This window comes from Prinia subflava, chromosome 18, assembly GCF_021018805.1.
Source record: "Prinia subflava isolate CZ2003 ecotype Zambia chromosome 18, Cam_Psub_1.2, whole genome shotgun sequence".
Taxonomy (NCBI): Eukaryota; Metazoa; Chordata; class Aves; order Passeriformes; family Cisticolidae; genus Prinia; species Prinia subflava.
This window is the reverse complement of record NC_086264.1, coordinates 13,519,088-13,621,427: the sequence shown is the minus strand read 5'-3', so window position 1 is coordinate 13,621,427 and position 102,340 is coordinate 13,519,088. Positions and strand designations below refer to the sequence as shown.

General features: G+C 43.9%; 1 protein-coding gene across 1 annotated transcript; it reads left to right on the top strand.

Moving 5' to 3' along the window:
* The first annotated feature begins 7,768 nt into the window (after positions 1-7,768).
* HHIP (hedgehog interacting protein) lies at positions 7,769-65,682 on the top strand. The gene is made up of 13 exons (XM_063415478.1): positions 7,769-8,046; positions 14,876-15,071; positions 21,305-21,461; positions 22,272-22,473; positions 48,734-48,885; positions 49,327-49,500; positions 50,309-50,452; positions 51,348-51,469; positions 55,278-55,401; positions 56,602-56,732; positions 57,322-57,403; positions 64,146-64,294; positions 64,795-65,682. The coding sequence occupies exons 1-13, from the start codon at positions 7,780-7,782 to the stop codon at positions 64,986-64,988; spliced, it is 2,094 nt and encodes a 697-aa protein (XP_063271548.1). The 5' UTR covers positions 7,769-7,779; the 3' UTR covers positions 64,989-65,682.
* The last annotated feature ends 36,658 nt before the right edge of the window (positions 65,683-102,340 follow it).

Here is a 102,340-nt window from a genome sequence, read left to right as displayed (position 1 = left end):
GCTATGAAAAAGAAGGAATCTTTATCCTTCATTTGAACGGAATATTTGAGTATTCAAGTGCTTCTGGCATAGATTGATACAACAGATCCTCAGCTCCTTTCTATCAGGACAGTAATAAATATTCCCCAATGTTTATAAATTGTGACTCTCAAAGTCATCAAACCTGTATGACAAAGCACAAAATCTCTCAAATTGTGTTGCTTTATGTTGAAACAGCTTCTCAGAGCCCTTGATACCAATGAAAAAATGCATGTTTATTACATGTAGTAATTTAATAACACAAACTGCAGTGTTCCTTTCTATTTTGTGGGTTGCCATACACAAAGACTGCATCTTACATGCCAAATGAAGCAATGAAACATTAGTCTCATTTAAACACTACAGAAAGTTACAGCACAGCCTGGCTAAATAATTTTCTGGGAAGAGCTTAGGTTTGGGAGTGGAAGAAAAAATTCCTATTATAAACAGTACTTAGCATTTAAGAAGTGCTTTGCATTTCCACAAGGTTCCTCAAACAAGTACGTAAGGATTGTGAGCATTGTACAAGTAAGGTCACTGAAATGGGCATCTTTCTCTAAGAAAGATTTATAGAGAACTGTTTTCTCAAGTAGAATAATAATAATAATAATAATAATTTTATTATTATTCATAAATCTTAACATTCTACAAAAAAAAGGTTGCCTAGTTCTACTCATCAGTGAGTGAATTGATGCCTGCATTGAGAAAAGATGTAAAAAAAAAATCATAATTAACCCATTTAAATGTTACACCTTTTCAGAATTCTGTCATGCTACTGGGTGGATCTCAAGATACAGTGTGGAATCCTATTCCAGAAATTCTAAATTAAGGATCAGTAAGAAGGAAGCACAGGACTGTATCCCCATCAGGTTATTTTTCTACAGGTATTCTATTTATGTCCTACGTGACCCCTCCCTGTAGGAAAGCAGAAAGTTAAATAACTTATAATTACTATGTTATGTGGTTGAAATTACATTTTTAACATCGTGTTCAAATCAGCATTAAAACTTTAAAACTGTGTCTCATATCCAAAAATACTGAAAAAATTGGAATGATTACCTGCCCACTCAGCTCTGTCAGAACGATTTGATTGTGCAGAGCTGCAGACCAGTTCACTGATCTCTTGGTCCAGCAGCACTCTCGGGGAACACGCAGCTGTCACTCACAAGTTCTGTGTGTACAGATGGCCTCCTCCTGGGACACGCAGCTGCCCCTGGTGCTGCAGCTCACACCCCTGGAAAGGCGCGCTTGGCGGAGCGATGCACAAGGCTCCCACAAGGACTGAGCACTTGGTGTGAGGTTCCACTAAAAAACCACAGCTCCAGAGAGAGCAGCCCACACAGTCCCTCTGCTCCTTCAAGCTGCCAGAGGCACAGGATTCAAATGTCCTCAGAGCCTTCCCGCCTCACATATATTCAGATAAGTTTATCATAAACAGTTCCACACAAGTACATCTCAGACTCATATTAGAAAAAAATGTTCAAACAAAGAATTCCCTTGTGAACATCCAGCTGACCCCCGAGTTTCCAAAAAATGTTATGTGGCAATAGAAACTCATCTTTCTCTCACTGATACTTGACTGATTTGCTAGCAAGATTCAAGAACTCGTCCATAACATTGACATTGTCCTGCAAACAATGTATTTCCATATTAAAAATCACCAAGTATCATTATTCCACTGCATGGGTCTCAAAAAATTGATCCCTCATGAAAGCCAATACTATATCTGAGTGGTGACCTGTATCTACTAATCTTGTCCCAAATATAGAAAATAGCCTGTAACTTTGTATAGTCCCTGGAATGCTATGATTCTGTTTTACAATTTAGGACCCATTCTAAAATATTATATAGGGAGTAGGAAAAGTTAAAAAAATGGAATAGTGATGACTTTAAATCATCTTTTTGACCCAAATTAAAACCAAATCTCTGCCATAAGGGTTAAGTGCAGTCTGTTTACTTCATTCAGACAACATCTAGTCTGCAGTGACCATTCCTTGGGAAATTAGGGATTCCCTCACATCTGTAACAAATTACATGGACCAGAACAGCTCATCCTTAAAGTTCATTTGATAGTGATTGTAATACATGCCTTAGGTTAGGATGGAGTGCTTAACTCAATCACTTGATTATATGAAGAATTTCAAATGCTGCAGAAGCCAGGCTGCATATGGAAGTTCTGGGATTAAGGACAACTCACCTGGAAATCAAGGCTGTTATTGTTCATATCCTACCACAGGCAGACCACATTCATGGGGAGAACATTTCTATCTAATGGAGAAAGAAGCATGCAATAGAGTAGAAGGAGTTTTCTATTAGAGCTGTCCAGGAACAGATGGTTCCAGCATCTGCTATTGTCTCTCCTTATCCTGGGTAATTTATTTATTTTTTAAAATGTGGTTCGCCCTTAAGTTCAGTCAAAGTTCATCTGGCATCCACATCAGTTTACATCTTTATCCAAAGATCTTTTTTGTTCATGCATCTTACAGTCAAACAAAAGAAATTACTCACACATTGCCACCTGTGTGTGAACCTACCACCTACTTAGATTTATTTCTCACCAAAGTTAATGGACTCTTTACCTCAAGGTTTGAAGAATTTAGACAGTCCTATCCATCTTTGAAGACCACATTCCTGGCAGAACATTATCAGGCTGCAGAACCAGGGAGTTCCAAAACCTGATGGTTTGACCGTAGTCTGTGCAGCTGAAGCAGCTTTATGGCCACATCCTAAGCTATGGCCAAACGAGTGCTGGCATTCCCTTTTAATTACAGTGAACCTGAGGAGGGATTTTTTGTTAAAGGTTGACTATTGTACATAATCTAAGATCCACATGCTTGAGATTTGCTGTGCATCACAGGAGTGTGAGCAGGGGCAAGCAGGCCAAACTGAGTGACTCCAGTGATGGATTCCCAAAGAATGCCCTCTGTAAGAATTAGCTTTTTACAAAATCACCTGCTTCCACCAGCTTTTTCCTTACATGACTGAGACCCGGGCTACAGCTTTAATCCTCTCCAGACTGATGTTATTCGGTCAGGATTTAGGCTGGTAACACAATGTTCCCAACGTCCCTTCAGGGAAACAAGATGGAAAATGTACAGAAAAGAGAGGGTAAAATCTGCAACCACAGGTCAGTGGAGGCTGGACAGCCCTTGGAAACGACGGCCTGGTGTGTGTGGCACTGCACAGAGGTGCACCAGCCTGCAGAGCTCACGCGGGACCCACAAACGGGAGGCAGCGCTCGGGATCGCTCACGTGGCAGAACGACCGACCTGGGGCAGGCTGTCAGCACGGGGATGAGCACCCGTGTCAGGTACAGAGCTGGAGCTGAACTCCTCACTTTCCAAAAGCTACTACGAACAACTTCCTCAAGCTTCCGTATCAAATAGGAATTCACTCACACTGGTCTATGGAACAAAGGGAAATGCACATGCACTGCATCAACACAGGGAAAACCTGTGGGATCCTGTCTGACATCCCAGCCATTGGATGTCACTGCAGAGCCTCGTGACCATTTACTTATAACACTGCCAGGGAAAAATTTCCATCCCCACACTCAGCAGGCTACAAAGAATACTAGGCATAAATATTTAAGTCCATTATTTAGTTCTGGCATGCACAATATCACTTATTTAGAAAGACCTTTACTACTTTGGTAAGTATTACAAGCATTTCAGAGTTCCACTGTTGACATCTTAAGCAAATTGTTCCCACAGCAAGTTATGGATCCTTCAAACACTGGAGCAAGGCACAGCATACACGTGGCTTGTAAACTGCAGTACGGAGTGGGATTACCACAGTCCCAGCAGGAAAGAAAGCTTTTCCCACAGCAGCTTCCTTTGTCTCTTTGTAGCACACATAAATAGAGACTGGCTGTTGAGGTGAATTACAGCAGGTAGTGAAAGTATGCAGGCTGTAGGCAAGAGGGCCTCTTGAGTCTCCATTCCCTCAAATGCTTTGCTTTATCTGCCTCCTAGTTAGACCAGCCCTCACTGCAAACCTGAACACACGTAATTGAGGGTTTGTGCTGGCAGCTGACGTGACGTGCTAAAACAATCTGCAGCTCTTAATCCCTGATGAGCCAATCAAGTGGAGTTAACATCAGTCCCATACTGCTTTTGTACACGGACGGGAATCAGGGGTTTTTGAAGTCTTGTGTAGAGACGCATTAGTTTACAGACTCAAATGCTCCAGGTGGCTTCAGCTGGATAGGAAGATTTCTAAGAGCCATGGGGAAATCCGTGGTAAAGGCATACCCTAAAAACCTTTCTGTGACTGTCTGGGCACCTATTTTCCCATAAAAAATCTCCTAGCAAGTCCTGTTCATTCATGCCACACCAGCTTTCACACCTTGTATTTGCGGTATGCAAAGACAAGCAACGTGTTATTCTCAGCCCCATGAAATGATGTGGGCTATACTATGGGGTGGGGAGAACCAACCAGAAATGTTTTGACCAACTGAAAAAATTCTGTTACATCACAAACAGAAATATAAGCAAAAATATAATGGTTTTATAAGCTTCTGACTGACCACAAGACACTTTAATGAGACCATTCCAGCAGCTTTCCTTGTTCATTACCAGAGGAGCTGCTACAGCGAGTGGCCTGGTGGAGTTCACAGCTGTGGGGAACTCCTGCCATTAAGACTGTCCCAGAGTCAGAGTTTCCTGATGTTTCAGTTCTCTGCCCTGAAGCCACAGGAACCCCAGGCCCAGTGATGCAGCCCAGAGCCAGAAAAAACTCTCAGCCTCACTTCTAATGGGACTCTCAGGACAGCTGGGCTTTCACCCAAAAAAAGCCAGAAGCACAGGAGCCCAGACTGCCAAACCTTGAAACTCCTGCCCAAGTCCTCACTCCAAATTTCCAGATTCCTGTGTCTCTGTCCATCTAGCTGACAGAAAACAGGAAGATGGGAACTTGGAGTTTTCACGAGCCGCAGCTGAGGCAGAATCCGGGTTAAAAAACTGATATGCTTATCATCCATATTTCCTATGCATATGTTTTTACTTTGTAAGTCCTCCCTTATCTCTTTATCAGAGGCTGGAAGTCACCTGAAGTTAACACTCTGAACTGGCATATACTAACACTGATCTTAACTTTGTTGCATTATTAAAATTAAAATAAAACTCTGTATCAACCAAAAAAAAAGACTTCATTAGAAAAGAAGCCAACTTGTACCTTTAAAGAATGGAAAGAAACATTAGATTAAATCAGATCTTGCACGAAACCCCAAGAACCAGCAATTTCTATTCAGAGGTTTTAGAGAACATTCAACCTTCTTCAAGTCTTGCTTATATATCTTTAAATCACCCTATCACTATAGAGCTTGAAGTTTTAAGCACTGTGTATTATACAAGGTCAAGAGTATGTTCCACAGAATCTCTGGGAAACATCTCCATCATAGATCCATGTAAAATTTCTGTGTAGAAACAGCTGTTCACAAACTGTCAGTTCTTAGTTCGGCAGCTTGATCTAAAGCCCATTTTGGGAGATCTTTCCCCATCTAATTAATACACCTCAAACTCACCTGCTCTGAGAACTGGTACAGATACTTATGCCTACACAGGGAGAGAGGCACACAGACCTCCTGCTCTGTCCTTAGGCCACTACAGTCCCGCCAGTGTTGCCCCCTGTGAGGCATCTGCTTGGGAACAACAGTGACTCTTTTACGATAGTGTCATTCTGCTGTATCCCAGAATCACTTTCATTTCAGAATAACCTACACAGTATCCCAGAGTATTCAAAGGGGCACAGCTGTTGTCGTAGAACTGCACTGCTACAGTTCTGCCATGTCAGGTTGCTCGTGGAACAATACAGTATATTGCAAAGCAGAACTCTCCTCTAAATCTACAAAGCAAGGATACTGTATCACAGTATCACACCCTTATTTCACTCACAAACATGAGTGATGAAGCCCAAGATGCTCCACAGGCGTTCCTTACTCATGTGGATGTGGCTCAAGCCTTGGCTGGGAAAACCTTCAGTCAAGGGAGAGTCAGTGGCAAGACAAGGGGCAGTCGTGAGTTGCCTTCAAAAATGCACTTGAAAGGAGAGGAAAATGTCTTTGTGTCTACTCAGTAATTTATCTGATGTGCTATTTATGCATGCTAAACCCTTATTTAGTTCAGTGGCTGTTTAAGAGCTCAAGTGCAAATATGAAGAGACTCACTTTGTTTGGTGGTAAACAGGAACGGGGCCTGGTCGGTTTAGAGACACTAGCACACATAAGGCACTTAATGTAATTCTTCTTTCCCTTTCTCCCTCCTCAGGGGGCTCTTTGGGTACAGTTTTTCCTCAGTTCCTGGGATGAGCAGCCACTCCCTGGTAAGCAGGGCTCTGACTCTGGTCACCCAGCTGCCCTTTGTCTCCAAGCCCGCGGCTGTAGCTGCACCTGCACCTCAGCCACCTCTGAGGGCTTACCCCGGGCTGGGCTTCTCTGGGCTCTCATCTTTTTTCTCCATTTCACCCTGCTGGCCTTCCCTTTCTGGATGGCTCCTGGCCTCACAGGTGCTTTCGTGCCATCGGGCGCTTGGATCTTCCCATTCTTCCCACACGCAGCTCTCCCGATCTGGGCACACCGGGAGGCCGCTCACCCGTCCACACGCCACTCCCTCACACCTCTGGCGATGGCCGCCCTCACCTACAGGGTGTATGTACCTTGGTCATGGCGCCCACACGCACCGCGGGCCCGCCAGCTCCGGCGCCGACCTTCGGCGGGGCGGCCGCGGCCCCTCAGGAAAATGGCGCCAAGCGCTGAGGGCAGCTCGCGCCGCCGCCCCGCCCCGCGCGCGCCCCTCGCTTCTGGAACCTTCGGGAACCTTGTGGAGCCGTGTGGGCAACGGGCGGGCGCTCGCCAGCAGAGCCCTGGCCGAACGCTCAGGGAGCCCCGCTCGGCCGTCGGGGCCGCAGGACCCACCTCCGGCGCTCCCTTCCGCCGGGCACCGCCGCGATCCCGGCGGCGCCCGCCGAGCCAGGGGAGCGGGAAGCCGCCCGCCCCCTCCCTGTCTCCGCCGGTCCTCCGGGAGGCCCGGGGGGAAGGGGGCGGCCGGAGCCCCCGGCGGGGGGATCTCCCCGGGGCGGGGCCGCCGCCGCTCCCTCCCGGCGGGCGCGGCCCCGCGCCGCTGCCGGTTCGGCGGGCCCGCGGGCGGCACGCGCGGCCGGTGGGTGCCGCCGGGTGACGTGCAGGGCGCGCGGTGGCAGCACCTCCCCGCGCGCCGCTTAAAAAGAAGAAGAAAAGAGGGAGCGAAACATGAGAGCCCGGACGAGCCGCGGCCGCCGCCGGCAGCAGCAGCAGCAGCAGCAGCGGAGGGGGCATCGCCCGGCCCGGCCGCCGCCGCAGTCCCGCCGCGGGGACACCCTTCCTATGGGACGACAAGTGAAGGGCTGCTGCCGCCGCCCGCTGCCCGGCCCGCCCCGAGCCTCGGCGCTTCGGCGCGGCAGCGGCAGCTGCTGAAACCTGTGCCGCTCGCACAACTTCGCCGGCTTCGAGCATCCTCCCGCCGGGGCTCGGGGGCTCGGTCCCCCCCGTCCCCGTCTCTTCGCGTCCGCCTTTTTGGAAGAAGCGAGGGTGGTCGAGGTGCCGTTCCTCCGTCGGCTCTTTAACCGCTACTGTTATTATTCTCCTCCAGACTTTCCCCTTCTGGGGGAGGGAGGTGGTTTCCTGATCTGAAGTGCAAAGAAAAGTCAGTGGGATTCCCCTCCTTCCTTCTCCCCCCACCCACCCCCCCACCCCCGGTTTGGGTGCATTCACACGCTTCCTCAGGCATGATGCTCAAGATGCTGCCGTTTAAGCTGCTGCTGGTGGCCGTGGTGCTGTGCTTCTTCGAGGGGGATGCCAAGTTTGGGGAGAGCGGCGCCCGGAGGAGAAGGTGCCTCAACGGGACGCCGCCGCGGCGGCTGAAGAAGCGGGACCGGCGGGTGCTGTCCCCGGAGGCCCCGGGCGGCGGGGAGGCGATGTGCCGCGGCCTCTACCCGCGCCTGTCCTGCTGCTCCCGCTCCGAGGCGCAGGGGCTGCCCCACGCCGAGGCCAAGGTAGGCACCACCTGGGGCTGCGCCGGCCTTTGGGGGAGGTTTTTGGCGTTGCGGGGTTTTTTTGTTATTTTTGCGCCGATTCGCGCACCGGCCGCGAACCTGCCGCGTTCCCACGCGGGCGGGGACGATGCCGCGGCGGGAGCGGGATCCGGATGCGGGTCCGGCGCTGCCCCGGGGCGCGGGGAGCCCGGAGGGGACGGGGCGCCCGGAGGGGACGGGGCGCCGCGGGGCAGCGCTGTGCCGCTCCACCGCCGGCGCTGCCTCCGAGTTACTTCTTGTCCGCAGCGCCCGAGTTGCCGGCGGCGGTGCCGTGCCCGTGCGGCGGGGCCGGGCCGCCCGCAGGTACCGCCGCTGCCCGGGCTGCGGGACGGGCGCGGGGCCGGGCGGGCTCCCGGCAGCGGAGCGGCTGCGCTCGCCCGGCGGTGCCGTCCGCGTTGGGCTTTTCCTGCGGTGGAAAATCGTGTGTGGTTTGCGCTCCTCGGGAGGGGGTTTGGACGGTGGCGTGGTGCCGGTGTAGCAGCACTCCGTGATCTCGGGGCCCGTGTGCCGCTCATGGTTCGTGTACGGAGGCTCCGCTGTGGCCCCGCGGGGTCCCGGTGCGGCCCGGGCCGCTGCCTCGCCAGGTGCCGTGAGGTGCTCTGCCTCTCCACGCTACCTGGCAGCCTCTCTGCCCATTTCAAACTGCGGTCATGTGAAGGGAAGCACCTCCTCTGCTCACCGATTTCTTAGAATTGTCAAGTTCTCTGCATCCTTTAGCAAGTTAAATTCTGCTTATCCAGCCTGTTGCTCGGATTTCCGAACGCGTGGGTACCTAAGCAGGCAGGACGGTGTTTGATGAGCTGTACTGGGCAGTGCAGCATCCGGGGGTACGCACAGGGAGAGAAGCTGCTGAATAATGTCAATAAGAATCACTGCACATGAAATAAACAATCAGGTGTCTTTTTTCTTTTTTCTTTTTTTTTTTTAAGTTATTATTACTTTTCCTTTTCTTTTCTTTTTATTTTTTCCCTAACATTTCATCCTCCTTTAGGTTTAATTAAGAATTCCTCAGTTACAACTCTCTAGTTGTCAAGGTCTGAGAGACTCTTGGAAAACTTGTGTTTCAGTCTTGCTGGCCCAAGCATAATAAAAAAAAATACCCAGCCTGAATCGAATTTTTATGCTCAGTTCACGGTAGATTTCACTCCATTCTCATGTAAACAGCTTCTACGAATCAACATATGTGTCTGGGTGGTATCTCTCACTTTGTTTTGTAACAAAAAGCCATATTGCATCATTTAATTTGCTCAAGTCATGCAAATAGGAAAAAATCAATAGGACAAAAAGGGGTCGACTTATCCTCCTCCCCACTAAACTGCTGCCCACACACAGAGTCCTGTTGCTTATGGCAAAAGAATAACAACAACACCATTGTGTTTGTTAGTTGGTTCACTAATGGGTGAAACTGGAGAACATCATTCTCCTTCAGTCCCCAGCTCTGTCCAAATGTTCATGCCTTTTGAGGGAGCATTTGTCCTACCCCCTCTATTCCCAGATGATTGAGAACTGTCTTACTGCAGGTTTTCAGCTGCAGATCTCTCTTTATTCATACCATATGCAGCAGCACTTTGAGATTCAAGGCAGATATATCCTTCATGTTGTCTAGAGACAGTGTCATTAGGCTGCTGTGTGATGATTGAATTAAACTATAACCACACACAGATAACCTGAAAGATCGAGCTGGGAAAAAAAAAGAAAAAAAAAAGAAAGAAAAAAAAGGACTAGGAAATATGTCCTTAATTCACCCTGTTTGCAATGTCTCAGTGGCATATATGCTACTGAGATTATTCAGTGCTTGGAGACCCTTGTGGTAATTGGTTGAATGCAATAAACTGGAAGTTCAATTTTGGTTAGTTTTCCATCCCCAGGCAGTTAAGTGTTTATTCTCTTCTTACTATTACTTTAAAAGATCTTTTAATTCCTTTTCAATGTGTTTTTTTCTTACTGACAGTACTAAAATCCTGATGTAAATGTGAGGAAGTGACCATATATGCCACAGTACCTATTTCTGAGCTGTTGAACCCATTTTGGTTTTTCTTTAAAATATAAATTACATTTTTTAAGGAAGGTTATTTTACAGGGTTGTAAAATCAGACTTTTTTTCACCAAAGAATAATTTTTATGAAACTCACAAATATGCTTTATCTTATCTGATAAACATATATGTTTATCATAAAAAAGTCAAAATATATGTAACTTACCCTTGACAGAATAGAGTGGTCATTCTGTAAAAGACATGGCAAAGTGTTATGATATACATTTGAATGGGACTTTTCTTAAAGCACATTTTTAAACTCTGTTCTACCACAGTTCCCAAAGCAGCCCTTTTAAACTCCCTCATCTACCTCCATGATGGAGTGGCCATGCCATTAGCAGAAATCTGAGCACTGCCATCTTTAACAAAAATACTAATTGACAATGCTCAGCAGACATTCTAATACGACTTCTTGGTTAAGATGCTGGGTCTGTGAGAATTATTGATCTGTGCTTATAAATGAAGACACCACCTGCAGTTTTGGGACCAATAATGGAGCTATGGTAAAGAGCAGATACAACATTGCACTGGCTCAAGTGAAATATCTGCGTCCTCTTGTTGACATTTCACTTTTATTTTTCTGGCAATATCCCTTGTTTATGAAGGGCTACTACATCCCAGGCAAACATTGTCATATCAATTTTTCTAGAAGTTTGCTTACGGCCTGACAGGCAAAGAAGTTCTCTCTACCTTGGATGGTTTCACAGCCAAGGCTGTCAAGGAATGGGTGAAAAGTAATTGTTTTCAAGTGTGCCCTTTTACAATCATTTGTTTGCTCTGGCTCTTTCATGAACAAAGGCTATTGTTGAACACATCCAACTAAACAAATAACTCATCTTGGGGTCCCTTTAACAGCTGCCTTAGCACAATGATCTATTTAAATATTACCCTAAAATTGAAACTGAACTCTTTAATGACATAATCCAGCACTATAACACAGAAGAGGCATATGTTCAACTCAACAGCTGAACAATCTCGTCAGCACATGATTTTTAGACATAAATGCTTGTATATCAAATATGGCTTAATGCAATGACTTATTTCACTGTTTTTTCCCCTTCTGTTAGCATCAACATTCTACTGCCTTTCTCTAACTAGATATGATAGAGTACAAAAACAGATGACAATATGAGTGGTAAAGAATTTCTGTCTATTGTGTCATCTTCTGTTTCTTCTTTGCACTCTTCCTTCTGTTGATAAACCAATTTAGTATGCTGTGCTTTCCTGTGCATTCCAGCATTTATCTTACCTTTGGTCTACCCGTTTTGCTTTCATGTGGCTAGAGATTAAAGGATGATCTTACAGATGTTGTAAATTAGTCAGCAGCAGGCATAATCATTATTAGGCATGTTGCAATAAATGTTTGGAAGTTTTACATATTTTCCGAGCGCAGTTAGTTTAAACCACCGCAGTTTGATGGTTTCATATACGACTTTAAAAATTGAAGCAGGAAATTAGTTTACATTTCTTCAAAAGACCAAAGCCATTGTCAACTTTAAGGTCATTTTCAAAGTAGACATCCAACAGAAAAAGCTTCATTTAAATAAGTATTTCAGAATCTGCTTAGAACTGGTTTAGTATACTCCAGGATAAATACATTATCGATTTACTGAAATCCAGAATAGAGACTTGTCCTATCTCCAAGCCAGTACAGAGTTACACATCAGACCTCACACAGAGCAAATGTTACCACCCTATTTCGCTTGAGCATTCTAAAAGTTAAGTAACACTGTACTTGATTTTCAGATAATTGATTGACTCTCATTCCTTAATCTTCCGATTAGCTATTATATGACCAAGATTCATTCCAGAAATTACATGAGGGGGTGAATTCCTGTGGTTAATTCCTGGATAGCAGCTGCTCAGGGGGATTAGGATCCTTTTGTCTTAACTTTGAGGACTGAAATGTTGGCAAGCCTGTATCACCAGGCAACGTCAATTACGTTCTCCACAAGAAACAGTAAATTAGCTTTGCCATCCTGTAATTTATTTTCCCCCCTCCTTGAGCACTATGTGTTCTGGAGTCTTCCAGCAGAAGTACAGCTTTCTATCTGCATCTCTGTGCAGTTAATTCAATAAACACACTGAATATTTACCTAGTAATACCTTGTGTTTACTTGTACTTCTAAACACACCATCACAGTGTTACCACAAGAAAGCCCGAGATGAACTCCCTCATGAAAACCTCGGGGGCTTCTGCAAGCCAGGTGGTGCTGCTGCGTGTGGGGGAGCGCTTTGAGGGATCTGTGCTCAGTCCTTTGAGAAGCACCACAATGGGTCATTTCATCCTTACTCGAGAGACAAGAGACACGATGTTCTTAAAAGCAGCATTTACGGACAGTGGTTTTGCTCATCCCCTGCTGGCTCCAGCCCTTGTCCTGTTTGGCAGCAGGACCTGCTGGAATTGCACAGGCCCTTCCCTGTCCCAGCCTGAGCCCCCAGGAGAGCCCAGCGAGTGCAGAGCATGGCCCCAGCAGGGGGATTGCTGCGGGCGTGGCAGGGCTCTTCTGCACCACCTGCCCTGCAGCCCTAGGCACCATTCAGGTTCAACACTTCAGTTGTTAGGCATTTTGGTTATTGTCTATTGTAGCTTTTACTATGCTTTTAGTTCCTGTCTTCGAGATTTACCATATCTAGAACAACATCTGAACTCAAGAAAGAAGACTAAGGTTAAGAATTCTACTGCCATGGCCCAAATGGGCAATCTAGCAAAAGGAATCTAAACTTTTTTGGGAGAGAAGAGCCTGTGGCCAAGGAAAAAACTCCCAAAAGAATTCAGAACTAATGCAAATCTTTTGCCATATATGCGACATGCAATTAATTGATTATTCTCTTAAAGTTTTAAAAAAATAAAGGCAAACCCTTTACAAAATTTGTGAGACAATTATATTCTCAAGTAAGGTTTGAAGAGAGACGATAAACTGTATGGGGCAGATGTTAATGACATTAGTTGCCTGCAGGTGCTCTGAAGCTGAGGATAGTTTGACAGCAGATAGTCTGAAGAACAGAACATTTAATGCATTTAGTGATCCTGGCAAACCTGGAGGAATTCTTTTTGAAGCCAATGGCATCACATCCAGAATAACAGAAGAAGCCAAATGGTGTTCTTCTAATCTGTGGTCCAACTTCCAACACTAAACTGTAGTGCACATTTCAGAGGGTCTTTTGGCTATGTATGTATGGTAAGACTAAATTTTCCTGGATAGAGTTTGCCTTCTAAATTAAGGTTGTTTTAAATAGGATGTTGCTTAAATGCATGGGCCATATGTTGTGTAATAATACGTCTGTTTTAAACAATGGAAAGTGCATTTCTCTCGAGCATTTGAGGTTTGTGTAATTATGCCCCATAAATAAAAAAGCTGAGTTCAGACCTGTGTTATCAAAGCACAGCATCCTAGAAGAGAGCTCACCTATGAGACAGCAGACTCAAGCCTATCCAGAGTGTTCCTGCACTAAATAATGTATTTATCAGAAGTAACTTAGATAATTCCCTTTAGTGTGACATGGCAAGGGAATGACATTGACAAGTCCTTCTGTAAATCAGCTCAGATATACGAACTATAGAAAAGCTAGCAATATTTTCAAATGTGTGATTTGCAAATATTTACAAATGTCGTACAATACCTGTATTTACCACATCAATATTTCTTAACAGAAGTGTCTTACAGTCTCTGTTTATAACTGCACTATATAAACAGCAGAAAGAACCTGAGCTTTGTTTTTGCACTGGATCAGATTCAGACCCTCTCAGCAGAGGGAACACATTTCCCACTGCCCACCATTGGCATGAATGATCAAAAAACAATCCATGTGGTTAACAATAGATGAACAAAGCACACTGCATTCAAAAGCCAATAAAGACAACCACGCTGCTTTCCATTATTTTTCACGATTTGATGACACTGCACTCCTTAGGCTCCTGAGTTTACTTCAACACATCATCAGTTGTGGTTTCAGGCCTCTTTAAGTGCTATAATAATAATATATATATAATATATGCTTTTTTCCAGGACAAAGCTACAGTTTCCATATTGGCACAAACAGGATACTACAAATTCTACTTTGGCACTTATAATAGAAAAATATGTCTGAAAACATTTAGGGTTTACCACCTCCAAATACTGTGCATTAGAGAGAGCAAAAAGCAGAGCAGCATTTAAAGCATGAAAAATCCATGGCACCTGCTGAGTTCCACAGCAGTCATTTCAGCAGCCAGGCTCTGGGGTTGTTCAAGATACACCTATTTTACAAATACCTAGATGTGGTTTTCCTGATGTGTTGTGATGGGAGAATTCTAATTTTTAGTCTCTGAACACGTGGGTAGGCCAGCTTACAGTTAGGATTATAGGTATTTCTCGTAAGAGAAGTGAGTCGGGCTGCTGCTGTAACTCCCTCATATTAATGACTCCTCTGGTGCAGAGACTGCCTATGTGATGGCAAGCACGGGTCCTTAAAATAACTTGAGTACTGTTATTCTTGTCTGAGAAGCAAGCTCAGATAGGCAATCTTACAGAAGATTCTGTAAGCCTCCTCTGTAAGAAATGAGAGAAATTAAAATCTCACTGTACCAACGGCATATTGCACATTTCACAGTGATAACTTTTGCTCCTCCAGAACAGTGGCATGGAACTCTCTGCTCTGATAGTACCTGTACTGGATCCACTAGCATCATTTATGGCATTAGGCCCTGCAATCCTTCTTTGTGTGAGCTGGGACACGTCACAGGTTTACTTGTCTCTGGTTTGTGGCTTGCAGGTCCCTTCTGTCACCAACAACACAGAATGTGCGAAGCTACTGGAGGAAATCAAGTGTGCACACTGCTCACCTCACGCTCAGAACCTGTTCCAGTCTCCTGAGAAAGGGGACACTCCTGACAAGGAACTAACGCTGCCCTACCTGTGCAAAGACTATTGTAAAGAGTTCTATTACACCTGCAGAGGCCACATACCAGGTAAAACCCCTAATGAAATATGGGGCTGGATGTCCTGATGCGCTGATATTGCCTGGGCATTACAGATCCAGCTCTGAACAGGAAAAGTCCCCGCTGGGACCCAGGGAAGTTCCCCAGGCAGGGACAGAATGTCCCCACAGCAGATCTTGTGGAGGGAGGTGAATGCTTGGAGGGCTTTCTTGCCACCTCCTGGTGAACTCGCCATGACACACACGTGGTTTGATTGTTGTCAAAGGCACCTGAAACCATCACCTTGGCTGAAATGTCAGTGTGTTCATTCTAATCATGCAAACAAGCAGCTGCCCATCCAGAAGGCTATTCTAAATGATAGATTGCTTTAGATTGCTTTAAAAGGTCCTGCCTGTTTGCTGTAACCTCAGCAAAGTTACAGCAAAGTGTTTTTTCTGGTTTTGTTACCCTAGAAACTGATGTTTTTTCCACAGGGTTTAAAGCCCAGTGAAATCAAAGGGCCTGATTTGATAGACTTCTGTGATCTTTGAATCACTTCCAGGGTGCTGTTAACAACCAAATTCTTAACTTACCCCACACTTCCTCCCTGCAGTCGGTGGAGGTGGCTGGACGTAACCAAAAGCAGAGTTTGCCCTGTGTTGTCTGAGGCAGTCACCGAATGTGTGCTATCACTTGTAACTGTATCAACAAAATAACCGCAGAGGATGGCTCCTCACAAACACTGTCTGAAGACACTATTATGTTAAACAACATCTCTGGCATTCCCAATAGTAAATTATTTATATGTTTAAGACTGTCATTTTTAAACTATGCTTTTTTCCCTGTCCAAACACTACTTATAAACAATGCCATACAGGAGAAAATAATTAAATTGGTTGAGTTTTTTTTTTTCTTTAAACCAGAAACACAGACTGGGAAAAAGGCCTTGATAATGAGATGAAAAATGAATTTGTGAATAGTCACTTTTAACATATGAACACAGCTTTGTAATATAATATAAACATATTTGAGTACAGGGGATAGTTTAAGTAGATGGGATTTGGAGGACGGTTTTTTAATTGCATGTGTACAGTCTGTACTTGTTTTCCCTGAAACCCCAAGAGTGCAGGGATTTTTTTGCAGTGTTTTTTTATTGACTTGAGAAAACATTTTGAATTGACTTACTTTTTCCCTTTACTGTGGTTTAACATGTATCTCAACCCATTCAAATATGAAAATATTATTATTGTCTTTATAAACTAGGAGATGTTTCTAAGGCTTTCTTAAACCAGCTGTTTCTTGCTCTTTATCACATTCCCCAAAGCAAAGCAGGAGAGATCACAGTTGCCAAGACTGCCTGCTGAAGAGCGATAACAGATTAGATATTCTAAATGTTTGGCCCATATAAGAAGTCAGCACAAAGACATTTTTGACATGAGTTTGTAGCTAGCACAAATGATTTTCATATTCTGCAGAGAGAGACCCTCAGAGTTGTTTTGTGGAGTTCTGTGTTTATGAGGAAACAATTTGTTTAATTGGAGAAAGTGAAAGAGGGAAAAGGGGAAAGAAGGAGGAGGTGGAGGGAGGGAGAATGAGACAGGGCTGAGCAGCACAGGAGCTGCAGCCACAGCAACCTCGCTCCTCAGATCAGCATATGTGGTGACGAATGACAAATTTATTTTTCTACAAAGTTTGTGTATATGTAAAACTGCTGAAGTGCATCAAGATGTCAAGTGCTTTTTGTGACCACCCAGGTTGCCTTGAAAGATAACCAGATGAAAGCATAACTTGAGCACTGGGCAGAGCGCTGTGCTTTGCAGGGAAAGAGCTTACATACTTTAGCATCAGTTAAAATAGGATTTTTCCTACATCAATCAGTGCTAATAATCGTTCTAAATGCTTGTCCTGAAAGTAGGTTGTACTAACAAAAACTTGTTGCACGCTTAAATCCACGGGCAGGATTAATTTGGTGAGCTGACTGCTACTTGTGGTCGTTGATACGATATTCCAGGATTTCCTAAAGCAGTCATCAAGATTCAGGTCCCTCTTTTTGAGAAGATGGCCTACAGGATTTTAATATAGTTTCAGACTCCTGTTCATTCTGAAATATAAGTAATTAATATAACTTATTTGAGGGTTCTGTTTTCCTTGTGAGACTTGTATATCTGAAATAACATTTATTGCAAAAGAAAGAAAAAATAGAAAATGTGGAAGCTATATTTTTAGCTTGGCCTGAGTATTTTACAAAGAGTTGAAAATTAACAGGCCCCCAAACCCAAGGTCTCTGGCAGTGATTCACTGTGCATTTGTTAAAATGTCAAATAATTGCTATTCCTCCATTAGGAGTGCTAATTGTTTCTGAACACCAATACAACAGAGTTTAAGGAAATTGCTGACTACAAAAATAATTTTATCCCTTAAGTCCTGTGCAAATGAGAAATATTATTAACGTTTTAAGGCAACAAGCATCTTTTCTAGGATTGAAATATTAGCAGTACCTGATAACCAAGAAGGCTGAGAAGTTCTGTATCACTTTTTTTCATGAGTTAGCTTCAAAAATTCATTTATTGTTCTGTCTCCTGCGAAGATGAAAACTCCAGCAGATCTTTTGAAGACAGCAGTTTTCCCACCAGTTATGCCTGCATCAGGACTTCCACTGACTTCTTTAGGAATATTGAGTCTGATAGGATTTTTCAAGCACCAGCCAGGGCGTTCCAAAATGCTGGAATTCTAGCCCAAAACACTGCAGTTCTAAGAGATTGTACAACTCACAGAGCACTCCAGAAGTTCTACCATGGCTGATTTTATAGCCAACCTGCAGACAAACAGTGGTGGCTGTAGATTTGCTGCTGGTAACAAGGGCACGAGGGGGATGAACCCTGTGTGAGGGACCTGCAGAGTGTGAGCAGGACAGAGGGTCCCCAGTGCCTGGAAAGCTGGAAATGGTGGGAGCTGGGTGGGCTCAGTGCATTCTGAAACAATCTGTCTGAAATCACCTCTTTGGTTTGGTTTTTACTGGCAGCCGAGAAGAGAGGAGAATGGGGGGTTTGTGAACAAATTCACATCTAGCTGTCAAAGGTGTAAATCAGAAAAACCCCCAAGGTGAAAGCTGCTTTAAATACAAGCTGCAGGAATAGAGCAGGTGAGCCTGGCTTGCATTTGCCCTCAGAGGCAGTGCAGGTGTCTCAGGTGAGGGGATGATGCTCAGTCCTGTGTGCAGCGCCAAGAGGAGAGGGTGAGCAGGAACCTGGCTTGCTGCAGAGACTGGGACGTGCTGCCATGGCTCTGCAGGTGTGTCAGAGGGGACAGAGGGGTCACCAGGGAATCCACAAAGTGCCTGGGGAAGGCAGGGGAGCAGGGGAGATACAGCGTGAGGAACAACTGGCTGCGAGCACAAGTGCACAGAGGAGGTGGGGATCAGCTGGGAGCAGTTTTCCTTTGAAAAGCCTTCTAATCTTGCAATTTATTCCCACAGTGTTTTATAAAGGCCAGCACAGAAAGCCTTCACTGTAGCTGCCTTAACTGAAAAGCCTGTCGTTGGATTCTTGTTTGCAAGACAGAAAGTTTAGCATAGAAATGCAAGCCTGTGCAAAATCTGACACTTAAACATGATGTTTAATCATCCTTTGTGATCTCAATTTTCTTGGTTAACACAGGCATCGCTCTGTCAACACGTACACAGCTGGTAGGAAATCTGTAATAATATGTATGAGTCTTTTAAAATAAATGAGTAAGTACAGGAATTCACACAGGACCAAGGGTTGCAGTCCCTATTACTTTTTTTTTCTTTTCTCCAAACAATTCTAGTGCTTAGGGGCACTTGTCAGGGACCATTCTTCTGGACACTGTACAAACTCTGAACAAAATGGAAAACTGTACACTAAAGACTTTACAATCTGAGCATGAGAAAGAAGATAATAAATGGCTACAAGCAGATAGGAGAGTAGAAGCAAACGTTTCTCTAAATGTCCTCAGTGAAGCTGTTAGTATGTTAAATGAAGCATATATAACACGTGGAGATTTTTTTTTCTAAATTTCTATGGTTTTTATAGAACAAAATAGCAAAATTCCACCCTTAATGCACAGGTGGAACTGTATTTACAGAGGGTGCATTCCCTCCAGCAATGCAGCATTTTTCCTGGTTTAATTCTAACTCCACTTTTTCACAAGCATTTCTAATGCAAGTGGTTCAGAAGCCTTATCCTTTCTCAGGATGTGCTGGTGGGTTTGCTAAACAGCAAAAGGCAACTGCAGTGCACATCCACTGCAGTGCATGATAAAATATTTCATGGGCACAGGGATTAGTGTTCCATCTAGGAAGAGGCACTGCCCTGGCCCAGTGAGTTTGCACCTGGCTGTTGTTTGCAGGGGACACAACCTGCTCTGGGCTCCCCTGACTGAGGAGAACACTCAAGCCAAGAGAAATTCATCTTTAGGAAACAGTAAACTGCATACTTGGAAAAGTCTAGAAACTCGTAGTAATCGTACACCTCTAATTTGCTGTTGCATTTTTTGAATGACCCACTGTGCCTAGATAAATAAATTATTAAAGACAAACCCCTGTATTCTTAAGTCAAATAATTCAGCTGCAAGATCTTAGATTACCTTTGATTTTGGCATTATATTTATAAGCCTTGGAATACTACTCTATGATTATATCAGAGTTCCTCTTCAGTTGTTCCACTTGAAATTAAATCTCCAATTTTCTCCAAATAACTACTATAAATTAAAAGCAGCTCCTCAGAGATGAAATTTACTCAAGCTCCAGATCACGGTAATTAAACTTTTACACCACAACACACTACCATGTGTTTCCAGATATTATTTTATAGAAATCAAGGCAGGCTTTGTTGTGTCATCTTTCCAATATTTTTAAAGGAAGATGTATATGAAAAAAAAGTATAGTTGGGTGGGAAAGGCTTTTCACTCCACAAGAACTCTGGGATCCAAAAGATTTTCCTATTCCACATAAGGAAGAAATTGAAGTCTTTCGAAATTTTCCATGAAGAAAGCCACAGAGAGACCACCCCAGGATAGCTAATAAAGTCGTTGTTAGGACATTTACTTGGGAAATGGGAGACTTGGGGTCAAACTCTTGCCTGACAGATGAGGGGCATTGACCTGAATATTCCTCTTCCTAATGAAACACCCTAATTACAAGGCATTGGAGTACAGTGACACAAGGTTTGCTGTCTGGTTCTGTCTTTTTCATTTAGACCAGAAGTTTGAGCTTGGACCAGAAACATCATGTTAAGTACAATTTTGTCAGAACTGATAATGTTTCTGAAAAGGCTTTGCCTGTAAGAAATTGGCATTTTCCAAGGAAGCACAGCTGTCCCTGATCAGTTCTTATTGGACGCTGTAAGCCAGAGGTTTTATGGCCAAGATCTATGGATTACTGCATCATTCACAAGTGCTAAAGCCATGCATAAATTAGGCCTCTAATTCCAATTAAGTGCTAATTCCATGTATCCTATGAGTTATGTCCTGGACTGTAGTACACCCTGAGACAGTTGCCAGTAATGCAAACAGGAACAAAGGTAACTTAAAACATATTATCTTAACAATGTTCCGGTGAAATCGTACATGTACAACTAGCCAGGCTCTGTCTTCTTAGATTTAACGCTCCTGATTAAAACCTGGATAGAAAGGACTAGAAATAAGTTTGTGAACAGACATAGATTTTTTTTTTTTAATGTCCTTAAACATAATGCAAGATCGTAATAGCAGCAGTGGCAGGGTTTTTCTTCAAAGACTCTCATTTTATCAGCTTTGTGTTTCTCCTTCTCATTTTAACCTAAAACCTCTCCAGCCACTGTCCTGTGCTGGCAGCATCCCAGAGTTTTTACTGCATGTCTTTTACCAGAGCCCTCACTGAGATTTTGACTAGAGCTAATCACTTATTTTAAAAAAGTTAAACAGAAGCTGGCCAGGCTATTTTACAGCAGATTTATAGGGTTAAACGCAGGGAGAAGTGCATCACAGCCTCAGCTCTGAACTTTGTCTGAATTTTTTAGTGAGTGAACTGTTGTGTCATTTTGAATCAAACTTAAGCAGACTGAAAATGAGGTTTAATACAAATACAGATGAATAAACTGTAAAAGGCAATGCTCAGTTTGTGTTTATACATTTGTGTTTACTCAGAGCAGACCTTTTTTGCAGATAGCCCTTTGTTTAGAATGACCTCTTTTTCCACTATAATCTATTTAAAGATGAGTTTGATGACACAGAACTGCAGACATGACAACACACTAAATATTTGTATGCTCTTTTGCATTCTTAAGGTTTCCTCCAAACTACAGCTGATGAGTTTTGCTATTACTATGCAAGAAAAGATGGTGGTGTGTGCTTTCCAGATTTTCCAAGAAAACAAGTGCGAGGGCCAGCCTCCAACTCCCTGGACCACATGGAAGAGTACGACAAAGAGGAAGAGATCAGCAGGTTCATAAAGATAAATGCTGTTTAATCTGAAAAAACTCCCCTAGCAAAGCCTGTGGTTTGCACAGTGAGGCAGCTCAGTGTGAGCAGCTGTGTTTGCCAGATGTGCCTTGCTTTTGCTGCTGCTCGTGTTTGTCAAAAGAGAAAGTTACACAAGTTCAGCACTTCAGTGCATCTGATATTGGCCTTGCTGAGAAGGTGTTAGAATCCTGCTCTGACCCACCCTGTGGATCTTGGTTATCCAGCCCAGGGCTCATTTGTAGTTCTGGGAAGCAATCTGTACCTAAATTTAATGTTACTAAACAGTGAGGATAAGTTTATTAGTAAAACATTCATGTCGTGATCTTCATTTTATTTCATTTGTGGGTTTTTTTTTTTTGTGAAAATAATTAAATTAGATTATTCCATCCTAAGTCATTATTTCAAAATGGATTTTAGAGGCCAAATTCTATCCAAGTGATGAAATTTACTGTGTTTATTTTAGAGTAGAAATTCTGTATTTCTAAATTATTCTCTTCTTTTGCCAGTTTTTTTCCCCCTCCCATCGCTCTGCATTTTGGATTTAAGTTTATTTAATGCTCTCTTTTTTGTATGCAGACCAAATTTTCCTCGAGTGAAGCTCAAGCTGATTTTCTGCATTGTGTTTGCATCCGTTCAAGGAGATCATTTATACACACTAATATATAAAGAAATGTTTTGCTAGCAGCCTGTTTCTGACGCCATTGCAGAGCGCTAATTTTATCTTTTAGGGACACTGCTGTGTGACGGTCAGGAGCAAGAGGAGATGCCTGACAGTGTCTCTGGTTTCTCTAGAAAGCACAAGCACAGCTGCTTCTGCCTGCAGGAGGTGGTGAGCGGGCTGAGGCAGCCCGTGGGCGCCGTGCACGGCGGGGACGGCTCGCAGCGCCTCTTCATCCTGGAGAAGGAGGGCTACGTCAGGACCCTCACCGCCCACGGGGACATCCTCAAGGAGCCCTTCCTGGACATTCACAAGCTTGTGCAGAGCGGAATAAAGGTGCGATTTTACACTCGGGCACTTCTTTGTGTTCTAGCGTGTGTGCGGGAGAAATGGGAAGAGTGTTTTTTAGATATTAATGAAATTTAAATAACAAAAAGGAGCAATGACAAGAGGCACCATAGTTCTTTCTGGCAAAGAAGTGAAAACTTGTAGTGGGAAGGGGAAAGAGCATCTTGTAACTCTTATCAGACTTTTTTCTTTCCCTTCATTTTTTCCTCACTTTAAATTCAAATGAAACAGTTCAGCGCCAGCATTCCACAGCGATATCTTTGTGTTTTCATCCTTTGGGCTCATTTCCACCCTGCGGAATTCAGATGAGTTTTGCTGTGGTGCCAGAGGCAGCAAGTTTGTCCTGGGGCCTCCCCTGCCCTCTGGGTGCCCGGGAGTGGACACAGGAGGGGCCGGGGGATGCCCGGGGTGCCCTGCAGAGGAGCAGGGGCTCCTTCCCTCTGGGCTCATCCCAAAGGCAGCACAGGCTCCCTGGTGGGAGGCTGCTGTAGAGCCCGTGTGGAAGGGCTGGCCCTGCACACTCAGAGGTGGGGGCTGCTGGCATGGACAGCCCCCATCCCCTGCACTGGGAGCCCTCCCAGTCAGGGCAGGGCTGGGAATGGGCACTGGCGGGACTGGGCTGGAAGGTGGAGGTGAGAAATTACATCTAGTTACGGGGTAAGTACCAATGGAAAACTCCTCAGTCTGTTGGAAGATATTTTACTTCTGGAATGCTGTCAATTATTGTTCCATGTTGATTTCCCGTCACAATTCAGCGTTGTATCAAGATTGTATCTAACTTACATAAAAATGGTCAATGCTGTAGCAGTTCTCCAACTTTTCATACTCCTGTGACTGTATTTCATCTTATTACCTGTATTATTTCTTCAGATTTGGAAACCTTTGGGTTAGCAGCAGTCACCATAAAATGTAACACAACCTATTACATCAATTTTCACTTACTTTCTTCTCTCCTGAGCCCGAAAACCTGTGTTGGTCTAAAATATATTGGTCTAAAATATATTGTTCAGAAGGGAAGGCATCAAGGTACGGTTTGGCAACAACAGAAAAATTAGGAGCTTAGCACTTCTCCTGGGAATCAAACGCTATAATCACCTTTCAGGATACTTTCTGAAAAGCTAAGTAGCTCTAGGGCTGCAACTAGAGTGAGTCCTTAAATCATTTTTGTGGTCCTTCCCTATAATGGTTCAACTTCCCCAAATCCTTCTGAAGCGAAGGCCTCAGGACTGCACAAAGTGGCCAAGTCTGCACCTTGCTGCTGCCAAGGTGGAATCAAGTCCCTGTAGCTGGAAAATCGTTCTGTACCGCAGACTCCAGCGAGTGAACGAGCTCATGTTCAGCTGCTCTCATCTCTGAACCCCGGGTTGTTTTCAGTTTGTTGCTCCCGTTTTGTTTGTTTGTTTTGCTCTGTTTTGGTTTTGACTGTGACTGAGCTCTGGTGTTATCTGCACTCTGCTGCCCTGTGCCTCACACAGTGCTGAGAGCAGAACCCTGCAAAATGGGGTCCTCCAGTCTGCCACTATGCAATCACCACTTGCACTTGGGTAGAGATTCAGTTATTTATATTTTTTTTAGCCAGTAATAAAATATTTCTCATGCATCTCATGGGAGCACCATGATAAAGGGCAAAGTCTCTGAGGAAGGAAAGGGCAGGGCAGGGGAGAGAAGGGAAAAGGGGCAGAAAATCTCAGTTCAATGGTGTCAGAGATCACTGTGGAGAACATACGAGTTAAAGTCAACCTCTATCACCTTCCTCTCTGATCTAAGACTATGGCTTTCCTTGTCAGAAACACTTAAACACAAACTTCCCCTAAATAGCAAGCTATAGTCACCTTCTTAGTTCATCTTGCTTTCAAATTAATATCAGTAAGACTATTTTGTGTGAGTGTTTTAATTTCTAAAGTTTTTTAAATGCTATATTTCTATTTAATTCCTTACAAATATTTTAAGAGTCAGTTCTCTTTGCAGGGAAAAAAAACCTCCATAGAAATATCTGACAATTATTTTAAGTGTATGCTCAGCAGATTTCCTGGGTGTCCTGGAACTCCTCTTTCAGGGTATGAAAAGGGGGACTCCAGCCTGCCTTTGGTGACACTGGAACACTGCATTGCCCGTGTTGTTGCAAATGCCAGGCCTTGGCTTTCCCCTGAGCCTGCAGAGGGGAGTGATGGAGACTTTCAGAGGTGGAGAGCAGGCGATGTCAGGGTCAGGGTCAGGGAGGTTCCTCTCATCCAGGGCTCACAAGAGCAGCAGGCACAGCTGTGGCACAGCAGGCAGCACTGCTGGGGCCACACCTCACCTGGCACCTGCCCACGGGCACCACAGTTCAGGGCTTTGACATAATTGGAGCAGAAAACTCAGAGAGAAATCATGGTCGAGGTGTGCAAATGGCCAAGTGTGAAAAGATCAGGACATTTTAAAGATAAAGTAGAATATAATTGGTTAGAGTGACCTTAAGCAGTAACAATACAGACACAATGCACACAGCACAACACAGTGCATGAGAATCCAGCCCTCTCCATGAAAAGGAAAACTTCTTTTTCTTAATCAGGTGTAAATTATCTGTGATTTTCGAGAGGGCAATATTACTGTTGTAAGGACTTCATACACTTTAACTGTGTTCAGAAATTGTAAAATACTGTTTTAACCAAAGATTGTCTAATGACAGTGAAATGTGCCTGGATTTCTCATTAACCATTTGCAGATTTTGGTTCTAATCCTAATAGGGGCCTTTGAAAGAGGCTGTATCTTAGCACCATACAGTTTTGTTGAGAAGAAAGTTTCTTGCCATCTAAAAAGCATGTGCCAAAGGCTCTGGAGACCTCTGTTTTTGTGTGAGCCTGCACCAGATAAGCGTGGTCGAGCTAGCAGTTGTGGAACAGTGCGGTGTCTATCAGGTTGTGAGCTGAGCAGAGGAGGAATTGCCAGTTTATTCTGAGGAGATTTGAGTCAACAAAACAGAATCGTTTCTGTTGATTTTGGGTAGCGTGTCTCAGATTTGAGGGGCTGAGAGGGGAAAGAAGATAATACTTTATCATTTTACATGCACATGTGTAGATTTTAATGTTCTGTGTTTCCTTGAGAGGAATCCCATGGTGCCAATTAACCTAACTTATTCCAAAACAATTCTGTGTTTGGAAAGAATAATTTTCATTGTGGGTGTTCCATGAAATTGTATGCCTCATACCCTGTTATTACTGAGATGTGTGCAGTGCAATTGAGAATGCCAGTTTCTTTTCCATGCTCTGTATAGATTATAGCTGTATCCCACACACAGTGCTAGATAATCCCTACTTTAATTTGGTTATGTGTACAAATCCTTTTTGAACATTTAGCGGTTTAAAAAATGTAAAAATCCATCATCTTCTGAAACTACATTTGTTAAAACCAAAAGCTGAATTTAGAAGTGATCAAAACCAATGAATAACATGGCAATTATCTAATTAAAAGGAAATTATTGCGTTTGCTGAAATATAACAGGCAGATCACGATAGCCAACACAAAATGGCAAAGAAGGAATAAAGTTACGCAGAAAATTCCATGGTTTTTAGCCAGCACAGTTTCAACCACATGTTTTTCTTTAATGGGAGGAGGTTTAACAGTCCACTTAGGCTCCAGGATTCATCATCCCTTTAAGCTCTTGGACACCCCAAAAACTGTAATGAGGTCCTGGGAATCCCTCAGGGGATCCGTGGTGCACTGGAGCTCTCCAAACCACTCCTGTGTCCTTGGGGCTTCCCTGTGCTTCCCTGTCCATCCGAGCTCTGGTTTCCTTTTGTCACCTCCCTTGCACACAGAAAAAGGGTGCCGTGTTTGTCTTGAAAGAGGTGAAAAATTGAGGAACACATTTACTTTTGTAGCTAATACGGCCCAACTGCTATTTCTGAATATATTTCCCCCAGATGCCACAGAACAATTTTCCTTTATATCCTCTTACACACATTTTCTCACAAGCTCTTAAGTCTTATTCCTTAGACAGGATCAGCGAGTTGGGCTGAGGGAGGAACACTTCCTCCAAGGAGCACTGCTATATTATCATGTTTTCCACCCATTTTATCCCCTCTGCAGTAAAAGTTGGACAAATGATCTGCCCCTAATTAATGGTTTATATATAATTTTAGCTTTAAAAAGCAGTCAGAACTAATTTTTCCCATTACCAAAAACATAAAAAGCTCCAAAAGATGAAACCACTTAGTAGCTGACACTTATTTTTCTTCATTGTCAGTGTCTGCCTACATTCTCATATTGCTGGAATTTTTAAAGAAATTATTCCATAAATCTCAATAAAGTAATATTCTCTCTTAGATTTAATTTGGAAAATGGAATATACAATCTGTGGGAGAGAGGTCTGCAAAATACTTTCAACCATTTGTTTTTAATTTACAGCAGATACTTTTTAAAACCTTGATCTATCTTCACTGGCTTTGGACTGCAATCCCTGCAGCTGAATTGCAACAACTTTAATTTATGTAATAATCATTATTTTTATGCTAACTGAATGCCTTGAGAAGAAATAAAAGAGTGAGTAAAGCACCCAAAAACCTTTATATTTTTGGCATTCTTAAAAATCTGGTGAATCTCCATCAGCTGGGTTCTCAATCACTGTAACAGCCCAGGGACAGCACACAAGTGGCAGCAGAGGCACGGACCTGAGCGATGCTGTAGCGTAAATGAGGAGAGGTTTCTAATAGCAAACCACATGAGAAAAGTGCTTACGTGAGCTCTTCCTCAAAGACAATAGATGACAGACTCTCCTGAGGAGCTGGGTGCTGGATTGTTGGTAATGAGTGTGCAGGGGGGTTGTACACCTTGCTGGAGGTGTGACCAGGCACCCTGGGCTCTCTTCAGCCAGCAGCAGGCACGGCTGGGGCTGGGGAACCCTGAGCACTCTGGAGATCCCACCAGCTCAGGAAATCTCAGCAGAGTGGGGCTGGGGAAATCCTGAGCACTCTGGAGATCCCATCAGGTCAGGAAACATCAGCAGAGTGGGGCTGGGGAACCCTGAGCACTCTGGAGATCCCATCAGGTCAGGAAACCTCAGCAGAGTGGGGCTGGGGAAATCCTGAGCACTCTGGAGATCTCACCAGGTCAGGAAACCTCAGGAGAGTGGGGCTGGGGAAATCCTGAGCACTCTGGAGATCTCACCAGGTCAGGAAACCTCAGGAGAGTGGGGCTGGGGAAATCCTGAGCACTCTGGAGATCCCATCAGGTCAGGAAACATCAGCAGAGTGGGGCTGGGGAACCCTGAGCACTCTGGAGATCTCACCAGGTCAGGAAACCTCAGCAGAGTGGGGCTGGAGAACCCTGAGCACTCTGGAGATCCCATCAGGTCAGGAAACCTCAGCAGAGTGGGGCTGGGGAACCCTGAGCACTCTGGAGATCCCATCAGCTCAGGAAACCTCAGGAGAGTGGGGCTGGGGAACCCTGAGCACTCTGGAGATCCCATCAGGTCAGGAAACCTCAGGAGAAAGGCACTGTGAGGCAGGGGCAGCTGCCACTCTGCTGCTCCCCTTGCCCAGAATGGCCCCACAGGATGTGACAGGACAGCATGGCCAGGACAGGATTGCTCCAGTTTGGGGAAGAGCAAGAGTCAGTGCTGGTGTGAGCAGAGGGGTGAGCCTGGAAAGGAGCCCCGAGGTCAAACACACCTGAACAAAGGTGGGAGACAGCTCTGCCTGGCCCTGGGGTGCCTGACAGACACAGCCAGGGCAGAGTCAGTGCTGGTGTGAGCCTGGAAAGGAGCCCCGAGGTCAAACACACCTGAACAAGGGTGGGAGATGGCTGTGCCTGGCCCTGGGGTGCCTGACAGACACAGCCAGGACAGCTCCAAACAAACCCCGTGCCCAAAGGCTGAGGAGCAGCCAGACCCAGAGGCAGGGAGCGTTAGGGACCTGCCCCACAGAACCAGCCCTGGCTCTGCCCCTCTGCTGCTCCTCCCTCACTCGGGAGAATCAAAAATAACTGTTCCACAGACAGGAGCCAAGTCTCTCCAAAGGCCTGTGGGGCTGGGAAGGCCGCAGGTAAAACTGGATCAAACCCTGTATTTACAAATGTTTGGTAAAGAAATGTGTAATGGATTACTTAATTTAAAAGCAATGTCATCCTTGAAGCAGCAGCATTGAACACTGTGGTTTTCCTGCAGTTTAGTGAGTCAGCGTTTTGTAACTTGCAACATTTTACAGTTCTTGTAGAGATACATTCTCCTTACAAATTATATGGTCCATTAAAATTTTTTCCTTTAAAATAGTGTATTAAACTTATATGGTACAAATAAAAAACCAAAGGGAACATAGTTCTACACAATCCACATAATCCCCTATTTTGTATAAAATGCATTTACATTTCATCAATGTATATAAATTTTATTTTACCATCTGCTTAAATATTTCAACTTCCAGGACTAAGTGCTCTAAGGAAAAAAAAGGTAGCAAATGAGTAAGTGAAGTGAACTTAATTTGCTCCTTACTAACCTAGTAACTTCTAAATCACCTTATATGAATGGTAAAAAAAAAAAAAAAGCATGAAAGAAAATTACTGTCAATCTGAGCAGAACTAAAGTCACTTTTAATAAGGCCTGAGAATTCCTTTATTCAATAAAACAGAAATTTACCTTTGCCAACCCATGAATAATTCAGGTGAATTGAAACATAATGAACCAGAATGCTGGTAGTGTATTTTATGTATTTGATTTGCTGAAGTGCTGTGGTTCAAAGCAGAGATTACAGTGATTTTCATGTCTCATGCATTGGTAGAAGTGTCAGGGTGCAGTGAAGGGGCTTTGGGGCCATGGTGGGATCGGCAGTGCTGTGTTTTGTGCAGCTTTGGTTGCAAGGGGGGCACTGGGGCTGATGCATTGGTAGAAGTGTCAGGGTGCAGTGAAGGGGCTTTGGGGCCATGGTGGGATCGGCAGCGCTGTGTTTTGTGCAGCTTTGGTTGCAGGGTGGGCACTGGGGCTGCAGCACGAGTGCAGGGGCGCTGTGCCCGGGGGGCTCAGAGGGCTCCGAGCTGCACAGATCCTGCACTCCTCCCATTGTGTTCCCTCCTTTCTGTGTCACTTCTGCCCACTCACACAAAGGGAAATGGTGTTTTCTCAACGCTGTCCTCAAGCACACAATTCCTCATTTCACCAAAAACGGGGGGAATTAGGGTTTGTGTTGAGCTGATTAAAGCTCTGGGTCCATGATACTTTGTTTCAGTTCTAGCTGTTTGAAACTTTATCGTCTTAATTTTGAGACTGAGCATACACTGTGTTGTTCTAATTGCACTGGCTTTTTGCAAAGAACTTTGTGCTGTATTCAGCCAAGTTACAGGGTTTCCAAGATCATGGTCTTGGCTCGGGATAAATGGAGCCAATGAGCTAAACAAATTCCTGCTTTCTTGGTTCTTATAGTACGAGAAAAATGGAAAGAGCAGGATACTTTTACTGCTTTGTACAAGCGAAACAATCCTGGAAACTGCAGAAATGTAAGTTAGCTGTGTTTATGTCAGAAAGACACACTGTTTTAGAAATTATTTTTAGTTTTCTTTCGAAATGTGAACCACAAATTATAACATTAATGAAGCAAACATTTCTTTCTTGGAAAATTTAAGAAAAGGTTGCTTTAAGATAATCATTTTGGGATTTAAAATAATGAAGGAATTGAGTCTAGTACATCCCAAATATTGTCTTCTCCTAACATGTAATAGTAACAGCTCTGTGTTGAACAAGGATACACATGTCTATGTTTGTTTCAACTTCTATTATTGAGAATGCTTTTCTAATGAGATAGATTTTAAAACTGGGGTTGAAATAAATGAGTAATGGAAAAAATAAAGAGAAGGGACTTCTAATCAGGAAAACAGTGTACATTCTTTCAAAGTCATGTTTATAAGTTCAGAGGGGCAGTGGATCTAGTTCAAAGACAAGCCATATTTCAATCTGCTTCGCAGAACTACCTTACAGTTCACTACTAGAGTTTGTTTTCAGCTCAGTCTTGGCCCAACAACAACTGAATTACCTGAGATACATCACTGGGCATCGTCACAGGCTGTCAGCTGTGAGGTGTCACAATTTCTGTGGAATACTGGAAGGGCAAACCGAGTCTTGGTGCAAAATATGAGTGGATTCAGGAAGTTAACGGGGCTGAGCCACTAACTAAAAGCGACCGTAATATAATTAAGCTCAACATCCTCCCCTGGGAACCTGCCATAAGGTAATAATATTACAGTACTTCTCAAAAAAGGAAGATTTTTATATTGAGGAAGTTAGAAACAGCCTGAAGGGGAAAGTTAGGAAATTAAAATCCATAGAAGCAGCATGGAGGTTCTTTAAAAGTGCCTTATTAGGCTCGGGGAAAATATGTATATACTGGAACAATCAGGAATCAAGAAGGTGAGAAATAGTACGAGGTACAAGGGAATGTTCAGGCCCCCAAAAAATAATAATCCTATAATAAAATGGAAATCCAACTCAAGTGGCACTAACAGAGCAGAATATAAATTCAGAACACCGGAGTAAGGGTTATATCCTGCCATTGTTTCACTGACAGAGTAAGTAGGAGTTTCCCATAAATATTCATGGTAAAACAACATTCTGAGGTTTGAGAGGAAATTTAAAGGACAAATAGGGAAAAATACAGAGAATTTTTAAAGATATTGTGATAGAAGAACTTCCTCAAGCTAGGTGAGGATCTTTGGCTGGTTAGGTGAACCAATGGAATATAAAAGCAAAAGATACAACTTGATTTATTTCCATAAGAGAAACTGAGAAAAGCACATCCTATAGCTGGTGTTTAACATCGGCTGCTTCTCCACATGTAGGATGAGAAGCAGGGAAAAAAAAAGAGGGAGAAGACAAATCATGGAAAGCACCAGAATAAATTACCCTGGAAATAAGTGCTCTAAAGCACAAACTGAAAAATTGAGTAGTTAAGGTAACGAAGCTCTGCTATTTGTTTTTACAAAATTTTATCTTTGAATCTGGCTTTAAAAGGGCTCTGAAGATCATCCTGCAAATAACAGAGAAGGGAGAACAAGAAATCCTAGATGAAAAATCAGGAGACTTGTGAAATTAGGGCCAAAAAAGCATCTTGTTTATATGTTAATTTCTTGCCACAAACAGAATGCTGTCAAGGAATCTGTAAGATAATAAGAAAAAGTAGTTTATATTTCTAGAAGTTTTTATTTGGTGTTTCTGAAGAAAGTGGTCTGAGGGGTTGGTGCCTGTGCAATAAAAACACCCTGTTGTGGTTCTGACTGCTCTCGGGCAGAACTGCAGTACACCAACGCCTCTGGACACATCTCCAGTGCACTCCTAAATTAGGAGTGAAAAACAAATAGAAGAAATAAATAATCCATATCTTTAAAATAATTTCAAAATATGTAATCTTGTGTTGCTTCCAGAAAATCAGCTGTTATTTGGAAAAGTTCATAACGAAGTGTCAGAATTTGCTGGTGATACAAGATGGAGTGTGTTGGAAGGAAGTCTAGAGACATTTTTTTACATATAAGTAATGAAATGGCATAGTAATTCAATATAACATAAAGAATCTTTCAACAAACAGCTCTCTCACCTTATTCTGTTCTGCCCTGGAAAAAATATAAGAAGTGTCAGTGACAACTCCAAAAATCTAACCACCTATAAAAAACAGGCATTGAGCAGTATCAGAAAGAGATATTTGGGTAATGAACACTGTCACTGTTCAACTCAGCAGCATCCAAGATACAATTGAATAAAACTGTATTGAAAAGGGGTTTGATGGCATCTAAAAAACAAGATCTAGCAGAAATAGGTGCAGTAATATATTTCAGAGAAGGCAATAGTGCCTTTTCATTCTGTTTTTTCTTTGATGAGGAAGGTTAACAAATTGAATTGTCACACTTGAAAGGAATGACATTTGAGCAACGTAATCACTTGTCTGTGACTTGCTGCTGCTTTGATGCTTTTGACTCAGCACCAATTAATGAAGTATTTGCCTGGAGCTTTTCTGCTACTATAATTTATTATCCAATTGTTTACAAAAAATACAGCAGCCTTGTAGCTGTCCTGAAAGGGAATTGGGTGCAGGTAGGTCCCACGTCTGCTGGTGTGGTAACCTGTACAACAATCACTTTTAATCTTTGCTTCAGATTCCTTGTCCAGGAAAAAGTCCATACCAACAGAACAAATAGCTTCATCGGTTAAATCTTTAGATTTGATGCTGAATTGTTTTTATTTTACCCATTAGGGTTTTCCAACAATACCTGCCACAGAAATGTTTTCCCAAACCCCCTGGATTAGCACAAGAGTCACAGCCTGTCACAGAGGATGATCCACTGGGGATGTCATTCTCCAGTTTCAGTGTCACACTTGCGGAACAAGGGGCGGTGACACCGCTCTGGTGCTGAGGGCTGCAGGGCTCTGAGCTGCAGGTGCAGCGTTCTGTGCAGCCTGAGTGCAGAGGGCAGGGCTGCTGGGCTGCTCTGCTGCCTGTGCTCCTGTTAGCAGCCCAGCCTGCTCTCTCTGCCTGCATTGTTGCAAATGGAATGGGATTTGGAAGGGAAGAAGGCTGCAGGAATCTCTGTCTGCAGCTCTGATTCATTCCTGCTGGCTGGGCTGGCCAGTCAGAGGTAGTTCCTCCCCAACACAACAAAGATCAAGGTTTGTTTAAAAACTAGAATTTACAGATAGCCCCCTGAGATTCTCTCTTCTCCTTCACTCTCTCTTCCCACCGGAAACCCCACCAAGCTGCTCCAAACACTGCAAGGTTTAGAGCTTCCTGTCAGGCTGGCTCCTCTCTGCTTTAAGAATTGCTTTAACTCCTCACACAGCAGTGTTCAGGTGAAATTCGGGTGTGTGGATGTGCGTCAGAGCTCAGAAATGACAGATGCTGTGATGCTGCTGACTTGTGGCTGTGCCCTGCAGATGTGCATGGAAGGGTGAGGAAGCCTCACCACTCACACTATTTCCACTGAAGACTGTCCTTTAAGGGGTTGATTTTCAGAACTCTTAATCACTGCTGTAACCAGATACTTAGACTTGAATATTTATTATATACGTAAGGCATTAAATACTTATTGTGATTTATAGCTTGGGTTAGGATGTTATTTTTAAATAAGCCATGTAAAGTACCTTCAATCCTGCCCATTCACACACGCATGAGGCAGACTCCAAAATCATGAAATTGGCTTAAAGGCCGCCTGCTTAAAGAGTCCATTTGAAAAGAGAGGGAGTGGAAATTCACTGCCTCCTTACTTTTTAGTTTGATTTGTATTCTCAGACTTCTTCCTGCAATCAAGAAGTCTGAAGGTTTCAAATTAAAAAGCTGAAAACCTACTTGCAGTGCTTCATTCTACCAATTTCAGCTTTCAATACACCTCTTATACTTCACAAGGCCTCTAATTTAATTGCAAGCATTGGCTGCACGAGGCACTGAGATGTGTGCACACAGCCATGTGGCTGAAAATTGCACAGCATAATGAAATATTAGTTGTAATTAATGAGGGCCTGGATTGCTGAGGTTCTGAGGCACACAGGAGTGTGTGAGCCCACACTCCTTCCCTGCCCTCAGCTGTGACAGGGCTCTGAGCCCCTGTGCAGTGGGGCTGTCTTCATCCTAACTCAGGACATTTCGTGTGTCCTGGGAGAGTTTCCTCCTTCAGTTCCAAGAGCAATTGCAAGGAAATATTTCTGAGTTTATGAATTTGTAGGGGAAGTGCGTTTACCACTTTGAAATATGTTTGAGCTGTTACGTTTTGATCCCTCAGATACAGCGAGCTGTGTAGAGCCTGTCATTTTTTCAGGAGTTCCTGCTCTTTTTCTCCTAAGGGAATATGGTTTCTGGAGCTTTAGGGAGGCTCTACTAATTATTACATACCTCATACTTCTAATGAAGAAATGATGTTTATGCCAGCGTTTTTTCTTTCAGGAATTGTTCCATTCAGTACTTAAGTATAGATTGCAAATGTGTGAATTTCCTGTTCCTTTTTGGTGGGGAGGGAGGTAATAGAAAATGTTGGCATTTATCAAGGAATAATATATCAGTGTATTACAATATTCTGACAACTCTAGTAAATTTTCTACTTTGAATTTGAATAACTGTCACGTTTAGCTAATGTCCATTCAAATGCAAAAGTGTAAATAATGACATCATTTGAAACAGATGCCCAAGTCTTCCAACAGCAACAACAAAATCAGTAATAATGAATAATATTTACTTAAATTTCAAGTTTATATTAAGTAATGCAATGGACTATTTGAAAAAGCTGTCAGGGGTCTTTGGATTAAATTGGTCCACAGCATTTGTGTACTGCATATCTTTGAAAGATGACTTGAAAGATAAAATCCCAGTCGATAATTCTGGCACAAATTAACACAACTGGTAGATATTTGTCTAAGGACAAGGATGCTGATGAGCCAGTCATGCTGAAGCAACAAAAAATGACTTTGTGGCTCCCAAAAACATTTTTTAAGTTCAATTCCAAGAAGCCTTTGCAGACCAACTGTGACAAATGTACATTTGTCACATGGAAGGGAAAATTGTTTCCTACCTAAAACAATTATGATGATGCTTATTTCTCTAAGAAGAAAGCAACAGCAACAAGCATGGTTCATTTCTTCATGTGAGCCCTTAGACTGAAACTCTGCTTCTTACAGACAATCCCATTTTTGACAAACAGCTACTGCTGTACTCCTGTCATTCCTGCACTGTTTGGGGTTTGGCTTTGTTTTGTTTCAAACAAGCTACAAGGATGGCCTAACTTCAGAGAGATTTCCTTAATGAAATCCATTCCCCCCACAAGGTGTTCTCTCTAACAAATGGGAAACATCACTAAATCTAACCCGAAGTCTGAGCATATGGAAAGCTACATAGATGATGTCAGACATTACAAATATTATTTGTACTTGCTAGTTTACTTCAAGGGAAATTATAAGAATGACATCATAATGATGACTGACTAATTTTTATTAGTGTTTTCTCTCTGAAACTCTAGACTTAGGGTTATAAAGAAAAACAGCTTTTAAAATGCCATATCTGTTATTCTTTTCTAACACTTTGTGATTTTCTTATTTATAAAAGATACTCATATTTTAAAATACCATAGATACTATCAGCTCTTATTCTACTCCTCTGACATATCAAATATTTTATGTCAAAAAGAAAAAAAATATTATTTAGTGCTCATAAAAGATAGGAAATGATCACATCTTCTTTTAAATTAATTGCTGCTTGGGTTGGCCTACGAACCTATAAACTCTGCTGGAAGAGTTGTAGCTAATTCCTTTGCAGCAGTTCCTTGCTGTGGGGGTGAATTCTGCTGATGCAGGGGCGATGGGCAGCTCAGGAGCAGCGACGTGTCCTGCAGTCAGCAGGGACAGAGCTCAGGGGTCACAGCTCTGCAAACACCCCGAGCCCGCAGAGCCCGGAGCTGTGTCCCAGCAGGAACCCGCCCATGCTGGGGGCACCTTCTGCAAAGCTCTGCTGGGGGATTTTACTGAGGAGCTCTTCAGGAGCAGCTGCAGCTCTGCAGGAGCTCTGTGTTACCTGCAGAGCAGCCCAGGACAGGGACAGAGCGTGTGTGACAGGGACAGAGCCGAGTGTGCCATGGACAGAGCTGTGTGTGACAGGGACAGAGCTGTGTGTGACAGGGACAGAGCCGAGTGTGCCAGGGACAGAGCCGTGTGTGCCAGGGACAGAGCTGTGTGTGCCAGGGACAGAGCGTGTGTGCCATGGACAGAGCCGTGTGTGACAGGGACAGAGCCGAGTGTGCCATGGACAGAGCTGTGTGTGACAGGGACAGAGCCGAGTGTGACAGGGACAGAGCTGTGTGTGGCAGGGACAGAGCTGTGTGTGCCAGGGACAGAGCTGTGTGTGGCAGGGACAGAGCTGTGTGTGCCAGGGACAGAGCTGTGTGTGACAGGGACAGAGCTGTGTGTGCCAGGGACAGAGCGTGTGTGCCATGGACAGAGCCGTGTGTGACAGGGACAGAGCCGTGTGTGCCAGGGACAGAGCTGTGTGTGCCAGGGACAGAGCTGAGTGTGCCAGGGACAGAGCTGTGTGTGCCAGGGACAGAGCTGTGTGTGCCAGGGACAGAGCTGTGTGTGCCAGGGACAGAGCTGAGTGTGACAGGGACAGAGCTGTGTGTGACAGGGACAGAGCCGTGTGTGTCATGGACACAGCTGTGTGTGACAGGGACAGAGCCGTGTGTGCCACGGCCGAGACATCCCTGGAGGCAGGCAGAGCACTGAGCCATCAGGGGAGGGAGCCCCTCAGTGCAGTCAGCAGGGACCCACAGTGAATCCTGGGGACACAGCACCCAGAGCGGTGCAGAATCCCCTCCCTGGTTGTAGGAACTCAGCACCAGCAGCCTGCACTCCTGGGCTCTTTGCTGGGGACAAGGTCAGGTCACCACACCTGCACTCCTGGGCTCTCTGCTGGGGACAAGGTCAGGTCACCACACCTGCACTCCTGGGCTCTCTGCTGGGGACAAGGTCAGGCCAGCACACCTGCACTCCTGGGCTCTTTGCTGGGGACAAGGTCAGGCCACCACACCTGCACTCCTGGGCTCTTTGCTGGGGACAGGGTCAGGCCACCACACCGCACATCTCCAGGGCTGTATTGGTGTCTTGCTGCACGTGCTCTTGGCACATCCAGCACCGTGTCTATGGTTGACCCCAAAGGCAAGGGTCCTATCCATGTGTTTATAACTGAGCATGCTCATAGGTGTTTGATTATCTGTGAGGACTTGTTTTCATGAGAAATGAATATTTATGTCACAGTGCTTACACACTTCGGGGTACTTTAAATGCTGTGCCCCAATGGAGCCATCATATTGATGAATTAATTTAATATGCAAAATTCAAGGATGAGTTTAGCATCACTAATCCCTGCCTGATCTACATACTTGGCTCTGCCTTCTGGCATAAATGATGCCTTGTCAGTCACAGCTCCCACACAGGTGTATTCACATCAGGGGTGCAAGGGAGAGGTTCCTGTCACTGCCGTGGCTCAGGTAAAGTCCCAAAGAAGCTGTGGAGGAACTGCCCCTCTCAGTCTCTGTCATCTCCTGCCTCAGCAGTGCTCAGTGACTGCTCCTGCCTCACTCAGTGCAAGGCAAATAAAGTTCAGCAGATCACCAGGGCTTGGTACCTCACAGAGCATCACAAACTTTTACCTGCAGAAAATCCAGCAACACCTTCCGTAGATGATGTGTGTGAGTTCAGAGGTGTCCCACAACAACAGGGCTCAGTCCTGTCAATGGCACCACTCAGCTCAGCACTGAAGGAGGGTTAGAGACTGATCTGAGACTGGATTGCAGAGCAGTTCCAAGGAGAGCCTCACCACCATGGAATGGCCAAGGCTCCAAGGAATGCTCCCCTAACCAGCCCCATTTGCAAATGATTGCCAGGATAAAAATGAGCAAATGATCTGTAATTGATAATAAACAGCTAATCATTACATCACACATACCACACCAGTTAATATAGATACGTTTATTAAACCTCTTTTATATATGACTTAGATTAAAGTATTCTATTTTGTCAAGGATTCAAAGGGATTAGAGTTTAATTTGTTATTTTAGTATACTATACCTTTAAATTGTTGACATATAAGTTGTATAAATAGAAACACCATAAATCTCTTTAAAAATGTACCATAAATTTTTTATGTACGACCTTTAAGTAACAGCAGTCTGTTGCATAACTCTGCAGGGGAAGTCACATGGTGGAAACCTCATATTTCCTTAAATTTATGGTTGTTTCTTGGTGGTCTAAAAGACTTCTTTCTTTTTTTTTTTTCTTTCTGAAGTTGTAATCTTAGTAAATTGTTTAATGTTTGGTCTAATGCAGGTCAATGTAAGTTCTTATTTAGATTTATAATAGGAAATATATAATGTCAGATACCAATGAAGCCTGGCTAATAAAGTCAAGGATAGCAGTGTTATGTTTCATTATAATGATGTGAAGATAATGCCTTTAGCTGCATAACCACCACATTAGCCACAGACCATAAAATAATCTTTATGAAATCTCAGGGTAAGATTAATTAAGAGAAAATTCTCCATTTTTTCCAGTAATTGTTTTCCTCCTCAATCAGAAGCATTTTTGATTGATAAATCCCCTCATTAGCATTGTATCAGGAGTCATTTACTGACACCAAAAATCAAGTAAATGCTGAAGTGGAGAGAATTGGCTGCCTCATGTTATCCTGGTTTTCACTAGAAAAAATAATCACTGGAGTTTGGGCATGTGCCTAAATACTTGCTGAATTAGGGCCTTATGAAACAAAATTTTATATTAAGGTAGTGATCACTGCTATCAATTAGAGAAAACTTGATGCTTTCCAACTCCAAAAGAGTTGAGTTTACACGCAGAGCAGCGTTATCAGCATCAGCAGAAAAGGTCTGCCTCAAGTTAAAACATGCAAGGGAATATCAGTTATAAGTTGCGTGAACAAGAAGAAATTATTAGTGGTTTTCCACTGAAATCCTCAGAATCCAAAACAGGAATTTACAGCACTTGGCAGAATAAAAATTAAACCCCACTCAGAAATGTCAATATTTAAAATACGCAGTACAACCATAAATTAATGAGTTCTTTAAAAATGCACACGGCACATACGTGAAGCGCAGTTTTCAAACCCCTTTTTCCCAACAGTGGAGCTGAATGTTGCAGCCATAACAACATTACTTTATTCTTTACTATAAAATAAAGCCTTCCAGATAGTTCAAAGACCATTTATTTAAGCCTTAAGATGTGCAAATCAAACATGTGTGCACTGTTTATATCCACTCGTGTCCACTTTCGGGGCTACAGAAACAATTTGATGAGACTTTACCTGCAAGGCCAAGGCAGACTGAGTTCCCTGAAATGCTGGATGCAGGTGTGTGAATGCAGTGAATGTGTGCACAGAGCACCAGCACAAAGAGCCCTGAAATGCAAGGCCTGCACAGCCAGAGGCCTCCCCGAGAGGCAGACGTGCATGGCAGACGTGCAGGGCAGATGTGCAGGGCAGACGTGCAGGGCAGACGTGCATGGCAGATGTGCAGGGCAGATGTGCAGGGCAGACGTGCAGGGCAGATGTGCAGGGCAGGCGTGCAGGGCAGATGTGCAGGGCAGATGTGCAGGGCAGACGTGCAGGGCAGACGTGCAGGACAGACGTGCAGGGCAGGCGTGCAGGACAGATGTGCAGGGCAGGCGTGCAGGGCAGACGTGCAGGGCAGACGTGCAGGGCAGGCGTGCAGGGCAGATGTGCAGGGCAGGCGTGCAGGGCAGATGTGCAGGGCAGATGTGCAGGGCAGATGTGCAGGGCAGGCGTGCAGGGCAGATGTGCAGGGCAGATGTGCAGGGCAGACATGCAGGGCAGATGTGCAGGGCAGGCGTGCAGGGCAGATGTGCAGGGCAGACGTGCAGGACAGATGTGCAGGGCAGGCGTGCAGGGCAGATGTGCAGGGCAGGCGTGCAGGGCAGATGTGCAGGGCAGACGTGCAGGACAGATGTGCAGGGCAGACGTGCAGGACAGACGTGCAGGGCAGATGTGCAGGGCAGGCGTGCAGGGCAGATGTGCACATTGCACAGGAGGTGCAAGGGCAAGCAGTGCTTTGTGTGGCAGCCCAGAAGAGCAGGAGGGCAGGTTGGGTTGGGTATGAACAGTAAATTCTGGGCTGTGAGGGTGCAGGCACTGGCACAGGTTGGGTTGGGTTGGGTATGAAGAGGAAATTCTGGGCTGTGAGGGTGCAGACACTGGCACAGGCTGGGTAGGAACAGGAAATTCTGGCTGTGAGGGTGCAGGCACTGGCACAGGTTGGGTTGGGTTGGGTAGGAACAGGAAATTCTGGGCTGTGAGGGTGCAGGCACAGGTTGGGTTGGGTATGAACAGGAAATTCTGGCTCTGAGGGTGCAGGCACTGGCACAGGGTGCCCATATCTCAGATACCCAGTTGTGTGCCTGCAGTGTCTCAATGATGTTTGCTCCATTTGCTCATCCTGCCTAAAGGTCTCAGTGCTATGCAAGATCGATGCCCACTGAAAAAGAATGGAAAATAAAAGAATGAAGATGCTTTTTTCCTCTTTTTTGTGTTCAGACTTCTGGATAAGCACTAGAACTATTAATACATGTTAAATTAGTATCTCCAGGAGTGCTTCTCAGTGAGAAATCAGATATGCCAAAAATCTGCTGAAAACCAAATTAAGGCCAAGATACAGTAAGAGCCATTTTGAGGTCATGGTATGAGCATTGCTCAGTCAAGGAACAGGCAGCTTGTGAAATGAGTGTCTTTCAGCCTGGAACAGGGTTAATCCAGGATCTTGACAGACAGACGAGCAAACCTTTGATGATCTCAATAATTTTCTTGAAAAAGAGCATTTGGAGCCTGAACTTAGAGGAAGGATGATAGTACTCAAGGCTAGTCTGGAGCAGAAGGCAAATGTGCACCAAAAAGAGAGTCTGGAAGTTTTTCCTGTCCATGCAAGGCATTCATTATCCTCACAAATAACAGAAAAATCAGCACTGCTGGGGCTTTCACAAGTAGATGAGGGTGTCAAGGGAGAGGCAAAAATCCATCCCGCAGGCAGCGAGGCTGAGGAACCTCAGAATGCTGGCAATGGCTTCGGCAGAAACCAGAGAGGCTCCCCGTGCCAGGAACAGACACTAAAATCTCAGACAGTTAATGCAAGAACAGGGTAGAGAGGAGTGAGAATATTCGGAGATTTTGAAAACATACTCTCACCAAGTGTGGACTGAAAGGTTCTCAGAGAGGGCCAAATGAAATATTTCATTTCAGTGTTGACATTCTTTTAACTAAAACTAATTTCTAAACTGAAAACAAGTCACTGAAATAATCCAAATTCCCACTTTTATACGTATTAGAACTGGATGTTTCAAGAATTTCAGAACTATTTCACTCTTTGCCCCCCAAATGCAACATGTGTGACAAGCAAACCTCCCTTTCCATCAGGGAGAGCAGGGCTTGGACAAACCAGCATTTTCCAACGCTGTCTTTATTCAGAGAGCTTCCAGCCCTTTGCACTGAGGATATTTTTCATAGTAATTTACTGGTTGTCTTAGGACAAATGGGTTCTGAAGTTGTGTGTCTGCATCAGCTATTGACGCACACAAACATATTCCTCCAATTATTCCATATGCATGCAGTGCCTCGCCCTATTTCATTTTTATAACTGTGCATGCTTAACACATTCCTTCTTTGCAATGTCCAAAACTATCTTTGCATTCTCAACAAGAAACATATTTCTCATTCACACATCTTGGGCCAAACCCAGATGGTATTAGTTTCCTACAAGGGTATTTCCTGTATGTCTGAATTGTCAACACGGCTGTGGATTGCCATCATTCTCCTCTCATATACAGATCCCAGTCATGGAGAGCAAGCCGTATATCCTCCACCACCCTGCTTTTTCCACTTGGCACATTTCATAAAAATATTCAAGTCTCTCTTCAAAATATTAATATTTTTCTCGCTATTTTAGTGGAGAGGTAAAGACAAGACCTATATGAGGGCTCCACAAAAAATGCTTGATTATTTGAGCTTCCTCAGGTGTTCACAAAACATCTGTGGAAAATATCTGGATATCTCTGGATTTAATTACTCCTTGTTTTCAGGTAGCTGGCAAAATACATATATTTTTTTAAGACTTACTGGAAGAACTAAACCAATTGGATTGCTTAAGGCAGTATTTAAGCCAAGCTCCACTGCAGCAGTGCAGGTAATTTACTCACTGCCCTTTCTGCCCTTGGGCTGCTCAGCTCCCGGGGCACTGGGAGGTTGATGGCATTGGCAAAGAACCAGCAGAAAAATCCTTGGGCAGTATCAGAGAATTCAAACACGTTTTTCTTCCCAGCTCTCACTCAGTACCTTTGCAGAAATGTGAGGGTTCAATGCGTAAATGTGTTTGTGACCCAGGTACAAACATGATGCACTTGAATGATTTTTGTTGAAAAGATGCAATCATGGCCTTTTTTGAATTAGTTCTGGCTGCATCTGTACCAGGACTCCAAACAGTGCTGTCCTTACATTTCAAGGAGTTTGATTTTAGATAACAAACACCGTTCCAAGGCTCACACTCACATGTGGAAGCTTAAAACTCGGTAGCAGATGCTGGACATCTAAAAGGGTTTTCTGTTTGCATCTGTGCCAATCCAACAGGACATTTCCATTTTGGAGCAGCTGGATGGCCAAAGAGCGCAGGTATAAAGAGTTTCAGTACTGAAGTGAGAAGACAGCACAGTGGCCCAGCCTTCATGCAGTGTGCTGTGGGATGGCTGCTGCTGAAATCCTGAGGAACACTTACAGAGCTGCTAAATACCAAGGCTGACTTTGCCTATTATGTTTAGCTTAATAATTACTGATAAAACCAGCAACACGTGCAGCCAGCATTTGCTTTGAAGATATGACATGTTATTATCAAGACTATGCTGAATGCTGTTGCTAAATCCAGGCTGAAATATGCTCTGCATGCATCCAGACTTCAGAGTCCAAAAGTTCTTTGGATGTTAGAGAGCAGAATTGCATTTGCTTTGCTGCTGGGATTTGCACACACATTATTTGGCAGCTCAGAAATAGTGACATGTTCCCATCTTTTGGGGCCTTCAGGCAAAGCCTCATGTTCTACACGGGGCCTCTGCCCTCAGGAGAGAACCTCAGACAACATCCTAGGTGGAATATAAGCAGTAATTAATTAAATTAAATTAATTGCAGTAAACCTTTTCTTACCCCTCCTCTCTCTCTCACCTGTGTTTTTATGCTGCTTGAACTTCTATCCTTCAAACTGTCTCCCCCACTAAAAACCATTCAGATAATGCAATTTTCCAGTTTCTTACAATAAGAAGGAGATTTGAAATATCTTGCAGAAATCACTTTAAAGCCTTTCCTAAGTACCTTCAGAGCCTTAGTGACTAAAGCCAGAAATTTGCTTAAGAAATACCCTTCAATGAAGGAGATTACTTTCATATTTGCAGCGGAGATCAGCATCATCTTGATAAGCCATGGAAGTCACTCCTCTCTCCAAACAGTGACAGAGCTCATGGAGGCCACAGTTAAATCCAGGTTATGTTGCAAACATGAATGATTATTGTGGTAACCCTTGGCAAAGAAACACAAACGGTGTGGACTGAATGAAGTGCCTCTAGCCTTTATTAACCTCTGGTTAAAGGAATCCTGTTGGGGGGGTGTTTTTCAGAATTCCTTTAACCATTTCTTTTGTAAGGTGCAGGGTGCTAGCAACTCCTGGCACCTGCTGAGCGAGTTTTAACATCCACTGGCTCACAGTAAGGACATGGAGACTGATCCAGGCAGAAATGGAAAGCTTTTTTCCTTGAGCTGGCTGTGCTGTCCTGTGTTCTCCCCAGCCCCACAACATTTGAGTGCATAGCTCATGTGAATGTACCATTCCTTCTGCAACCAGAAAAAGCAAATATCTGCTCCAGGAGGTGACAGCTGAGCACTGAGAGCCAAAGGAGAAAGGCAGAACTGTTTGTAAGAGTAATGTCATCATGGCATAGTCCCATTCGCATCCCTCTTGTTTGAAACTAGCTATTTTTAATGCCTACAATTAGACAGATCAACATTTCTGGTTTTAATTTAATGCAGAGAGTATGATAATTACTGTTATTCTGTTCTGAATTATATCCCTAAATTTCCATATAAAGTGGTCACGGTAAAACAGCATGAATTTGTTTTCGATTATCGGAGTACAGAATTTGTTGTAGGTTCGTTCATTTTACATAAGCACTGTCAAATTTGCTCTGTGTCACCATACATCCTTTTTTTTCCCCCTCTCTCAGCAGAAAAGAAAATGAGCCTTATGGCTCATTTAAAGTGCTGTAGACTTTTTTGTGGACATTTATTAAAATTAGCAGCTCAGGAAGATCTTTGCATGGTAGTAGGATTTTTATTTTTCCATATCATATTTTTATCCATAGGAAGGACAAAAGTGACTGCAGTGATTGGCTGAAATTTCATGTTATAAAAAAAGCAACTTATGTATTGAATTGTAATTCTTACAGTCTTTTGGCAACTCTCTGCCATTAATCTGTATTTTAAACAAAATGAAAAATTGTATTGAATGTGCTGCTGAAAAATAAAGATAAGTTTTATATACATAGTGAGGGAAGGAGAGCATAAGAAAACCACAAGAGATGGCTGAAAGGATCACAGTCAAATTAGAGCACAGGCAGAACAGCAAGTCACTAATAAGATTAATTTGTATTGTTTCTGTTTACAGAAAAATAAAGTCAGATAGCATCAAAATGGGGTGTGTGTTTTAAAAAGCCATTCTTGACTGGAAGAGGTAAAGCCACGGTTGTGGTGACTGGGAAAAGGGATTATCAGTGTCTTGTTGTATTTGGGAATGTGAGTGGAACAGTTTGTTCTCTGTGGGGCATCACCTGAGCCAGTGCTATTGGACTGAAGGAGAGTTGTAAAATCTGCCTTTATCACAGGAGAGGCGTGCAAAGGTGGGTAAAGCTTCAGAGCAACAGAAGGGAGGAGGAAAAAATACAAAGGTCATCAAGTCTATTCTCCCCTATTAATGAAGGATTTCCATGGCCAGTACACTTCTGAACACTCACTGCATTCTCATCCAGTGGGAGGAAGCTTTCTCCCTTTCCTGGCAGGCTGATCCTGCAGCACAAGAGACCCCAAACCAGCGCAGCAGAAAACCTGTCAGGGAGAGACAGTCTGCAGTGGAAGAATGCTGAAGAGGAAAAGTGTAGGAGGGCAGATACACCAAATAAATAAATAAAAGAGCAGGCGGTGGAGGCGTGCCAGGGAACTGAGAAGGAGCCTGCTTCTTTTTTACCTTCCCATAGTGGCCTCCGCTGGTGAGCCGCTCGCTGAGGTGCTGTGGAATGTAAAGCTTCCTTGAAAATAAATCCAGCTGGGGACAGAGGTGGAATCACCACCTGTGTTCCCAGAGGACAAACGCTGCTTACAGCTCAAGAGGCCTCTGCGGTGCAGGAAAGTGTGTAATTCACACCTTCCTGAGCCAGCTTTACTGAATGCAGGAATCATCTGGTCTTTATTTGAATCTCCCTCTTCCGGGACTGATTTCCACTGTCCTCTGTTATTCCAATTCTCCTAAAGCAGTGCAGTACATAAAGTCTGAGTCCAGATGCAGACCCCACATGGGCTCACGGCCACCTCCTTGCAGGCACGCTCGCAGCGTGTCCCTCTGCCCAGAGCTCGCAGGTATTGCCTGGCTCGGGCACTCAAAGCCTCCAGCTGCTCCCAGCCAAGACCTGGGGCATTCCTCGTGTACCACAAGAGTGTGCAGGAGGCAGCTCTGGGTCTGTGGTGGGTTGGCATCGGCATTTATGAGTTTCATGTACTTTCTTTAGGAGGACGGGAAGAAAGAATTGTATTATCAGGGGACGAGGATTGTCATTTGGATTAAACTAAAGACTTGCCCAGCAGAACGGCAAAGTCTGGAGTTGAGGAATTAAAAATTAAGTACAGAGGACTAGGACTAGAAGTGATTTAGTGACTGGTATCTTCAAAGGACTGTGAAGGTAAGGAAAAGAAAAAAATGATCCCCCCATGTCAAAATTTTGTCTTTGGTGCAACAGAAGTAAGAAGAAAAGAAGAATTAGGCTTTAAATTCTAACGCTATCAAACATCAGAACAGAAAATTCACATCAGAAGTCCATTGATAAAAAAATCAAAGTGAGGAGTATTCTACAGAGAAAGTCTGAGATTTTGTACAGAATTATTCAGTTTGATAGTACTAAAATAACTACTGCTAAGGGACTTTGCTGGGTATCTCTCCATTTACCACACAGCGTATGAAACAACACTACAGAAAATCTATACTGTCTGGCACATAGAGGGCTTTTCAAAGCTGTGGAGATTGTGGCAGGGGTTTGGTTGGGAAGAACAGGTTTGCCAGTTAGTGATAAAGTTGAAAATACACATGAAGAATCAGTTTCCAAAACCAGGGAAACTAAATCTGGAAAAACTCATCTGGATTTGTAGTTAAACATGAGCCAACCAAGGGCTTGATGCTGCACTGATTGCAGTATCTTGGAGGGATATTCACAAAGTTTTTATTAACTGCATGAGTAAATAGATCTTTTAGAACAAAGTGTGTCTGTCTGACTTTGAGACACAGCAGAGTGACTTTTCAAGAAGGAATAGGATCAATCTACAGTGACCCACTGCTCTCTAACAATCATGCAAGGCAGCAATGAGGAAAAGCCACGGCCTGATCCTACAAATGCAACTTGCCATAGTTACCACCTTGCAGGTCCCGTGTTTCATTCATTTTTCAAATTCTTGCTTCATGTGTACTTCATTAAAAGCTCTTAATTTAATTTTCACCTGTTTACCCTTTCAACAACTTCGCTTTCACACTGAGACGGCTGCCGTGGCATCAAGCACTACATAAAATCTTCAGCTCAGTAACAAAAAGATCTTTTCTTCCTAATTCCTTCAATAACTCACCTTGCATGGCAGACCTAGAGTGACTCACTGACATTCCTGGGCCCTTAAATGAGTTGAACTCATCTCTCAGGAGAAGAAATAGGCCTGTCTTTGTCTGGGCACAACAGATAGAATCATTCCTCAGGAATCTTTGAAATCTGCCTTTCTGCTCCCAAAGCAACTGGTTTGCCTCCCTTTGCTTCAGACTTTATCACAGCAGCTTGGTCAAAACTCTTAGAAACTCAAACAATAATATCTACAATCAGTTCAGACTCAGCTGCAGAATTATTTTTGGCTCATAAGGGAGAAAGAGCTGGATTGGCAGTCCCTTCATCCATGATGACTGCAACTGATTTGGCAGCTCTAAGCAGACTCAAAACGAACCTCTCTGATAACCCCTGAAACTAAACTGTTCTAGCAAACAAACTAGCAAATTTTGTCTGCCTCTAATTAGCAGGATCCAGAGTTCACTGTACAAATCTGTTTGTATGGAAATCTCTTGAGCTATTTACATCTCCATTTCTGACTCAGGTTTCTCTTTGGTGGTTGTGATTAGAAAGGAAGTACGGCAATCACATTGAATTAAAATAAATTAAAGCTGTGCACTTCCCCAATTAGGCCCTTTGTGGGATGACTTTCAACAGGAAGACGTGCCCATCCATCACTCTGAAGTGCAAATGCACTCTAAAAGCTTCATTCTCTCTTGTAATTTCAGATTTCATAATTACTTATCTTGGGTGTGGTTAGAGTTGCAGAACGCTGGCTCCTCACGGGTGCAGAGCTGGAGCACTGAATCTGCAGCAGTCACTGAAGGCTCTGAAGGGCTGGCAAGGCCTGAGTCAGAGCCCAAAACATCCATCACCTTGTGAATAATCACATTTATTCATTGAATTTGAATTGTTAACTATGTGCTGTGTTTATTTCCGTGCCTCAGCTTCACTCCGTCTATGGCCTCAAGAGCAACAAATGAATCTAAGTTTTAGCCTTCATTTATACAAATAGAGTTTTAGGCACAGTAATAGTACATACATTTTTTAGAAGCTTTTTAGTAGCCAAAGAGAAAATTGCCTTCTATTTAAGTTCGCTGGGCATTTGCATTGTCACAGTACATTACACGGATTGGATGCTTAACATATAACTGTACTAATCTTCATGGCAAACATAATAACAAAAGAAAGTTGTTCTGAGATCTTTCTATTTTTATTTTTTAAAAAAATAACAGAAAACCTTTCCAGTGAGGGACCACATGTAAAACTCTGGTTTCTCTGCACACAGACCAAGGCTGCTTATTACCTACAGTACACCAGCTCTGATGAACAGACCACCATGGTTGTGACAACTGATGTTGCTGCCTCCAGGGTAAAACAAAGGTTTACATATTACACAAGCAATTTAACTGTTTTCTAAACATATTGCCAAGACAGTGGGAGTTGGCAGCCAGCACTGTGTTTTAGGTTTTGGATACTTGGATTAGAAGTGACTGCTGATTATAGACCTTTTTATTCGTCTTCTACGAATTACAAGCACCCTAGTAACCCAGCAAAGAATCCTTCCCAGCACTTAAACGTGTCCTCATGGCTTCCCAAAGATTGCACACACAAATCACTGCACAAACGTGGCGTAACACACTTGTGCATAGATAACTACAGAGGGCAATTGTCTTGTTCTAACTCCTAAAGACTTCCCCTGAGTGAAACGTTTTATAATCCTTTTTGTGCAGTAGTCAGGAAAGAAAGAAAAGAGTTTGGGCAAAGATTATCCACAAGAAAGAAACTTTTTTTTTTTGGGTTCCAGCTGAAACACAATAAAGAACATAATTAACTTCACAATTCTTTGTGTTTTTCATTTGACTGCAGGGAGGAGATGAAAGAGGACTGTTAAGCCTTGCATTCCACCCCAATTACAAGAAAAATGGAAAGCTGTATGTGTCGTATACCACCAACCAAGAACGGTGGGCTATCGGACCTCACGACCACATCCTCAGGGTCGTGGAGTACACAGTATCCAGGTATCAGCAGAACTCTCAAATTAACAAACTCTGCACTTCTCAGCAACTCTGCACTTTATATTTCTGATTTCTAAAATGAATATGAGGTTTACAATGTAGAAACTCGGGCACCTGCAGAAAAACTATTGTGGATTTTATTTCAAATAGTAGGTTTGGAATGACAGCAAGTTCACTGTTTTTTTCTTTTTAAGACTTTTTTTTTTTTCAGTTATTCTGTAATTTTTAATTACAATTACTTCCTACTTATTGTGTATAGGCAGCAAAGTAATTGTTTGTGAATACTAGAAAATTGCAATTTCTCAAAAATAACTGTTAGGCATTTTTCCACCAAGTTAAAAAACGCACATCTCAAAGTATAATTTGAATGAGTCAAGTGTATTTTCAGAGAGAAGAACAATGATAGTGAACTGTGCAAACTGTGTTCATGTCTCTAACTTGCAGGAAAAATCCGCACCAAGTTGACATGAGGACAGCAAGAGTGTTTTTAGAAGTAGCAGAACTGCATCGAAAGCATCTGGGAGGGCAGCTGCTGTTCGGCCCCGATGGCTTCCTCTACATTTTCCTGGGGGATGGCATGATCACCCTGGATGACATGGAGGAGATGGATGGTTTAAGGTACAAAACTACCATGGACAGGCTTCTGTTGCTGTGCCCAAAGGCCTCTCTGGCTCAGCACAATTGCAGGTGCCCCTGTGGCTTTTGAAGTATTTTTTAAGTATAAGGATATACTCAAAACCCAGACCAGAGGGCAATTGTAGTACTTGGTTTTAAATTAATGAAATGGAATTAATTTAAACATCACATCTTTTCATGTTTATGAGAAGAGTTTTGGTGCTCTTCTTCTACATCTCCTTTCCTCCATCACAATCACAAACATTTTAGTTTCTCCTGTTTCATTTAACAAAAATTCTGAATCCTTCCAAAGAAGTATCAACATCTCCATTCAAACAATACAATTTTTTTCTCACTTGCTTTTTATGTAATTAGTCTTTGGATTGTAGTGTGACTAGAAATCATTGAATTCAAGAGCAGGATCCAAAGTGTGAGCAGAAAGCACTTTGTAGTTACACAGTGATTATATCCATAGTTGCTCCAGATGACACAGTATAAAAGAGTTAGTACCCTTATATTTGAGGCCATAAACAATTTTGGTGTTTGGAGAGTTGTTCTTATGATCAAGTTGCTTCCCAGCAACAAGGTCAGGGGCATTTTAGTCTGCACACAACAAGGGAAGATATTTGCCAGACTGAATCTTTGACAGCTCTGCTGGTCTTCTTTGGCCCTGCATCCTCCATGAAATCAATCTGCGTGATTGATCAGTAAAGGTCGTTTACTTTGCTGGTTCACTCTGGTATTGTATGGATTAAATCTAGCAGTAAAATACTTTTACAAACCCAATTCTTTTACCCTCCAACCCTCTCAGTGATTTTACAGGTTCTGTGTTGCGCCTCGATGTCAACACTGACCTGTGCAGTGTCCCTTACTCCATCCCTCGGAGCAACCCGCACTTCAACAGCACCAACCAGCCCCCGGAGATCTTCGCACATGGGCTGCACAACCCAGGCCGGTACGGGAGGGTCTGTTAAACTCAAATTGCTCTGGGGCACACACTGGCTTTGTTGGTTTTTTGGGGGTTTTTTGGGGTTTTTGGGGGGTTTTTTTGGTACAATCAGGCAGCAATATTTCAATCACAAAAGCACTCATGAACTTTTTGAATCTTGCACTCCTCCACACACATGTCACAGTTAGAAACAAATGTACATTGGCAAAGGAGGAGAGCATGCACAACTACTGCAAGTCAAGATGAAAATGACACAAACAAAGTACAGGATTTTTTAGTTTTAATTAGTAATAAAATTACTGCCTTGGTGAAAGAAAAAAGCTTAAAGCAGGGAGGTGGTAAAGTGCAGCTGAGATGGGAATCTCGACTGGGAAAAAAAGGCACGTGGAAAACAAATGGGAACATCTGGTGATATCTAAACAATAGCAAGGAGGAGAACAATGCTTTAACTAAACAACACATAATTCAGCAAATTAGGTGGGTGGTAGTACTGAAGTGACATTTAAAGTCATGGTTTGAAAAGAATCAGAAAGTCAAGTTGTTCAGATAAGGACTTGATTCTTGGACTTTTTACCAGTCCAAAATTCCTACACCATATAAGTTCATTTAGCTTAAGGCACTGTTCTTTTCAGGTGTTATAGTGCAGACTGTATTATATCACTAGGGGAAAAGAGGGTTTTTCACATTATATAGAAATGGTGTAGGAATGGGAAAGTTGTACTGTCTCTTGTATATAAATCTAACACATTTCTCAGGTATTTCGGCTCAGCATGAAATAGGTCCTCCAAATGAGCAGACACCACAGAAAACAATAATACTTTAAAATGTAATGCTTCATATTGATAATTATATGTTGTGAAGCCACCTTTCTCATGGATTTTCTTTTTTTGTTGTTTTAAAGGTGTGCTGTGGACAGGCACCCAACAGATGTCAACATCAACTTAACTATCCTTTGTTCAGATTCAAATGGAAAGAACAGATCTTCAGCAAGGATCTTACAAATAATAAAGGGCAAAGATTATGGTAAGTTCAATCCAGGGTAAAGCTGCTGGCGACAGTCAGGTTCTATTCCTTGGAATAATAAACAGAAAGCAGAAGAGAATACGTAAAGGCCTGTATAGCCATGGTAGGAAACTTACAGCATAAATAAAATAGACAGCTTATCTGAGATAGAAGTGAAAAGTTCTGTCTTTACAAGAGAAACTTCCCTGTAGAAGCGGATGAAAGATGCAGGCCAAAACCAAATTGAAATGACTCAACTTTGTTCTTGTTGGTGTAGAATATCATGTAAATGAGATTTAACAAATTTGACAGTTGCTAGTCTGTCAAAGATCTCACTGTTGCTGTATACTTTGGCTCATAAAGAGAATATTTTGGAATATCAGGAAATGAAGAAAATGTATTCTCAGTCTTTCACAAATAACCTTTTAAGACAGAGAATGGAAACCTCATGTAATGTGCCTCTTATAATGGAAAAAGTGAGATAGACAACAACAGACCACAACCAAACAGGGAAATGACTGAGCTCTGTTTAAATGATACTAAAAATACAAAACTTAGAAAAAGGCACTATGCTACTACTTCATAATAAATGACTAGTTTAGATTAGATTACAATAAGATAAATACGCTCAGTGAGGGACTTTAACATATTGAAGTGCTTCATGCTGTCTCTGAATCAGTACGATTGTAGTCACAATTATTTGATGTTTACCTCTGCTGTCACCCTCGCTAGCTGAGGCAGGCCAGGTGACACTTCCCCTGAGCTGTCACCTGCCTCCTGCCCACTGAGCGGCTGTGTCAGGTCCTGATGGTGACACGTGGGAAATGCCAAAGGCTCTGAGCACTGGCCTGTGGCTCTGAGCACTGGCCTTTGGCACTGAGCACTGGCCTTTGGCACTGAGCACTGGCCTTTGGCACTGGGGACTGGCCTTTGGCACTGAGCACTGGCCTTTGGCACTGGGGACTGGCCTTTGGCACTGAGCACTGGTCTGTGGCACTGAGCACTGGCCTTTGGCACTGAGCACTGGCCTGTGGCTCTGAGCACTGGCCTGTGGCACTGAGCACTGGCCTTTGGCACTGAGCACTGGCCTTTGGCACTGGGGACTGGCCTGTGGCACTGAGCACTGGCCTTTGGCACTGAGCACTGGCCTGTGGCTCTGAGCACTGGCCTGTGGCACTGAGCACTGGCCTGTGGCACTGAGTACTGGCCTGTGGCACTGAGCACTGGCCTTTGGCACTGAGCACTGGCCTTTGGCACTGAGCACTGGCCTTTGGCACTGGGGACTGACCTTTGGCACTGGGGACTGGCCTGTGGCACTGAGCACTGGCCTTTGGCACTGAGCACTGGCCTGTGGCACTGGGGACTGGCCTTTGGCACTGAGCACTGGCCTTTGGCACTGAGGACTGGCCTTTGGCACTGAGCACTGGCCTTTGGCACTGAGCACTGGCCTTTGGCACTGAGCACTGGCCTTTGGCACTGAGGACTGGCCTTTGGCACTGAGCACTGGCCTTTGGCACTGGGGACTGGCCTTTGGCACTGAGCACTGGCCTGTGGCACTGAGCACTGGCCTTTGGCACTGAGCACTGGTCTGTGGCACTGAGCACTGCCTGTGGCACTGAGCACTGGCCTGTGGCACTGAGTACTGGCCTGTGGCACTGAGCACTGGCCTGTGGCACTGAGTACTGGCCTTTGGCACTGAGCACTGGCCTTTGGCACTGAGCACTGGCCTGTGGCACTGGGGACTGGCCTTTGGCACTGAGCACTGGCCTGTGGCACTGAGCACTGGCCTTTGGCACTGGGGACTGGCCTGTGGCACTGAGCACTGGCCTTTGGCACTGAGCACTGGCCTGTGGCACTGAGCACTGGCCTTTGGCACTGGGGACTGGCCTGTGGCACTGAGCACTGGCCTTTGGCACTGAGCACTGGCCTGTGGCACTGAGCACTGGCCTGTGGCACTGAGTACTGGCCTGTGGCACTGAGCACTGGCCTGTGGCACTGAGCACTGGCCTTTGGCACTGGGGACTGGCCTGTGGCACTGAGCACTGGCCTGTGGCACTGAGCACTGGCCTGTGGCACTGAGCACTGGCCTTTGGCACTGGGGACTGGCCTTTGGCACTGAGCACTGGCCTGTGGCACTGAGCACTGGCCTTTGGCACTGAGCACTGCCTGTGGCACTGAGCACTGGCCTGTGGCACTGAGCACTGGCCTTTGGCACTGAGCACTGGCCTGTGGCACTGGGGACTGGCCTGTGGCACTGAGCACTGGCCTGTGGCACTGAGCACTGGCCTTTGGCACTGGGGACTGGCCTGTGGCACTGAGCACTGGCCTTTGGCACTGGGGACTGGCCTGTGGCACTGAGCACTGGCCTGTGGCACTGAGCACTGGCCTGTGGCACTGGGGACTGGCCTTTGGCACTGAGCACTGGCCTGTGGCACTGGGGACTGGCCTTTGGCACTGAGGACTGGCCTGTGGCACTGGGGACTGGCCTTTGGCACTGGGGACTGGCCTGTGGCACTGAGCACTGGCCTGTGGCACTGAGCACTGGCCTGTGGCACTGGGGACTGGCCTGTGGCACTGGGGACTGGCCTGTGGCACTGAGCACTGGCCTTTGGCACTGAGCACTGGCCTTTGGCACTGAGCACTGGCTGTCTCCAGGGCAGCTTTTCCCTTCCCAGCTCCCGTCCCAGGCTCTCCCACCTGTGCTTCCCTCAGAGCAAGGCAGCTGTGCCGGCTGGCACGGGAGCACACAACAGCATCCTGCCATTGTGCTGCTGCAGTTACTGCATGGGTTTTCTGTGTCCAGTTTAGAAAAGCCAAACCAAAGAATAATATTTGGTTAACCACTGCTCCAATGGAATTTTGACTGCATCCTTATTGCAGAGTAAACTAAGCAATATTGTGTCTATCCAGAGCAGCTTGCCAATATTAATACTGGGCTGTGGGTCAATGGCTTCAATAAAAAGAGTTCACCATCCTTTTCTCTCCCATAAAATTTCAGCTGTAACTCATGTAGAACAGTCTGGGAAGTGCATTTATCAAAGACTTGCAGATAGCACTCTGACTGAAAAAAAATCCTACTAAAAATGCTCTACTGGCTGTGGCTTTTTTAAGAATTATGCAGCTAGCATGTCAAATGGAGCCAACTTGTACCCTAAGCAGTATTTGATTGCATGAATAGGAACATGTGCACTAAAACTTTCTTGAAGAATTGTCTCTGTGAGAATAAACTCTGTGGTTTTGTGAAATAAAAAAGAGGGGGAAGGTATAGGAGTTGCAACTACTACAGCAGCATAAAATAAATTACCATGAGAAGATACAGCCAGTAGTAGTAGTGTGTTATGGGATGTAACACACATACCATGTTTAAATCTGTGATTTTGAAAGTTTCTCAAGCCATTGAAAGGATTTCAAAATTAATTCTACTGAGAATCACAGGAATTTCTGCACTGGACTCTACAGTGAATGGGACTTACTTTGTTCCTGAAGTTCAGGAGACCCAGTCTGCAGACTGCACTGACATGTAGGAATTAATAGCAGTAATCACATTGATTTCAATGGCAGTCCAGCCTAATCCTTATGTAGTTTTATTCTCCCAGCTTGAGCACATGGAGGAAAGCAATTATAGCCTCTCCTTTTGAAATCTCTAATGGACTATTTCACAAACAGACTTTGTTGCAATTCTCTGATTTTTAAAACATCTCATTTCTGGCAACACATCTTGAATTCTGAGGGCTCTTTCAATGGACCGATCCCTTTCCTTGAAGCGTTTTCCCAGCCGTGCAGGGATGTGGACACGCAGTGATCTAATGCTGGGGCAGTTCCTTTCCAGAGAGCGAGCCCTCCCTGCTGGAGTTCAGGCCCTTCAGCAGCGGCGCCCTGGTCGGAGGCTTCGTGTACCGCGGCTGCCAGTCGGAGCGGCTCTACGGCAGCTACGTGTTCGGGGACCGCAACGGGTACGTCCTGCACGGCCCCGCCCGGAGACCACCCACCCACACTGCTGTGCACTGTGCCCCTGCCCTGGACAGCACCCACCCACACTGCTGTGCACTGGCCCCCTGCCCTGGACAGCACCCACCCACACTGCTGTGCACTGGCCCCCTCCCCTGGACAGCACCCACCCACACTGCTGTGCACTGGCCCCCTCCCCTGGGCAGCACCCACCCACACTGCTGTGCACTGGCCCCCTGCCCTGGACAGCACCCACCCACACTGCTGTGCACTGGCCCCCTCCCCTGGGCACGGCAGGCTGCAGTCAGAGGTGGGGTGACACAGCCTGGCAGTCAGAGGTGGGGTGACACAGCCCTGCACTCAGAGGTGGGGTGACACAGCCCTGCAGCCAGAGGTGGGGTGACACAGCCCTGCAGTCAGAGGTGGGGTGACACAGCCCTGCACTCAGAGGTGGGGTGACATAGCCTGGCACTCAGAGGTGGGGTGACACAGCCCTGCACTCAGAGGTGGGGTGACACAGCCCTGCACTCAGAGGTGGGGTGACATAGCCTGGCAGTCAGAGGTGGGGTGACACAGCCCTGCAGTCAGAGGTGGGGTGACATAGCCCTGCACTCAGAGGTGGGGTGACATAGCCCTGCATTCTAACGAATGTGACACACAGAACATACCCAGTCCTTGGAAAAAGGTACAGGGAGTCGTAAGACAAGGAACGGCACAGATGTGTCTGTGGGCCTCATGTTTCTGGGCCTGAGAGATTTTAACCTGCTGGTAGCTGCTAACTCCTTTCCCAAGGGAAAAGTTTCTTAGGAAAGCTTCTTCCCAAAACAATCTTGGCAAAACACCTATCCTTCCCCAAACCAGTCTTTCTCCAGGTGGTGTTTTGGCTTTCTAGTTCTCAGGGAAAGCATTTTGGCTGTTTTTTCTGGTTAGACCAATGGGGCTGGAGAGGTGTCGCTCCCTTTCCCCAGTCCCACTGGGTCTGTGTGGGAACACCTTGTAGAAGGTGCTGGGTGTCAGCAATGAAGTCTCTTTCTGTGCCTTCTTCCTTCGGAGGCGTTTTGGGGTTCCTTGTCTCTTCTCGTGTCGTACAGCCACATGTGCCTGTGAAGATACTTGCAGCAAGTGCTTGCTTATTTATCTGGACAATGAAAACTCCCTGTTTAAAATGTAATTAACATTTTTTCTTTATGTGTTTTTGAATGTAGAAATTTTTTAACACTGCAACAGAGTCCTGCAACCAAACAGTGGCAAGAGAAACCCCTCTGTCTTGGCAACACTGGCTCATGTAGAGGTTTCTTTTCAGGCCCTGTCTTGGGATTTGGAGAAGATGAATTAGGTAAATACTAAAAGAATTGTTGTTAAATTATAAGGCTTATCAGTAATTCCTGCTGAAGTATTCGTAATTATAGTAAATGTTTAAAAAGAAGGCAATCTGTCCTTTGCCAAAGCTGTCCACACTGCTGTCAGCTACACCTCAGCAGCCTTGTAGGAAGAACTGAGAAGAGAATGTGCTGCTGGAAGGGGCAGAAGTCTTCATTGTGTCCCACCTGCTGTGAACCCTGGCACTCGCTATCATACAATTTATAAAATACTTGCTTTTATTTCCAGCATTATGGAATGAAGGGGCAAAGATATGGCATGAGCAGACTGACCCCTCTTCTTCCTTCCTCACCAATTTAATTTTTTTAATCAATTCTATACTGTATGAAAGAAAAAACTTTCATGACAGAATATTTATCACTTTTTATCATCAGTCTGGGAAAGTGCTTATATAAATTTTTAATTAGCAAATGATTCTGTTGTATATTTCAGGGTTTCTTCTGAAGTTTTTTTAATCTCATTTGGCAAATACAGCCAGATCACAAAAGTCATGTATTTAATATCCTAGGAAAGGAGAAGTAATTATTGCACTGTTTCCCCAACAGGTGAGATTTACATATTATCAAGCAGTAAAAGTATGACACAGCCTCATAGTGGAAAACTCTACAAGATCGTTGACCCAAAAAGGTGAGTGTTGCACTTGTCTGTGGGATCAGCCTTTCTTTCCACGGGTTAGAAACCAGGAGGTAACTGCAGTTCTCTTCATGTGGCTGAACTATGCTGAATTTCTTGTCAAACTTAAATTCTAATCATTGTTAGTGGGATAACAAGGGAATACAACAGAAACTCATGACATTGGATGCACACTGTACTATAATTTACAGCAGTTTCAGTGGCAGTGAGTCTCAGTGTTTTATAATTGCACTATCCCAAAAATACAGCAAATAATCTGGAAGCAGATGTTCCTGCAGGTTGGTGCAGTCTGTCAGTCAAGGTTATTATGTATGTTTTATTTATGCTTTCTGGTATTGAAAACATTTTTTTAGAACAAAACTTGCCATTCTTCCTGGGATTGTTTAGTCTGTTGGTGTATGGTTTTAAGTGAATTTTACACCCTAAATCCACTATTAGTATCTAATTACATGGGGCTGCCTTGTTTGACCTCGGCTCTTTGTTCCTGTTGCCTCTGGCAGTGGGGTGGTCCTCAGCTGCCCTACCTGAGGGGCCAGACCTCCCATCTGCGCTCACGGCTGCCTGTGCTCGGCATGGAAAGGGTCAGGACAGTTTGGTTACTGCTGAAAGGAACCAGAAAACTCTAAAATACTTCTGTAAATTGGCACACAGCTGAAGTTAAACAGACTGTGGCAAAGGGAGGTCGGTTTTGGTAACACTTCTCAGAAACATGGGACAATTTTCATTCAGGCACAGATTTGAGCTTTGCTGTCCTTCAGTCTCACACCATTGCAGCTTTTAAGGAAGGACAGGGAGTGGCTTCCCCAGCAGAGCACTGCAGCTCTGTTTGCATTCCATGCAAAGTTCTTACTGCCCTGTCAAACACTGTGCATTTGTCAGGGCTCAGAAACCTTCTCTGCTTTAGCCTTCAACAGGCAGCAGTGGGAAGGTCCCACCCTAACCCAGTCCTTCTGGTGTACCAGAAATGAGGTGTTAAACTGAGCTGATACATGGCAAATCCATGAACGTGATCAACACACAAGTTCTGAACCCCACAATTACCAAAGCAGGTTGAAATACAGAACTCAGGTACCGCAGTAAAACTTCTGTTCAGTTCTTCCAAACACTTCATATCAATAACTAGACAGACTCCCACTGAAAGCACAGAGTGCAATAAGCCTTCTCTTTCTTATAATGATACATTAGTGCCTGAGAGCTCACAGACAATGAAGCGATTTAAAAATCCCTAAGTATGGGAGGTGCTGCAAAATATAGATACACTCCATATTGCCAAAAAGCCCGTAGAGAAATGAGTATAGCCAATAGCATATTTAGCTTTGAGGATGGAGGAGATGTGGGAAACATTAAAAATTACAAGCACATAAAACATTGGGCACATTAGTTAAAGCGGTAGTTAAGAGAAGTTCTTATGTTAAAATTGTCTCTGAAAAATATATTTTATATATATAATATATGATTATCAAAAAAACCTGTTACCACTGCTTTACAGGGACTGGAAGTAGTGAGAAAATATAGGGAAAAAGACTTATGCTCTTCTCAGCTAAAGGCAGATATCCTGAAGGTCAATGCAAATACGAGCATTTTAGAAATTGTTTTTGTGACCAAAAACCAAAACGTTTTTATTTTCTAGTTTTCTACTTTCCGTTTCATAACTTTTCTGTTCCTAAAAATACATACTAATGTCAATCACAAAAGTGTTGATGGGTTGAAAAGAAAAACCAACTAAGTAAACAGTGATGTAGAAAATGTATAGACGTCAAAAGATTCCAGTTAGTCGATAACAGAGAAAATAGGAGACAAGTCCATTAGAAAAGAAAAAGTAATCATTTTTCTAGCATGATGAGAGGAGAAAGCCAACTGTGAAAATGAATATTTAAATAAGTGAGATCTGTTGATAGGTCCATGCAGTCTGTAATTTAAACATTATTACTAGACCAAGAAGTAAGAAAATAAACTTTGGATGGTGGAAGAACAGCCATAAGGAGGCTTTGTAAGTCCTCTTCTAGAGGAGTTATAATACGATCACTTTAATTTCTAAGGGAATTACAGATAAAAGGAAAGGTGTGCAGAGAAGAGTCTGGAGCTGGCAGCCAGTGCAGAAGTTTTCCTATTGAAAGAGGTGCTGTGAGGTTTTGAGTGAGGCTTTGGGAGTTTGCCCCGTCCATGCAGTGGTTCAAGGGGAGGAGCAGTTGTGTTGGCCAGGAGGGCTCCCTGCGAGCAGCAGGTGACTGCTGTGAGGGCAGCCAGGGCTGGGGAGTGTCCTGCACACAGAACATTTCCCCTGCTCTCGCTGCAACACCTCAGGGATGTGGATCTCAATGTGTTTCGTATCAGCAGCCGGAAGAGCTGCTTCCCGTTGGACTGAAACTTGAACTTGATTCAAACCATCTCCCTGCTCTTTCATGCCCCTCCAGAGGATGTAATCCCACTTATCATCCCCTCCATCATCACCTCCCGGGATTTCCGCTGTGGAGAGCATTTCCACACAGCTCAGTTCAGACACGGAGGGACGAGATCTGGGTCACGCCTCATTTTGATGCTGCTCAGGCTCCTTAGAAAACCATTAGTGATCTGATTTTTCTAATATGAGTCAGGAGTGTTATTGATATGACAGAAGAAAAGCATTTGTGAAAGTGAAGCTCTGCCTGAGACTTTAATTCCTGTGGAAATGGAAGCACAGTTTTGGAGTAATCTGCATCAAGATCCTCAGTTCTGATGGGTCATAGATAAACTCCAAAGCTCCTCCTGGAAACTCTCTGTAGAAGGAGCCAATTTTGTTGGTGAATGCACTCACCAGCCCAGGTGGGCCATAGGATTTCTTTCTGTTCAGAAAGTTACTGTCCCTTAAGTCATTTGAGGGAATGGAGAGCCAGAATTAATGTCTAATTATGTTTAGTTTAGCCGGAGCATGCAAAATTCTTATCTCATTTACCTACCCACATGCAGTTACTGTTCCCACAAGAGACACTAAAGAGAAATTAGAGCTTTTTGCGAATACCAGTCTAGAGAGTTTCACTTTACAGAAGTACTTCACAAAAACTCCTTTGTAACCTCGATGGAAAAACCTAAGGATTTTTTTCAATCACATCACAGCTCACTGACTGTAAAAGTTTTTGTTTTGGTTTCATTTTTTTTCCCCATTTTCTTAACGTCTTTCTAGCACTGGCTATTAAGGAGTTCTCACTTTTTATCGCTTTATAAGGAAAAAACAGCTCAGTTTATCTTTTGCTTATTTTCTGGAGCCTGCAGGAAGCCTCTGCCATCCTAAAGAAAGTCACACATAATAGAGCAGCTTTAGCCCAGTAAGCCAGTCGTTCCCAATTCATCAGTCAAAGTGTTATGCAAGTGGCCCCCTAAATTGATAAATTCCCACAGTGCCTGTTGACCCAGCTGCCAAGTGCTCATGCAGCAGGTGTTGTTTTCATGACCACCCTGACAGTAATACAAACTGTTTAGCAGTTGCATTGACCTCTTAGCTATTAACATTGATACAGGCTTCACCAGGGACTAGTTTTCAAACATGACAGAATTTCTTAAGACTAGAGGTCATGAACAAGTATACCATATAAGAATAAATTTGATATGCTGCTGAGTTTAAATCTTAAAAGCCGTGAGTTTTTTCCACATTATTCCCATGTAGTAAATCTGGAGACAAGTAACGAGCTTTTGGCATCTCTCCCAGGGCTAAAGGTATACTTTTTAATTTTAGAAGCTGTACCTGAAGAGATGCTGTATTTATTCTGTGACAAGTAGTGAATTTAGGTTATGACAAGGAGTGAAGCAAAATTATTTTTTCTTGACATTTTCCCTTATAAAGGAAAAAACCTCAACAACTAATGCATGAATGTTGGTGATATACTTAAGTATCATTCTAATAGCTAAATCTTATGTGCAGGTAGTTGAAGCATAACATTCCATATATTTTGTATCAAGATTTCTACAGCAGTGTCTCCTGTTTGAATCTGAACATCCAGGAATTTTGTCTGCCTTTTTTTTTCCTTACTTTAGTAGGGAAGTAGAGGTTTTTGATATTGTGTCAAAAGCCTGGTGGAGGAATTGTTTTCTGTTCAGTACCGCTGTTTCACGGCTGAGTTTGGCCTCCCTTGGCACTGATTTATGCACATCTGAGGTACAGATAGCACATACAGCAACTGAATCACTCTGTGGGTTTAGTGGAGCTGCAGAGAGATGCCCTGAAGAAAGCCTGAAGTCCTGAGCTATGCCAGGATGAGCTTTAATCTCTTAAAGCGTGTTGGACTTTTGTATGCCTCTAAACAGTAGAGGCTGCTTCTTCTGCTAGCTCTGGTAAGGCAGCAAAACTTGTTTTACACATTGCAGAGTCAGGAATTGCCAGCTCACTGCACACGTCAGCCACGGCAGCCAGCGAGGCCCCAGCCCCCAGCAGAACTTTTCCTCCATGTTCCATACATTTGGAGTTGTTATACAGTTTCATGAAAGCCTGTTTTAACAAGCAAGATATACTGTACTGTACTGTATATATGAACAGCTCTTTAAGATAACTACAATTGTACAGACCATATAAATAGTCATTATCAGCTGCATTTTTGGCTGACTTTCTGCGGGCCAAATCGTGCTTACTGTAAGAGTAATCAAGCTGTACCCTTTAGAGTTTTATAGATTGAGGGATACAAGGAAAAAATTCCCTCCAGCCCGGAGTGTGGCTCCATCTATTCCCCTCCATTTTCCACACCAGGAGACGCAGTGAAGCACTGGTTATATAAACAACACCACGGTCCTGGCTGAGTGTGGGAGAGATCAAGTCCCAGCAGTCCGCTTGTGTTATCTGTGTGAGATTCACTTCAGCTTGCACTGAGCATTTCCAGCAGCCCTGGGGATGCAAAGTGTGAGCCCTGAGGGGCAGAGGCTTTCTCTGCAGCGTGTTGGTCCCAGAGCAGTGCTCAGACCCTGAGGAGGAAGCGTGGCTTTTCCCAGAGCACAGCTAGGGAACACCAGCCATTCTCACAGCGAGGATCCCGCTGCAGCTGCAGTCGTGCTCCTCTTCTCCTAAGGCACCCTGCCAAACAGAATTTTTTCCATCTTTGTTTCTACTCCACCCTACCATTAATAAATATTATCCAAGGCTGATAAGTGCAAGTTCTTGATTGATGGTAGAATAAAAGGCAAGGTTGTATTCACAAGCACCCAGAGTGGTAGAAAACTTTAAATCATAGAAGTGACCAGCCTTGCTCAGCTGGATACAAAAAGTGTGACTTCTGCCTTCCTAACTGCACACAAAGAGAACCATATATTATAGCACTGTCACAGACAAACACTTCACATCTATTAATGAATTAAATCATTATCTTCCCAAATAAAATACCTCTGGGACTTACGAAGTCATTCTTTGCTAAAGATATGCCACTGGAGCTCTTTCCTAAGGGATGCTCCAGGAGCCTGAGGTGATGCTTCCTGCTGAGCACTGTCCTGTGCTGGTGTCTGAGCAAGAGGAAGAGAAGCCTCCTGTTTAAAGTAACTTGGAATAAATGAGCTTTGAATAGTGACAGATAAAGAATGTTGCATCCCATGGCTGGGCTATACAGAAATCATTTCAAATGTAGATTTTTTTTCCCAAATGTAGGAATTAGAAGACAAATCTTGTTACTTTAAATCTGAACAAGTCTCCACTGAAAATCATATTATTTGCTAGAACCATTTCCAAAGTAGTATTTCATGTGAATATTACTTTTTAAGCATAGGAACTTCTTTAACCAGATCATATGTAATACACTCATTGTTCATTATAGAACTGGAATTTGCCACTAATTACCTTAATTTTCCATGATACTGCTATTCAATTACTTGATTAGATCACTTGGGAGATCCTGACATTCTTTTCCAACTTTGTACCTGTGCAGCCAAACCTACAGCAGAGACAAAAGGTGGCACCTCCCCTGGGAACCTGTGGCCTTTGGGTGATCCTGTCCTAACCAAAACATGCAGTGTCACCTGCACTGGGATCCCCTCTGTGCCTGGTTCCACACAATCCCCTCTGGGCAGTGGCTGAGTGTGAGGCCCCTCTGCAGGGCCTGGCCCTGCCCAGACAGGGCTCCACAGCCCATTCCCAGCCCGCCCAGACAGAATCTGAGCTTCCCCAGACAGGGACACTCCCATGGGCAGTGCTGGCGCCTGGTCACTCTCAGGGGGAAAAAGTCTGTTCTGATGTCCAGGGGCTTCAATAAGCATCCAGAATGCACAATCCAAATATCATTCCGTGGAAATATGGGAGTAAAAAGCTGGCAGTTTAAAACTGAATTTGTAGACAAAGGAAATACTTCTGCAAAATTATTACACATGTCATAATGTGTGACATAAAGCTCATTCAGGTTACTCTTCCCCTTTTTTTAGGGGAAATCTAGATCAGCTAGAAATGCAAAATAACCCCCATCAGATGCTGCGATAAGCTGGCAGCTTTAGGAAGATAAACCTTCAGCAAGCTGGTTTTGGCAGGTTCAAAGAATTCTGAAGGACTATTGCTTAATCTTGTGGAAGATCTCTGAAGGCAGTTACATGAAATAATAGCAAATTGCACTGTACTTTTCTGTACTGTAACATATCATCTCTGGCCTTACTGCTTTTTCTGAGGAAAAAAGAAATCTCATGATTTCTCCCACTGATAATACAACAGTAGAGAATCAGGCCTTTAATAAAAAAATCAAATTTTTTCTTTTTGATCCCAAGTTTTAACTCATTGCTCTGTTTGTATGGTTTTATTCAGGCCTTTAGTCCCTGAAGAATGCAAAAGAACAGCTCAGCCTGCACAGATCCTGACATCTGACTGCTCAAGGCATTGTCGGAACGGGCACTGCACTCCCACAGGAAAATGCTGCTGTAATCCGGGCTGGGAAGGAGAGTTCTGCAGAACTGGTTTGTATACAGATTCACAGCAACAGAGAAAAAAGCAGGGACATGTCATAATTGCCTTTTCATTATTTGCTCAGAGAAATTTTCAGTATATGTTGACCAATATATTGGCCTTCAGCTCTAAGACAACCTTAAAAAATACTGATTTCACAACAAGTCTTTAGATGAATGCAACTGCTACAACATCTAATGCATTGTGAGCCAGTGCAGAATGCAATTGATAGCACAAACATGACAACAAGCAGGGTCAGCTAAGAAGCCCTTTTAGGCTGGAGAGTAAATTTCAGCAACCTCCAGGTTTTTAGTGATGAGCAGGAGTGACTTTGGAAAGAAATGAAATGAATTAATCGCTAATAAAGTATCTTACTGATTCATGACCATGTACAACGCAGCAATGAAGGCAGGTCACAGAACTGAATGAGCTCTAAGTGAATGTGTGCTGTATCTGTTTTCATTTGTGATGTTCTAAACAAATGAGAAAACCGCTGTTTTTTCACCCACAGCAAAATGTGACCCAGCCTGCCGACACGGAGGTGTCTGTGTGAGGCCCAACAAATGCCTGTGTAAAAAAGGCTACCTGGGCCCCCAGTGTGAGCAGGTGGACAGGAACATCCGGCGAGTGACGAGGGCAGGTATTCTCGATCAGATCCTAGACATGACATCCTACCTGCTGGATCTAACCAGCTACATTGTATAGTTACCGGCACCATTTGGAAACTCCACTTCCAGCGGGCATTTGTTTTGAACCCTGTCATTTCTGAAAGACTGTTATCCTGCAGCAAACACCGGTGATTCGATTTACTTCATTAATTTAAGTGTGATATCCAGCACTGTGCAGACCCCTGTGTGTGTGTGAGTGTTCCTGCACGTCTCTGCAGGTGTCCCATATCCGTGTGTGCGCTCGCACACGCGCAGCCGCCGTCGCAGGCGCGGCTGGGCAGAGAGGGGAACCTTTCCTAATATTTATTTCTTCGTGAGAAATAGTTTACGAAGCAATTCCACTGTAAAACACATTTTCATCAAAGGACTCTCCTGATGTCTAAATGGATTCCTTGACATCCCAGAAATCTCGTTCCTGTACCTATCTGATTATAGCAGTGAGAGAGCAGTTTCCAAACATCGCTGTATAAACTGCTGGCCTTAATAAAATCCAGTTGAAACAGTTTCTAAGGTAAACTGAACTCCATCATGAGACAATATTTCAGAACTGCTTAATGCATTCCTATCTAGGCAATTCATTGTAAGACTGTAACCTTCACTTTCATCAATGTAACTCTATTACAGAATGTTATTTCTTTATCTAGCATAGATGCAAAAATCTGGTTATCGCAGCTTAATATCAAGATTGTTTCAAGTGTTTAATAATTAAATTATATTCGCATATTTCAAAACCAGTCATCCTAGAAGGTCTGCTTTTTATCATATATTTTATTTAACGACGGGCACTGGGTTCATGTTACATATTTATATTATTTTATTTTTATAATATAGACATCACCTAGATGAGAACAGCTTTACCATGTCCTGTAAAATACTAAAGTTACATTTTTCACCAGCTTAATTGGAAAGATTGGGAAAGAGAGAACAAACACACACACACTTCAATGTGTTGTGGATCTAATCGAGAAATGAACACTTGTGTCAACTTGTGTTCATTTACACCGGATGGGAGAAAAGGCAAACGCCCACCAACCACAAAAAAACCCCAGCGTGTGTTAAAAGTGTGCACAAAGTGATTGTGACTGTGCAGGAGAGTGTCAGAGGGGATGCACAGGCAGACTGTGAGTGTGTGCCAAACCTGCAGCACCTCTTGCCCAATGCAGTTCCAAATGGGAGTCTCTGTGAACGTATCAATGAATGTGCTGTCCGTGCTGCAGTCAGGCTCTCTGAGGCATTCATTCATCAGGTCTACCTGCAGGACTGCTGCCCTCATCTCCAGCCCTACTGGCAGTTCTTTGTCACTGCTTACAACTCTCAGGTTTCCTTTGCACTACCTGCAAACCACCTGCTGCAGCCTTTACTAAATCCTGCCTAAGAAAAGAAAGCAGAGCAGCCCCAGCGTGCCCATCCTGTGGCCTTGGAAGCATCAAAGACTGACAACCCTTTAGCCAAACAGATCTCAAGGCTTTCACCACGTTACTCTCCAGTAGTAAAATCATCTCTCCAGGGCAGCAACATGCAACAGATTTTCCCCTACAGGAATTTGTCAGTGTTCATTTAGGGGGTATTAAATGTGAAATTCCAGCGTAACCGCTCCCTGCATTTCAGTGTCTCCCACACTCCAGCTCCCAGGAGCAGACAATCCCATTTGCCTTCCATATATGTTTGCCTGGGTTTCGAGTGACCTCATGCCAAATGGAAATTGGTTGAGAAATCTTGGTTAAGTGCTCAGAGAACAATGGCCTGCATTAAAAAGTGCATGCATAATTTTGCACAATGTAGATTCAACTGACAGTCCATTGAAAGACATCTCGGGATTAAATGAGCATGAAGACCAAATTGCCCTCTCACCCCAGAAAAGGGTGGTCCCTTATAGTCACACGAACTCTCCATTGGCTCAGCACTGTGACCAATCTCAAAATGAACCCTGTGGTAGCATCTGTAGGTTAATAGCAGCTCTTTGTCTCCGCTGCTTTCTGCCTTTAGTCTTTTCCCCGAATTCCATCACAAACAGTTTTACAATTAAAAAATGTCCTGACAACCATTTTTGTAAATTGACCTTAGCATCTAATCTTTCCTTATTCAACGTGGGTGACAAAAATGTGAACTTCTCATGAATGAGCCAGCTGTCTAAATCTGTCACATAGCACGGTTTTATTACACTCTTCATAACCAGCAAGGCAAGAAAGTCGCTGAAGTATTTTAGCAACGTTTAAATATCTGACAGAGATAACATCTTTAACACTTTCTTCAAGGAAATATATTTAAAAATAAACCCAACTTTAACTCCACTGTGACACGTTATTTTCAACAGCCAGCTGGGAAGATGTGATAGTTCTTTTCTCACTGCTTAGTGCCTTAAAAAGTACCACAGATGGCACCTAAATTGTGAAGATTCACAATAATAAATACATGCCACAGTCATGCAGAGAACAGAAAACAATGATCTTGGAGTTTTATCTTAATACTAAAGACAATTTCTTTTACTAGTGAAATCCAAAAATAAAACTCCAGTAAGAGCTAAGAATTAAATCCAGCCCTCATTCAAATCAACAGCAAAAATCACATTGCCTGTGCTGCACCCAGAAAATCACTTTCAAAATTAAACAAAATTTAAGCAAAAATTAAAAAAAAAAATTCTGCTCTGAGTTATTCCATAAAAACTTCAAAATTAAGAAATAATCTAAGTGAAGGTTAGAGGGAGAGGGGAGATAGTTTCTGAAACTGTTTTGATTTATTTTTAAATCATCTTTTATATTGTGTGAAAGTAGGCATCTGCATTAAGCCCACATGTTCATAGGAAGTCCCAGTGGAAAAGAAGTATTCTCATAAAAAAAAAGGGGGAAAAAAAGACACAAAAAATCCTAGCTGCTTATTTATAAAAAGAAATTATACTATTAAAAAGAGTGAGCAAACCCCAGGCCTAGCCACCCAAGATGCTGATATAAAAAGGGCAACTGCAGTAATTGCCCTGAGAATTGGCATACAAAAAAAAAAAGGGTCTGTAGAAAGGCTGTTGCCAGTTAGGTCACTCTGCAGCCATTCTCACACAGCCTCCGAGAGCGTCCCAGAATAAAACTGAGCTTATAAATGAAACTAGATAAATGAGGCAATTAGATAAGGGCCTCCAGAAGGGATTTCATGTATGTGCTCAAGTTGTCTCTGTCTGTGTGTCTCTCTCCTAATCTTTTATTCCATTCATTTCTTCCTTTATTCCCAACACATTGTACACTTGGAGCGTCCTTTCAGCCTTTCTGCTGCTACAGCAGAACAAACGTACCTGCTGCAAGAAGCAGGCACCTCCCCACGCCTGCTGCTGCTGAACCCTGCTTTATTATCTGGGGACAGAAAACTCATCTTTCTCCTTTTAAATGCTGCTGAGCAGAAAGAAGGCATGTGACTGCAATGTAAGGAGAAACATCTTTACTCCACAGATAAGTAGGGAGACAAAAAGATGTTATGCAAAATCAGCTCCAAATTGTTTCACTCCATTTCAGAAAAACAGTAAACTCATTTTTCTGCTGTGCCCAGTAAGAAATACTAACTCAGAGCCTCTCCCTCTGGGAATAAATTTCTTCTGTTAACAGAGAGGGACACAGACCCAAACCCTTTTTACCTTTAAATCCTCACACGTTATTCTATTTCACGCAAACCAAGTGTAGGTTAGGTATAAATAAGAATATAAATTCTGTATCTCTGACATGCCACCTCTGTGTGTCTCCTCTCACTCACTTGGCCACATTTGGTTTTGCAGTTCCTTCCTTTCCAGACCCACAGCAAACATCAGCAATCCCTGGTTGCTGCAGGTGCTTATTATTTTTGAAAGTGCCTGACGGATGTGTGCATCAAAATTTTCCCAGCAAAAACCTGATAAATAAATATTTCCTTAAGTAGTTTCAGAACAAAATATTTCAGAAACATTGAAAAAAATATTAAGACTGTTTTGCTGAAAAGTTTGTTGTTTCTAACAACAGAGTAATCCAGTGAAATAAGGCATGTATTCTTGGGATATAGGTGTGAAAGAGCAGAAGCCACCTGAAAGCTGAGTCCAGGATTACTTTGATCTTTGAGGCCTGACTCCAAGCCCGCTGGTGTCACCTGATAATCTCCTCTTGACTTCTTTAGTTCCAGGACTGGGTCCTCAGCAGGTACCCTGAGCTGGGGAGGATCCTGACCTTGCTGATCTCCTCTTGACTTCTTTAGTTCCAGGACTGGGTCCTCAGCAGATACCCTGAGCTGGGGAGGATCCTGACCCCAGCCTCAGTGCCACAGGAGCTGTGTGTGCCACAGGAGCTGTGTGTGCCACAGGAGCTGTGTGTGCCCACAGGAGCTGTGTGTGTGCCACAGGAGCTGTGTGTGCCCACGGGAGCTGTGTGTGCCCACAGGAGCTGTGTGTGTGCCCACAGGAGCTGTGTGTGCCCACGGGAGCTGTGTGTGCCACAGGAGCTGTGTGTGCCACAGGAGCTGTGTGTGCCCACAGGAGCTGTGTGTGTGCCACAGGAGCTGTGTGTGCCCACGGGAGCTGTGTGTGCCCACAGGAGCTGTGTGTGTGCCCACAGGAGCTGTGTGTGCCCACGGGAGCTGTGTGTGCCACAGGAGCTGTGTGTGCCACAGGAGCTGTGTGTGCCCACAGGAGCTGTGTGTGCCCACAGGGGCTCTGTGTGCCACAGGAGATCTGTGTGCCACAGGAGCTGTGTGCCCACAGGAGCTCTGTGTGCCACAGGAGCTGTGTGTGCCCACGGGAGCTGTGTGTGCCCACAGGAGCTGTGTGTGCCACGGGAGCTGTGTGTGCCACAGGAGCTGTGTGTGCGCCACAGGAGCTGTGTGTGCCACAGGAGCTGTGTGTGTGCCACAGGAGCTGTGTGTGCCACAGGAGCTGTGTGTGTGCCACAGGAGCTGTGTGTGCCCACGGGAGCTGTGTGTGCCACAGGAGCTGTGTGTGTGCCACAGGAGCTGTGTGTGTGCCCACGGGAGCTGTGTGTGCCACAGGAGCTGTGTGTGTGCCACAGGAGCTGTGTGTGCCCACGGGAGCTGTGTGTGCCCACGGGAGCTGTGTGTGCCACAGGAGCTCTGTGTGTGCCACAGGAGCTGTGTGTGCCACAGGAGCTGTGTGTGCCACAGGAGCTGTGTGTGTGCCACAGGAGCTGTGTGTGCCACAGGAGCTCTGTGTGTGCCACAGGAGCTGTGTGTGCCACAGGAGCTGTGTGTGTGCCCACAGGAGCTGTGTGTGCCCACAGGAGCTGTGTGTGCCACGGGAGCTGTGTGTGTGCCACAGGAGCTGTGTGTGCCACAGGAGCTGTGTGTGCCCACAGGAGCTGTGTGTGTGCCCACGGGAGCTGTGTGTGCCACAGGAGCTGTGTGTGCCACAGGGGCTCTGTGTGCCACAGGAGCTGTGTGTGCCACAGGAGCTGTGTGTGCCACAGGAGCTGTGTGTGCCACAGGAGCTCTGTGTGCCCACAGGAGCTCTGTGTGTGCCACAGGAGCTGTGTGTGCCACAGGAGCTGTGTGTGCCACGGGAGCTGTGTGTGTGCCCACAGGAGCTGTGTGTGCCCACGGGAGCTGTGTGTGCCACAGGAGCTCTGTGTGCCACAGGGGCTCTGTGTGCCACAGGAGCTGTGTGTGCCACAGGAGCTGTGTGTGCCACAGGAGCTGTGTGTGCCACAGGAGCTGTGTGTGCCACAGGAGCTCTGTGTGTGCCACAGGAGCTGTGTGTGTGCCACAGGAGCTGTGTGTGCCACAGGAGCTGTGTGTGCCCACAGGAGCTCTGTGTGTGCCACAGGAGCTGTGTGTGCCCACGGGAGCTGTGTGTGCCACAGGAGCTCTGTGTGCCCACAGGAGCTCTGTGTGTGCCACAGGAGCTGTGTGTGCCACAGGAGCTGTGTGTGCCACAGGAGCTGTGTGTGCCCACGGGAGCTGTGTGTGCCACAGGAGCTGTGTGTGCCCACGGGAGCTGTGTGTGCCACAGGAGCTGTGTGTGCCACAGGAGCTGTGTGTGCCACAGGAGCTGTGTGTGCCACAGGAGCTGTGTGCCCACAGGAGCTGTGTGTGCCACAGGAGCTGTGTGTGCCACAGGAGCTGTGTGTGCCACAGGAGCTGTGTGTGCCACAGGAGCTGTGTGCCCACAGGAGCTGTGTGTGCCACAGGAGCTGTGTGCCCACAGGAGCTGTGTGTGCCACAGGAGCTGTGTGTGCCACAGGAGCTGTGTGTGCCCACAGGAGCTGTGTGCCACAGGAGCTCTGTGTGTGCCACAGGAGCTGTGTGTGCCACAGGAGCTGTGTGTGCCACAGGAGCTGTGTGTGCCACAGGAGCTGTGTGTGCCACAGGAGCTGTGTGTGCCACAGGAGCTCTGTGTGCCCACAGGAGCTGTGTGTGTGCCCACAGGAGCTGTGTGTGCCACAGGAGCTGTGTGTGCCACAGGAGCTGTGTGTGCCACAGGAGCTGTGTGTGCCCACAGGAGCTGTGTGCCACAGGAGCTCTGTGTGTGCCACAGGAGCTGTGTGTGCCCTGCAGCACCAGCCCAGGGTCTGTGGGACACAGCAGAGCCAGCCCTGCAGAAAGCACTGACAAACATCAGTGAGAATTCTGTGCTGCGTTCACAAACATCCTAAATCCTGGCTCCTGTGCAAATAACGTGTGTCTGTCCCTATTGTCCACTGCACACAGGCAGGCTCCAGAAACAAAACTGTCTGACCTGCCTGCACGGACAGCAAGCTGCATTGCTGGAGGAGAGTGGAGATTTCCCTATTGATTTGCATTTTGTGAAGAAGTAAAAAAGTAAAAAATATTTTAAGTGAAAAACTGCTGAAATTGCCAGGAGATTTCAGAAAGGCAGCATCAGCTAAAGCATGTGAATGTACACAATGGCTGTGCTCACAGGACTCTTGGAAAAAAGCAGAGTTGGCTGGTTTGGAGACAGGGGTTTATGTAGGATACGTTGTACAGTAGGACAAAAGGGTGTTTTGCATCACAAGGCAGTAACAAACAACCCAAGTTTCTGAATGTTCCTGGGAGGAGCTGCTAAAAAGAAAATGTTCTAGGCACTCCAAACTGGCGTGCAGAATGAAGTTAATTCACATCAAGACATCCTGAGGCCAGAAACCACCTGGAACTGTCACCAGAGAGCTCATAGTGCTCTCCATTAGCACCAGAAGCTGTAACCCGACCCTGTGAATTATCCAGAAATGCTATTAGCTGTCCCCCACAAAATATACTGCAGAATTAAAGCTTCACTTCCCTTTGAGAACCATTAGATTGTAATGGGAGCCAAGCAGAAAAGGAAATCACAAAACTTCTGTCACTTGAGAACATTCCTGTAGTCCATTCCCCCGTTCAAATTGTTTTATTTCACAGTAGCTGTCAGGTACTGCATGGACGTTTGAAATGTGGGAAAACAGCTTAGCAAATATCACTCAGACTAGGTTTAAGCATCCTCTATAAAGTGAATTATACTACCAAGCATATACAGGCACCGATATAGCTGGGAGCACACCAGTCATTTTAAGCATATGAGCCTCACTGAAGTCATGTGCTTAACATTATTAATATAATTAATTGCTTTCTTGGTTTGAGACCTTACAAGTCTTTGCAAGTCCACCTACACAGACTCCATATGCTACATGTGCATTTCTTCTTAGCGAGACAGCAGGACTGACGTTCTGAACAAGAGAGTTCAGTTGCTGTCTGTCACAAATTCTACACAACTGAAATAATTGCATCTTTGTGCCTCCACTTCCCATCCAAAAATTAGTGAAATCAATCCTTGTAAAGCGCTTTGAGCTCTTCAAATGAAAAGTGCTATAAAAACTACAAATTATTATTATATTATTGAACACCATGTATGTATACACACTATTATGTAATATATAATATATGTATAATGCATATAAATTCTAACAAATGTATTTGTGTAATATCTGAGAAATGGAACAGTTGTATCTGGAAGTGATAAATACATAGAGTTGGATTTATTGTTAATCTGTGGATTTAATGATTTTTTTAGACAAAAGGATGTTTAAGTGTATAATTGCTTTCCTAATTTAATATATTTATGTAAATGCATGCCTGAAGTTCTGATTAGATAGTTATTCTGTGTCCCTTAAGCTAATAAAATATATTAAACTTTATCTTACTATATAAGGTACACCTGCTGCTTTATTTTTTGTTGTTGTTTTAATATTTTTATGACTAAATGCATAATTTAAAGTTCATGAAATTTTAATTTTAATTGGCTCTTTGATCTTTGCAGTAAAGCAAAATGCCAGCATTTTATACATTCTTTGAAATGTACCCTAGCTTTATTTATATAAATTCTCAGATGCTTTCATAAAACGTGAGTGAACACTGCTATTATTTTTGGAATGGGGAGTCTGAAGTGGCGTTTCCTGGGCAGGAAATTCAGATATCCCTGTTGAGAAGGTATCTGTGGCAGCGTGTGAGGGGACACGCAGCTGGGACAGGGGGTTTCAGCACAGGCTGATATCTGTGGGGTACAGATACCTCCAGAATTAGCTCAGTAATGGGGGGAGAGGCACTGGGCTCAGGTATCTGTGGTTTGTTTTGTATCTTCAGAGGAGCCTGTCACCAAATCAGGCATGTTCCATTCGCAGTGCTCAAATGAGGGCCACAAACAGGGAGGCAGCGTGGAATTCTCTCTTGTGTCCCCACCCTAAGGCACAGCCCCAGTCCCGCTGAGCCGCACACGGGAGCAGGGCTGGCTCCACAGAACAACCCCTGTCCCATGAGAAAAGAGGAAAAGAATTCATCACAACACTCAAATCAAGCTGCTCTTGCATCTGGGACAGCAGAAACCACTTGGGACAGGAGCACCGAGCCCAGGGCTTGCTCACACACCAAATGTACTTTGGGGTGTGAAATGCTGCTAAATTAGCCTTGCACACTGAACCTACCTAAAGCCTTCAGCCTGTGCTGTGTTTATTCCTAACACTAAAGAATGAAGCATTACCAACTCTACGATATTGATGCTAATTCTACGTTTCAGATTGAAGCCAAAATAATCCTGAAATTTTCATGAAATTATTTTTCCATTTTTCAGCTAGCTATACCATTAGTGATATGGGCTGGTGGCCAGCCAGAGAACGAGGATCCAAGGAAAATTTGAACTTCACCCAGATTTGAGGATATTTGGAAACTGTATTTTACTTCAGCTTTTCAATGAATAAATACAGCAGTTGCACCAATGTTCTTTTAAGCATATTTTCTTGCAAATTTTCTTTATTTGAAGAAGTGCTCAGAACAAGAAAACAGCTGAGAGATGGCAAATAAATAATGAAGAAATCCATGAGGATTGTTTTGATTTTTTAGTGGGACCAATATATTCATGTAGAGAGTAAACAGAGTTCTGTGAGTTTTGTACATGATTACAATAAATACAGTGCAGTGAGTAGCTCTGGTGACATCATGAGTCACTGAGTTTGTTCTTGTAATTTATTAAGACATTATGAAAACTCACTGACATATTTATAAGCCTTGGAATTAACAGCTACCTTTCATTCCTTTTACAACACATAAGACATGAATTTTACTTAGAGAATTATACACACTCAGCTGTGTACAGCAGGAGTGTAATTCCACCTAGAGCTGATGGTGTCCTAAACCTGAAGGGCCAAATTCTGAATCTGTTTTTGGATTTACCAAAGGTGTCCTTGGCCTCTTGAGCAAGGCTTGTGTGGTTTGCCAAAAGCCATCAGAACTTTCAAGAGGAATCCAAAGGCTAAATGCACAATTCAGGAGCATTTCACTTTAGTGGTACAGTTACTACTCATATATTTGATTAAGTATTTCATCACTATTCCCAAAATATTTACTTGGAACAATCTTCTTTCGGTCTTTTATTTTTATTAATCTTCTTTTTATTCCCACATACAGCTCTGTTCCTTAAATCCTGGGTTCTGTATTTGTTTTCTTATAGATATGCTGCTTGTCCCTTCTGTTGCATTAAATTCACTGCATATCCACAAGTGTTCCATGAGACTGATCATGGCACAAGTGCTGCTTTTCTGTTGTACTTTAATGAAAACACTAAGTAATGGATCAGCCCCCGGCAAATTAAAAATGCACCACAAGTAGGGTAGAATCTCTAGGATGCCAAAGAATCATTTCGGTCTGTGTGGTTGGATTTATTTATTTTGGGGGCAGGGTTGGTTTGAGTCATGTTTGATGACATGTCTATGGATGACATACGTCTCTGGCAGAACTGGGCAAAGTGGGACCCAGCTCTGGTTTGGAAAACCTCACTCAACAGTGCCTTCCTTGTTTGCTTGTTTTGGGGTGGTTTGGGGGGGGTTTAAGGGTTTTTTTGTTTATTTTTTTTGTCTTTCAGAGCTAGGACTACTCCTGGAATTTGCGTGAATGCCAAATTTTGGGCTAAAACAGTTGAATGACTGGCTGTTACACTGGTTCAACATTCAATATTCAAAATTTCAGATACTGTCCATGTTTCAGTCATCTCCAACAGTTGCTTATCTTCCCCTAGCACAAATCCACTGATATCAGCATTGTCAGGAGGCGAATCGGGCTGAGCAGTGGCCTTTCCTTTTCACTCATTTTATCTCACTTGAAATACATTTCACTCAGAAGTGTCTGTCCCCCTGCCCCACCGTGGAACTGGTGCCAGTATCCCAGCACAGTTTGCTCCAGTTGTACACGCTGGAGCACTTCTGTGTCTCACCTTTCACCGTGCACGTTTGATTACTCAGAGACAGGCTGAGGGGGGATGTAGGAGGTGTATGCCTGTCCTTCATCACAACAAGAGGTTTGCTCTCGTTTCTATTAGAAAATTGGGATTCTGTGCTATCTGTGCAAGCTGTTTTCCCTTCAGGGAAGGGAGCATACAAATGACTCAGATGGCTGCCTTTGGGTCAGGAGATTTACAAAGAAGAGACCCAAAGTGCACAGACTGTCCCGCGGTGGAATTCCTGCTCTCTTGGCCACATGAACACAGCAGGTGCAGACACGGCTTCCAGGCCTCTACACTGCAGCAGCCCAAGCAAATCACAGCACGGAGCACGTTCAGCAGTTTCCAGCAAACGTCAGAAAGGCAATGCCCCTGGTGCAGATAAAGGGCTTATGAGAAAGGTGGGCCTAACATCTGCACTGGCACAGAGCGCCTGCTCGAAAGCAATGCCTGCAAAACGCCTCCTGTAAAGCTTGGGACTGTTAGTACAGCTGCAGCTTTTAATAGCTATTGAATTTCTTGATCAGGGAGGCAGGTCCAGAGCAAGGGAAACGCACAAGTGAAACTATAAACTGCTATTTTACACCTATGAATGTAATATCAAATAAACGTGGCCGAACCCACTTTTATTTTTTTAAGCAATTCGTCCCCAGAGAGCCTCGTGCTAGAAGCCATCAGAAGGCACTTATGTCAGCCTGAGCCTGAGGTTTCCAAGATGTAGAGCTGTGCAGCCTGCGTATATAAATATATATTATAAATATATATATACCTCTAGCTTATTATATCTGTAACACAAACCTGCAGCCACACACACATGCTAATACCTCATGCATCATGTCTGCACTTACTCAGAGCTAGCTGGTTCTAGATCGATGCAAACAAGCAGTGAAAAGGTAAAATAGGCACTTTTTAAGATGGTTCTGCAAGGAAAAATTGTAGCAAAGTGACTGAGTTGCACAGACTTCAGTATGGGCAACAGGATGCAACCAGTAAACTCATTACCATGTTAGCTTACTAAAATTATTCCAAAAAATACAGCTGTCTGGCATTTTCTCAGGTTTCTTATTTAAATACCTTAGTAGTAAAATGAATTCATGTCTAGGAGGCCCCTGTAAATTGCTAGAACCATTTTTACTTTGCATTTATAATTACAGTTTTTGTTTCTGATGGAACTTCTACGGAATAATCAGATTTTCAGCACACAGATAAACTGCACTTCAATATTTTTAAGCTTTTTGTCTTGCAAGTCCTTCACTACTTCTATTAGCCATGAAATGAAACCCCTCCCGTAATACTCAGGCAGCTGAAACTGCAGATTCACCCGGAATTCCCCCCGATGGAACAGTGTGAATATTCACAGGATATCCCGGGTTGGGCCCACAAGGATCATCAGCCCAGCTCCTCAGGAAAGGCCCATTTGGGGCTGAACCCACACCTGGGTGTTGCTGTGTCTCAAGCACGGATTAGACAGCACTGCCTTGGTTGTTCTGTTGTGTTTAGATCACATTTTTCTCCAAGAAAACAGCGCTTTCCAAGCTGATGTGTGTGTCCCAGGCCTGTAAACCCTTCTGAGCCCCAAAGAACAATCCCATCCACCCAATTCCCAGTACTACTTAAATATCCTGGCACCTGAGCTCACGATGTTTCTTTTAATATGGCTAATTTCATTTCTGGCTGGCATATATGCTCAGAAGTACCCAAACATTATGGAGAGAGATAATTATCTCCTAAAAGCAGCGCAGGATAAGACACACAACTGCCAAAGCTTGCTTGGAACCTTGGAGAATCCTGAAAAGTTAGTCATAGCCAGCACCTCAATTAACTTCATGGGTGGTGGTGCCAGTTTAATGATAAGAACACCACTACGACCCACAAGGAGGGGGATCTAACTTCTGGTTGCTTCCCAAGAAATTGTTTTGACTGCAGTGTTTCTGGTTGAATCCAAGGTACAACGAAGCCAGAAGTGATAAAAAGCAGTGGATCAAAAGAAGAGAGGGAAGAGCAGAGTCAGAACCTTCTGGCCTAGAAAGCTCATTTGGAAGTGTAAATTAGCCCACTAAATTAATCCTGCTAAGCAATTTAGATGTACAGGCTCGAGGACACAGAGCATCTGCCTATGGATTTTTAAATTTCACACAAATAATATTTTCAGAATCACATCTTGACAATAAAAAGATTCTTTTCATTCCTGCCTTCCTATGATATGAATGACAACCTCCCCAGTGCTCAGGATGGAAGAGTATCCAGAGTTATTCTGCACAAATGTGTTTACATTTTTTCAGCATATCAGTCACTTGCACTAGCTTTTTCTTTCTCTCTCTTGATTAGTACATATCCTAATGCCTCAGCAGCCCAACCATGAATGTGAATAGATAAGCTAAAACCTGAGAATTTCAAGAGCACTGAAGTGCATGCTTTCACCTCTCCCCCTTTTAAAAGTGTCAAAAGCTTCCTGACACGCTCAGGTCCATGGAAATGGAACATATTTTCTCATTACATTAATTAATGGGTCTGCTTGGGTGGTATAATTCAGTATAAATTTCCTTTAGTATTCTGTCATACCTAAAAAGGATCTTATTTTTGTGATGTCTTTAAATTTTTATGACTTCTACTCTGTTTAGTCTGTGTGTAATCCTTCTTTTGAAACCTAATGTCCTAGAAAATCTGCAGGTTTCTCTCACAACTGGCACACTCTGTAGTTTACAGTCATTTCTTGCCTTCTCAGAACTCCCTGCAAGTCCTTAAGGTGCAGTTCACAGCTGGGGGAATTTCTGATTCCATCTTGCACGTGAGCCCAGGCGCTGTGATCTATTAAACGTGACAAGATGCCGCTCATTGGTCTCTGAAACGCGGCCAGCTCTGATGTAATGAGGAGCAGCTCCCAGCCAGAGCAGCCCAGCACAGCTCCCAGCTCAGCCTGGTGGCTCCTTTACCTCATCTGGGACAAGGGCTGCCTGGGTGGGGACTCCTGGAAGCGTAATCCCAGAAAAATGTGGTGTGGGGAAAACGAGACAGGGTAATCTCTTGCCGTGCCAGCGCTTCTCAAACAGCTCAGCTGCTGCTTTCCTTTCATTTCCAGGTTAGAACACCAGCTTGGTCATGCTGTCACCGACCACAGCTTCCCAAGCAAGTTGTTTGATGGGCTGGACGTACATTTTTGTGTATGAAAAAAGAGGAGTGTTTAAATACTGGAGTCTCAGCTAGTGGGGAAAGCAACAGCAGGCTCAGAGCCCCGACAGAGACCCCCAAAGATCCCCGGTTCCAGCCCCTGTGCCAGTGACAGGGACACTCCCACTGCAGCGGGGTCAGAGCCCCGACAGAGACCCCCAAAGATCCCCGGTTCCAGCCCCTGTGCCAGTGACAGGGACACTCCCACTGCAGCGGGGTCACAGCCCCGACAGAGACCCCCAAAGATCCCCGGTTCCAGCCCCTGTGCCAGTGACAGGGACACTCCCACTGCAGCGGGGTCACAGCCCCGACAGAGACCCCCAAAGATCCCCGGTTCCAGCCCCTGTGCCGGGGCAGGGACACTCCCACTGCAGCGGGGTCACAGCCCCGACAGAGACCCCCAAAGATCCCCGGTTCCAGCCCCTGTGCCGGGGCAGGGACACTCCCACTGCAGCGGGGTCAGAGCCCCGACAGAGACCCCCAAAGATCCCCGGTTCCAGCCCCTGTGCCAGTGACAGGGACACTCCCACTGCAGCGGGGTCACAGCCCCGACAGAGACCCCGACAGATCCCCGGTTCCAGCCCCTGTGCCAGTGACAGGGACACTCCCACTGCAGCGGGGTCACAGCCCCGACAGAGACCCCCAAAGATCCCCGGTTCCAGCCCCTGTGCCGGGGCAGGGACACTCCCACTGCAGCGGGGTCAGAGTCCCGACAGAGACCCCCAAAGATCCCCGGTTCCAGCCCCTGTGCCAGTGACAGGGACACTCCCACTGCAGCGGGGTCACAGCCCCGACAGAGACCCCCAAAGATCCCCGGTTCCAGCCCCTGTGCCGGGGCAGGGACACTCCCACTGCAGCGGGGTCACAGCCCTGTCCAGCCTGGCCTCCAGCCCCTCCAGGGATGGCAGCGTGTGCCAGGGCCTGAACACCCTCACAGCAGAGAAACTCCTCTGTTATCTGATCTAAACCTGCCCCATTTCGGTGTGCAGCCACTCCCTTCTCCTGTCACTCCATGCCCTTGTGGAAGTCCCTCTCCAGCTCCTGCAGCCCCTTCAGGTGTTGGAGGCTGCTCTCAGCTCTCTCCAGAGCCTTCTCTTCTCCAGGCTGAACAGCCCCAGCTCTTACCATTAATTTAACTATATATCTCTTATTTAACTGCATTAATTGAATTAAACATATAAAAATATTAAATGACTCACCCCAACCACTTGAGAATATCTTAAATCTTCAGAATTACTTTGAACTCACTCACAAAGAGAAGAAAAGGTGATGCACATCAAATTAAATATCCCACAAGAAAAATTAATTTAGCAACGGTCAAGGTATGTTGCAACTTCCTCAGTTAACGTTGCCTTCCTGCCCTGAGTTAACATGACATCAATTCTGGATCAATTCATGCCTCGTAGGGTAATTTGACACAGAGTTTTTGCTTTTGCTAGAGGTGTGCCACCAAGGCTTTATCCTGGTCTGCCTCAGCCTTTCCAGACTGCTCTCTACTGTGGGAAAGGCATTCGGCAAAGCAAGAAATGTTTCTTGTTAGATAAATATTTAAGAAAGCAATAATTGTGAAACAAAAGTGCTCCAAAACTGACACAATATTCACCATGCTTGGACGGGTTTTTTCCCAGCAATAGCCAGATTTATCACATTTCAAAACTAAGAATAAAATTTAAATTCTCTTGATGCTTGGCTAACGATCTTCGCTAAACTACTGAACTCTGGAGGCCTCTTTCTGTACTAATGCTACATTCATTAAAAAATTCATTAGGCCCAAGCATAATAGTCAATCATTTCAGGTAAAGGTGGAGCCCAAGCCATCCTGTGATTGATTCCCTGGTTCCATCCCATTCCGAGTGATACTGAAGGAATTTGAAGGCTTAGATTCCTTTTAACGTTTTGAAAACATTAAGATTTATGTGCTTTTGGAGACACTTATCAAATTACCCACATAAGAAATAACGCAAGAGCCACTCTAAGCCAGGTTTTCCTCTCAAAAGTTCATGATACATGGAAAATGGAATCTACAACTGGTATTTTGTATTTCCACAGTCTTTATGCCTCCCCTGCAGCAAAATAACATTCTGACAAATGTGTATTTATCAACTATCTTAAAATAAATAATTAGGCAATAGCTCAGAATACAATACATTCTTATAACTATTTAGGCTACTAGTAAGGAAATGGATTCATGACCATCAAATTGATGGTCTTGGAGACTGTCAGAAATATCCTTTATCACTTAAAAGTGAGACTGTGATTCAGAAGCAAAAAGACAAAACCTCTGTGAACTGCAGGTCTCTTGCAAGAGCAAGTGACAAGAATTCTCAAAATCCTTCCAATGCTACAGTATTTCCAGTGTCATTGGCCAACAGACCTAAATCTCAGCTACAGGAGGAAATTAAGCTTTAACTAATTACCTTTCAATAGTGCTAGAGCTGTTGTACAGATGCTTTATTCAGATGAATTAATAGCAAGTCAACACTGCCTTCTGCACATAAAATCTGCTGTTAATACCAGAAATAAACAATATTCCCTAATTGTGTTGACATCAAATCTATTCTGTCTCTCTTCTTTTTCTTCTTAGTACTTGGCCAAGAGTTCTAGACCAAATTTTATCTTCCAAAATTAAATATTAACCCTCAGAAGTTTCAGATAACTTTGAAAGGGCCAATTAATTCTCTAAATATATAATGAATATTAGCTCCATCTTACAGAAAAGGAAACAAAAACAAAGCTGGCACAACGACTCTGAATCTGATTTTTAACGCTGAGCAGTGTAAGGTGTGGAAGCCGACCATTTGTGTTGCTGCTCTTTGCAGAAGCCTCCCCGCTCCCCTCTGCAGATCCCCAGAGCACAAACTCGGCTCACAGCAAAGCTCTGAGGAGTTTATTCACTGCTGCTGGCACACCTGACCACGCTGCTCACGAGGTTTAACACCAACCCCAGGCCAGGCAGGGGCTTTTCCACCATCTGTGCCAGTCTGTCACACCTATGCCCACAAACTATTTGCCCGCTGAGATATCCAAAAGCTGTCACGGTCTTTAACGAGGCAGCCTCTACTGAAACAGAATCCTTCTCTAAACAGAGTGGGAGGTTAACTGATTTCACTCTATCTGCTCCTATTCTTTGATTTTATCTTTTAATATTAATATCCTTGAGACCACCCATCAGCTAACCTGCTTAACAAAACTTACTGCCCAGTTATCTGATCAACAATTGCAGTGAGGCAGAACTCCCTAAAAAGATGCATAAGGTAATTATTTAATTACATTCTTATATCATGGATCATTCCATTTGATTTTTTTAACTAAATATTCAAAACAATATAGTGGATATAGGTTGATATTTAAGATGGTGGGACACTTCAGCACTGAGATTTGATTCCACAAGCTACTTAAAGCCAAGTGGTTCTACTCAGTTTAGTTTGCAAATAGTAAACCCCAAAAGTTCTACCTTTAGAACTTCGTAAAAAAAAATTCATCCTCTTTAAATTTTGAAAGCTTAACTTGATGTGATGTAAAAATAATTCCTATGCAATATACAAGATTTATTGAATGACCTAAAGTTAAAGGAGAATGAGAGGACTATCTGCGGTGGACTTTGTTGTGTTAATGTTTGAATTTGATAACCTTAAGGGTCCTTTCCAATCTAAACAGTTCCATGACTCTACTTTTAAAAACTCTGAGGGGAAAACAAACCAAGAACCTCTGTTGTATCTCTTTATCCTATACTGCATATGCCGTTTGTTTCAAAGAGATTCTAAAGGAAGCACAGCTAAACTGGGGCACTGCTGAAGTTCTGTGAAGCCTCAGAAGATTGTGAAGCAAAGGAGTTTTGCATGACAGATATTCCAAGAGCTGCCTTTCCATTGGGACAGGGTCCTACAGTCCAGAGCACAGGGACACGTTCTGAATGCACGGCTGCTCTGGAAATGCGCCTCTGCGGCAGGGAAGGAAATATGGGATTAATAAGGTTCTCTCCAGAGTGGAATTTACGGCTTGTAAAGGCACAGAACATGTGCTGTGTATTGATTAAAGACAAAAGGGTCCATCCAGGCTCACCGATGTGTTGTCAACACCGTGTCACCAGTCCCTGCAAACGTGCCACCTAGTGGAGCCTGCAGCCCCGAGAGCCACCCCTGCTCTGGTGGGAGAGCTGCCCTGCCCTGCCCGCTGCTCTCCTGCGAACCACCCACCCTCCTCTGCCCTCCCTCCAAACCTGCTCCGCTTACACTTTAACCACAGCATTTCTAGACATCTACTACTGGTGACTAAACCACCTAAACACACCCCGAACCAATACCAAAATCAGCTGAGCACAGAAAAATGAGCAAACAGGAAACCTCAAACACAGCACTTCGTTCTGCTCTCTGCCTAGGAGTGAATCTGCATGACACATTATTCCAGGGTAACAACATTTTTAATATAAGATATTCCTGATTCCTTTCCCCTCACCAGAAGTAAGGGACTGAGATGATGAGAAAAGAGCTTTTCACTGCTGAACAGGAAGACAGACACACGCATAACTCACATGCCTGAGGAAGCAGCTGGGAAAACGAACCTGGAGACTGAAGAAGGCAGATGAGACCAAACAACACCCAATTTCAGCTACCCAGGAGAGAGTGACTTCTGAGTCTAAATTCCACATTAATATGCAATTTGCCACAGGATGATCTTATTTTCTGAAGATCCTGAGCACTTCTGATGGCAATACTGTAATTGCTCCTATAAATTTATAGCACAAACCTAATCACCTCCACTTTTCACCAAAAACGAATTGATTCTTTTTTCTTCAATTTGAATACCAAAATATATAGATTCTTTCTTTACATTATAATTAAAGAGTGGAATTCTTTTTTTTATGAAGCATAATTGTATCAGTTATAGGAATAGTCCAGGTCAGAGGACACTATGAGAGGAAACAAAAATTACCCGACTTCAAAAGTATGCAAGTTATGAGTTGTATATGATATTCAGTTAGAAGTATGAAGTTCTCAGTGATGAATCTCTCTTAGAAGAATAATACAAGACATGTTCAAAGATCCTAAAATACTCTGAAAGTTATGTGCCCTTACCTGTTTTTCAAATTGCAGGAAAACTTGAGGGTACTAAAATAACAAATAACTGACAGTGAGGTGTAATTTCACTGGACACTTTTCTTTTGCATGAAATTTTTTATCATCTTGCCCTCTATACTATGGTAAGGCCCAAATGCTCCACTTGAGTTGCAGCTGCTTTATTTGAATAAACAAAAAACCAACCAAAGGGAAATTCTTGCCATGTATCCAGTCTAAAAGACTCAATTGCACAAAAAGCTACAGAAAGATTTTACACTCTGAAATAAAAAGAAAACGCTTGGAAAAGAAACCTTGGTTTTCCTAGGTGAGACATAAAGACACATCCCAAGATACAGCATGTTCTGGAGAACAAAAATGGGCTGTATTTGTGATTTCTTGTTAAAAATAAGTTCAGGTGGGTATTTTTTCCCCTCCTGTTCCCAAAGCCTATGTGCTTCTGCTGCCAGGACCCGAGCTTGTAGACTGGAAAGGCAAAATGCTTTCACCTATGGCAGGTGCAAAGATTAATAAGTTATTCTATAATATTGTGGCAGCTGCAAATTACCTAACTAGTCTAGTGAAGATTAATTTCCTTTGCTCCCACATTGTCAAATGGTGATTTCCTCTTAATTTAAAAATATTTGGTGTTCTGGTCAAAGTATAAGCAGAGCCACAGTACTTCAGACTTCTGAGCAACTCAATTTTCTCTCATGAGAAATGACAGATTCCTCAAGTTTGTGTCAGCTGGGGGGGAAAAAATATCTAATCTAAAATGAAGAGGCGATTTTAACAAGAAAGAATAAGCAAATTGGTCCTCACAGCTCTGCTGGTTTCCCCACACGTGTTCCCTGTGCTGTGACACACAGAGCTGCAGTGCACGGAGCCCGGAGCACGGCATCCAGCAGGAACCAGCAAGGGAGGAGAAAAGCAACTGGTAACAGTTCGAGGCAGTGCTCAGGGCTGCTCTGAATGGGCTGCTCTGAATGGGCTGCCCTGCATTCCTCTGCAATGAGCAGGGACAGCTGTGATTGGCTCCATATGACTGCAGAGGTGATGAGAGCATGACTTATGAGCAACCTGCCACAAAGAGTATTTATCTTGCGATATATGAGGTGTGCACGAGGAGAGATGCTCCTCTAGAGGCACATCACACAGTAGTTAAACACACAATTTACTGAGGTGATTATAAAATCACCCTGATGCTCATGTAAGCAAAGGACTTTTGCAGCCACGAGGCAATCACAGGTATCAGAACTGGGAAGAAAGCAATTCCTGCTTTTAGGAACAAATCTCTAGTACATAATCTCAGCCCTTCAAACAAGCCAGACTAACGACACAGGTATCATACTTAGAGAAAGTGATAGAACTTTCCATCGTGTTTGCTTCCTGCTGTGTGACACATCAGCACTAAGGTCTCCTCTTGGCCTCTTCTGCTCTTTTCCAATCTACTGCAGTCTGGATTCTCTCCTACTCCCTGCAAGTTTGGTTGTTTCCTCTTTCAAGTTAACTTTCCAGATGTTGCTCACCCAATTTTTCCCTGCCACACAGCATCCTTTGCCTGAACTTCCCCTCCTGTGTTTCCCCCCACTGTTCAGCTCACAACCTAAGTCAAGATTCTGAAACCTGTTGTAAATTACATTAATTGGCAGTTCTTTCCTGCAGCTGCGTGCATTTCTTAAGACCACATAGAGGGCTTGGGGGTGGTTCTTTTTTACCTTCTTTGGACAAATTTTATACTAAACCAAATTGCACCTGGGTCCAACACCATCTGAACAGCCAGGCTGGTACTGGGCTCCTAGCAGGGACAGGTTTGTGATTGTTTTGTTCAGTATTCAAATGGGAGGGAGTTGTACTGAAAACTTATGAGGAAAATGGGAATATGCAGAACATGCTTGAATGCTTCATGTTATCTCAGGTAGCTCATCAATTTTTTCCTACGTGCTAAATGCAAAAATACATTAATGAATAAAGAGCTTTAAAAAACGTGAGTCATGAGGTTGTCTGGTAAAAATATGATGCTGCACAAGCATGGGCAAAGAGTTTTATTAGCCCTGCTAATAAGGAAAGTTTCTATTTTTATTTAGAATAAATTTAGCCCACAAAAACAATCTCCAGTGCAGATCCAGCCCCAGCTGGAGCCACACAGGGGAACTGGAATGGTCTCACACCTGAGGGCCCAGCAGGGATGGGTGCTCCACCCTCAGTGATCAGTGGTGCAAAGGGAGCCTTGCTCATTCCCAGCTCTGTCCCTGTCCCTGCTGCCCTTGTCCTGTGCTCTGTGCTACTCTGGCTCTCCCCTTTACCTTTTCCCTCTCCCCCATGCCCTTTTCCCTCTCCCCTATGCCCTTTTCCCTCTCCCCTTTACCTTTTCCCTCTCCCCTGTGCCCTTTTCCCTCTCCCCATGCCCTTTTCCCTCTCCCCTATGCCCTTTTCCCTCTCCCCTATGCCCTTTTCCCTCTCTCCTTTACCTTTTCCCTCTCCCCTGTGCCCTTTTCCCTCTCCCCTATGCCCTTTTCCCTCTCCCCTATGCCCTTTTCCCTCTCCCCTGTGCCCTTTTCCCTCTCCCCTGTGCCCTTTTCCCTCTCCCCTGTGCCCTTTTCCCTCTCCCCTGTGCCCTTTTCCCTCTCCCCTATGCCCTTTTCCCTCTCCCCTTTACCTTTTCCCTCTCCCCTGTGCCCTTTTCCCTCTCCCCTATGCCCTTTTCCCTCTCTCCTCCATCACTTTCTTCTCACCCAGATAACACAGATGTCAGTGGAGCTCAGACAAGTGCTGTTCCTTCAACAAGAGCACTAATGGTCCCCCCAGCCCCCCCAAGGACTGCAGGAACGAGGCATCCCTCAAATCTCTCTCCTTCTGCCAAACAGATTTTAAATTAGTCAGTGATTTTTTTTAAAAAATCACATGTTAAATTGTGAATAGAGTGAGAAATGTAGTAAGTAATGACTGTCTCCATGCACAGAAAAATAAATTTCAAATACTTTCCAGCTGCATTTCAATTTCTGTTTGCTTTACTAGACATTGGAGGGTAAGGAGGTTGACAAATGGCTTTCTTTTCATGTCTAGTAGAAGAATAATGCCACCTACTCCAAATCCTACACTCTGAGCTGTGAGACTCCATTGGCAACTTTAGGATGGCATACTGACCAATTTACAGATGAATACTAAAACTCATGCAAAATGAAATAAGTTCATCTCATTTGTTTTCATCTGCTTTAACAACAGATTTTGTTCACATTTCCTCCAAGAATATACATTATTACATTAGGCCTAGAAATGCACTATCAAAACAAGTACACATGTCACTGATTTAAATTTCCCTATGTACTTTTTCTGTGTCTTGCTGTGCTGCCAGGTTTCTAACACAGAGTTTCTGAAAACAAGGGGCTGGTCAGGGTTTCAATCGATGAATATTTGAATGCAGTGAAGCTCCACAGCATTGGACCAGCAGGTCTGGTGGTGCTGCCCACAAAATGATGTTCTTTAAAAGGAACCCTGTTACAATTAAATTAACATGTGATAATACAGAAATTACATGCATTTTTTAGGATTACATACAAAACCCTGACAAGCCAAACTTATCTGAGGTTTGTCAGTGCCCCAACAGGGCTTTACAGTGATTCACCAGCCTGCTGGCCAATCTATAATGAATTAAGAGAGCTTCAGCTGCATCCAGGGTTCAAAACCACTTGGGTTCAATTATCATCCAATCAACTAATAAAAAATATAAATATTTTTATTTTTAAAAACAAACTTGCACTATTGATTGGACTATGTGGTTTAAATCAGCTATGGAATTTGGACAAACAAATAAGAACCATTTTACATAGCCAGCTGCACATCAAAAGTAATTTTGCAACACAAAAATTTTCTGGCCAGACCTGCCTTTCAGACAGTTATAGATCCCAGTGGAGGCATGGGAAGACCAGAGTTCAAATTCAGTTTACCATGGCAGTTCTCCCAGCTCTGAATCTCAGCCATGTGACTGGCAATGCTTACTGTCACCACAGGGGAGTCTTAAAAGGGAAAAGTGGTAGCTCTGACATTCAAAGAAAAAGCAAATACTGCCATACCAGACTCGGGTGAGAGTAGAATGCTCCTCAGTCGAATTTCACGCTGTTTCTCAGCACTGTGCTGGTATCTCATCGTTGCTTGAGGATGACTGCAGATTCAGAATAAATGCTACTAACCCAGAAAGTGCATTTGTGACCTTACCTGTCTCGCTGAGCACACCTTGAATAAAGGAGTTACACCAGTACGTATTATAATAATCCTCAAGTCATAAATATTTATCATCACAGCCACATATCCAGGCAATGCATTTAATACTTCTGTGCCTATCTTAATGCCAATGCAGCATTTGAAATGAATAAATGACATTTCAATTTTTTTTTACAAACTTTTCAAGTCCTTTCTTCCCAAATCCAACATTATACCTGTTCTACCAATCACTATCCTTTGGTATTTTCACATTAATGGTAATTTAGGGAGACTTTTTTCACAGAACCCAGATTAGTTAGGGTTGGAAGATCCTCTGGAGTATCACAGATGAGGAGTGATGGTCAATTTAAATTCAGGATACTGATATTATTCAGACTCTGCTGGTTGGTTGTGACACCAGCTAGCCTATTCTAAATAAATACCTAACTCTGTCCAGTGCACAATAATAGCCAAAATGAGTGTAATTGCTATTATCATAGAAGCTTGTTGAGAAATCAAAGTACAGCACAATAATGCACACAGACAGTGTGGTTTGTGAGGAAAACCTATGCAATTCTGCAGTTGATTTATATTTCAGTATTTGAGAGAGCTCAGTATGCAGGTTTATATTTCAGTATTTGAGGGAGCTCAGTATCCAGGTTTCTATGCCAAAAGCACATCAAATGTGAGCAGACTGACCAGGTACTTATTCTGGGGAGCAGTTTGGGGACAGTCACCGGGACTGAGCCAGCACTGACACAAACAACCTCTCTTTGGATGCCTTGGTTTTACTCACTTTTACCACTGGAAGCAATGACCTCTTCTCAGCTTTAGCACAACGGTGATTAAGCACTTAATCCAAACCTCTGGCAAGCTAATGAGCATTGCTAATCACAAATTGGAGGAACGGAGGAACAGGCTGACCCTGCAAGAAGAAACATCATATTTTACCTCTCCTGTCACTTCTGAAAATCTGTAAACTCATAAATGCAAAGTCATCAGCTATAACAGAAGATTACTGTTAGTGAACAAGAAAGATCCTTTCCATCCAACCAATTATTGAGAATTTGTGCAGGTCTTTTCATTGCCAGTTTTATCTGGGTACTTCAAAAACAAATGGAAATAATGTTGTCATATAACTGCCAATTTGTAGAGCATACACACAGATTTGAAAACTTCCCTTCAGCTATCTTCAGCTTTGTAATTTTTCAATAATTCAGCATTATTCTCATGAAGAGCCTGCAATGGCCCCAGGGCATGGAGAGGGAGCTGGGAATCAGGAACAGAGTGAAATCCAAGGCATAAGGAAGGTTGGGTAGAAGGTGTTTCTCAGATTTTATTCTACTTATCCTACTCTGATTTGTATAAATTGAATTAATTAACCCAAGCCTAGACAACTACCAATCTGATTGCAAAATAAAGTATTTCTGTTATTTTGAACAAATCAAAAATGGCCCACTAAGGAAAATGTAACTGATTTTTTTTAAATTTTCTTGTTAGGGTATTTTCTGTAAAAAAAAAATACACAGAGAAAAAAAATTTTTTATTCACAAGATAGATATAAAAAGAGTATATAATTCTCCACATTATTTTAAGTTCTGTTTTTAGTGGGCCAAAAAAAATAGCTTTTAGATTAGGAAAGTCCCTCTTTGGAATCAGGTCTTCCTAGTTCAATGGCAGCTGTCAGACTGAGCCTCCATGGGAGCAAAAGGGCTCACCAAGCAATTCATAAAGGCAGGAAAGACAAACTTGTTAAAAGGTTAACAAAGTTATGAGGAGGAGAACATATTCTGATTCATTCCCTGGCTGCCCCGCAGCCAAAGGCACTGCTGTCCTCATGGGGAGAGTCAAAAGGCACCAGGCTTATAAAAGCCCAGAGGGCTAAAAGTGGATAACAACCAAAAGTCATGGCTTGGAGCCATCAGTACATTTCCTTCATTTGCAAAAAGAACTTCAACATGTGCTTGAAATGCTTTGTTTTAATTTGTTAGCTCTTCTGCAAAGATCTCTTGATAATACAGAATTTTTCCACAATAAATGTTGGCCAGAACAAGTTTACTCTAGAGTTTTACTCTATCATTGAGCATTTACAAAATAAAATAAATTTAAATAAGTCAGGTTGGCCAAATGCAAACCACAAATCAAAAAAACCACCAAGCAGGACCATCCTCCCTGCCAAAGCTTAATGTGACCTAATGGGAGAGCTGTAAGAGGTTAGAGTTGGTTTTTTATGTAGTTTCATGTAATATTTGGCAAACCAAACGGGCTGGGTCAGGACTCCTGATCCTTAAGCAAACATTTGATGTCATTTTTTTTCACTTTTTCACTATAATAATACTCTGCCTTCTGCCCTCCTATGACCTCAGCCCCTTTTCCCCAGGGTGGGTCGGGTTTAGAACCTCCTCCTTCACTTTGGAGTGCCATTTGCATCAGCCCCTCCAGATGTGTCTCACCCACGGCGGGCCCGCAGGTCCGGCAGGGCGCGCAGAGGGGAAGGAGCCGTGCCCTGGCAGCGCAGCAGCTGGCTCCCAGCTCCTGCTGAGTTTATTATTCAGAGCGCTGCTGGGAGGGCAGGGGGCAGGCTGACTCACACCGCATCTCCTCTGCACTGAAAACCAACACCAGCGCACGCCCCTGCAGCCGGGCTGCGCTGGGTCACTGCGGTCACCCCGCTGCCAGGGGCGTCTGCGCCCCGGGGAATCGCTGCTCCACGCTCCAGGTCACTCACAGTCCCTGAAACGGGGAGAACAGCAGGCTTCCCTCTCCCTCCAACCCCTCCAGAGAAGGGACCTCCACTGTCTGTTCTCTCTGGGACAAGTTACTTAATGCTCGTGACAAAAGTGACAGTCAGTGTGAAGTTACAAGAAATGTTTTATAATTTGCATGAAATAAATAGAGGACAGTACAAACCCCCATCCCAGCACTCTAACTTGGTGCTACCCTAAAAATACATAAAATTAAATAGTCATCTTAACCAGCGTCCATCCAAGTAGAAAAAGGAATGTTATTTAGCCTGAACTCCACAATCTCCAAAATGCAAGTGGACAAGGCAATTGAGGTCCTAAGTGCAGATTGAAAGAGTAATGTAGTATGGCAGAAGTAAAGAGGTATTTTCTTTCAGAAAACAACAGTTAAGCTGTATTGGATTCAATGGCAAAGTATTTGCCTAGCGAAGTAAGTGCTAACATGTGTTCCAATAATATTTTAAACTAAAAATTCCAGTGTTTCTGCCACCATCAGGGAACCTATCTAGGGAACCTATCTACCTCAGGATATGTGTGTATCCTCACCAGTGATGACGTGACTTTTCTCACTGGCGCTGCTCTCTAGGCTTTCACTGCTCAACAATTCGCTATAACCTCACCTCCTGCTTGCCCTCTGGTGCCATTTTTGGTGACCAAACTCCTAACCCTGTTGTCATCACACCCTGCCCGAGGAGGGTCAGGGCAAAGTACAGAAGCACAGCCCAGCCCCTGGCAGAGGGGATGACAGGGAGCTGGGGTGGGGACCCACCAGCGAACCCGCGCAGCCGAGGAGGGCGCGCAGCTCCTGGGATGCTCGGGGTTGTTCCAGCCACCTGGGGAGAGGCAAGGGCGGCGAGGACAAGAGGAAATGTCCAACTTTCCCTGCCAGGAGCCAGCAGGAGGAGATGCCCAAGGAGGAGACGTGTCCTGCTCGGGAGGGCCACAGTGGCCCCAAGCGGCGAGGACAGAAAACTCCAAGCAGAACCCGCAGGGCTTCCCGCGGCGGAGCCAACCCCAGCTGCGGGAATGTGTGACAAAGTGCCCGAAGTGTGACACCTGGCAGCTCTCCCAGCTGCCTCCTGCCGCTTCCCTCCCAGCCCCCAAGGAGCTGGATGTGAGTAAGGGGCACTCTTCAGTAGCTGCTGGCCCTTTCCCACTGCGGGTGCTTGGAAGGACTCTTGGCTCTTCAGGCGTCACTGGGTTAAGGTGCAGAATGCGGCTGCTGGCCCTCTGCCCGCCCCTATTCACACGGGGAAAGCAGCACAGGAGATGCCTGGCTCCTCCTGAATCGGAGAGAGCTTCTAGCAGAATGAGGCTCCTCTCTTCACAAAGCTGCACAGAAGAAAAGAAAGCAACAGGCAAAAATCTCTGCCCTGGCTTTCTCTGAAGCCCAGTGTCGATGGGAGTTAACTCCCACAGCACTACATTCCAGCTAAGGATGGGAATGCCTCACTCCGTCACATCTGTCCCACAAACCAGTGTCCCCCAAGGCACACGCTGTGCCCTCACAATCCTTTTCCAGTACCTTCAACCCCGACACCTTGGAAGTGACAAATGTTGGCTTCAGCTCATTTCCTTGTAGGTAGGACACTTGCACTTCAACGAAGTCACAAAATCCATAAGCATAGAAAAATCTCTCCCGCCTCACCCTTGCTTATAAACTCTTTTCATCTGGCTAAAATTAAATGTAAATGATTTCTTCACAGTTTATATTGATATTTCTGATATTCCATCTCCAGAGGTGTTAAAAACCCATCAAATTACCAAAGTGGTCCATACTAGGTTACGCTCTGCATTGAACTGAATGTCTGCTATCCATGTAAGGATAATCGTGTTTCACAATTGGGTTAACATTAAAAAGTATAATTATATGTCAACTTTTACCCCAAAAGTTGAGCTTTGTACAAATGTGCAGGTATTCAACCAACAAACCAAGGGAAAGGACTAGCTACAAACCAAGGGAAAAGTTTGCACACACAAGGAACAACCCCCAGAGGAGCAGTGTTTGATTTTCAGTGGCCCCAATACAAACTTTATTGTATAGGTTAAAAGCAGCACATCAGCACACAGCAGAGATGCTGCCCAAGAATTCAGTTTATTTTAGAGCCCTGGAAAACACCACAGTGACTTTCAAGAAGCTGCTGCTTTCACCACACACCAAGGAGGCATGGCCGCCCCAAAAGAGGATGGAAGCACAGCACGAGGGAGATGGGGACAGAGAACAGGAAGTTTTTACAAGTACAGAACGTTCAAATCTGCTTAAACACAGGGATTTTGTAGAACAGGATTAGTGACTAAACATGCTGTTCTACACATCCCAAACAAAAGTGGTTCAGCGACACAGTGGTACCATAATTGCATCAGGGGGCCTGTCAGAAAATTATTGAATAGCTGAAGCATTAGGTATTTTAAAATTTATTATATTTTGTGACCAAACTGGCAACTGCAGAGGGGTTGGGACTATATTACAGTGCAATAAAAACCTCATAAAACATTTAAACAAACTCACACATCTGCAGAGAGATGGGAGGTATTATGTAATGCAAGTCATTGCTAAAGTCACCTCTCACCCCATGAGCTGCTGCAGGAGCAAGGTTCAGTATAAAGTACCTCTGTGGTCTCTCATGTGTCTCACTCACCCCAACCCCCAAAACACACTCAAACACTCTCCTGCAGGGATGCTATTTACCAAAAAACACCCTGGGCTTGAGTGTGGGTTGGTGCTTTTAAAAAAAAAAAAAAAAAAAAAAAAAAAAAAAAAAAAAAAAAAAGGTTGAAAATAAAAACTGAAAAAATCTGGAATTGTTTTAGTTTCAAACAAACAAGTGTAGAGGCAAAGGAGATCCAAATCTCATTTCATCTTAATCCCCATACTAAGGAGGTCTTGGATACAGGTCTTTCCTTTAACTCATATCTCACAGCCTCCAGAGGGTTTCACTGGATTTAATAAAGAATATTCCATGGACAAATTCTTGACCTACATCCTAGGCTGGCATTCCTACTGTGTTTGTTCTTAGAAAATTTAACAAGAGCTCTACAGCATTCCTGCTGCAGATTGCCAGAGAGCTTATGTCTCAATTATATGCAAATGCAGATGATAATGTGTGAGGTAGGATCCACAATTTCACTCAGGGGACTACCTCAAAACCAATCCAACAATCAACAACGCTCCGGCCAAACCACAAAACACAATGAGAGAGGAGTGCTTGGAACGTTTTAAAAGCCGATGGCCGCCAAATTGTTTGAAGGCACTCAGGAATGTATACTGAGCTCTCGTTAGAGCTCCTCCCTGGCTGCGCTCTCCACTGCAGCGTATTCACATCAGCTCCCACAAGAGCCTTGATGAAATATTAAGTTACTGAGCTGGAAAAAACAAATATCTTCAAAGTTTCATTTCTTTCATTCTTGATTTTGTACTGACCTACTCTGAGACATGACACAACACGGGATGAGAGCACTCTGCAATGCAAAGCAGCAGAACCACCACCTTTCCTACTATTGAAAAGAGCACTATTTTTGCCAGCTGGAAGCTGAGCAGAAGCTTTGTAAAATGCTGAAATCCTTTGTAGCCTGGTGGTTTATGTGAACAGATATTATCTTAGAATACTGAAAACTTCCATCCACTTTGTTGTTAACTCGTTTGTTTTCAGCTTTTATTTCTTAACTTAAAAATCACATTTTCACGTACAAAGGTGCAGACCAACAGCATCTAACCCCCAAACTGTTAGCAGTAAAACCACTCTGACTAGAATTATATACTTCATCTTCCTCTGGTAGCAGCATGTCATTAGTAAGAATATTCCAGCACAGGATAAAGAGCACAGGATAAAGAGAAAGGGATGAATGAGTGGAAAAAAATTCTGCCCATAATGATGAATTTCTAGGTTGCTAAATTGTTCCCAAAGAACAACTCAAACACAACAATCTCTCCCTAGTTTTAAAAACATTTTTCAAAGCTATCATGAGATAAAATGTACTAAAAAAAGCTGCTGAAGTCATGTAAATTCTGCCTAACTTACCTACATCTCTCCCATATATTATTTTAATAATATATTAAAGGGTAAATTTCCACAGTGTCTCTTGTTGACCAACCTACCATAAAATCATGTTGTGATCACGGACTGGAGAAGTTTTGAACTTTTTAATATTTTGGAAGAGACCTTGAAAAGAGTTCCAGGAGAGGCAGTCACCAAATCTACTTTTGGGCTTCTGACTGAAGACTTTTCAATGTCTGTGATTGGTAAAGCTCAAATTCTCCTCCAGTGGTTTTGCAAGAGCAACATGTACTTCAGAATTCCGGTATAAGACCTCCTAAAATAAGCTCCTGGTCTTACAGTTTTGGGAGCCAGCCTAGCTGGACTCTGCAGGGAACGTGTTATCTCTGCTTAATCCTTCAGGCAGATCACTGCCAGCGTGGTTTCCACAAGAATCTAAAATAGTTCAGGACTAGTCCCAGTTTACAAGGGCACTCAAGGAACCCCAGTGCTGGTTTGGGAGCACAGGAGCTCAGCACTGCTCCTGCTATCTTTGCTGACCATCTCTGCTATGGCTGCTGAGAGAGTGCTTGGTGTCAGGGTTTTACGGCTGTCTCAGCAGCCCTGCAGCTCCAAATTAGGCTCCTGGCCAAAAGGAAGGCTATGTGCACAGAACAAAAGCCTTAAGCTACCTTTGCTGACATGAAAAGATCGGGAATGCCAGGGATGAATTAGATGCATAGGCTCCATGTAATTTTTTGTACTGAAAACCTTAAATACATATATAATGCACATTCTCCAGCTCAGTACCTGAAAGCAGTCATGATGAATGTTTATGCGGAAAGAAAAATAAGAAACAGCTGCTCTCAGTAACCACTCCTATTCCACTGATGTGCAATAAGCAGCACAACGAGAGGCTGCTGTACCTGATGTCCTTGGCTGCTGCAAATTGCAGCAATTCTGGGTCATCAGTGAAGCCTCTCCAGCTGAGAGAACAGTGTAAATCTAGTATCAACTATGAGAAATTCAGTCTAGCTCAATATTCCTTCAACTAGGTATGAACTGATAACTAAATTAGGATATAAAATTCATACACTTCTATAGGTATTGTAAAGGAAGTGAGGACTGGAGTTGATGACCTAAAAAGTGTCTTCAATCCTGTATCTCTATCATTACCCCTCAAAAAAAAACTTCCATGACTGTGATTGTCAAATGAAATGTAACAATCTTGGTTGGTTTGTGAATCAGCAGTATTGAGGAAAATTGCAACAAATTTAATTATGAATTCTAATTTTTGGTCTATCTGATTGTTCGAGAACCAGACAATTGGAAGGATGCTACAAAAATATTTTTGAAATTATATGCAGATTTATATTCCTCCACAGAGTATGGAAGGAAAGTGAGTATCCCATAAAATGATATACTAGTCTATTAAATTTTACATCTTGAAAAAACGCTTTAAAATATTAGATATTTCTACTAAAGTTGTTTGTTGGATTTTTTTTAAAAAAATCTCTTTCTTCCTTCATTTTCACACAGTAGAAACATTAGAAATTCTAGACTTAATGACAGTATGCCAGAGGAGATGCCCTCTTGGAGGAAAATGAGCTCTGGAGGCATCACCAGCTAAGTCTCACACTTAATGCAGCAACTTAAAGCAGCAACTGCTCATTACTGCAGCTAACGCAGATGCTGCGTCCTGACCTGCCAGAGAACAGCACATCACGCAGCTGAGGGGAGACAAAATTCAGTTTTAACACCGAGTACTCAGTCCCACGCCATGTCCCAGCAGTAACTGGAGCTGCCTCAGCAGCTGGTGCCTGCTGTGCCCGTGTGCCCACACATCTGAGTTTCCACAGATCTGACTGGAATTCAGGCAGAGGTGAGGCAGGGGCCACTCTGGTACACACACGCAGGAGGAACCAACTTCTATCTGACTTTTTTTACCTGCATAAATAGGCCACAGCAGAGCCTGGCAGCCTATCAGCAGAGCCAGTGCCTGCTGAGAGTGTAAGGAAAGGAACACCTGGAAATTCTCCAGCCGTTCATAACATCACTCCTCTGTCAGAGGGGGCCTGAATAAAGATTTGGAGCAATTGTCTCAAAAGTGGACCTGAGAAAAGTCTACAACCACAGAAGCTTATCCAGCCAACAATTATGCTTCAAACTTCACTGATATTAGATACACCCGTAAAAGAAGAAAATGTAAGTCCATAATCTGACTTCTCCATTCCTGTCAATTAGACTGAGCAGTATCGACACCAAATTCTGTGTGAGGGATGTGGCTAAATCCCCACTGACTCCAGCCTTATAATCTCAGTCAGCCTGGTCTCCTGCAGCAAGAAAGTGGGATTTTTTAATTACTGAGAGGCTTGTTCTATTTGTACATAAGAGATACAAGACAGATGATAAGTTGGTAAGTACAGGCTTATTTAGCCCAATTGGTTCAAGAAAAACCCATCTGCACAAAAAACTCTTCTAGCAAGGGACTTAAAACCTCTTAGTTGGGGATTAAATGGCTAACTGTATTCCCATTGCCCTTTAGAAGCATGAGAAATCCAGGAAAAGAGGGTGGAGTAAGCTGAAAAGAAGCTAGTTACTCAAGAACAGCTTACGCCAATTCAAAAGAAAAATCAGAATTCTTTCCAAAACCAGGGAGTTTAAGTGAAAGTCACAATCTGTGTTTAGACCATTTGTGTGGGATTTCATGGTGAGGAATGCATGTGTTTACTTTTCAGGAGAAGCAGCCATACTTACCGTAATCCCAGAAATATATGAACTCTATCAGAACACAGCTCAGTAGCACAGCCCAGGAATTACCACTCCACAGCACAATTTTGTACAGAGCCACCTTACAATGGGGCTTTCCCTCTCCCCATTTCCTTGGGGATGATGTGGGGATCATCCCCAAGATCCACCCTCGAGAAGGCTTTTCTGTGCTTAGGCTTTTCTGTGCTAGGCATTTACAGATGACATCTCACTTGTCACTTGAGTAACATCAAGGCTCTAAATGAAGAAAGGGTCCAAAAATTCAAATTTGTTCTCCCTTTCCAAGAGCTTGCAAGACAACAACATTGAGCCTGAGTCTCAACAAACATAAAGACGTTGTCACAGGGAATCAGAGCTGTATCCCAGCAGGTATTTCCTGGAACAGCTCCCAAAGGTTTGTTGTTTTGGCAGCCAGTGGAAAGCAGAGTTCCAGGCTGGTATCTCAGTGCCCTTGGCCGTGTCTGGTGAGAGCCTTCAGGAGAGTCCCCAAAGGGAACCAGCTGAGCACAGAGCTGTGTAAGACTGCCCTGGAGATGGATTTGCTTTACTCCTGAAACTGGAATATGTCAACACAACACAGACAGAATTCCAGCCAGCACACCTACCCCAGCAGTGTGTGTGCTGTGGTTTCCAGCAGGGGTACGCTGGGCTGGGGTGCAGACACAGCCAGCACAGCCCCAGATGGGGGAGCAGATTGCTCCTGAACACCTCCCTCTGCACTGTGGGGAGAGTGGAATTCCCTCTCCTGAACACCTCCCTCTGCACTGTGGGGAGAGTGGAATTCCCTCTGCTCCTGAACACCTCCCTCTGCACTGTGGGGAGAGTGGAATTCCCTCTGCTCCTAATCCCCTCCCTCTGCACTATGGGGACAGTGGAATTCCCTCTGCTCCTGAACACCTCCCTCTGCACTGTGGGGACAGTGGAATTCCCTCTCCTGAACACCTCCCTCTGCACTGTGGGGACAGTGGAATTCCCTCTCCTGAACACCTCCCTCTGCACTGTGGGGAGAGTGGAATTCCCTCTCCTGAACACCTCCCTCTGCACTGTGGGGACAGTGGAATTCCCTCTCCTAATCCCCTCCCTCTGCACTGTGGGGAGAGTGGAATTCCCTCTCCCTCACCCCCCACGTGCAGGGTCACCAGCCTTTCTGACCCAGTGATATCAACCCACATCTATTGGGTCAGAAAAGATGTGAGAATGAGGACAGTAAAGGGAGAAAAACAGTTTACTGATTTTCATCTTCAGCTGACTTGAAGGAAACGTTCATCAGGCCAGCAGAGGGAAGAGAACACAATTTTTCCCAATTCCTCGAGACGTGCCCAAACAGCCAGGCTGGAGTATTTTCCTCTGCTCGTTCATAAACATACACAGTGATTCATAACTGCTGATTCAAATCAGATGTGGGTGACTCCAGAGATAGCCAGAGGAAATGAACCAGTGAAAATACAGGTCCTATGGTTTGCTGGCACGGTGAGATAACAGTGGGCATTTGGAGATTAAATAAATGTATTAACAAACAAAGGATGGCTCTTATTTAAGCCTTTAAAAATTGACTTTGTGACCGAGGCCAGAGCTCACACAGATAAAGGAACACATGAAATTCCTGGGACTTCTCAGGGCTCAGAGTCAAAACTAAGCACCTGGAACGTTCTGCATGTTTTATAGTCTGAATATTTCGACTTCAGAAAATCTGACACCATTTTATGACATGTAATAGTTATTTCCAGAGCAATAAAAAGAATTTTCTACTCAATAGCCACCTCTGACGCATGGAATAAGCCTTGAGCAAAATTAGGTCTCTGATATGTCAATACAATATATTAAGTAGAGATTAATGAGCTTGATCTTAGTCTCCAAGTTAAATAATTGATGCACTTGCAACATTCCTTCAAGACAGCTCTGACAAAGAATGTGTGCATTATTTAATGTTAGTTGCACTACTGACTTTTAGGAGATTGATTCTGCTAAACGTGTATGAGTAACAAAAAATGCAAACTGTCACTATTTAGATTAGTGTGCCTTTAAGCTGTTTTAAGCATAAGCTGAAGCATTCGGTATCACAATGCTTTCTGCATGGTCCTGCAAAGTTCTTTGGAAGAATTAGACACAAAATACGCACACAAATCCTGAAGTTGTAATTTGTGATTAGAAGCAAACTGCTACAAAAACAGGAGTCTGCTTGATTTTGCCTAAAATAAGATGAAATGGCAAGTGTGTGTTTAGGGAAGATTAAAAATGAAAAGTCTGCTGAGTTTCTTTACCAGTCACAAAGGCATTCCAACAACTATTCCAACTTTCTATCATTTTATATTATGTTATAAATAACCTAAAAAACCATGGTGTTTGGAGGTTTCATGAATAAACCACTGTAGCAAGTGCTGCTCATCATCAAACATAATTTTCACTACACACAAGCCTTGTAATTTCCTGTGTATCAGCCAGCATATCCCTTTACTATTGTTCACACAGAATTTTTGAGAATGATAGAGCACAATGGTGTCATGCTGCCTCATGCACTCATAGAGTTAATAAAATATTAATATTGTAGCAGTTTTTAAAAAAACAGGTTTCCTATGAGTGGAAGTGTCCTCAAGCACGCTGCCATTGACAAAACCCCCTGATTTTGAAAGTTATTTTTCTCTCGTTAGCACAGTATAGCCTAACAGTGCCTTTACTGTAGCCTTGCATGAAAATAATAATTTTTCTGTACTTTTCCTATGACAAATTTATTTTTCCCATATGCTTTTACTGGCTGGTGCAGCTGGCATGGCTTGACTGACAATGAGCCAGAAAGATGTTGAGTGTGGGGAAAACTCAGGCGCTCTCAGCTGCTGGCACAGGGAGGGCACAGCAGAAGTGATGCATTCAAGCACAAACCCTGCGAGTTTGCATTCCCTGCTGCCAGCCTGGGAGCACTGCTGCCAGGGCATGCAAATGTGCACCATTCAAACCCTGCAAACTCAGGGATGTTGGAAACCAACTGCACAGAAAAACACAGCAAAACGTTGTAAGCGTTCATCAATTGTATGAGCCCAGGATTTTAAGAGGTGAAGTCGATTTGCAAACTAAAATGCAGCATCATGCTTAAAGCAGAGCCTGCTAGGGGTGTTTACAGCACCTGTAAGGTTTTACTGTGTTTTGTTACCAGAACAGAATTAGAGCCCTATTAGGACACCACTCGGATGTATCATCATTAATGAGAACTCCACTGGATCAGAACTCTGTGGTTGGGTCTTAGGGAGGGCACCTCAATAATTCTGTGTGCTGATAGAGTCTATCAGGTGATACAATGCCAAAGGAAATAGTAAAGTTGGTGGTACTGAATAATAAATTTGTGTGACAGCAACTCATCTTAAATCTCCAGTGTCCCAGTTCTAGCTGGGCACTAGTGCTTTGAAGGTATCACCACCTACAATTTGAGTTTTAAGATGACATTCAAAGAAATTTTGTGACTTTTCATCTGAACATATGAAGAGGAAACACCAAAGTATCTCTCTAGTAAACAGGTTCCTCTGTTTTTTAAACAAATCCTAGTTGCAGGTACCTTCAGAAAAGTAAATCAGAAAAAGTTCAGGAAGTGAAAACACACAGTAAAGAATAATTATCATGCTTTGCAAAACAACAGAGGAAAATCCCATTGTCAGATGAGACAAAAATAGTTCTGAATCGCTGAAGTTGAATAACAATGAACATGTGGTTCTTCTGATGTAAGAAAGCCCAGAAGACCTAATAATGACACAGGATAAACATTATAGGTGACAGCACAAACATAAAAGCAAGCTGAGCTAATTATCCAGTCCAACAAATGCCCATAAATTCTTTTTTTCTTATTTCAGTAAGCTATGAAATCCAGGAGAAAAACAAAAGCATACTCTAATGAGAAGCAGATACCAATTCTAAAAGAATTTATCTCAATAAATGCTAAAGCAGACATGGACAGAAGAACACATACATTAAGAGCTAAAGCAGTTTCTTTTTGGAGTCTGTGGTGACAGAAACCAAGATGAATATGACACTATCTGAGTGCCCAGGTTGAGCTGTAAGCAGTGCTGGCCAAGGAGGGCATTTAATAGAGCATTTCTAAGATCCAGTGCTGCACGTGTTTGGAAAGAAACAGCAGGGAGGAGCACAAAGAGATCTTCTGCAAACAAACCAAGTAGATACCAGAGCCACAAGTGGAAAAGCTTTAGAAACTCCATTACTTGTGATATTTTTGAGAAGCGGGAAATGACAAGTAAGTTCTGTGGCAAGGAGTTTATTTTAATGGAACAGCAGTAACAGGAATGACACAGTGGAAGCATTTTGTGTGGTCCTGTTCATATTTTCACTGGATGGACAGAGTGCTGATTCCACCATGAGCTTTTATTAACAGCCAAATCCGATGAGATGTGATTTTAAGCTAAAATATATACATACATAAATTGTTTATTATTTAAATTTCAAAACAAGCATAGCATTCAGACTAAGAATCAAGCTCTTGCCAATTTTATAGAACATAACACTACGAAGGTTATGTATCAGTCTAAATATTTTCTCAGTGTACTGTGATGAGAAAACAGTTAGGGTCTTTTCCCCTCCTCCTTCCTTAAACATACTCCTTCTCAAAATTTTGCTTTTTGGTGTTACTGAAATGCAATATTTAATTATCAAATCACAATGTTTCTACTTGCAGCTGGCTTCAAATTCTACACAAGTCTTGCCAACAGCAAAATTCTGAAGAACTTAATCACTGAAAAATGTACAAATGGCAGCAACAAATAAATCCACAAGGTCCATTTAGCTCAACA

Bases quoted from the DNA above. Each gene is read 5' to 3' on its own strand.
- HHIP (XM_063415478.1), top strand. From the start codon at position 7,780: ATGATGCTCAAGATGCTGCCGTTTAAGCTGCTGCTGGTGGCCGTGGTG. The intron at 15,072-21,304 runs GTAAAACCCCTA...TGCATTCTTAAG, and splicing joins CTGCAGAGGCCACATACCAG to GTTTCCTCCAAACTACAGCT. The intron at 57,404-64,145 runs GTGAGTGTTGCA...GGTTTTATTCAG, and splicing joins AAGATCGTTGACCCAAAAAG to GCCTTTAGTCCCTGAAGAAT.